The sequence below is a fragment of the Halichoeres trimaculatus genome, unplaced genomic scaffold (assembly GCF_033239565.1).
Source record: "Halichoeres trimaculatus isolate MK-OKI-2021-1 unplaced genomic scaffold, fHalTri1.1 fHalTri1_scaffold_17, whole genome shotgun sequence".
In the NCBI taxonomy this organism is placed as follows: Eukaryota; Metazoa; Chordata; class Actinopteri; order Labriformes; family Labridae; genus Halichoeres; species Halichoeres trimaculatus.
In genome coordinates, this window is record NW_027437195.1 from 2036551 (window position 1) to 2173198 (window position 136648).

At 42.0% G+C, this 136648-nt stretch overlaps 2 protein-coding genes across 2 annotated transcripts; one reads left to right on the forward strand and one right to left on the reverse strand.

The window, feature by feature from the left end:
• Window positions 1-1919: 1919 nt before the first annotated feature.
• Window positions 1920-41231, reverse strand: LOC141806726 (NLR family CARD domain-containing protein 3-like). Its single transcript, XM_074692388.1, has 9 exons — window positions 41113-41231; window positions 37250-37399; window positions 34378-34497; window positions 34055-34174; window positions 29829-30064; window positions 11034-12831; window positions 10585-10758; window positions 3796-3963; window positions 1920-2109 (listed from the first exon to the last, which is right to left on the reverse strand). The coding sequence occupies exons 1-9, from the start codon at window positions 41229-41231 to the stop codon at window positions 1920-1922; spliced, it is 3075 nt and encodes a 1024-aa protein (XP_074548489.1).
• Window positions 41232-58417: 17186 nt separating this feature from the next.
• Window positions 58418-101472, forward strand: rragd (ras-related GTP binding D). Its single transcript, XM_074692868.1, has 7 exons — window positions 58418-58653; window positions 60688-60983; window positions 61186-61385; window positions 61516-61630; window positions 67420-67562; window positions 82581-82729; window positions 97775-101472. The coding sequence occupies exons 1-7, from the start codon at window positions 58530-58532 to the stop codon at window positions 97930-97932; spliced, it is 1185 nt and encodes a 394-aa protein (XP_074548969.1). The 5' UTR covers window positions 58418-58529; the 3' UTR covers window positions 97933-101472.
• The last annotated feature ends 35176 nt before the right edge of the window (window positions 101473-136648 follow it).

A 136648-nucleotide genomic window follows, 5' to 3' on the forward strand; every position in this document is an offset into this window, starting at 1 on the left:
TTTTGAATCCTGCACCTGGTTAATAAGGTATGGAAAAACTAAAACTAAACTGAAACTAAACTAAAACTTAACTAAAACTAAGCCTTGTTACAAAAATCAAAACTAAATAAAAACTAGAATGCCCGCTCTAAAACTAATTAAAACTAAACTGTAATGGAAAAAAAATGGCAAAACTAACTAAAACTAAACTATAATGAGAAAAACAAAGTCAGAACTAACTAAAACTAAACTATAAGGACAAATCCAAAACTATTATAACCTTGTTGTCATGGAGACCTAGGAGAGAGTCAGGCGGGATCATACAGAGAGCAAAGCCCCAATAAACAGATAAACATTAGAAAATAAGCTCAAAGTCACTAATAAGCGGTCTGTCCAACACTGCGAACAACAACTTCATTTCCCTGTTACCTGCTCCATTCATTTTGAGATTTATTTATTTTTTGTATTGTACTTATATTTTTATGTCATCATGAATGAAATAAAGATAAACAAACATGACACAGGGCTGACCAATCAGAGGAGAGAACCTAACTCTGGGTAAATGCAGTGAAAATGCAACACACAGGTTGAATTATAAAGGTCTGCACAATTTAAAGGACAAATTAGGTTGAAACACAAAATAATCGTGATTAATCGAAAAAATAATCGATAGATTAGTCGACTTTAAAAATAATCGTTAGTAGCAGCCCTTTTTTACAGTGATAATAAACATCTTTTGCTTCAACAGAAACATTACAGAACAGCTGACAGCTGCTGTTCTAATGGGAACCAAGCAGAAAGAGCTCACCATAACACACACAAACAGCTCCTTTAAAAGCAGCCAGCTACGTTCAAGATCAACACCAACCAATATCCACAGGGAGCTTTGAAGGCTCCTGGGTCCACTTTTCAGGAAGTCAAATCCAGGTTTCTGAGTTCCTGAGGATGAGTTCTGGGTTATAAGAGCAGAAAGAAAATAGGCTGAGAAATACAGAAAAGAGTTTGAATCAGATTGAGTTAGTTAAAAATCTGGATTTCGTAGAGCTCCTTTCACTGAGCATGCTCACAAAGTGCTTCACAAAGCATCAACCAATCAGAATCAACAACAATAAGATGAAGCATCATCAAAGAAGAAGAGAAGCAGGATAAAATGTGAGATCACATCAGAGGGTCAAATGTGTGTTCAGCTGCTTCAGAAAGGCTTCAGAGGAAACGGACGATTTACAGAAGAGGAGAGCTCCAAAGAGCTGGAGCAGAGAGTTCAAAGGCCCCATGGCTTTGAGTTCTCAGTCTGACACCAGGGACAGGAAGTAGACCCTGGACACAAGACCTGCTGCTGCTTCACCCTCTCTGGATCATCACCACTTCCACTGAGATCAGCTCCACCATTTGCCCCATCTGAGGAGAGAAGGAGACAGAGAGCAGAGGTCATGACTCAGTGTTTCCACCACAGACTGTAGAAATCATGGACCAACGTGACCTAATATCCACTGTCACCATGGACTAGTTCAGCATCTGACCAGCGCCATGTTGGTTTGGAGCCCAAAGTGAGCACATGTGGACAGAGGGTGGAGCTGGAGAGGAGTGAGGGCTTTACAGAGGCTAACTTCCCAAAGCTAAAGTCAACACCTGCTGCTTAATCCAACATCTGCTCATCACCTCCTTTCCCCTGCTGCTTCAGAGACTAAAAGGCTCAGCATGTTTATTTCTAATGTCAACATGAACACAGACTCTGACAGTGAGCTGCAGAAAAACTCAACACGACAGTCGACTCAGAGACAGCATCACAACAAGCTTCCTGCAGCCCGTCATCCTTCTCTCACAGCTGCACTGAGGAAAGCAGCTGCTGACAAGTTTGGAGGTTAACAGAATAAAAACTGTCTTTGCTCTGATACTAAATGTGTTTGTTCCATTACAGCTGAAAGCAGCAAGAACTGAGCTCAACACTGAACTGACCTCAGAGTCTGCAGGCTGCAGAGAGGACTCTGCTGAAGATCAGACAGAGGCTTCACTCCTGAAGCCTTTAGGTTGTTTCCTCTTAGGTCCAGCTCTCTGAGATGGGAGGGGTTGGACTTCAGAGCAGAGGCCAGAGAAGCACAGCTGATGTCTGATAACCTGCAGCGCGCCAACCTGAATGAAAAATAAATGAAGGAAAAAACAAATTTCTTATTCAATCAGTTGATGTGTTAAATGTGTAGCTAAACATTACAAAGTCCTGATCAAAGATCTTTGTCCTGAAATAAACACAGACTTTGTCCTTCTGTTCCTGAGGATCATCATGATGTCATAGAAATGTAGTATCCCATAGATGTCTGCGTCTCCAAAGACATCTCAGTCTTTGAGTCTGACAGTATGATGTTTTGCTGAGGCTTGTTAGCTCAGGTTTGGCCTCACAGGCCTCTTTATCAGCAGAGGAACTTTCCTCCTGTTCATGTCAACACACATTAATAACATGCTGCTGATCAGAAGACTTTGAACTAGTGCTGTCAGGCGATTAAAAAAATTAATCTAATTAATTACAGGATTTGTAATTAATTAATCTAATTAATCACATTCAAATCTCATATCTGCTTAAGGTCCCAAAATAAAGAATTTGAATTCCAGGACATTGAAATTACATTCAAAGACACTAAAAAAAATACTTAAAAATGTATACAACACATTTTTAGGTACCCTGATGCATAAGGAACACATGAAAAAAGTTTTATGGTTCTATCTTTACAAAATCTACACATTTGTGCACCTAAGATGAGCTGATTTGATTTTTAGGACGGTTTTTGCTTCTGACACATTTTTACTCGATGTTGACTCGATTTTCACTGCAATATGAACTTCTATTCTTCTATGAGGTCAGGAGAACCAGGGCTAAAGGCTAAAAACTGTGAGGAACTATGTACAAAACACTTAATTCAAGTCTTGGATCAAAGAAAAGTGAAGTATCTTCGTATTTACATGCTCTGAACACACAAACTGTTGCTGATTGGTGCAGAGCAGCCCCAAGCTGAAACATGACACCAGGAAGATGGAAGCACATTTTCAAAGAATTCTTTTGATTCAATTACAGGACATATATCGATCATTTAGGGCTTGTTCAATGCAGTCAAGAGTGTAGAATTATCTGTTTTTTACGGAATTGAGCTAGAGCAAACGGTTGATTTTCTGCAGATTTTCAAAAAGGACGTGTGAATAAACGCGATGTGGATGGCAGTCACAAATCACTCTCGCTTCCCTCCGGTTTAAAGCATGTTGCTGACCTCACGTGTGATACATTCAGGGACCGTCAGAAATTTGAAAATCTGACGAGAACACCTCTTTTTCCAAGTAGGACACGCGGTTTGTAAATGCCAGACATTTAAAAATAAGTGCGTCTTCGAACGCCCCGTGGGTTTGGGATCCAGATTAGTCTGCGTTAATTTTTTTTAACGCATTAATTTGCGGTGTAATTAATTAATCTAATTAACGCGTTAAAATGACAGCCCTACTTTGAACACAACACAAACATTGATGAGAAAGGAAAGAGAATCAACAGAAAGCTCCCATTCGTTCAGAGGATCTTCTGGATCCAGATTGGACTATTAGAGAAAAGTCTCCACATTCTTTTGATTGATTTACAAACAGGGGATCTTTTTCACACTGACTTAAGAGTCACACAGTTTTCTCTGACTGCAAACTACATTCAGTACATTTAACATCAAAAGATGAACTCAAGAAAATCTTCAACTCAACTTCATTAATGTGAGAAATGTCTGAACAAAGTCAACTTCCTTTGTTCAACATGTCAGAGCAACAGGAAGGACAGAGAGTCAGTGAACTGACCTCAGAGTCTGCAGTCTGCAGAGAGGACTCTCCAGAAACCCACACAGATGATTCACTCCTGAATACTGCAGCTTGTAGTTGGCGCTCAGGTCCAGCTCTCTGAGATGGGAGGGGTTAGACTTCAGAGCAGAGGCCAGAGAAGCACAGCTGATCTGTGAGAGAGCGCACCTCTTCAATCTGAAAGAAAAAGAAATGATGTGAGTTGATAAATCCTTCAGTGTTTAATAATGTGTTGAGAGTTGAAGAAGATGAAATGTAAGAGTCCAAACAGCTGAAGCCAAAATTTTTGAGGTTAAACACTGTCAAATAAAACATGTGAAAAAGAGCTCTCATTAATATCAATGTCAGTGTCTTGTTACACCCCTTCAGAGATGAGTGTGTGACTGAAATGTCTTCATATGTGGGCCCAGCTCTGGCTCCCTTCCTCTCTTTTGCCAGCTTCATCAGTGGCTCCATCCCAACAAACTCAGTTTGTGCAGACAAACAAAGAAAAAGCCCCTGACACTGATTTAAGACAACATCACAAAGTTTACAAAGAAGCTGAATGTGTCAGGAGGAATTGTGGGAAAATATGAAGCAAAGGCATGTAGAAGCATTTCTTTGAGGAAGAGTGGAGGCAGAAAATCCAACAACTTCATCAGTTTCCGTGAAACTAGTATGAAACTAGGGCTGCAACGATTAGTCGACATAATCGACTCGTCTTGTAATTGCAGATATATAACAGAGGGCTGTTTCGGGCTGAAATGCTTCGAAATGAGCCTAAAAGTCACTGAAGTTGTAGCACTGTTCTCTGTGTCTCGTTGTGCAGGCAGGTAGAGTATGGCACGGCTTGGATGGCCAGTGTGACGGTGCAGGAGATTGCGTATCAATCAATAGTGGAGGAGGATCGATATTTTAACATCTTAAAAAGAGTCAACCAAACCAAGTTCATTTGTAGTTCTAAACACATTAACAGTGTGTTGTTACATGCTTTATGTCCCTCCTATGATGTTGTTCCTCTCTCCTACAGCGTCCTAGACCATTACATGTAAATGACTTGTTTGAAAATTAGGTGATTACGTCATTTAGCGACTTGTTAAACCTGTAAAATCAGGTTTCAACAGGAATCACGATATTTGAGGGATGGTTAAGTTCCCAGCTTGCAGATGATACTACATTTCTTTTAAAGGACAAAGAACAAGGTAACGATATTCAACTAATAAATGAATTCTCCAATGCTTCAGGCTTAAAGTTTAATATATCTAAATGAGAAATACTACCTCTCCAAGACTGCAATGATCCAGTCATTGGGAATATCTCAACAAAGGATTCGGTCCAATACTTGGAAATTGTTATAACTTAAAATCTCTTTGCTAGGCAACACAAAAATCTCTCAAATAGAATTTAAAAGACCAGAACTATATTCAATAATTGGCTTCAAAGGGACCTTTTCATCATCAGTAGAGTTCTCCTCTCTAAGGCAGAAGGTTTTCCTGTTTTGTGTATCCATCCATCTCTCTTATTGTAAATAAGGCTACATCCTCAACTATCAAACAGAGTTTTCTAGATTTTATATGAAAGAACAATAGAATAGAATAGAATAGAATAAAATAGAATAGAATAGAATAGAAAATACTTTATTTATCCCCGAGGGGAAATTCAGGAGTCACCACAGCATTTAAGAAAACAAAAGTAAGAAAAAGTATAGAAAGTGCAAAAATGTCCATAAGAAATTAGACGACGACATCCCGTCCACCACTCGTCCACCACTCTCCAGCCCAGTCAGTCTCCACCTCCACAGGGTCCAGGACTGAGCCTCCCCAGCAGTCTGTTCAGTCTCTGTCTCCTGGATCCTGTCTGCTCACAGCAGGCGAAGCTCTTCCGATGTGTCGCGGCGTCCGATGTCTGCTCCGTCAGCCACGTCCGTGAACAGCATGATACCGCTGGGTTAGCACAGCTAGCTTATCCATCCCCCAGGGCTAGATCCCACGTTCCCAACAACGATGGATGGAAGGACAGGTCCACGTCGTCACCTCCCAGCTCACATCAGAGAACCAGCACGTCGTCCTCACCTCCTCCTCCTCAGCTCGAGGGAAATCATCAAGCCCTACACTAGTTAGCATTGACATGCTACAGGCTGCTAACAGCTAATTTTGCATGTAAACAATGCAGCCATGGTTACATGTAGGATCTCCAGACAAACACAGGAGAAAAGTAGTGAAAAATATTGCCGAAGCCACAAAAAGTTTGGTGTCCGTGACCGACAATGAACCATACAAAGTTATGATCCACTCCAAATACAAAGATGACGAAAAAGAGATGAAAAAATTACAAGAAACGGACAAAGATGAGAGAGCTGCTGCAACAGGCTGCTACTTGGGTAGCGCCTAGCCTTGCTTGGGTAGCAAACCTCATAAACTTAAAAAAGCAATACTCTCTAACAGCCGAAGGTGGCCTAGAAGTCCTCAATACCTCCAGAATCAGCTGGTTTAAACAATGTCTTGTAAACCCTGCCTTAATCTAGTTCTTCATTTCAAATAACATCTTTACCAAAATATGAGTTTTTCCCTTTCTTCTAACTTGCATTTTTTTGGCCTTTAGGTTGCCAGTTAAATTATCTAAATTTCATCAACAGGCCCTTTTATCCTTGAAGCTTGCTTTTGTCCACAATTTCTAACAAAACCTTCCTCTGGGATAATTGTCATATCACCTTAAGGAACAAATCCATATTCCCTCCAAATTGGTTTCAAAAAGGCATTAATCATATATGCAATCCCTTTGATGACTCTGGCAACATGCTATCGTATGTAATGTTCATGTCAACACACAATTTTCCAATCCCCTTCAAAGAATTCAACTCAGTAACACATGCTATACAAAAAAGTCACTGTAACTCACAGCTAATGTTACTGTAAGCTCAATAATGTTGTGTAAACACAAGGGACAGCTCTGTTCACTGACAGTTCCTCCAGGCATGTCCGTTGATCACATGAATTAAGGTTGCTGATAATACCAATATGGCAATACTTATAGTAGAAGTATGTGTGTGTGTGTGTGAGTAGAAACCTCATGAACTTTATCCTCCCCTCCCTGAACGTAAGTGCTCAGTTCAGCAGATCGCTGAACAGCTCTTAGTATAAAGGAGAAATTGTTGTTGTTGATTTGGTCATTTATTTAGACTTAACACACAAAAGCACAGTAAAACAGATCGCAAACTATATACATTCCGTAGGTGTTTGTTCAACACACGGAGATCCAAAATCGGACAAAAAGATGAGCTCTCCTTTTTTGGAATAAGGAAGTATCGGGACTAAAATCCGAGACTCACCTCCTCGTCCGAAATGGCTCTGATCGCCTGTTTGCTTAACAAGGATGTTATTTCTTCCTCCAGGACTCATGCCGCTTCCCCGTTGGCTATTGAATCTGGGTGGTTTCATAGCGAATTGTAGTCTGTAGCCCCAAGACGGTGGATAGAATTCACAGAGGGACTGCGCATGCGCGCCACCCGTCTGACCGACTGGAGAAAGGACCCAGGGGATTTCTCTCCTCTGACGTCATCCCCAAAACCGGACGAGGGAGCTCTGTCACCAGAGGGACGTGAGCTCCCTCTGCAGGCCTTAAAGGAGTATGGTTCATGTTTGTTTTTTGTTTGTCTCTCGCCCTTGGCTTCTCGCCTGGCTGCGAGGTTGAATGAGGTAACAGAAAATCTGAGAGGAGCCCTGGAGAACAGACAACTGCCTGGGCCTCTGAACCAAGAGCTTTGGGGCTCTGATCTTCCATCCTTGCTCTCTTGGAAGGAGGAGGAAGAGGTGAGGGGGAAGCTAGGAAGATTTCTTTTTCTTCCCATCCCCGGGGTTAGAGGGACAGTTTTCAGCCGCCACAGCCTCAAAGGACTGTTTACACCACGGCTTATTGTTTCCTGACCGAGGGTGCTGAGAAGCTTGCTCCCTAGCTGCCTGTCCTTGGGGTCTGAAGCCTCCTTGTTTTCCTCTTGCTGCAGCAGCGGCTGCAGCAAAACCAGTCCTCTGAGCCTGAGGAGGGCGAGGAGTTTGTTTCCTAGGGAGGAAAAGGTCAAAAGCTTCACCTTCCTGTTTTCTGAGAGTGGTGGTCTCTCTCATTTCTTCCAAAGCAGGGCTGAACAGGCCTTTTGCTGGATCATAAGCTGCATCCATAACATCAGCTTTTTGTGCATCACTCAAACCTGAGAGGTTCAGCCATAAAGCCCTCTTACCAGTGACAGCAAGATCCATTATCTGACCACAACCCTGTAATGCGCCCCTGGAGGAGTGTAGAATGAAGTCATTAACGACACAAATCTCTCCCCAGAGGGCTGGGTTTGGTGTCCCAGAAACCAGTTGGCGGCCCATCTCTTCCAAGAGATTTCAGCCTGATACGTAGATAGCAGGGTTGTGGCATTGAGCGAACACACTGACTGAGCCCCATATTTATACATCCTCTGAAAAATGGAGGCAGTGACTCGCTCCATTTTGTTAGGCAGAGAAATGTTGCTGAATGCTGATAGCGAGCTGATGGTTTGGATGAAGATGGTAAGCCACTGAAGACTCCACCCCTGGGGGTTCAGCCAGCCCCAGCTCCTTCGCCCCATGAATTTCCAGCTGAGAGTAACCCTTGGTGGACAGTTTACTCTTAAATGGGCTAGACTAGTAATGGCTCATTTCCTTCATGCAAGCTGGAACTGCAGGGAGGAGTTGTTTAGCAGGTGCTTTGGCAGAAGGGAGCCTCCTACCATCATAGAGGTTCCTCTCCGCACCTTCTGCATCCAGGGCTGCAGGCCATGGAATCCCCAATTTGGAAGCAGCCCGCTTGCACACTTCATACAAGCTGCTTTCCACAGGAGAGGCAGTGTCAGACGCGCTGGAGGGTCTGGACTGCTGGACTGGAAATGTGGAGTCATCCTCCGCATCCTCCATGTCCTCCATGTCGAGAAGGTCAGAGCAGGCATCGCCCTCTACCTCATTGTTACCCAGATTCCCCTCGAGGAGGCCCTCGAATAGTGGAGGCATATCCTGGGATCTGTCTTCCATCATGTCTGCCCAGCTGCATGCAGCTCGCGGCTGATGGGTGCTAGTTGTAGCTTGTGGTGTGGCCGTGGTCCGGCAGGGGTCCTGACTGTTAGCCACTACCACTCTCAGTCTACATTCCAAAATCTTTTCTGACATCGATGCGCAATGAGAACAAGACTGGGGCTCAGCCAGAGATGCCTGAGCATGTTTAGTGCCCATGCAGGCTATGCACATTGGATGGGGGTCCCTGCCTGAAATGGATGCTCCGCATGACGCGGGGCACTGGCGGGATAGCCACTTTAGAGTCCGGTTCAGATCCTATGGCGGGGGTAGCAACCAAAGATATAGTTATCAGAAAGGGAGAACTGAAGATATAGTCCGGTTAAACTCACTGTAACGTGTTGGCTCACCGACTAGCTATCGGGGTCTAGCCCGGGTTAGCGCCAACGATAAGCGGGGGAGAATGCTTGTCACAACACATTAGCAAACTCGATACCCCAAATTAGCTGGATAAAAGGCTAACTCGAGTAAATATGGGCTTGTCATGGCACGTTAGCCTCTAACTAGCCTATACGATAACCAAATACCGTGTAGACAGGGAACAGCTCGCCTTGTGTTCCGAGCAATACGAAAAGTCTATAGACTTACCCAAAATTCCGAGCTGAAACCTGGCACTGCATTCGGCGACGTAAACCTTAACGGGACGTCCGTAAACAGTTAAAAAGCGCCAGGCTAGCTTGGACAGCTGAGGAGCTTCCACTTTCTCACGGGAAGAAAGCAAGAATGACTTGGGGTGGGTGGGTCGACTGTGACAGCATGAGGAGGCGTGCCCCAATCACAGCTCGACTCATCTGTCACTGACAGACATAATGTCATTGGAGCTTCCAGATAGGTCACACTAAAGCGATTCCCATAGTGAAACACCGAACGAAGTCAGAAAAAGAACCTAGGAGCTGCTAGCTAGTAGGGCTGGACAATTAATTGGATTTTAATCGTGATTTCAATTTTGCCATCTGACAATCATAAAAACAATATAATCGAAGGAAAACAATTAATATGCCACACAGTGTAGATGTATGCAAGTTCCTGTGCTTCATAGCTCTTCTGTGTTCCTTGTGCAGCCACAGCGAGTGTGTGTGACATATGTGTATCAATAATACTGTATGTGCCACTTGCTGGTTCTTCGAAGTTGTGTCTAAATCAGTACTGAAGTTTTTGAATAAATGAATAATTGTGTATATTAATTGTGATTTCAATATCACTTAAAATAATCGGGATTCTTATTTTTACCATAATTGCCCAGCCCTACTAGCTACCCAGCGCCCCTTTGCAATAGATACGAAATGACAACATTGGGGGCGGAGAGGGAAAAAAAAGGTCCGTTCCAGACAATGTCCTAGAGGGGGCGTAGTTTGATATCAAGAAAAAAACACCTCAGCATGAAGCACATGACAACAACAGACAAAAAAACTTGAAGACTTGCACAAGTGTCACTGCTCAGCCATGGGGCTGAAAGGTACATCAAGTTGAGGTGAAAGTCATAAAAGCAGGAGAGACTTCACTCTTCCAAAGACCAATTTAAGAGACAGTAATTCTTCTTCCCCCAGAGAACATGTTGAGTGACGTGTTCTCACGTCAGGCAGGGAGTGTGCTATTACCTTCTGTGTGTGACCCGAGAGACTTTTTGACATTCATGCTCAGAAAAACTCACAAAATGTACAAAACAAAAAAGTGAAGCTCTGTAAAAGATTGAAAGGAAAGCTGAACAACAAAGGAATGAACTGACCTCAGAGTCTCCAGTCTGCAGTGTGGACTCTCCAGACCGCCTAACAGAAGCTCCACTCCTGGATCAGTCAGTCTGTTGTAGCTCAGGTCCAGCTCTCTGAGATGGGAGGGGTCGGACTTCAGAGCAGACGCCACAACTTCATAGTGAGTCTTTGGGAGCCCACAGTATGAAAGGCTGTAATAAAGAGAGTTAGAATGAGAGGAGACTCTTTAGACTGTGAATGTGTTTGATGAGAACAGAGAGGATCAGATCCTGTTTAAACTAAAAGTCATCAGAAAGATCACAGACTGAAACATCTGAAACACATCAGAGACAAAACACATCATGTTAGACTTTAAGAAACCAGTAGATCACCATCTCCAGAGGAACCAGGATTTATAGTCTGATTATTTCCACATCTAAACTCTTCTATCAGACTGATTTATAATGTTGATCTCAGAGAAACTTACTCAGCCTTCCTGCAGTTCCTCACAGCTGGAACCAGTCTATGTCGTCCCCCCTCTAATGTGCTGTACATCTTCAGATCCAGCTCATCCAGTACTTCCTCTGACATCTCCATGATGTAGGCCAGAGCAGAGCACTGGAAGACAGTGAGTTCCCTATTCTCCCTGTTCTCTAACTTCAAAAACCATTGGATCTCCTGATGGACTGAGGGGTCCTTCATCTCTGTCAGACAGTGGAAGATGTTGATGTTTCTGTCAGAATATGTTTTAGTCTTCTTCTCTTTCAGGTTTTTAATGACCATGTGGATCATCCCTGGGCTGATGTTGGTGTGACCCAGCAGACCTCCTAAGAGTCTCTGGTTTGATTCCAGAGACAGTCCATGAAGGAAGCGAACAAACAGGTCCAGGTGACCATTTTTACTTCTCAGAGCTTTCTTCATAGCTCCATCCAGGAGGTTTGCCAGGGTTGACACTCCATGTTTTTGCCCCACAAAGTTCTTCAGAGCTGCTGTGTCTGTGTGTGTGAAAGAGTGGAACATGTAGACTGCAGCCAGAAACTCCTGAACGCTCAGATGGACGAAGCAGTAGACTGTTTTCTGGAAGATCACACTCTCTCTTTTGAAGATCTCTGTACAAACGCCCGAGTACACCGAGACCTCTGAGACATCCAGACCACAGCGCTCCAGGTCTTCTTGGTAGAACAGGATGTTTCCTTTCTTCAGATGTTCAAACGCCAGTCTGCCCAGCTTCAGGAGAACTTCTCCGTCAGCCTCCATCAGCTCCTGAGGACTGGTCTTAGGACTGGTCTGATGAGCCTCAGCGTACTTCTTCTTCTTCCTGTGAGTCTGAACCAGCAGGAAGTGTGAGTACAGGTCAGTCAGGGTCTTGGGCAGCTCTCCTCTCTGCTCTGTGCTCATCATGTGATCCAGAACTGTAGCAGTGATCCAGCAGAAGACCGGGATCTGACACATGATGTGGAGGCTCCTGGAGGTCTTGATGTGTGAGATGATTCTGCTGGACACATCTTCATCCCTGAACCTCCTCCTGAAGTACTCCTCCTTCTGGGCGTCAGTGAAGCCTCGTACTTCTGTCAGCCTGTCCACGCGTGAAGGAGGGATCTGATTGGCTGCTGCAGGTCGAGAAGTGATCCAGACCAGAGCTGAGGGAAGCAGGTTCCCCTGGATGAGGTTTGTTAACAGCACCTTTACAGAGCACTCCTGTGTGACGTCAGACACACGCTGAGTGCTGAGAAAATCCAGAGACAGTCTGCTTTCGTCCAGGCCGTCAAAGATGAACAACAGTTTACAGACAGCCAGCGTCTCTGCTCTCAGCTTCTCTAATGTTGGATGGAAAACATGGAGCAGCTTGAGGAGACTGTAGCGCTGGTCTTTGATCAGGTTCAGCTCCCTGAATGAAAGCAGGACCACCAGACTGAGGTCTTGGTTTTCAGAGCCCTCTGCCCAGTCCAGAGTAAACTTCTGCACTGAGAAAGTTTTTCCAACCCCAGCCACGCCGTTTGTCAGAACCACTCTGAGGACTTTCTGCTGCTCAGGTAAGGCTTTAAAGATGTCCTGGACCTTGATGGGAGTGTCCTGGAGGATCTTCTTGGAGGCTGTCTCCAGCTGCCTCACCTCATGTTGGGTATTCACCTCTTCACCTGGTCCCTCTGTGATGTAGAGCTCAGTGTAGATCCTGTTGAGGAGGGTTCCACTTCCTGTTTCATCACTTCCTTCAGTCACACGTTCACATCTCCTCCTCACACTCATCTTGTGTTCATTTAAAAGCTCCTGCAGAGCAGCTGGCTCTGAAAAAGAGAGACATGTTTCAGTGTTAGCGTTTCATCAGGCACAGCCTTTTGTCCAACACAGGCAAGGATTCAGAAAGGAGGGAGCCACCTGAGTGAGTCAGGTCTGATGGGACTCCGGTGCTGACAGGAAGTGCACAGAGACAATGCTCAGGGTGCATCCAAGCAGATTTTCATTTGAAATGATCATCAATAGCATCAACATCCTCTCATTAACGCTACACTCAGTGGGTTTAATGGAGTCTGATCTGTTCCTCTGAAACCTTGGAGGGATGAATTAAGAAATCATTCTTTGTTAACAGATCTACTGTTTCACATCTGCTCATGTTAAATCTTCACCTTCAGTGGTAGCAGTCCATCAACATGCTTTAATACAAACCTTTATTCACTTCACATGTTCTGATAATAAACAAACTGGGGGTGCAGATGTTGAGTGAAAAAATGAAAGTCAGTGACCCAGTGCGTCTTACTGATGATGTTGAAGAATATGAACATGTGGAGCAGGCTTACTGAAATCATCTCCATAGACATATCGTCACACAGAGCCAGGCTCATGTTCTGTAAAGGGAACTAAAGTGGGTTGATTCCACCCAGACTGCTGAGTGTGTAACACGCAGAAATAGGGTTGCATGATATACCCATACTGAGAAAGTATCGATACATGACAATGTCATGTGTATTAAGTATCGATACTCCAAGGCATTTTTTTCGTCTAAATCAGAGACATTTTGACTCAAGCAACTTGTGGGTCTGTAGCCATCGGGCTGGGTCCTCTGTTCTCTCTGAGGAATGGGCAGAGACTTGTTGTCTTTCCAAAGTGTGTGAGTTGTTGTGAAGTTTGACAGTGAGCCAGTATTAGCTATGTTATTAATGTGCATCTTAATCATCCAATCTCGTGCTGACTAGCTCACAGTTTGATTTCTTAAGCTGCATGTAAACATACAGGCAGATTTACAGACATGGCTTCAAGTTCCAGCGCTCCTGTGAACCTGCTGCAGCTTGTTGAAAAAGCCAGTGGACGGAGCAATATTTGGCATTACTCTGTTTGCGAAGCCGACAGCTGGGGTGGCTTCCAACAGACCTATCAAAGCCCATCTATAAAGCTTCCTACTGACGCACATTGAATTGAATTGAATTGAAAATACTTTATTTACCCCCGAGGGGAAATTCAGGAGTCACAGCAGCATTTAAGAAAACAAATGTGTATAGAAAGTGCAATAAACTCCACATGAAAATAGATGACGACAGCCCGTCCACCACTCTCCTGCCCAGCCAGTCTCCACCTCCACAGGGTCCAGGACTGAGCCTCCCCAGCAGTCTGTTCAGTCTCTGTCTCCTGGATCCTGTCTGCTCACAGCAGGTGAAGCTCCTCCAATGTGGCGCCAGCGTCCGATGTCAGCTCCATCAGCCACGTCCGTGAACAGCACGATACCACTCTGCCCTCCGGCAGCCCCTCTGCCGCTGGGTTAGCACGGCTAGCTCGTCCATCCCACCGGAGATAAGATAAGATAAGATATACTTTATTAATCCCCGAAGGGAAATTCATGTTGTTTGGGCTCTCTTCCAAGCAAAGAATTGTACACCCTGATGGCTGCAGGGAGGAACGATCTTGGTATCTCTCGGTCCTGCAGCGCACAGAGGTAAGACGTCCCCTGCTGCTTTTTCTTTGGATTATGATGGTGTGGAGTGGGTGATCAGAGTGACGGATGATGGCCTTCACTTTCTTCTGTGTATACCTTTCCACCACAGCCTCCAGTGAGTCCAAACTGGATCCAACCACGGAGCTAGCTCTCTTCACCAGTTTTTCCAGTCGCCTCTTGTCCCCTGCTTTAAACTATTTCCCCAGCAGACTGCACCATAAAACAAAGCACTGGCTACCACGGACTGATAAAACATCTGCAGCAGCTTTCCACAGACGTCAATTGATCTGAGCTTCCTTAAGAAAAAGAGACGGCTCTGCCCCTTCTTAAAGAGTGCATCTGTATTAAGGGACCAGTCCAACTTGTTGTCCAGATGTACACCAAGATATTTGTAGGTTGGCACCACCTCCACGTCCACCCCATGGATATTAACTGGCTGATGGCAGAGCCTAGACTTTCGGAAATCCACAATCATTTCCTTTGTTTTTGAGGTGTTCAGTAGGAGACAATTTCTATGACTCCAGTCACAGAAAGCCTTTATCAGATCCCTGTATTCAGATTCCTGTCCATTTTGGATATACGCCACAATAGCAGTGTCATCGGAGTATTTTTGGATGTGGCAGGACTCAGAGTTGTATTTGAAGTCTGCAGTATAAAGTGTGAATAGGAATGGAGCCAGAACAGTTCCTTGCGGAGCCCCCGTGCTGCTCATGACCGTCCCAGAGATGCAGTTTCCCAACCTGACAAACTGTGGCCTCATGTGATAGATCCCACGTTCCCAACAACGATGGATGGAAGGACAGGTCCACCTCCCTCCCAGCTCACACCTGAGAACCAGCACGTCGTCCTCACCACCTCCTCCTCACCTCGAGGGAAATCATCAAGCTTACACTAGTTAGCACTGACATGCTACAGGCTGCTAACAGCTAATTTCACATGTAAACAATGCAGCCATGGTTACATGTAGGATCTCCAGACAAACACAGGAGAAAAATAGTAAAAATATCACTGAAGACACAAAAAGTTTGGTGTCCATGACCAACAATGAACCATACAAAGTGATGATCCACTCCAAATACAAAGATGAAGAAAAAGAGACGAAAAAAATTACAAGAAACGGACAAAGACGAGAGAGCTGCTGCAACAGGCAGCTACTTGGGCAGCGCCTAGCAACAAAAAAAAAATGGAGGAAACACTACAAGCATGACAAAGCACCTTACCGTTCAGCATCCTCACCTCCTTAAAGAGCAAGTGTGAAAGATTCAAACGATGTGCCCAAACACAAAAGTCAAACGTGTGTCAGTTACCTTGTGACAAGCAAACTAGTTCACCACGACTTGTAGTTGATATGACAGATAATCAGCACCGTAAACACATGAGCTGTGTGGAGCACATGCAGCATGGTGTTGTGTGGTGTTGACGCGGTTCAAGTAGGTTTTAACCTTACAAAGAAACCTATAGGAGACACTTAAGTGTTGCATCCATGAAAGAGCTTAAATAATATGGTTGGATATATATATATATATATATATATATATATATATATATATATATATATATATATATATATATAAATATATATATATATTTATATATATATATTTATATATATATATATTTTGTGTATTCATGTTTAAAGTGCGCCTTTCAGTCTCATCACACACAGTATGAGCTAAACTACAGTGTGCCCAGCATGAAAACAATAGATGAATGTTGGAGTCTGACAGGATTATTTTACCTGCTCATTACTGAACAACATTTACTATTTTCTGGTTTTCAATTTAGTTTTATTGTACTTGGAAAAAAAAAAATTAGTTCAGATTCCCTTCAAGACTTGATTCCGCATCTATGAAACTACTCCCCTCGCTCCACAGACACACAAACTGATGCCATAGAAATGGTACTAAAAACTCCAAATGTCAGAATACTGACAGGCAAATTAAAGAAAAGTTAACTGCAGGCTGATGGCTGGCTTCATAACTACAGCAAGGTTCCAAACAACTCACAGTGATGCTATTACCACTTCAAGACACTAGATGGCCTACTTGAGCCAATTACACTGGGGAACAATTGAAAAAATATCCATTGAGGTAGATTTTTATGCTGATTAGACCTAAAACTAGCAGGCTGATTCCAAAATTGCTGTCAGTTTTTTTTCTAGCACATCTCCACAGCTCAGCACAGATCAGCCAAATTCCACTAATCAGCTGTAGTAAGACTCACCAGCTGATTACGATTGGACTCATCTACAGCTACGTGCAGTCACAGTAAAGACAGTGCAGTTAGAGGTGTGTGCAGCTCCCAACAGGTCAGAGCCATCAATATCTGCAGACAGAAAGCTAGGGTAGCAAGAATTAAGAGGATTTGCGCTGCTTTTCTCTTAACCTTGTAACCATGGGCACACTGCTGTAAGTTCTATTTTTTATGCTGTTTTTTGAGTTTTCAAAGCTTGTAACTATTCCATCTCAGTGTTTTATTTTTACATAGCTATATATTTCCTTTATTCCAGATCATGTCTGCTCCTGTAGCTCCTCCAGCAGACACATCCTTTGTATAAACATAATGATGTTAAATAAACAATGCAGTCATGCCTGTTTCTCTCATATTTCATTGTATGTCAATATTTGAAGCACAGATCTGTTGAGTTAAGTATTTTTCACATTTTTTAAGAAAATGGGGATCCATAATTCAAAAACTTGACGTGATAAAGAAAAACAGCTGTCAGACCTAACTCAACAAAAACTGTGTTACCCAGTGTGATAAACAGGGTTATAATAGTTAACTAAAACGAAACTAAAAACGAAAACTAAAATTTAAAATACATTACAGTTAACTGAAACTAATAAAAACTAGAAAAGAAAAGAAAAACGATAAGTAAACTAAAACTGCATGTTGTGTTCACAAAACTAAGTGAAACGAACTAAAATTATGGACAAAATGTCCTTCGTTATCGTTTTTGACTCCATTTATTAGTCTTCATGATTTAAATTAATCCGACACATTTTCCCAACCAACTTTACAACAATTTTCAGCAGTTGTCAGCGCCGTACGGCACCAACATAGGGACGTACTACGACGCTGACTATGCTACTGGTGCTCTGCGGTGCTCTGTGCTGCGACAAAACGTGTTATTGGAACTACTATACATACTTTACATGGAAGAAGAAATGGCTACAGTTGGTAGGAGGCGGCAGTGTCCCATTTGGGATTATTTTGAGTACGACAGTGAGACAAACAAATGCAAGTGCCTGGCGGAAATTAAAACTGGTGAGATATGTGGAGAGCTTCTCAAGGGAAAAAGTCCCACAAACTTAAAAGTCCATTTGAGGAGCACCCATAAGTAGGCTTACACAGCCTATGAAAACAAGGAAGCCGAGAGTTCAGTCACTCAAGATACTGTTTTATCACGGCCAAATAGCAGCTAGCGAGGAACAAAACCATCGTGGCATGTTTTAACAGCCCAAATAGCTGCTGGCTTGTGAACTCATACGAACACAAAAGGCGCGAGGACATTTTAGTCAACATGTTCTTCGAGACTGGGATATCGACACAGCTCTGTGACAAGCCAAGTTTCAAAAGGTACAGCGCTGCACTCGAACCAAAATTTAAACAACCCGGAGCTGCTAGGGTAAACAACCTGTTGGTAGGAAAGGCGGAGAAGGGGAAAGAAAAACTAAAAAAAATAATCGCAGAGGCAAGGAAGGTTACCCTCTGTGTTGACGGGTGGAGCAAGAGGGGCTTAACAGCAGCCTTCATGGGCATCTCCGCCTGTTTCTACCACCCCCCTGATGACATGGTGTACCATGTTCTCCTCAACCTGCACCGAATGGAGCACCCCCATACAGGAGAGTCTATTGCTCACTGCATCGACCAAACATTAGACACGTGGGGATTGCAGAAGAGAAGGTGCTGCTTATTGTCACCGATAATGGCTCAAACATAGTTAAAGCTGTGCGGCTGCTTGGAGAAGCTGGTGTGGACTCTGAGGATGCTGGAGTTATGAATGAAGTGCTGGTCGAATCAGAGGAGGAGTCGGATGACAAGGAGGATGAAGAGAGTGGAGATGAGGCAGGACACTGCCTCGGTGAGTGTGCTGTGATTGTTTATACCAGAGTTACTCTAGTGGGGTCTAAAATAACCCTTGCAAGTCTAAAACTCAGTATTCAAATATAACCATGCTGTAAAGTTAAGAGGATATCTTTTTATATTTTTATTTTGGGTTGAAAATGTTACAGTGAGTTAACCAACACCATAAGCTTTGATTGATATTGAACCTTTTATTTTTTTCAGAATGCGGGTTTTTATTTTATGTCTATATAAATGTGTGTGTGTGTGTGTGTGTGTGTGTGTGTGTGTGTGTGTGTGTGTGTGTGTGTGTGTGTCTGTGTCAGTAGCCTGTTGACTCCTGATGTGGCTCAATCTAAAAATGTTACAGTGGAAAATTGTCTCCATTAGGTATCATTAACATAGTCATGTCATGTTTTCCCATACAATATTGAAATTAATTATGATGGCAATGTAAAATTTATGGAGCCCACGGTGTAAAAAATTAAGTATAAAGGCAATGTTATAATAATCTCTGCTCTATATGTCCTAATTCATGAATGCTTAGCCCTTTAATGCACAGTGCCATCTACAGTGGACAGATATGTATTTTATACTTTGGACCATTTAGGCTCACCATGTCCCAACTATCAGGTGGCAAACACCAAAACTACATTCTCAAGTTTCATAAAGATTTGATCTTTGTGTCTTTTTGTTCATTTTGAGATATTACATCAGAAATCCATAATGTCCAACAAAGAGGGAAATCCACCACACCATTCAGGAATAGGTGTTAAGTCTTATTCTTGAAGAATTAATCATGTAAAAACATCTACTGTAATTCAATGAGATGTAAGGAACACTTTTATGCAGATTTTAAAATATTTTCCTTGTTTATTTTTATCCGTGATCAAAATTAATACGTCCACTCCAGAGGACATTATGCTGTAAAAATTATATTCTGTGTATTATGTCTGTATTCAGATTTCACCTAATTTTGAATTATTCAGTAATTTTTTTAATTGAAAGTAACATGATAACAATTTAATTAAACTGCAGTATTAATTATGCTTTTTTTGCGTTTTATTCCATCTTATTTCAGTAAATATGTGTAACAGATATGTGTTTGCAGATCTATATAAGGTTCCATTGAATTATTATTTATCAACTCACTCAAAATGAAACATTAAAATCTGCACATCATTTTAACTTGTTTAAAAGCAAAAACAAAAAAATCCCATGTGATTTGATAAATTCATGCATGAAAGGGTTTAAATTATTATTAAGTTTCATTAATTTTTCATTTGTTTTACATTGGATGATTATACATGATTTTATTATTGTTGTCTGTTCTCTCCATTTTCTTTGCTAAGACCTTGACCTGCCAGATGTTGGAGAGAACAACAGATTCCAGCGAATGCCTTGCCTGGCCCACACCCTCCAGCTCACACTGAAAGATGGTATGAAGCACCCAAGTACTGAACCCCTCATAACTAGAGCAAGAAAGCTGGTAAACGATGTGCGGAAATCATCAAAAGCAAACGAAGAAATGGTCAAAAAGTGTGGCAAAACTCTTGTCCAAGACTGCAGCACACGCTGGAACAGCACTTTTGACATGTTGAGAAGACTGCTGGACGTCAGAGCTGAGCTGAATCAAGTACTTGAGGACCTTGGCATGGACACACTTCTCACAAGTGATTGGTCTAAAATTGAGAACCTTGTCAAGCTGCTTGAGCCCTTTGCCATTCACACTGACCAGCTTCAAAGTGACAGCCAGTCACTTTCACAAGTAGTGCCATGCCTGCTCAACCTTGAGGCACACCTGCAGACGACAACTACTGGAAAGCAATTAGCTCATGTGCTGCTGAAGTCCTTAAGAGAACGTTTCGCTGTCATTCTTAGTCCTCATTGCGCACAGTTTGATGCCACACCAGCCGCAGCCTGCCTATTGGATCCAAGTGTGTCACTTGTTCAAACACCAGAGATGGGGCCGCTGAGGAGGGCAGCAGAGGCTTTTGTGCAACACCTGGCAGCTCAGTATCACCGAGCTGCTTCTCAGGATGATGATGCCCTCATTGCCTCTCCGCCTGCACCACACTCTGCCCCTGCTGTCCTTCAGAAATACCGCTTCCTTGCATCCCGTTTGCAAGTCAATGCATCTTCGATCAATGAGCCTGATGGAAGTAGGACAAACAGCCTTTTGACTGAAATGAAGGCATATGCTGAAGCAGTCAAACAGGTTGCAACTGAGACCCCATTGCAGTTCTGGAGCTCAAGAGAGAAGAATGTCTATCCAAAACTTGCCCCTGTGGCACTGGATCTAGTTAGTGCCCCTGCCTCACAAGCCTTTGTGGAGCGCATCTTCTCTGTGTGTGGACTGTTGACATCTGGCTTGAGAAACAGAACAACCACATCTCTGGAGCGGCGTGTTTTCCTCAAGATCAACAAGAAACTGTTGCTTGACATTAACAATGACTGAAGTACACCCAGTATGTGGGTGAAGTAGTAGTACAGCTAGTACAGCCTCCTCCACTAGTAGTACACTCTACTTGCACATTTCACAGAGCAAATCTTTCTCACACACACACACACACACTTTCATACAAAAAAACATGCTACTTTGACTCCTGTAAGAATAGTTTTGCAGAAATAATTTTGAAAAGTTCAGTCCAGTAACAGTTCCAATGTTAGTGATTTAAGTTGTAATTGGATAACAGGCTGCCATCGTGTATGTTTTGTTTGGGAGCAATGAATCAGAGCATGTTTAACAGTTTAACTGCATGCGAGTCTGCCTTTAATTGTATTTGAGTCTGACTTTATTGTTAAAGAGTCCAGGTTTTAAATTATTTAAGCTCATCTTATACTGTTTTATATAATTTATGTTTAAATTATTTTTATATAATTTATGTTTACATTATTTTTTATTTTTTATGTTTATATTTTTTGTAATGAGTTTATATTACTTTCTTGTGTTTAAGGCAGCAGCCAACAGTACAGTATCAGCACTGACTGAGCACTAAACACTATGTTGCACTTGAAAATAAACAGTATTACAAAATAATTACTCTGACCTTTTTGAATCCTGCACCTGGTTAATAAGGTATGGAAAAACTAAAACTAAACTGAAACTAAACTAAAACTTAACTAAAACTAAGCCTTGTTACAAAAATCAAAACTAAATAAAAACTAGAATGCCCGCTCTAAAACTAATTAAAACTAAACTGTAATGGAAAAAAATGGCAAAACTAACTAAAACTAAAGTATAATGAGAAAAACAAAGTCAGAACTAACTAAAACTAAACTATAAGGACAAATCCAAAACTATTATAACCTTGGTGAGAAATAACAAAACAGTACATCAATGTCATGTGACTTGCGATTTTAACTTATCTTTTTTTATTTACGTCTTGAGATATCCAGATCCACTGACCAATTTCATATAAATTCACTCATAAACTCAATAAAATGTTGTTGACGCAGATAACCTGTAAAGCTACTGTTTTACAAAGAAAATTCACAGGGAAAATTGATAAGGGAATAGATAAAGAACTGGATCAATTAGCAGAATCAATAAGGGCATTGGTTTCAATAAAATGTTATCGATTTCCATCCCTGCCATGTGGTCAGGTATCAGTCAGGCACCCAACTGGGTCAGACTCAGTCCGGTAGAGAAAAACAGGCTCAGATGGTACTGATGTTGCTGGGCTGCAGACATACAAAAGACATTGGGCTCTAATTTCGTGGCGCAGCCTGTGCAGTGCTAATTTCGTGAGGTGCACCACCGTGCGCTGCCAATTTGACAATTTGGTAGACCGTCTGTGCAGAGATGGGTGTGACTGCGTGCCAGGGGGAGTTGACGGCACACCAGGGGGAGGTGTCAGCAGATTCATGTTAGTGCAGTGACAATTTTGTGCCAAAAAAGTGCACTGAAAGCTCGCCAGCTCCAACCTGGTCTATCCTCGGCGCAAGGCGGAGCGCACCCCACGCAGCTGCAATTTGGTGACAGGCGCACATGTGCGCACATGTGAACAAAGCCTCAGAGGCAGGTTTCCAGAGTGTCAGGCACATTTTAATGTAACTAACAATCACAGCAATCACTATTTAATGTAACCGTCTGAACCAGCATATACATTTATATCTATATTAACTGTCCCGTCACATCTGATGTCAGATTAAAGTCGTTTGTCATAATGGAAAGTTAACCTGACGGCAGCTGGAAGTTTGATGCACATCTTACAATTAAACAATAAACAGCCTTAACATCTAATACTGAGTATATATCTGGTTCTCTCATTTCATTTAATTAAAAAAAAAAGGGGGAGAGAAAAGACGAAGAAAAAAGAGACAAAATAAATGTATGTCACTCATGATTTACCCGTGATTTCCCATATTTCTCTGTTTTAGTTTTAAAGATGGAGTACATTATTGTAAGGAGGATGAGGTGGAGACACTGGGAGAGTATACAGTATATCACCAAAGGTTCTGCTATTTGGTGATGACAAACCAGGAGTGCAGGTGGATAAAAAGTATTCTGAATGGATAAGCCAGCTGTGTAACTGTCTCTTAATTTTTTACTCCGAATAAAGACAAAGGAACAGATTACATCTGTCCCGGGAGCTGGCCCACAAGGTGACGCGCGTCGTGTCCTCCGATGCGCCCCACTGTCCATTCTCCTGCTGCAGGGACAGCGGCTCTAACCGTCTCCGCTACCAGCACTCTCTCCGCGGTGCTGGAGATCACTCAGACCAATCAGACACTGCGTCTCAGTCGCAGGGCATTTAAAGGCGAGGAGAGGTGCTCGTTTGATTAGTGAAAACAGCTCTCGGCTGTGTTAAACCCACTCACGGCTTTTCTCCTCCCTCTCTGCCATTTGCGCTCATGTGCGCCTGTACTGCCCCTCTCTTGGCACTGCAGGAAACTTGCAAAGTGTGCCGGTCACGCCCTGTGCGCACGGCGAAGGCCGGCGCAGGGCAGGTGCGCCTGCGCCTGGTTACGAAATTAGAGCCCATTTTCTCTACTTCTAGAGTAGACTTCAACCTTTCCTCTTCGATAAAGCTTACACTTACCAAAACTCGCATGTGCAGGAGAATTTTTCTGGGTGGGAGGGGGGAGCATGGTGCTCGCTGCGAGAGGAGGACCGGCTGAGCAGCAGAGAGTGAAACAAGCTGTGAGTTAGCAGCAGAGAGTGAAACGAGCAAATCACCAACGAGATTTAAGTTGTGACATCTGAAAACATTTGGGTTACTGTTTGTACTCGGTTGGGAAATAGTCATTTTATATATTTTGTGTGCAAAAACCCGTGATGCATCGAGTATATTCGATATATTCTCCAGCCCTCCTAGGAGACACCGTGTCAGATGCCCGAGCCACCTCATCTGTTTCCTCTCAACGTGGAGGGGCAGCGGCTCTACTCCGAGCTCCTCCTGGATAGCCGAGCAAAACACCCTATCTCTAAGGGAGAGCCCGGCCACTAGTGCTGCATGATTATCACAATCGCAATGTCAGCACATGCAAATACATAATCGCAAAAGAGGTGCAATTGTGCAATTATTTTAAAAAAGTGTTAAAAAAAATGAGCGTGTTTGTGTGAGTGATGTGTGTGTGTCTGTGTGTGGTTGTGTGTGTGTGTGTGTGACTGAGTAAGAGAGCGAGCGTAAGATGACTAATTAGTCACTGTTTCAACTGGTCATGTGACTACCTGCCCCCCTGGTACGGCAGTTTAATCAGACAAGATGGAGCACAAAGAGGTAAGTAAGGCGCTCATGGCGAAGAGAAACTCTGCCTCTGTTATTTGGTGTTATTTTGGTTACCGGTTGAATGACACAGCAAAAAGATGTAATTTTCAAACCATGAAAGCAAAAGTGGCATAACAAGCAGTCCAACACCCCATACTCCCGGAGAACCCCCCTTAGGATTCCCCAAGGGACATGGTTGAATGCCTTCTCCAAGTCCACAAAACACATGTGGACAGGTTGGGCAAACTCCCATGCACCCTCGAAGACCCTGCTGAGGGTATAGAGCTGGTCCACAATTCCACAGAATAATAAACATCGGCCAAAATGTAGCCGATTATCAATATTTTTGCTCCATGGAGATTCTGTCGCTCCTGCTCCTGTCACTCCTTCTCCTGTGAGTTTGTGTGTTGGGCTGCACGCTGCTTAAATGCCCGGCCCCTCCCCCTCACACGCAGACCATGCTTTGCAGCCCCTCCTCTCCCCCACTCACGCTCAGTCGGCTACAGAAGAGGACGGCAACAATTTAAATTACTCCATCATCAGCTGTGACTTTGCAAAACAATGTAACTCTACACTTTAGTGCTCCATGACAAAAACACACTGTTAAGACATGCCAGGAAATCCATTCAAGGTTTTTTCACTTAAGTTTTAAAGAGTGTGCAACAATGTTTAATGTTGTGTAAGTTGCATCTTTTGTGAGATGAACAGAGATAAATGCTACTGTTAACTCACACATCCACCATAATCAAAAGTAAGACTATAGAATGACTTTTTAACGTTGTGTTAGTTATTTTTTTGGTAGATGAAAAGAGATAAATGCTACTGTTAATTCAGACGTCCACCATTACCTACTGTAAGAGTATAATATCGCGTTTATACATAGTGTTAGTTGTTTTTTTGTGAGATGAACAGAGATAAATGGAACTGTTAATTCAGACATCCACCATTATGTAATATAAGAGTATTATTCGGCGTTTTAACGCCATGTTAGTTAAATCTTTGTGAAACTATTTATGCATTATGCAACTGTTTACATGTTTACAGTTTGAAAACATTATATTTGAATATTTATTTTCATTGTATTCTTAAAATACAGTTTGCACTAGTTTGTTTGCACAAATTTGCCTTATTTATAATTCTGTGTTTACAGTTTAATTTTTCTTTTTTATTATTGTGTTTACAGTTTGACTTTTTTTTAATTCATCATTGTTTTTAAAGTATGACTTTTTTATTTATCATTGGGTGTTTACAGTTCCACTTTTTTATACTTACTGTGTTTAAAGTTTGACTTATTTATTTAAGGTGTTTACATTTTCATGTAATTTTTTCGTCTCTTTTTCGTCATCTTTGTATTTGGAGTGGATCATCACTTTGTATGGTTCATTGTTGGTCACGGATACCAAACTTTTTGTGGCTTCAGGGATATTTTTACTACTTTTCTCCTGTGTTTGTCTGGAGATCCTACATGTAACCATGGCTGCATTGTTTACATGCGAAATTAGCTGTTAGCAGCCTGTAGCATGTCAATGCTAACTAGTGTAGGGCTTGATGATTTCCCTTGAGCTGAGGAGGAGGAGGTGAGGACGACGTGCTGGTTCTCGGATGTGAGCTGGGAGGTGACGACGTGGACCCGTCCTTCCATCCATCGTTGTTGGGAACGTGGGATCTCGCTCCGGGGGATGGATGAGCTAGCTGTGCTAACCCAGCGGCATCGTGCTGTTCACGGACGTGGCTGATGGAGCTGACATCGGACGCCGCGACACATCGGAGGAGCTTCGCCTGCTGTGAGCAGACAGGATCCAGGAGACAGAGACTGATCAGACTGCTGGGGAGGCTCAGTCCTGGACCCTGTGGAGGTGGAGACTGGCTGGACTGGAGAGTGGTGGACGAGTGGTGGACGGGATGTCGTCATCTAATTTCTTATGGACATTTTTGCACTTTCTATACCCTTTCTTACTTTTGTTTTCTTAAATGCTGCGGTGACTCCTGAATTTCCCCTCTGGGATAAATAAAGTATTTTCTATTCTATTCTATTCTATTCTATTTTTTCTTCTTTGTTTATAATTGTGTTTACAGCTTGTTCTTATCTATCATTGGCTTAAACTACAGTTCTTATGTTGACAGTTTTATAATTAAAGTTCCTTGTTTTAATCTAATAGTGTTCTATCTCTGTCTTGAATCATATAGGTATTATAATTTGTGCTTATATACAGTATATATCCTGTGTATATCAAAGAATTTATTATATATATCAGCCGATATATTGGATATTGGTCAATATATCGGATATCGACTGATATGTCGGATATCGGCCTTTTTTTTGCCCCCAGTATCGGTATCGGCATTGGCCCCAAAAATCGCATATTGGTCGGGCTCTACCCACAACATCCAGGGCCTTAAGGAACTCTGGGCGGATCTCATTAACCCCCGGGGCCCTGCCACCAAGGAGCTTTTTAACCACCTCGGCGACCTCAACCCCAGAGATGGAAGAGTCCGCCCTTACATTCCCAGGCCCTGCTTTCTCCAAGGAAGGCGTGCCGGTGGAATTGAGGAGGTCTTCGAAGTATTCCTTCCACCGATCCACAACATCCCGAGTCAAGGTCAGCAGTGCACCGTCCCTACTGAACACAGTGTTTACCATGCTCTGCTTCCCCCTCCTGAGATGCCTGATGGTGGTCCAGAACCTCTTCGAAGCCGTCCAGAAGTCGTTTTCCATGACCTCTCCAAACTCCTCCCATGTCCAGATTTTTGCCTCAGCAACCGCCAAAGCTGCATTCCACTTGGCCTGTCAATACCTGTCTGCTGCCTCAGGAGTCCCACACGCCAAAAAGGCGCGATAGGACTCCTTCTTCAGCTGGACGGCATCCCTCACTGCTGGTGTCCACCATTGGGTTTGGGCATTTCCGCCCCGACAGGCACCAACCACCTTACGGCCACAGCTCCAATTGGCTGCCTCAACAATGGAGGCATGGAACAAAGCCCTTTCAGACTCAATGTCCCCTACCTCCCCCGGAACACAGTTGAAGCTCTCCCAGAGGTGGGAGTTAAAGCTCTTTCTGACAGGAGATTCTGCCAGACGTTCCCAGCAGACCCTCACAATAAATTTGGGTCTACCCGGTCTGACCGGCATCTTCCCCCACCATCGGAGCCAACTCACCACCAGGTGGTGATCGGTTGACAGCTCCGCCCCTCTCTTCACCCGAGTGTCCAAGACATGCGGCCGCAAGTCCGATGACACAACTACAAAGTTGATCATCGAACTGCGGCTTAGGGTGTCCTGGTGCCAGGTGCACATATGGACACCCTTGTGCTTGAACATGGTGTTTGTTATGGACAATCTGTGACAAGCAGAGAAGTCCAACAACAAAACACCACGGGGGGTGGGGGGGGGGGTGGGGGGGTGGGGGGGGTTGTGTCCCTCCCAGTCACGGAGCACTCTCCAGCACTCCCTCCAAGGACTCCAAAAAGGGTAAATACTCTGAAATGCTATTTGCACCATAGCAACAAACAAAAGTCAGGATCCGTCCCCCCACCCGAAGGCAGAGGGAGGCTACCCTCTCGTTTACCAGGGTGAACTCCAATGTACAGGCACCGAGCCGGGGGGCAATGAGTATTGCCGCCCCTGCCCGCCGTCTCTGCCCGCCGCCTCTCAACATTGGCAACTCTAGAGCCCGATGTGTCGAGGTAAGACCGGTTATATCTAGCCCGAATTTCTCAACCTCGCGCACCAGCTCAGGCTCCTTTCCTGCCAGAGAGGTGACGTTCCACATCCTCAGAGCTAGCCTCTGCAGGATCAGTCCGCCGAGGTCCCTGCCTTCGGCTGCCACCCAACTCACTATGCACCCAACCCTTATGGCCTCTCCTGCAGGTGGTGAGCCCACGGGAAGGGGGTCCCACATTCTTCGGGCTGTGCCCTCAGGCGCTCGCCATCGAGCCCCACCCCCAGGCCTGGCTCCAGGAGGGGGCCTCGGTGACCCACGTCCGGGTGAGGGTAACTTGGCACCATTTTTGTCTTTCATCATAAGGGTCTGTGTGAGCTACACTTTGTCTGTTCCCTCCCCTAGGACCTGTTTACCATGGGAGACTCTACCAGGGGCATAAAGCCCCCGACAACTTGGCTCCTAGGATCATTGGGACACGCAAACCCTTCCACCATGATAAGGTGGTAGCTCACTCATGCTGAAGCCTGCAATCCTGAAATAATGAAAACAAACTGTGACATGAAGCCATCGGTTCCTCCTCTCACTGACTGCAGCTAATTATATCCTCAGTCCTCTTTGTCCCCTCTAAAGGCTTAAATACGTCACTGATCCCGAATGTGTGTGTGTGTGTGTGTGTGTGTGTGTGTGTGTGTGTGTGTGTGTGTGTGTGTGTGTGTGTGTGTGTGAATGCTGCTTATCTCTGGCAGGGTCCACCTTTTTGAAGTGACTTGGTTTTGGGTTTATTCTCTTTATTTTAGGTGAACTAAGACTTTTTTAATCATTTTATGATTTTTACAACGTATCTGACGAGCCTGCGACTAGTCTTCTCAGTCAGATAGGATTTAAACCAATCTAGTGCAGTGTCGCATAGGCCCACTTGTTTTTTTTTAAACAAGATATTAAAATACTGTGGTCCACTGTGTCAAAAGCAGCAGTTAAATCAAGTAGAACCAGCACAGCATAATCACCAGAATCACAGATGGAGTAGATATCATTAAAAACTCTTACTGAAGCGGACTCTGTGCTATGAAGGGCTTTAAAACCTGATTGAAACATTTCCAGTGTCCCATTTCTGTCTGTAAAAGTTTTTAGCTGACAGAACACAACCTTCTCTAAAATCTTTGAAAGGAATGGCAGCTTAGAAATGGGCCTATAATTAGCCAACACAGACTGGTCAAGACCAGGTTTCTTGAGCAGAGGCTGCACAACAGCATGTTAAAGTTTAGCAGGGACCACAGCAGATGCCAAACTAAGATTAATAATAGAAAAAATATACAAGAAATGCTTGGAAACACCTCTTTAAAAAATTGTGGTGGTACAGGATCATGGGGGGAGCCTGAGGGCTTGAGACCACGCACCACATCCTCCAAGAAAGACAGACTCACAGGCTCAAACTTATTAAAAGCAGCAGAACAAGGTGCAGAGACAGAGGGGTCAGAGTCTGGAGATTTGATGGAAGCTCTTGTGGTGGCAACCTTTCCAATAAAAAAAAATCAAGACCTCCTCGCACACTTCATGAGAAGCTTCAGGGCAAGTATTTGGTGGAGGATTAAGAACAGGGCTGGACTGGGAAAGAAATTCCAACCAGGAGATTTCCAATCAGTCAGGCCACTTCCACCACCGCAAGGGTTGTGTCACGTGGGATAATGCACCAAAAATGTGTTTTTTTCCCTTCTGAAAATATGCCTTTTACAGTTATGGTATAGCAATTACAACACTACTAAACTGACAGTAAGTCTATTAAACACAACCATGACGACAGCTTCATACAGTCCATTACTTTTCTCTTCAGTAAAACTGAATTCATTTTAAAATGCTATACAAAGTCTCTCTCACTCTACAGATCTCTGAGTCCCCTGGTGTGTGACCAGACTTACTTTGTTCAGGTCTGCTCTGACGGTCTGTCTGAGGTCCAGGTCCTGGTCTGGGTCTTTTTCCACACTGAGAACAGGAGGGGTCTCCTGGTGAGCCAGACTGGTCCCAGTATGAGGTGAGGCACTGTCTGCAGAACCAGTGTCCACAGCTGGTAGAGACTGGATCCTTCAGGACGTCCTGACACACAGCACAGCAGGACGGCTGCTCCTCCACAGAAACAGGACTCCTCTTCCTCCCCCTGTGAACACAGGTCCTTACATTTTCAGGTAGGGCTGCACGATATGGCTAAAATCCAATATCTCAATATTTGTAGGCTATATCTCAATACATGATATATATCTCCATATTCTGATTTCTCCTCTGAATCACTAAATTAATGTTGAATCCAACCCTATGATGCATGAAATGACATCAGTATAATGATTTAAGCAGACCTTTTAGTTAGTTTAAAATTTGAATGCAAAAAGGAGAAAATCTCAATCAGGTAAAGTTTAGCAAACCTTTTATTTTAAACCAAACTTTATGTAGTTTTTTTATGAGCGATTTTGCAGAGATCATGTCCCGCGCTGAAGCTCCCTTGCCGTGGCCCCCGCTAAGTGCGGCTAAAATCGGTTGGATCTTAATAACTTCTGAAAGACTCCGAGCTGCACGATGTTTGTCTGAGTGAGTATATGAGCATGCACACACCTATAAATAAGGTCCAGGTGTAAAAAAAAACGGAGTTGCCCTTTAAGACACACATGCGCAGGAGAATTTTTCTGTGCGGGCGGGGGAGCGTGTTGCTCGCTGTGAGAGGAGCACCGGCTGAGCAGCAGAGAGTGAAACAATCGAATCACCAAAGAGTTTTACGCACCAACACCCTGCAAAAACTGAAATCTTATCAAGTGTTTTTGTCTTATTTTCCGTAGAAAATTCCTTTTTACACTCAATATGAGCCAAATTTACATGACCAATCCAGAAAAATGTCTTGTTTAAAGTTATTTAAGGACAAAAATGAGGTCTGAATTGCTCGTAACCAGTAAAAAAATCTGCCAATGGAACAAAAGAAAAGTTACTTGTATTAAGACGTTGTTCTAGTCTCAAGGAAATTTTCAAGCAATTTTATCTTGTTCCATTGGCAGATTTTTTACTGGTTACAAGCGATTCAAACCTCATTTTTGTACTCTGATAACTTGAAACAAGGCATTTTTCTGGACTGATAATTTGAAAGTCGCTTGTATCGAGTATAATAAGACAATTTTTACTTAAAAAACGACAAAAACACTTGATAAAATTTCAGTTTTTTGCAGTGCATCTGAAAACATTTGTGTTACTGTTTGTACTCGATGATTGCTATGTAGTAATTTTATATATCTCTATATCTCACATGCAAAAACCCGGGTTACATCGAGTATATTCGATATATCCCCCAGCCCTATTTTCAGGATTTGTTGACTGATGTGGAAAAGGGTATCAGGGTCCACTTTCAAAAAGCTTCTCAGAGTCCTCTTGGTGAGCTCCTAACTGAGCCTAAAAGCTCCTGTCAAGAAGTCTGAGCTTCAGAGTGATTCAGGAAGCTTCTGAGAGCAGCTCTGAGCAAGGAGGAGACAGAAACTTTGATCTTAGTGAGGAGGTGTGGTTAACCCTGTTGCTAGGAATGACACAGTCTGCTAAAAGCTGTGGTTGGTTAGTACTAAAAGGAAAAAAGGCAAGAAAAAAAATTGCTTGATGCTCCTTGTGATGAAAGGACAGTAAAATCTGTTGATCATAACTCAGACTATATTCAGAAATGTGTCATTGTGACATTAGTTTTATATCATGATGATGAAACTCAGCTAAATTAAATTGTGACAGCTTCAATATATTTGAATGTACCACATTCACACACTGATTATATTGATTTACTTATTGTTCTGTTTACTGTCCATGCTGATCAAGTTACTACTCAGTGTGTATGATATTAATGGTGGACCAGATTCAGCCCTCAGCACTTATGTGATTACTAGCGTCCTTATAAAAAGTGGGTTGATATGGCAGAACAACCAAAACAACAAATGAATTGGATAAGAAAGAACCAGAAAGTCCAACTGGACACAGAGCAGATTCTGCTGTTGGCTCAGCTTTGGAGGAGAACTAAAGAGCATTTAGAGGGGATCACGGCTCAGGGGAAGAGGCAGACTTGGTAGCTCACTGCCCAACAAATCAATCAAGGGATAGCGGCGATTACAGCACAAAGTGAAGTTAAAACAGTGTTGTAGGCTAATACTTATGCTACTGTGGCTGCTGACATAGTTTTCTTTAATTTTATTTATTGTTTATTATTTATTTTATCATTCCTAAGACTGTTATAGAATTTAATCTGTTCATTGACTGGACTGTTGATGGGCTGGATCAGTAGCTAACAGCTGTCACATCTGGTGGAAACTGAGGCTGAATCTCAGTGTCTACACTCTCAAACTCATTGAATTAAAGTTGCGTCCCTGCCCAGTCCGTGAGGGTTTAGGGCTGTCCCAATTTAAAATCGTACAGTGTTTGAGGGCATTCTTGCTGACTAAGTCCTTAACGCACCCTTTCCGTGAGTCAGCATGGCTTCAGACTTGCTGTGAGGGAATTACCCAGAGTTCGTTGTGATGTGACTTGAAACCATAGAAATGAGGGGTTCACAGGGGTAGCCCACAAACACAGCAGCTTAAACTAATGCGAGATATGGAAATTAAAAAAGGAGAGACAACAAATAAGAACCGCAGGAATTAAAACCAGTGTTGATGCTTCATAAATATAAGTCTGTCTTTCTTTAAGAATAAACATACAAAACCAGTGTAAGCTAACTAAATATTTATATCTTAGTTTACAGTAGGGATGAAAGGGTTCACAAAAACCACAGTTTGGTTCTTAACAAGGTTTAGTGGTCACAGTTTTTGGTTCGATGTACATTGTTGTTGTTTTGAACTCCCCAGATTACCATATAACCCAGAAATCCACTATTCACAGATTACTTTTCAACAATTCTGTCATGTATAGTCATGAAAAATCTTGAAAGAATGAGGCTGTTTCCTATTTCAAAACATCATTAAAACTGAGTGAAACATTGCTTGTTTAACATGCCAGCTCCTCAGTAAGGAAAGTCACTGTTGGCTGGCCCAGAAGTCACTAAAAGTGATTTTATTAACGTTAATTGGGCTAGACCTGTTAATGTTTTTGGAAAGTGTCCTGTGATAACGTTTATTATGATTTGGCGCTATTCAAATAAAGACTGATTGATTGATAAGAGCAACTAAACGACGCTGCTGTCTAATGTTCATAATAATCTATTTGCATGTAATTGTCATGGAGAGAGAAATAACACAGGAGAACAGGAAGCAGGTAAAACACAACATCATAAATCACTGGTAACTGCGACTTTGGCAAAAGCATGTCCCACTAAGAAAAGTGTACATTTGAGCGAAAATGAATAGCATTATCCAGCTCTGCTTTATTTTTGCCTTGAATATAAATGTACAAAACAAACTATGTGTAGATCTTAACATGTTAGTTATTTGTTAATCATATCATAGCAGAAACATCATATTTCATTTTTAATATTACACCAAAAGTTATAGTATTTACTGAAAATAAACCTGAAAGGGATCCACTTTTTATTTTTACAGCTGGTGGAAATACCACGTCTACATAATCCAGGTGTGGTAAAAAAAAAAGTGAATTAGCATTTTATATGGGCTTTAATGAATTTTTAAGAGTGAACACCTCTTTTATAATAGGAAGTAACAAGATTTACTGGTGTTTTTTTCGAACCACTTCACTTCTATCTCACGGACCATCTAACTCTAGTGTTGTTGCTGACTCATTCCAGTAGACAGCGGTAATTCACTAAAACCTGCCACCCACTTAGACAAACAGCATTGGTGCCGTGCATTGTGAGGAACAGTATATCAGATAGACTGGTCCTTTGCATAAAAAATTTTCCCTGGATCAGTAGGACATCCAGGAATTTTCAGCATACTGCAGATTTTGCAAGTTTTCACATACTGACTGCTGCAGACTGAATTTCAGCCAAAAAAGTAGGCACTGCTAGTGTAGTAAGTGGTTTGGAAAACAGCCCCAGAATTGAAGGAATTCTGAGATTTCCTCAGAATGATGTCACTAAGAGCTGTTTTCAGTCTTAGCATGTTTGTTAATACAGACCCTAGAGAGCATGGGTAAAAACAGCTTCAGGGATTTACTTTGGTTCTGAGGCTCTGACAGCTCTTACTTTGGCTCTGAGGGTCCAGGTTCAGTACTGAAGTTTATAATGTCATATTTAGACTGGTCACTCTTCAGGGACACACAGCTGGGTCCAGGAGACTCTGCTCTCTGTCTGCTGGACTGAAATCTGCAGAAACAAACATGTTCTTATTAATAACTCATGAATCCTTCTTCAAATCAAAAACTGAATCATCTGATGAAGATTGATAATTTAAGAAGACATTTGAAGGTTTGTTGTACTACTTGGATTGAATCTCAGCTTTAAGGCAAATCTTTAAACTTTGAAATCAACACATTGTTAGTAACTGATGGCTTTCTGACAGCTCTTACTTTGGCTCTGAGGGTCCAGGTTCAGTACTGAAGTTTATAATGTCATATTTAGACCGGTCACTCTTCAGGGACACACAGCTGGGTCCAGGAGACTCTGCTCTCTGTCTGCTGGACTGAAATCTGCAGAAACAAACATGTTCTTATTAATAACACATGAATCTATGAGGTTATATTCATGCCATCAGAAACTGAATTTGAATAAAAATATTGAATTTAAAAAAGCTGATGTGTAATTGAATTAAATGTTTTGAAATCAAATTTATTTTTTTACTTGAATTATTTTTTTTATTTGAAATTGTATTTTACCTATGAAAATTCAACTCTCTTTTTATACTTTAAATTTGAAAACACATAACTCTATTTCAATTTACAAAAAGCAGATTCAGTTTTACAATTCAATATCAATTCCGAGTGGCACGACCATTACGTCATCTTGTGCACGTCGGGAAGACTAATCGAACAGATTCACGGAAACGCTCCACACTTCCACTAACTGTGCTGACATACCAGGGCTGGTGTGTTAACTGTTGTTAGCATGCCCTGCGTTTAGTTCACAAATACCACACGAGGGATGTAAATAACACTGTGGTAGAATTTCTACAAATATAAGTTGAACAATACTATGTTTATGGCTGATTTAGTGTTACAAACATTTGTCAGAAGTGCTTATGAACTGATTAATTCAGGAGCTTGAAAACTGTTTAGAACGGGGGGCAGCCATCTTCGATTGTCAACTCCGGGGTGGGGAGGGGCGTGTATGAGATTTCATTCATTTCTGTACAGGCTATCCCTTTCGGGGTTGCAGGGCGGGTGTAGGAGCCTATCCCAGCTGTCACTGGGCACTAGGCGGTACCGGTTACCAGTCGACCGCAGGGTAACACAGTTGACAGACAACCATGAGTATTATGTGATTTCAAACTTGATTATTCAACCGCTGGTCTTCAGCCATCGTTGAACTGACTACCCCGCTCAGGGGAGGAGGAGTACAGCTAAACACAACACAGGAGAGTCTGGGAATGTGTAGAGGGTGTGTGTGAATCTGTGTTCAATTAGTCTCCCTACAGGCACAAGATGACGTAATGGTCGTGTCACTTTGAATTAAAAATTAAATTTTAAAACTGAATCTGCTTTTTGTGAATTGAAATTGAATTCTGTGTTTTTGAATTTGAAGTTAAAAAAAGTTGAATTAAAGTAAAAAAAAAAAGTCAAATTTTTAAAGGAAAACACAAATTCAAATTCAATTTAAAAAATTAATTCAATTGAAAAAAGGAATTCAATTTCAAAACATTAAATTCCAGTACACATCATGCTTTTCTAATTCAATATTTTAATTCAAATTCAGTTTCTGATGGCTTTCTCATATGAATCCTTCTTCAAATCAAAAATAGAATCCTCTGATGAAGACTGAAAATTAAAGAAGACATTTTAATATTCCGTTGCTAGGCGCTGCCCAAGTAGCTGCCTGTTGCAGCAGCTCTCTCGTCTTTGTCCGTTTCTTGTAATTTTTTTCGTCTCTTTTTTGTCATCTTTGTATTTGGAGTGGATCATCACTTTGTATGGTTCATTGTCGGTCATGGACACCAAACTTTTTGTGTCTTCAGTGATATTTTTACTACTTTTCTCCTGTGTTTGTCTGGAGATCCTACATGTAACCATGGCTGCATTGTTTACATGTGAAATTAGCTGTTAGCAGCCTGTAGCATGTCAATGCTAACTAATGTGTAGGGCTTGATGATTTCCCTCAAGGTGAGGAGGAGGAGGTGAGGACGATGTGCTGGTTCTCGGATGTGAGCTGGGAGGTGACGACGTGGACCTGTCCTTCCATCCATCGTTGTTGGGAACGTGGGATCTAGCCCTGGGGGATGGACCAGCTAGCCGTGCTAACCCAGCGGCATCGTGCTGTTCAGGGACGTGGCTGACGGAGCTGACATCGGACGCCAGCCCCACATTGGAGGAGCTTTGCCTGCTGTGAGCAGACAGGATCCAGGAGACAGAGACTGAACAGACTGCTGGGGAGGCTCAGTCCTGGACCCTGTGGAGGTGGAGACTGGCTGGGCTGGAGAGTGGTGGGGGTGGACGGGATGTCGTCATCTAATTTCTTGTGGACCTTTTTGCACTTTCTATACTCTTTCTTACTTTTGTTTTCTTAAATGCTGCGGTGACTCCTGAATTTCCCCTCGGGGATAAATAAAGTATTTTCTATTTCTATTTCTTAAAGTTTCTGTCACTGCTTGGATTGATTTGCAGCTTTAAGGCAGTGTTTCTAAATCCTCCTCCTTGAGGACCCCTGCCCTGCATGTTTGTTACCCCACTCCAGCACACCTGATTCAAATAAATGGCTTGTTATCAGGCTCCAGCAGAGCTTGATGATAAGCTGATCATTTGAATCAGGTGTGTTGGAGTCGGAACATAAAAAACATGCAGGGCAAGGGGTGCCCAGGACAAGGGTTGAGAAACACTGCTTCAAGGCATTTAAATCTTTAAACTTTGAAATCAACACAACACGTGGTTAATAACTGATGTCTTTCTGACAGCTCTTACTTTGGCTCTGAGGGTCCAGGTCCATTACTGAAGTTTATAATGTCATATTTAGACTGGTCACTCTTCAGGGACACACAGCTGGGTCCAGGAGACTCTGCTCTCTGTCTGCTGGACTGAAATCTGCAGAAACAAACATGTTCTTATTAATAACTCATGAATCCTTCTTCAAATCAAAAACTGAATCATCTGATGAAGATCGATATTTGAAGAAGACATTTTAAAGTTTGTGTCACTGCATGGATTGAATCTCAGCTTTTAGAAATTAAATCTTTAAACTTTGAAATCAACACAACCCATGGTTAGTAACTGATGTCTTTCTGACAGGTCTTACTGTGGTTCTAAGGGTCCAGGTTCAGTTCTGAAGTTTTCAGGGAGACCTTTGGAGCGGTCACTCTTCAGGGACACACAGCTGGGTCCAGGAGACTCTGCTCTGTCCTCCTCTTCTTCTGATGTCACACTCATGTTCTGGTCTGAAGTCAATCTGAGAGGTTCAACACACACACACACACACACACACACACACACACACACACACACACACATACACACACACACACACACACACACACACACACACACACACACACACACACACTGAGAGCTCAACACACACCTTCATTCTTGTACAGTTGACATATGGAGCTACTCTTGTAGCAAAAGTGTGTGTGTGTGTGTGTGTGTGTGTGTGTGTGCGTGTGCGTGTGCGTGTGCGTGTGTGTGTAAATTGATTCACAAATTTGTAGACTGATTCACAAATAAAGGAAAAGTCTTATCTCAACACTAGTTGTGATAATGTATTATTTTAACTTTTATGTCAATATAAAGGAATTTTAAAATACTTTTTTCCAACTGTATTGTGTCCTTTCTGTCCTTTGGTTGTTATCTCTAAAATCATGAATGGTACTGATAATCAATATTGCATTGAACTTTTTTCATGTTATTGCAGTGTTTCCCCTCAGTTTTCAGCTTTGGGTGAGCGGTGTTGTGTCTGCAGTGGGGGGGTCGAGAGTTGCATCTCCACAGAGAAGGCGGTGAGGTCAAATCCGGGTTTTAGGTATGACAGCCAAATGGCGCGAAAATTTTCCGTCCGTAGATACATACGTTTAGATAAAGCCAAAGGTGCTTCCATTCTCCCGAATTCGTCTATGATGCTATCGGGACACTTGGGGTGTTCTCATAATCCGGCGGTGAGCTGATAATGTCGGTACGTAAACCGATGAAATGTCCCGTTAATACGACAAACCAACACAAACTATTTTGCTGCAATAATAACTCGACAGACCACAACCCGATACAAAGGAATCAGGAGAAACAGAAAGATGAGGGGGGGGGGGGGGGGGGTCTTCATCTGAGATTCTAGAAAAGAAATGATCCAAATGTTGTATTAACACTCACCACGCTTCACTTCCCGCTATCCTCTCATCAACATGGAGCCTGAACTAACTTCCTGAACTTTACCTCGGATGTCTTACTTCAACCGACACATTTGATCACAGTGGAGCTCCTCCCTCCTCCATTTAGAGGAAGGCAGCCGGTTCTCTCTCTCTCCCTCTCTCTCTCTCTCTCTGTGTGTGTGTGTGTGTGTGTGTGTGTGTGTGTGTGTGTGTGTGTGTGTGTGTGTGTGTGTGTGTGTGTGTGTGTGTGTGCGTGTGTGTGTGTGTGTGTGTGTGTGTGTGTGTGTGTTTATGTAGAGACAGAGGCGGTTATGGACAAGATCAATACTTTACTCATGACACGAAGTATGTTAAATTTACTATATAATAGCAGAACCCAAGGCCGAACTACTGCTTTTTTTCTTTTTTAGATGCACACACACACACACACACACACACACACACACACACACACACACACACACACACACACACACACACACACACACGCACACGGAGCGGCTAACTTTTTTTTTGTCAATGTTTATTTAACAGATAACAAATTACAGACAATCAGACTATTAAGGAAGAGGTAATGGGGCGATAAATTAAGAAAGATAAAATATACATGTTGAAAAATTAAATAAATAAGTACATGTACTTTACATAACAAATGTATGAATGAAGGCACTTCTTGGGGTAAGTGAAAATGAATTGTTTAGGCAAAGCAGTGTGTGTTCACTTTTCTTGCTTGTCATTACTCTTAAGATGTCAATATAAAAATAGAATTCATTTATGAAAATACAAAAATTAGGTAGGGACTTGGAGAACTTCATTTTATGGCTATGAAACTTACCCGTGAGAATCATTAGATTTACTATGAAGCAAATTGATTTGTCATTGCATTCTTATTTTGAAATAATATCTTTGGGTCTGATTTTTATGTATTGTTTAGTTTTATTATAAACAAATTTCTTCAGGTCCCCCCAAAACACAGATGATAATGGGCAAATACAAAAAAAATGCAAAATTGTCTCTGGCTCATGCTCGCAAAACATTTCATCCACATCAGTAAATCTGGAAATAGATTTGTTACAAGTGTAAATGTAAAATTTTAAAATGAACTTCTCGTATTTTATCTGGAAGACAGAATTGAAAGGGACATAACCAGGCCTTGCGGCATCTAATATCAACCACCTGTGAGTCCCACATGAATTTACCTCTGGGTGAAATTTTATTACTTCTCTGTAAAACTTTCCTAAGATGTTTGTTTGTACATTTTCTATCCATTATGTCAATTCCGTCAACCTTAAGAGACGGTGTCTGAAAACTAATATTTTGGTAACTTAAGTGACATTTTATTAACTCAATCATGCCAGTAGGTATGACCTTTGTAATGGAAACAAACTCTCTGCATTTGACTTGAAGAATTTTAGCTTTCAGAAATGTTTCATAACTGTAAAGGTTGCCATTCTCATAAATAAAGCTGTCAAAAAATTATGTTCCTCTCAATCCAGCTCTCTTTACATATACTTTTGTTGTTGATAGTAATATGCCCATTGTTCCAAATTATTTCTTTGTGTGGAGAAAAGTTGTGAACAAAACATAATTTCCAAGAGAGTAAGGCCTGTTGATAAAACTTTAAGAGCTTCAGTGGCAATTTAGAAACTGTGAAGTTGCAGCTCAATTAAAAAGATGTAAGCCTCCTACTTTTTAAATATATTATGCGGAATGAAATTCCACACTGACTCTGGTTGTTCCAAACATTTCTTCAGCCACTGAACCTTAAATGTAGGATTTAAGTGAAAAAACAAAAACAAAATCTCAAGTCCTACTTCTGCTCTTTCTAAACTAAGGATTTCTATCTTGAGATGGTGGTGTCTATTTTTCCCAAACAAAACTGACCAATAATCTATTGATTTCTTTACAAAGTGCATCATTAAGATATAGTGACAGAGAAGGATAAACAAACCTTGATACACCTTCACCTTTTGACAATAACATTCTTCCAAAAATGGAGAGGTCTCTCTGCATCCACATATTAAGAATTGACTTGGTTTTTAATCTTTGGATGAAAATTAAGTTGTTGTCTAAGATTAATATATTTTGTAATGTTAATTCCCAGATATCTCACAGTTTCTTTAACAGGAATATTAAATATTAGCTGTTCATCAGTCTCGTATAAGCATAAAATTTCACTCTTATTGATATTAAGTTTAAGACCTGATGCTTCAGAAAATTCACCAGTTACTTGCAGCGCAGTTTGTACTTGAGATTTGTCCTTGAGAAATAAAACCGTGTCATTAGCCAGCTGTGAAATCTTTACCTCTCGATTAAAGATTGTTAAGCCTTGAATGTTTGGGTTTCGTGAGATATTCACAAATAGAAGTTCGGCAACAACCAAAAACAAAAAGCAGGAACTAGGGCAACCTTGGCGTACTCCTCTGGGAGCGGCTGACTTCCTTGTAGGGAGAGCGAGGAGCTGACGTGATCTCCGGAGGTGCAGTGTTTTTTTTAGTCTTCATGTTAATGAGAGGACAGAGCGGAAAGTGAAGCGTGGTGAGTTTTAATCCAACATTTGGATCATTTCTCTTCTAAAGTCTCAGATGAAGTTTTCTCTCTTTAAACTGTAAAGGAAAGAAACCTTCAGATCAGCTCAGCAGCTGGATTGATGTGTGGACACAGGAGCTCTGGCTGCTTTGTCTACATGTCAACATGTTCATCATTAATGTGTGCAAGTTCACTTCGAACTCCCAAACCGACAGAAAGTCTGTTTCTCTCGGTCGGTATTTTGGGGTCAGGCGAGGACAGTGTTTTGTACGCTGCCGTTGTACTATCGTCCCTCTCTGCTATCTGCTCGGTGTCTGTCCTGTAGTCGCGCACACCGGTCTCCAATAAACTAATAAGGGGGGATACTTCAGGACCAGTCCGAAAATTCATTTCGAGTTCATAAAACACCACATGCAATAAAAAAGTAAAAGACAGACCCTGCCACACATAGATGGATCCTGAAGACTGTCGTTAGATTCCTTTGCTGCTATTGTCAGTCGCGCCCATAGGTTGCGTCTGTGGGTGTTGAGGAGCTGCCTGTGTATTGTAACATAAGGGCAGGTTATTTTGACTTTTTTTTCCTTGTCATTTCGACTTTAATCTCATATTATTTCAACTCTATTCTAAAAATTTGAACTTTAATTTCGTCATTTCGACTTTAAACTTGACGTTACTCCATCAAAAATGAAATCTCGTCGAAATGACAGCAGCCTTCCTGTTTGACAAACACGTGACCATGAGGAACACCTGGGGCCTATATCACGAAGCAGGATTAATGTCTTAGTGAGGTAACTTCAGGGTAAACTCTGGTTTATCAATAGCACAAAGCTGGTTCATTTCTTATCAGGATGGATCACCACGGTGACTTGCTCTGCACGGCTACCCTGCTCCGGAGCAGAGTAAGTTGGAGGTTGAAGGGTTGAATCTGATCCAAAAAAAATGCCCCTCCCACTGGCCAATCAGCTTCTCCAAAACAATGGCACACATTTGGCACACATTTGGCACACATGTCCTTTTCTTCCAAATCCAGAAGACAGAGACACACAACTTGAACGGTGAGCATTGAGAGGTTGTTCCTGTACCAATCTGACCCACTACATGATGACGCTCTTTATGAGAGGTACCGGTTCTCGCAGCCCGGACTTATTTACCTCCGCAGGGTAGACAACACCATCCACAGGAGCGGTGCACTGACTGTCCCCCAGGTATTAAACTAGGAAGGGATATTCAAAGCAATCAAACTTAATTTCTGTAGCCCCTTTCCTTTCATAATGCAAAGCGCTGTTAACCCATTATGGGTTGTTATAATGTGGTTCTGGGTTATTTCCACAACTCACGTGGTGGGTCAAATTTTTTTAACTCACTAAATGGGTTGTTTTGTATGGGGCGCCTTTTGTAAAGCAGGGCATGCTGAAAAAAATAAAGCAACATTTTTTCACATTTAGCTTCAAACCATGTGCAAAAAAATGGGTGTGATTCTTTCTAGCGACCTTTTATGACATTTAAAGCAATATTTTTCATCTTAAAAATTTCTTAAGTAGTTAAATGTAAATATTAAATGTCACGAGTAAATGCTATATACAAATATAAATGTTAAATCTTATTCTAAATCTAAATGTTAAATCTAAATATAAATCTAAATGTTAAATTTAAATATAAATCTAAATGTTAAATCTAAATCAGATGCAACTAAATATTTATCCAATATGCAAATTGAAACTCCTGGTAACAGGAAGTACCAAAACAAAAGCTCAAGGAACTACCATTGTGGTGTTCAACATGTTATCATGCAGTGTCAGTAATAAACGGCTGATAGCACAGCTGATAAAGAGAATCTGATGTATTTAATTGTGATGTTTTGGCGGAATGAATTAAAAAGTTATATATTGAACAAAATGCGGAGGGAGACTGGTATCGCTGAGAGCATAGGAAGGATTGTTCTGGCAGCCATAAGACAATTTGTTACGCGTCAGCTACATCACCTGCTGGAGAGCAACAGCACTCGGTCAGTGTTATCATCTCGCCTTGCATTTGCTCAAGCATGCTGTTTATGTCACTGCAGGCTGCCAGAAACTCTCTTTTTTCACCTGGACCAGCCACACCATCCACCTCCACAGGGATATCATACCGTACGGTATATATATATATATATATATATATATATATATATATATATATATATATATATATATATATATATATATATATATATATATATATGTACATATATATAAGGGCTGGGCAACGATTAAAACTTTTAATCGTAATTAATTGCAGGATTTCCCTGATTAATCATAATTAATTGCATTGTAAATTCAAAATCTAATAATGAATTCAAAAGCAGTGTATAGTGCACTTTTATTGGAACGAAAATTACATATTTAGTGCAAATCAAATTTAAAAAATGTAAAACAAAATTAGAGCTTATTGCCACTGTCAGGGCATTAAAGTTATCCTGTTTGTTATGAAAAATATAACAATGTGCAAACAAACCCCCCAAAAACATTCATAACATTTCAACAGGCAATTTCTGAGGTAACAGCAGAAACTTTTATCAGTGAGCAGCATAAACAGTCTTTGTTCAGCACCAAATGTCCCTGTTAGAAAGGGTGAAGCACAAAAAGTTCACTTTTGGGATGTTCTTTACAGGTGACTAGAATGTAAAGTCCATGTTTAACCGCAGTTCCTTTGGAGAATCTCATTCAGCTCAACTCAGTGCTGTGCAGTTTTTCCAATTTCTAGAAGTTGGTTGCTAGTTATTTTAAATGTACTGCCACATGAATTTTAGTGCCATGACCTTTACTGTGCAAAAACACCTTTAACATCAGTATTCTTAATACTTGGCAGTCAAACAAAATATTTGGTGTAAATTCCAACTCAACTTAAACAATGTCATCCAATCAAATACAAAATTAAAGCCTATTGCCACTGGGGCATTTATGTAGTCAGACTCAGATGAAGCAGCTAACAGGGTTAACTTTTTCTTGGTGGTTCTGAGGTTTTTTTCTTCCACAGGTTTCTCTGCAGTAACCCTCTCTCCCTTCAGTAAGTTTGTGATTGAGGCCCACACCTCACTCCTTTCAGCTCTGGGGATACACTTGAGGTCCTTGAACCTCGGGTCCAATGCAGTAGCAATCTTCAGATGTGTGATGTTGGCATTTCCCTTAAGTGTCTCTTCAAAAGGCAGTTGTCTTGCAGCAGCAATCATATTCTGTGCACTATCTGTGCTAAGCGTGGTGACTTTACCTGACAAGTTCCACTCTTGTACAACTTCAGTGAAGTGCCCCGCGCATGCTTCAGCATAATGTCTCTCCTCTGTTTTCATTACAGACAGAGCATGTGAATGTAGCACCCACTGTTCATCAATATAATGCACTGTAACTCCGAGGTAATTGTGGTTACCGATTGATGTCCAGTAGTCCCCACAGAGAGCAATGGCTGGTGCATGTTGTAAATATGTCTCTTTTGCAGTCCTCTCTTTTTCATACAAGTCGTGTAGTGTTCGAGTGACAGTGCGTCTCGATGGTGTCTCGTACCTGCTGTCATTTGTTGCAATCCGTAAAATGTTTTTCAGGCCGACGTCTTCCACAACACTAGTCGGCCTACAGTCTGTAGCTATCCACTTTGCTATGGCATTTGTTAGCCTCTCTTGCTTTTGTTTATCTATACTTTTCCCACACACTGTATTTAGAGTAGTCTGCCGAAGCCTCGCTCCACTGTCTGTTTCGTTTAATGGTTTGCTGCTATCAACAGAGTGCTTTGCATTAAGGCTGGAAGTACTCTGGTGATAAGAAAATTCAGCTTGGCAGTGACTACAAATAACTTTGTTTCTGTCAAATCCGCTGCCTGGAAGATCTTTAAAATGAAAATGGCCATGTAAAACTTCTGTGGCGTTGCTCCTCTTCTCCATGCTTGTTTTGGTTGCTCATCGTGTTTTTCCGCCAATTTCACTTCCGGTTCCGCCGCGGTCAGCAACAGACATTTCCAAAATAAAAGCATGTGAGCAACATGCACTGATGTGTGATAAAATATTTAACGGCGTTAATAGATTGACGGGTTAACGCGAAAATAACGCGTTAACTTGCCCAGCACTAATATATATATATATTGTTACGGTATTCAACCAGTAATTAAACTTCAGACCCAAAAGCAGGCGGAGGCAAAGGAAGCAGTTGCAAAGGGTTTTTATTTTTCCAGGAGGGGTGCTGAGGGTGGGGGGTGGATTAGGCAGGCAAAAGTCCAGGAGGCAGTGTGGGAGAGCGTGGCAGAGTGAGGCAGAGAGGCAGGAGGCTCGTGGAGACACTGGAGGGAACAAAGGAGAACACCACTAGTAAGATTTCGTCTAAGAATGAGATACACAAAAGTGACAGCCGATGTACCACTGGGTGAGCAGGGAATAATCTGGCACCGAGTCCTTCCTCCACAGAGCTTAAATGCAGCCTCCAGGTGATTATAATCCTCCTCAGGTGTGCAGGAGTCATCAGAGCAGAGTGGGGGGAGGGAGACCAGAGAAACACAGATCCCCACAGTACCCCCCCCTCAACGGACGCCTCCTGGCGTCCTTCCAGGCTTTTCTGGATGAGCCACATAAAAGTTGTCAATAAGGGAACTGTCCAAAATGAGCTTTCGTGAGATCCATGATCTTTCCTCGGGACCATAGCCCTCCCAATCCACAAGGTATTGGAAGCCCCGTCCCCGAGGCCTGACATCCAGAATCTTGGACACAGTGAAAGCTGGATGGTCTTCAATGATCCGCGGGGGTGGAGGGGGTACGGCTGGAGGGCTAAGGTCACTGAAAGAAACAGGTTTCAGGAGAGACACATGGAAAGTGGGATGTATCTTGAGGGAATCAGGGAGCTTGAGCTTAACAGAGGCAGGGTTGATGACTTTGACAATGGGAAAAGGTCCAATGAAGCGTGGTTTGAGCTTACGTGACTCAGTCTGGAGAGGGAGATCACGGGGAGGAGAGCGACACTAACTGTCCTGGCTGATAATTGGGAGCTGGGGAGCGATGGATGTCAGCCAGCCGCTTGTTTCTCTTCGCAGACCGGTTAAGAGCAGCCCTGACGTTCCTCCAAACCTCCTTGATCCATCTAAGGTGTTCACTCACTGATGGAACTGCCACTTGATGCTCCTGATCTGGGAACAAATGGGGTTGGAAACCAAAGCAGGCCATAAAAGGAGACATACCTGTGGCAGAGCTGGTGAGGGAATTGTGGGCATACTCGATCCAGGGGAGGAAGGTGCTCCATGACGCAGGATGGTGAGCAACCACACAACGAAGAGCAGACTCCAAATCTTGATTCGCCCGCTCTGTCTGGCCATTAGTTTGTGGATGGTATCCCAAGGAGAGACTGGCTGCCGCGCCCACTGCCTTACAGAATTCCTTCCCCTCCTGGAAGAGAACTGGGGACCTCTGTCAGAGACAATGTCACTTGGGATACCATGGAGCTTGAACACATGGAGAACGAGGAGATTAGCGGTCTCATATATATATATATATATTTTTTTTTTAAATAAACCTTACTTTCACCAACTACCAACACTAAGGCTACATAATGTATACTACTATGGATGAGGCAGGAAAGTTAGGTTGAGTATTTTAATGTCCCTAGTCAGGATATGTACATTCAGTGGAGCTTATATTTACAGGGCTGTAAATCAATACTGAACAAATAACTCAAACAATTAATTATGAAAGAGCTGTAGCATCTAAAACCAGCAACAATGAACATTTTAAAGATAAACCACAGTGCCTCAGTTTCAGCTTCAGAGTTTTTTTTTGTGTCTTTTATGTATTGTGACTGTCTCTCTCAACTCACCATATTTAAAGTGATACTGGAACAAGTTGGGTCCTATCACAAGGTTTAGGGCAGAAATGACCCCTACAGCAGTGATTTTGTGCAGCAGAAGACCAGAGCGCTCACACCAAACACCCCCTCCCTGCTCCTCTGCCGGTTTCCTCTGCACTCAGACGGGGCCGTATTTTACTTGACCAAAAACACAAATAAACAGACTCCCACCGAAAAAATCTGATATCAGTCTGCATTCACACTTTATTCAGAGAATTTTCAGTGTGTTACTTTCACACAAAAACACTGCTAAATAAGGTTCTAGTTCTCATCGTGTCTCTTCGTTCTGGCAAACTACCTGCGTTTGTGCATATCTGGCACGCTGCTCACGCGGACTGATACACTAAGCGGCGAGCGCCTCGTAGCCAGCTGTGGCTCTGCAGTGGAGGTAGCGCCGTTTTACGACAGGATGAGAACTAGAGCCTCATTTAGCTGTGTTTTTGTGTGAAAGTAACGCGCTGAAAATTCTCTAAATAAAGCGTGAATGCAGAGAAGGATCAGAGAAGGAACTGTCTGTCTTCCAGTGCTCTGCTCTGGCCGACATGCTGCAGATGTCAGAGGAGGTTCTGGATGAGTTTGATCTGAAGAAGTACAAAGCATCATGGGAAGGACTGTTTCCAGCTGTGAGGAACTGCAGGAAGGCTGTGTAAGTTTCTCTGAGATCAACATTATAAATCAGTCTGATAGAAGAGTTTAGATGTGGAAATAATCAGACTATAAATCCTGGTTCCTCTGGAGACGGTGATCTACTGGTTTCTTAAAGTCTAACATGATGTGTTTTGTCTCTGATGTGTTTCAGATGTTTCAGTCTGTGATCTTTCTGATGACTTTTAGTTTAAACAGGATCTGATCCTCTCTGTTCTCATCAAACACATTCACAGTCTAAAAAGTCTCCTCTCATTCTAACTCTCTTTATTATTTATTATTTATTTATTATCTCTGAAGTCCGACCCCTCCCATCTCAGAGATCTGGACCTGAGCTACAACAGACTGACTGATTCAGGAGTGGAGCTTCTGTCAGGCGGTCTGGAGAGTCCACATTGCAAACTGGAAACTCTGAGGTCGGTTCACTGACTGAAGCTCAGTCTTTTGTTCAGATTTTCTTTCAATCTTTTTCTGAGCTTTACTTTTTTGTCTTGTACATTTTGGGAGTTTTTTGAGCATGAAAGTCAAAAAGTCTCTCAGGTCAGTATTTTCCAGGAGAGCTGATCTCTTGTTGGAGGAAGGGAAAGTGGAGGAGTAAAGATCTGGACTGGGCAGGTTTTGAGGCTGCCTCAGACTCACACTGAGTCCAGTCCCTCAGAGTAGATGAAGTCTGAACTAACATCCACTTTTTATTACTTTCACAGAAACTGATGAAGTCGTTGGATTTTCTGCCTCCACTCTTCCTCAAAGAAATGCTTCTACCTGCCTTTGCTTCATATTTTCCCACAATTCCTCCTGACAGGTTCAGCCTCTTTGTAAACTTTGTGATGTCAGGTCTTAAATCAGCTTCAGGGACTTTGTCTTTGTTTGTCTGCACAAACTGAGTTTGTTGGGATGGAGCCACTGATGAAGCTGGCAGAGTTGAAGAGGAGTTTCTCCGTCTTTACTGAAGTGGAAGCTGGTTGTCATTAATGTGAAGCTGTCTTAAAGGACATGTTGATGTTTTTAGTCAGTCTTAGTTTGATACTGAGGAGGAAACATCCCTCTGTCTCCATCAGAACAGTAAGAGCATCTTCATCCTCCTTCATCCTCCTCTCTGTCTTCAGCTGAAGATGTTTCAGGTTCTTCCAGTGTTGGTGCTCTCTTCTGGCTTTACCAGCTCTGCCTGAAGCTTTACCCAGAATCCCATCCTCTCTGTTCCTCAGAGCTCAAGTCTGTGCTGTTCTGAGTTTCCTTTGAATCATGGGAGGTTACAGTATCTCTGTTATTTTCTCCTCACTGCAGTTGTCAGCTTGTGTTAGCTCATCTCTGCTGTTAACTCTGCTCTCTCTGCCTTCGTCCTGTTCACCCTCTGGATTCAGTTCAGGATCTGCTCATCGTTCTCAAAGTCTTCCTCACTTCCTGTCTCTGTTTCATCATCTTAAACAGTTTGTTTTGCCTCATCCTGAGTGTTGACCTTACAAAGCCCAGGACGACGTCCTCTCAGGAGAATTCCTCCATGTCTGACAAATCCAGCAGCTCCATCCTGACCAATGACCCCTGGTCCCTCTCCCTCTGTACAGTCTGCTCTTTGAGAAGAAACTCTTTCTCCTGTCTCATATTTCTCATCTGGAGGTCCAGGCTGTTTATGGAGCGCTGCTCTCGTCCTCTCTGAGCTCTCAGCTTCTGTCAGAGATTTCCTGAAAGAATGCAGAGCTCATATTTAGATATCTACCTCTTTTTGTGTAATTCTGTTTGTCAAGCGTTTCTCACACATGAGCAGCAAGTACTTCCTGAATAAAATAAGAAAGAAGGATCATACAGATAAAAACAAGTGGAAATGGACATTCACAATAAGCTTCAAATCAATAACAGATCAATCAGAGTGAACATGTCCACACTAAAGCTGTGATCAGGTTTTTATCAGCTGAATGAGTCAGTCTATGAAAAGGCTCTGAAGATGGGATTGATTTTATTTCAGAATCAAAATCTCCTTGTTCTGACTTTTTCCTATCAGAGTCACCGCTGAATTGTTGACTGCTTTGTTTAGATAAGACACATGAACTCAAAGTAAAGCCTTCTTGATTTTGCTCTTTTTATTCTAATAATAACCAAGAACACAAAACAAAGAGGTTTGACACGGTCAAAGAACTGTGAGCTCATCCAGTCACAAAAAACACACCCTCTCACCTGGTGAGCACACCTGTATCCCTTTCCTAGACTCCAGCCATGAATGAAGCACAGCTGTGTGTGTGTGTTTCTGTTATCTACAGATCTGGATCAGACTCTGACCACGTTAAATCCCTGAGTTAGTCCAAAGGAGAGGGAGAAACAGAAACACTGAGAAATGTTGGCTTCAGCTGTTTGGACTCTCACATTTCATCTTCTTCAACTCTCAACACATTATTAAACACTGAAGGATTCATCAACTCACATCATTTCTTTTTCTTTCAGATTGAGGAGCTGCTGGTTGTCAGAGATCAGCTGTGCTTCTCTGGCCTCTGCTCTGAAGTCCAACCCCTCCCATCTCAGAGAGCTGGACCTGAGCAGTAACTACAGTCTGAAGGATTCAGGAGTGGATCATCTGTGTGGGTTTCTGGAGAGTCCTCTCTGCAGACTGCAGACTCTGAGGTCAGTTCACTGACTCTCTGTTCTTCCTGTTGCTCTGACATGTTGAACAAAGGAAGTTGACTTTGTTCAGACATTTCTCACATTGATGAGATTGAGTTGAAGATTTTCTTGAGTTCATCTTTTTATTTTCAATGTATTAAATGTAGTCTGCAGTCAGAGAAGATTTTGCTTTTTTTTTTTTGAGGCTAAAATTGAAGCAGATCTTCAAATCTGAGGCTCCACCTCATCTGAATGCTAAACTCTAACAACATAACATGCTTCATCTTATTGTTGTTGATTCTGATTGGTTGATTCTTTGTGAAGCACTTTGTGAGCATGCTCAGACTGACTCCCCGGCAGCAGTAGAGTCTTTCTCTGCTTACAGGAACACACTGTGTCTGTTTCTCTGAAACCTTCATGTGGCTGTCTTATAAAATGATTGAAATAAATAAACTCTGACAAGCTTCATCCTGACTTGATTTTGACTCTGAACTAAATCATTCTAGTGATTTGAGACAGAAAAGGTGGAAACTTTACAGTCAGAAGAGACAGAAAGACTAAATAAAGCAAACTGTGCTGAGAACACTTCAGAGGTTAATGAATGAAGATGAATGAGCTTGATGTGACTTGGTGCCAGATTCACAAATAAAGAGTTCACATCCAAAAACCCAGAGTCTGTAAACTTTGGGACACTGTAAAAGGTTCATAAAGCAGATTTTGATGGTTTGAAAATCATTTAAAGCTTTAATTTAATTTAATTTAACCATGCAAAGACAACATGTCAAAAGATGAAAGTGGAAACTGTTTGATGAAAACTAGATTCTCATTTTGGATTTGATCCAGCAATAGGTTTTAAAACAGGTGGTGAAAATGATGCAGCTTCAAACTGTTCCACACAGTTTCTTTTTTTCAGAGAGACGACCACAAACCACACTCTGCAGGATTACAACAGCATGGCTCTGTGCTAGGAGAGTCCAGGTGCTGGACTGACCTGCTGCAGTCCTGACTTGTCCCCCACTGAAAACATTTGGAGCATCATCAAATGGAAAACGAAGGAAACCCTGAACTGTTGAGCTGAAATCCTCTATCAGGAAGTACTGAGACAACATTTGACTTTAAACTCCATAAACTGGTCTGCTGGGTCCACAGAAACTGGTCTCCTGGGCCTCCAGAAACTGGTCTCCTGGGCCTCCAGAAACTGGTCTCCCAGGTCTCCAGAATTTGGTCTCCCGAGCCACCAGGAACTGATCTCCGGGGTCTCCAGAAACTGGTCTCCTGGGTCTTCAGAAACTGGTCTCCTGGGCCTCCAAAAACTGGTCTCCTGGGTCTTCAGAAACTGGTCTCCTGGGCCTCCAAAAACTGGTCTCCTGGGTCTTCAGAAACTGGTCTCCTGGGCCTCTAGAAACTGGTCTCCTGGGCCTCCAGAAACTGGTCTACCGGGTCTCCACAACCTGGTCTCCTGGGCCTCCAAAAACTGGTATCCTGGGCCTCCAGAAAATGGTGTCCTTGGTCTCCAGAAACTGGTCTGCTGGGTTTCCAGAAACTGGTCTCCTGGTCCCCAGAAACTGGTCTCTTGGTCTCCAAATGTTTGATACATGAGTTTCAAAGACCTCTATCACATCAACATGATAAATATTTTCCTTGAAAACTTATTCATAAATATTTAATTCTGTCCCCTTGAGGATTATCATCCCACAGACAGCTCAAGATGTGTTTTGGCTTTTTTCAAAATGGCTAATCTCATGAAATCATCCACACCTTTTTTTTTCAGGAAAATCATTGATGATGTTTGAGAAGTTGTGGTAAGAAAAACATCTATAGTCTTACTCTCTTTTTTGAAGAAGTATTTTCTGCTTTAAATGATGCAGATTGACTAAAAACCTGAGTGTAATTGTTGCCAAAACTGCCCAATTTATCAGATGTGACACATCAGATATATCAAAAACAAAATGATGGAGCAATATGTTTTGAGGACTTAGTTAAAATGGTTCATAAACAGCTCGGTGTGTGTGTGTGTGTGTGTGTGTGTGTGTGTGTGTGTGTGTGTGTGTGTGTGTGTGTGTGTGTGTGTGTGTGTGTGTGTGTGTGTGTGTGTGTGTTAAAGCAATCACTTAACCCATTTTTTAAAGGTTACAACTTCCCCAAAGCAACTTTGTTTCAACTGTCTCTGAGAGCATTAGCGATGAGCTAGCTTGGCTTACAGCTAACAGATAAAACATTACCACAAACAGTCTGAATGAAAGGTAGCTAAACAGACACATGATTAACATGATGTATGTTTGATGAGTTCAGCTCCAAAGCATGCTGGGTAATCACAAAAATGATTTGAGCAGAAAGAAAGCTTCCCTCAGAAACATGTTCCCCCTCACTAAGTTAGCTGTGTCTGCTCCAGGCTCTACTTCTTCACATGTAGACTAAGGACTAAACTGAGCATGCTCAGAGTGAAGCAGGTGATTCCTAACTTGTTCCTGATTGGAGCAAGTGTTCCAGCTGTCCCCGCTTTCCCCTCCTGTGGTCCAGGTCCCCAGCCAGACAGGTGTGTGTCTCTGCGTCTCTGTGGTAGACTGCCCACCTGTTCAGCCTGAGCCCTGTGTCCAAAGACAGGTGGGTTAGACTCCAGGCCCCGAGACCCAGAAAGAGAGAAGCGCTTCAGACGATGGATGGATATTTTGAAGTCCATTACTAGAAAGACTTAACAAATCCAGGTTTCTGCTGCTTCCCAAAGATTTGAAGCTCTATCGATGTTCTTATCCGGGCTCACAGTGTGGACCATAAATCCTGCAGCATAAACAGACTAAGTGGAGGATACCTGTCAGGTGATGGTGAGAATGAGGCTGATGTAAAGTGGAGCATGTGGAGTTGTCTGCGTGAAGCAGCAGCAGAAATGGCTCCACTTCTCAGAGAACTCTGGAAAAAACAGACACTTCACATCTGGCTCGGGATGGAAGATTGGTTTGGACAGAGAGGAGTACTGAGTTAGCGCCTGCGTCTTTGGTCTGCTGGATAGCTATGGTAAGACCTCAATAAAACATCTTTGCTCTGTTTTTTATAATTCATGAAATGAAAGAAAAGAGAAGAAATTAGAGATACCAAGTCTTTATTTATACATAGGATAGGTTATAAGATTGTTCTGTTATTGTTAAAGCAGAAACTATGACCACACAGACTAAATATTCAATCTAATATGGTTTGATTTCAATAAACTATCCTTTAACATTTAAAAAATCTAACTTCATGATTTTTGGTAACAAAGATAAAACAATGGATGCTGTAGTAAATTTAAGAGGTATTAAAATTAATAGCGTAAATGAAATAAAGTTCTTAGGGGTTATCAAAGATGAAAACCTAAATTAGAAAACATATAAATGCAATAAAAATAAAGATAGAAGAAACAATCATAATGTGACACAAAGTGAAGACTTATCTAGATGATAGAGCTTTGCACCTTTTCTAGAACCCACTGGTCGTGTTTTACCTGACCCACTGTGTTGAAGTGTGGGGAAGTGCATGAAACCAAATCATTCAGTATCTTCAAAAACAGTTTATTAAACAAATACAGACATAAAAGATACCCTTAACCTTGTAACTGAAAAGGAAAAAATATATTAATTAAAAAAAAAAAAACATTACTAACAATGATAATAAAAAACGTTTTTTTTTTCCTTTCTGCTTGTCTTTCTGAAAAACAAAAAACAAACAAAAAACAATAAAACTAATGTAAAGCTAAAGGGCATGCTGCATAAAGAGGCAGATTAAATAAGACTTATTCTTTCTGCTCCGTTTCTTTGTTTGAGATTGATTTCATTTTGACATTTATTGAGACTCCTGGTTCATCTTTCTTACTCTTGATCCTGAAGGTGTCAGCTCTTCTCCTGATGACTGATTCCTCCCTGCTACGTATACCCTCAGGGGGACATGGGGTTTGCAGGAACACAAACACCTTTTGAGTCATTTTTGGATCCATTACACCATCTTTCCTCGGTTAACCTACCTTCACCTCTCTACCTCACTCGACTGTATTTTCTGCTTTGACACAGTCAACACAACACCAAAGCGTTCAGACAAACACAGTAACAAAGACAGTCCAACAGTCTGTTCCTCCCTCTCACAGGAAACACACACTCTCCTCAGTTATTCCAACAGTCACACTCAGAAAGACAATCACTCACTCTGTCACACTCCAACGAGCTCACTTTCACTACCACTCTAACTATCGCTGTCTGCTTCACTAACTTTGACTCTCCAACCTTCTGACAAACCCACAGAATGTTTCCATGTCCCTGCACTTATAAAGGCTGATGATCATCCCCCACCTGTAACCCATAACCATTCAATCATTCAATTCAGATCTGATTTTTACTTTTCTGTGAATTCTTTTTATTATTACTTCCTTGAATACAGTACTATGTTTAAAGGTGAAAAAACCAGGGCTGTCACTTTAATGCTTTAATGAGATTAATTAATTACACCACAAATTAACGTGTTGTGAAAATTAACGCAGATTAACTCATTGGCTGCCAGTCATTTTCAGAGCATCTGGAACAATCTTTAAGACCCAAGTAATGTTGTTTTCTCTGACTACGTAAACACCAAAACTACCTAAGAAGAATGGACCCTCTTTTTTTTTTTTACATCTCTCTTCCTGTTTTTGAGCCAAAAAACTGACAAACATAATTTTTTTTTGATTGTGTTCATCTCAGGCGCTCCATCCTTTGATCCTCACCATGATCTCTGTCGTCTTTTCTCACGATGCCCCCGCTCTTTCTCTCTGAACTACCATGACACATCCTCAGTTGGAGCGTGAGCTGTCTGAACTTTTCTGACTTGCAGTGTCTCTCCATGTCTCTGTCATCTCTCATCTTCTCCTCATATCCATGCTGATCTCTCATCCAAAGAGAGCACCGCTCTCACCCACAGTAGTTTATGAGCAGGATTTGGATTGACAAGCTCCACCAGACAGATAAAACTTCACACAGATTTTCTTGTGATTTTCTTTTCTTCATCATTGTTCTATGAAGGTTTCTCTGACAGATATCAGAGTTGTGCCTTGCAGGGCAGGACTAATCATCAAAACTGTGCACGTCTGGAGTGAGGAAGCCGCTTCATTGTTGCAGAACTGCTTTTAGTGCACCAGCTAGAGAGAGCTCAAGAAGGCTGCAGGAGAAAATATCTACCCTTGTTCATTTCTGTTTTCTCCAGCACTGACTTCATTTTTATCAAAAAACAGTCTGTGGCTTTGTCAGTGGATAAGCTTCAATAACAGCTTAAACTCGAGAGGACCATATAGAGAGAACTGAAAAATGATGAGTAAATGAAGGAACCCTGCAGTACCTCAGAGAAACCAGCAGATGGCAGCATAGACCTCTGTGGGAGCACTGAAGCTTCCTCCCTCTGTGTCTCATTTGACCTTTGAACTGAAAACAATGGGATTGGAAACGCCACCACTGAAAACTCAGGATTTGATCAACTTTAACAAAATAAGAGATTGACACAAATCTAGCAGACTGGTTGTGAAAGATGTTGGTACAGAGATGTGTTTAGTTTTATTTAGAAATATGAAATAAATCAGCTAAAGAAATGAAACCAAAGAGGAAAATGTGGCTTCTTCTGATTGGTCAGGGTCCTTCAGTATTTCCCTGAAGCTGATTGAATCAAGCTGACAGCGTTCACCAGCTGACTCACTTTAAAACATCACAACTGGAGAACACTAAAGGACCATTCCACCCAATCCCATACCATTTGTTTGTTGAAACTCTCTAAAATTCTTTTATCAACTCTAAATCTGAAAAAACACTAACTGAAGTACTCAAAACCTGTGTTGGCCCAGACGACTTTATTTAATTTTTTACGAGGTTCCTAAGACAAAGATGGTTTCATTTTCCTCAGCCTTGTTAACAAAACTCCTGTGACCTCTAAAAAGCTGGTTTATAAGTTTGTCAGCTTATTTCTTTGTTTCCCCTCAAGAGAATGTGGATTTCAAAGGGCTTGTTCACGTTCATTTAAATTTTATTTCTGACAAAAGAAAATCCTTGTATAAACTCAAAAATTGCAATTTTTGAAAACATTCAAAGTCATTTTCACATTTTGAAGGAGACGAAAACTCAGCTTGATCTGATTTCTCATCATGTCATTTATTGACCTGTTGTATCAATGATGGACCAAGAATAATTGAAAAATGTTGTTTATTTGAATTCATTTGAGAAATAACAATGAAGTGACAGAAATGAATTCTGGGAAACAGGGATGAAAACTAACTTTAGAGTTTAAAGAAAGCAAGATGAGGCTTTAGCAGGGCTGGGAGGGCAGGTACCTCCTGTGCAGAGGACACAGTCTCCTCTCTGGTTTGACTGGGCTCACTTCATGCTCCCATCATGGTTTGGTGCATCTCATCCCTCCTCTCTCCACATTTTCTGTTTCTAACAAGCCGTCTGCCAAATAAAAGCAAAAAGACCCCCAAAATAAACTGAAAGTCCCCACGAGGACTTGAGTCATCTTGAAAAAGCCTGACTTAAAAACTGGCTTTGATTTAATAAGTTTAACATGATAATGTGTGTTTTGTGTGTGACTGTGTTATAAATATAAAGGCATACAGTGATTGACACATGTTCAACGTGAACCCTAACAGCTTAACCGTTCTTGGTGAGAGCTAGTGTAGTGAGAACAGGGGTTTTAGCATTGGACGTGGGAATACTCTGGCATTGGACTCTTCTCCTCCCAGAGCTTAAATTAAATGCAGAGTCTTGATGAGGGTGATGGGGGAGCCAGTGCAGGAGAGGGAAACACCCAAGACTCTGTGGGGGGAGAGCGGGGAAAACACTCCACACAAGTGAGAATCACCACACAGAGAGCGCTCATTTTACTCACCCTCAGACTACGCGAATGCTCAGGCCTCCCATGACACTAGGGGGCCCCAAAGCAACATGTTCAGCCTCATCAGAGGAGCCTCGAATTAAAATGTATCATTTGTCTTGTGATGGTTTTGGCTTCGTGTAGCTTGGTTGAGGCAGTGGAGAAAAGATAAAAACTGCAGGCAGAAACTCAGGTCCACACGATACTGGGATTTACAAACCGCTCATCGTTTAATAAACACTCCAGCCTTAACAACCCTGGTTGTACTTTAAGAAAAACAATCAAGTGAAAAAATACATCCAACCAGCGTGGTGTGTCGTCTCATGCATGATGACAGAAGAGGGCACAGCTTGATGTCATTGCCACCAGGTGATACCACAAAGACCCTGCTAAAGGAACATTCCACAAACTCCACTGTTAAAGTCTGCAGCTATCTTGTGTTTATTGTATATTTATAATATATTTTGTAATCATGCTTTAATTAAAAGTAAACATTTTTAAAAAACACCCAGTATCTGCTTCATTTATTGACATATAGATAATTATTGCTTTGTGGTATTTTTAACTAGTTCGAGTGTCTGAGGGACCAAACTGAATGTTTCATTTTAATTTGAGAGGTTATCATGACTTTAGCCTCTTCTGCTCATGAAGTTTAATAGATTGTAGCATCTTCATGAATCATCTAGAGCAAGGGTCTACAACCTGCAGCCTGTGGCTCTTTGACTCCTTTGCAGTGGCTTGTTGTAGCTTTCAAAAATAATATTTAGATATTTTTTTTCAGAGGGTGTTGATGGTTGAAGACATTAACATTAAATAAAATTATGTGTTAACATTTTGTTGAACTAGATATTCATCATATCTGTCAATAAAGCCTGCCACCGCTCTACTTCACCTCCTACAACATCAACAGCCCACCAACTTTCCATGCACCTGTGGATAACCTCATTTTTACAGCCCTGGGAAGATAACTGCATCTATAAAATGACTAATCTGGAAGAAAATACAGATTTTAATTCTGAATGGATGGATTCATTTAACTGCCAACATGCCAACTTAATATACATGCTTGATATGTGGCACATTAACAACAAAAAATGATGAGTTGAGTGATATTATGAATACATGTTAGCAAATTTAAGTATTATTTCAAAAAATTTAGAATTTTTTGAAAATGTATGTTATTTATTTATTTATTTTTTTGCAAATGGTTCATTTTCTTTTAAGTATTTGCAAATTAAAAAATAGGATATCACATGTACACTTTTATTAAAAAACAACAACAACATTTTGTTTAGATAATTATTTACTAAAATTAATTATTCATAGAATGTTGTACACTAACATTCTGAATTGTCTTTATTGTGGAGATAAAGTCAAATGACTTTAATCCAGGTGAGCTGATTTAAAACGGCTCCTATGAGAGTAAAGGTTGCAGACCCCTGGTCTTACGGGTCAGGAATCTCTCAAAACCCACAAACAGCATGTGGCTCAGGTCCTTCACAAAGCTAGAAACGGCCCTGGCTCCACTAAAGTGCTGTTTAAGAAGCTGTTATAAATAAACTGAATGTTCTGACCTGACTTCATTTGGTCTCACCCAGCAGCCCCCCTTCCTCCCTCCCCCTCTGGCTGCAGTGTGTCGGACTGGAGGCAGGGGGGGGTGAAAGTTCACCATCATGGCTCTCGCGTATCAAATGACAACGTAGGACAAGTTGCCCACAGGTCCAGTCCACAAACGCGGGGAAGGCTCGCTAACATGTCGGGGGGGAAGGTCTCTGCCGTGAGCGGGGAGGAAGAGGAGGATGAAGCGCTGGGATATTACGACGACGAAGACGACCTGGAGGCGTTTTCCGAGTCCGAGCTGGGCTGTGAGGACGGAGGTAGGCGGATATTTCTGCTGTGTGGAAGGTCATTCACACACACACACACACACACACACACACACACACACACACACACACACGGATACTTTCACTTCAGACGTGTTTCTCCTCAGCAGCTCTGACGCTGTTTTCGGCACTGAGCTGAACTGGAGCCAGTCTGTTAGCTAACAGAGACTGTTGGACAGTTTGTTGTCTCCGTCAGAGTTAGCGGAGTCATGTTTTAACGTCACACTGTCGAAGTCTGGAGGAGCACAGGGAGCTCACTCCCAGTCAGTCACACCGAGCTGTCTGAGGACACCATCTGTAATCCCACAGCTGAACCAGGTCCAGGCTGTTGTGGTTCCGGAAGTCCAAGACTGGGTTCAGGAGGAAGAGGGGGCTCCTGATGTATTAAGAGAAAATCTGAGATTTATGTCAGAATTCAGACTTGAAAGTTTTGAAAACTCACTGGTTTGACTTCTTGACCAAATCTGAAATTCGTCAAAAAAAAAAAAAAAAAAAAAAAAAAAAAAAAAAAAAAAAACCTTCTGAAGTCACAATACTGACTGATTTCTGTTTCTTTTTTTGTATTTTTTTTAAGAATTTCAGATATAAAAAAAATGTAATAAATGTTAAGTTTGAAAACATTCAAAAAATATTAAATTTTGTCCTGCTTCCTCTTATTTTCTTATTTTCTCATCCTTGATACAGTCAGAAATTAAAAATTAAGAGATCAATCTAAGATTAGCCAGAATTCCAAAATAAAGGGGGAAAAAAGATAATTAGAGTTTTGAATTTATAAATAAAAAAAATCTGTAATTTTTTAATCATGACTCTAAAGTCACAATACTTGCCATATTTCCTTTCTATTTTTGGTCTATTTTCGTTTTTACTGGGAACACTTCCAGAAAAAGGAGAACAGAATAACTCTACTGGTCCATGTCCTCGTTATATTACCATGTTTTATTCCTTTTGAATAGCCAACAACTGATTTCTGGTTTTTAAAGAATACCTGCATTTTTCTAAATAAATAAATGAATGAATAAAATTTAAAGTTTGAAAACAGGATTTTTTTTTCTGCTGCTTTGGCCTGTTTTGTGTTTTTAGACTTCTTTGAAATTTTGAGGATGAACTCTAAATTTTTAACTCTGAATCAATCTTTGATGTTTTTTCTTTTATTTTTTAAGTAAATGAAACAAAATATTTTTGTTAATTTAAATTTTTATGAAATATAAAACATTGGATTACAGAGAATTGAGACAAAACGTTACATGGAGTCTGAATTTGACAGTTTATATTGAATCAATGGGATAAAGTTAGAAGATGAAGAATACAGCACAAGAGCTGAAAATAAATTTATCAATAAAGTAATGATTATTGTTTGTTTCTTTTTTCATCCCTTAAATTTGACACTTTTGGTTTCTAATCTGGACGATGCAGAGAAGCTGTCAAATTTCCCATTGTTGAAAGTTTTGGAATAAAGATACAAGTTTATAAGTTTAGAAGATAGAGTCAACAATTTTTAGAACACATAAAAAAAAATTAGCAAAATACAAAAAAAGAATCAACAATAGAAATATGTCCATTATTCTAATGATTAATTACTTGATAAAGTTTGAATCCCCACAAAAAGTGATGTGGGGGAAGAACTGAGAGACATTTTAAAGAGAGATCAGATTGAAAAGAAATAAAAGTCAGAAAAGAACTGTTATTTTAGCTTTCAGATTTTCAGCTGTAGACTTTTTCTGGAAGTTATTATTGTGGAGTTAAGAGTGTAAAAAAACATGCACGAGAACAACAACAAAAACCAATAATGAGGATTTGTTAGAGGGCGAACAGACGTCTTCAGTTTTTACCCAAACTGTCCCTAATAACGATGAAGTCTCTCTGCTGTATCATGAACCTGCTTTGAGGTCTTTGCAGACCCCCAACCGAGTTTCATCTGTCCTTAGACTTTATTTGAAACAGGTGCCGTCTCTTGAAACCCTGGCCTCTTTGATCATTGGACCAGGTCCTCCTGAACAGCTCTTCTGTCTGTCTGTTGTTTTTCAGTGTTGGGCTTCAGCGACTCTCTGAGCAGAGAGGTGAAGCCGCGTATTCTGCTGATGGGTCTGAGGAGGAGTGGGAAGTCCTCCATCCAGAAGGTGGTTTTCCACAAAATGTCACCCAATGAGACTCTGTTCCTGGAAAGCACCAACAAGATCTGCAGAGAGGACGTCTCCAGCAGCTCCTTCGTCAGCTTCCAGATCTGGGACTTCCCCGGACAGATAGACTTCTTCGACCCCACGTTTGATTATGAGATGATCTTTAGAGGAACCGGAGCGCTTATCTTTGTCATCGACTCACAGGTAAGACCACAGAGATTTTATATACTGAATCAAACGTTAAGCCTGCCTCTTTACAGTCTGCTTAGACCTGAAGAAGCGGATCAATAGAGAGTCCTCAAGCTTCGCCTGTAGTCGCTGTCAGCTCAGGCGGACCTCCTTTCACCTCCAGGTTTGAGGATGCTTGGATCTTTGTGTCATCAATCTGCTCTCCTCCTCTTTGTAGGACGACTATGTGGAGGCTCTGAGTAGACTTCATCTGACCGTGACCAGGGCCTACAAAGTCAACCCGGACATTAACTTTGAGGTGTTCATTCACAAAGTAGACGGCCTGTCGGACGACCACAAGATCGAGAAGCAGAGAGATATTCACAAACGGGCCAATGACGACCTGGCAGACGCAGGCCTGGAGCAGATTCACCTGAGGTAGACTTTAAATCCACTCTCTGAGATGGTTTCACATTTTTTTTCTGTCCTGGTCTTTCTAAAATCCAAACCTTAAAGTCACTTCTGATTGAAATTCTCTTTTTGGGTTTCTCCTCCATGCTCTTCTCAGCTTCTACCTCACCAGTATCTACGACCACTCCATATTTGAGGCCTTCAGTAAAGTGGTCCAGAAGCTGATCCCACAGCTGCCCACGCTGGAAAACCTGCTCAACATCTTCATTTCTGTGAGTCACTCTGCTGCTTTAAAGGGGACATATCATGCTTGTTTCTCCTTTTCACTATGCCAGACTACAATGCCTGTAAAGCATTTCTGCCCTCAGTACAAGTCATTTAGTTCCTTCATTGCCCCACAATAGCGTTCTCAATATCCTCAGTTTAGGCCATTCTGAAGATCTCGTTGAAACACTCAGTTTGGAGAATGACCTACAGTAACCTCACAACGTCACAGCCCTTTGTGCTCTAATTGGTCAGTTCTATTAGAGGGGCGGAGGGGGTAGAGCCAGGGGGTGGTTTTTGCAGCATGGCAGTATTTACAAAATCACCATAGTGAATGGAGCAGACTGAGTAAGTTTGCTGTTTGCCAAAACTTCACCGTAAGGCATTGACAGCACTAATAACATGGCAGAGTGTAGGATACGTCCTTTTGTATTGGACCCCGAGTCAGACCCGGACGGTTCTGCAGCTCAGGAGGAAGAAAATCCACCTGGACACAGATCATCTCAGGACGCTTCAGTGTGGTGAGTCAAACCGGTACTGTAACATGTAGAGTTTATACGTGGAAATATAGGCAGACTTCACCAATAAACTATTTCTATAACAGGGCTCCATCCTGCTCCTTCACTTTTCTCTGTCTGTTTTATCCATCATGCTGAAGGTGTAGTCTAAAGATTGCCTCTACTGTCAGTTCCTCACTGTTATTACCGCAGCATTATTGTGGTCCAGGTTCACAGTGCATGTCAGAACAAGCATGCTAATATCACAGTCTCACAAGTATTACGACGTCTGCTAAAACTACAGTGTTTTAACTGCTAATTCACCATGTAAAGCCGAGCTGCTCAGCAGAGCAGAGTCCCTGTATCCAGCATCTGAGGGGTGATACTCAGCTCTTGGAGGGTGTATCCCTCGGTGGCGGTTGTGTGACTAACTGACATCACAGAGGAGGAGCTTTTTTATCAGATTACTCCAATAAAAAGAAAGGATCCTCGTGTTGTCACAACGGTCGAAATCTTGCAGCCAACTGGCAATGACCTATTTCCAGAGGCATCAAATCTTGTTCTAGGATATCAGAAAAAATACAATATCTCATTTTTTGAAAATTCAGGGGGTGAAAGGTCTTGTTTTCAAATTATTATATTATATGTAAGTATCAAATCAGGGATCAGCATATGTCCCCTTTAAAGATGAAGAGGTTCAGTTCAGAGTGCACTGCAGATTATTTCATCAGACTTTAACAGAAATCAAACATCTCAAAGCTTCTCTTGGCCCTCCAAATGTTAGTAATTAGTTTTGCACAGGCAGACTTCATTGTGTGTGTGTGTGTGTGTGTGTGTGTGTGTGTGTGTGTGTGTGTGTGTGTGTGTGTGTCATTCCTCCAGCTGTATTTCACTCTCCAGACACTAGATGGCACTAATGCATCACAGATTTACCTCCTCCAGACACTGCAGCCTCAGATTTTCTGAACTCAACCCTAAAACAGATTACTATCGTGAAGACAAGCTGAGCATAGAGACACGGTTTCATCACATCATGCTCCTCTAGGTTTCTGCTGGAAGAGGAGCTCTCGTGTCATTGCAGAACTCACAGTCACATTGATCTTTAATACGTTCCACTGACTCAAGTATTTGCATCATGATTGCATCAAAACGTCAGAGCTGGAGGATTTTAAAAGAAGCAAAAATAGAGAAAATAAATAGATCATCAGTAAAAGAGCGAGGAGATAAATGAATATGACTGTCAAATTTTCAGAAGGTTATATTGCGCACATTGTGCTCTCATTTACACTTTTAGGAGTTCCAGTTTCAGTATTTTCTCTGTTAGGCTCATCCCGTACGTCCTTTATGTGTCAGACTTTGTTTCCCAGGCAGAGAACGTCTCTTCAACCTGTGTCCTCCTCAGTAACTGTCCTGGTGTCAGTTTCCATTCATCAGCTCTGTGCTGATTCCCTCTCTTCAAAACTGAGCTCTGTCAGTTTTTGTGACCTGCTTTCTCACTGACATCAGTCTGATGTTAGTCTGCACCTGCATGCTTCTCTCAGAGCCGATGACTTCAGTGATATTTCTGTCCGGAAGCTCAAAAAGTGAGATGTGTTGTTCCAAAGCTCGGGTGGTGAACACCTCACAGGGGTGTCCGCCAAATTTGCAATTTTGTATCCAAAACAGGTCATTTCTGTGCTTCATGTGAATCTGCAGTGAAAAATGTTTAGGGGGAGAGGTGTTAATCTGATAAACCTGCTCAGTTGTCATGAATCTAATTCACTGTGTGGCAAAATATTTCCCAAGCTTGTTTGGCTGACGCGCACGCTTTTTCTTTGTCTTTTCATATTTTTTTTAATGATGTGCGGATCTCTGTTGGTTAAACAGCGCTGGTCATGCTGCTGTTCCATGACCGTGTCTTTCCCGCTCTTATAGCCATTTAAACACTTCCTCTGTTTAGCTCATAACATCATCAGTTTGTCTTAAAAGTTAGCAAAGTGAGTTTTGAAAAGTGTTTAGGACAATGACTATGATTGCTTTGACTTTAGGTCAGACTTCTATAAAGTGCACCTGAGACGGAGCCTGTTTCACGTTTTATCAGAGGACGAGGCACTGAGTCAGAGCTCTCTTTAAACTTGGCTTAGAGACAAATCTACAGCAGCAGCTCGTCCCGTTTTTAGACGAGCAGAGGTCTACAGTCTCCACCACTCTCTGTTGCTTGCAGATGGTGCATTCAAGAGCATCTGTATTATTTTCTATACTGCTGAAAGTAACCAGGGTGTGCTACAGATTAGTTTGTGTGTTGGGAGGACCTGACACGGAAATATTTCACTAGTCCATCTGGGTAGCAGCTCTTCCGATTTGTTTTCAGAGGCTACATTTTTTCATTCATTGCAGAGAAATCCCCCAGAGTAGTCAGACATATATTCCTGGATAGATCCATACGTGTGTCAGCCGGTCTCAAGTCCCACTCTGAGCAGCAAACACACTCCTCTTCTGTTGCCATAGGCCAACACTGTCCACAAGCGCACCACCACTTCACATTGAGTTGTGGACGTGCTCCTGTTTGATGTTCTCGAGCCAGCTCTTCGTCTCTCTCCCTCTGCATCCTTCTTTCATGGAGCTCCTCGTCCATGTACTCAGGCTCAAACCGGTGAGGACAACCATCAAACTCGAAGTCGTAGTCTGACTCTTTGACATCAGAAAAACGTTATGTCCTGTTGCTCAGCAATGTTGGCAAAAAGTAAATCAGCTATACCTTTGTGTTGCGCGGCTATGACGTCATCTTAAGTTTGTTTACCAGGTCAGCTCTGGGTCAGCTGACCCACCTGAAGACGGTAGACGAGCTGACTTTATGATAACACTGGCAATGGATGGAAAAATTACTACTAATCAAAAACAGTAAAACAAAGACCCTGTCTCTAAAGAAAAAAACAAAACTCCAAAAAAACAACAACAATAAAAACTATAGCCTCAATAAAAGGGAGTTTATACAGCTCCTGAATTGTTTGTAACATGTACTTTTTCCCAGTCAATCCGTACTGTCTGTCAAACATTTTTAACATTTCTGGCTTTCTGGCAATGTAGCTGTCTTTGAGTGCCCACCATTTGGTGCTTTTATTTCTATTTACTTTGCAGACCAAAAGCCTCAGGAAGAGCTGATTGTCAAAGAACAAGGCTCCGCTGCACCTCCCCTTCTTCTTCTTCATCGCCACTATTTTCAAACAAATGTGACATATCAGCTCGCTGATGTTCATGAGCTCACACTTTGTTCATTCTGATAAAAAACAAAATATTCCCACACTGGGACTGTGGCAGGCGGCTTAAGAACCATATCTTTCGTGCCATCACTCATATTGGTGTGTGTTCCCTCCTTACCCCTCAGGACGCTCGCTTCAGCTCTCTCCTTGTGCAGCGCGAGCAGCCCCGTCTTCACCCCAAAGATCGCATTTTTGACAGATGCTCACTCCGCTATAAATCTGCTTAATCCGCTAAATCCGCTATAGAACCTATGCACCCGGATGTTAGGAAAGATAGACGTAGTGAGCCATCTTCTCATTCAGCCTCTTTGGTCAAAAGAGAGGAGGAAAACAAACATGCATGCACGTGTCAGTTTATCCAGGCTGGCAAACTTACCGAGGACCTTTTTTATTAATCGTTCGGTTCATTGATTTATTGATTATCGTGACAGGCCTATAGTTGATGAACAGTTAATGTGCCCCATGTACAGACAATCATTCTGATGAAATATTAATGAGGAGCTGAAACATGACACACTTTCTTCAAGGTTCCCAACAAAATGCTAAGCTGGGTCATGTGACTTTGGAGCAAACCATTGCTGATTTATAGGGTTCCTCAATGGATAACACAGTTGAGACAGGTTTCTCAAAGTGCATTATTTTTCTAAGTTGATTTTTTAAATAGTTTTTAAAACATTTTTTTCATTTTTTAATGATTATTGTGAAAAAATGATACTAAAAATTAAAAACACAAACACACATTATAGTGTTTATTTTGAAGAGCAAACTTGACATTGGAGAAATCGGAAGAAAGACAGCACAAAAACAGCAAATAATTCGCATTTTTTTCTATTTTACCAATATTAATTAAAATTGATTAGTTGACCCCATGGACTTGAAATGTAGCCCTAAATATAGCATTACTAACCCCTGATCTCAAACCAAAGGCTGATTACCAAATGATGAATGAGGAAGAGTTTGTTTCCTCTTCTTTTGTCCTCTCTAACCACGCAGTGTGAGACTCTGTGTGTGTGTGTGTGTGTGTGTGTGTGTGTGTGTGTGTGTGTGTGTGTATGATTTCTCTGTCCTGTCAGGCTCGTCTTCATAGGGCTGATGTGAGAGCAGATACAATAAGATCCATTTCTGCAGCTGAATGAAAAACTAATAACTCCGAGATCCAGAGGTGTCCAGCTGCCTCCACACAGAGTGTGCCTGTGTGGGGCCTCATAGTTTAAATCTTAAAACATGAAACCTCCTGAGAACATTTTAAAGCTGGCTGTGACATGATTTGGACGTAGTCTGGGGCTGCTGTTGTCTCCCCTCCTCCCTCTGTGACTCTGTTTGCTGATATTCATGGCAGAAATGAGGTTTTGGACCAATGTTTCAGCTGTAAGGGAAATGTTTTATCAGGGGCTGCATGCTGTTTTCACAGGATGTCAAGGTTGATGCTTGATTTCCAGAAATATTACACCACAACAAAACCACAGTGAGGAGAAAAGAATCAATATGGCCGCCCTGAAAATGATTGCTTTAAACGTCTTTCTCACTTCTCTTCATTTGGCCGCCTGTCTGTGCTCCGCTGCTTCCTTTTCAATCCAACAGAGTCTCTGCTACTAAGACACAAAGCAGACTTATCTATCTTCTTCTTTCAGGCACAAAGAAAATGAATGTTCATGTTTTTCCTGCTCTAACTGTTTAAAAATAAAGACTTGAAAAGCCATCGAACCACGTCAGGCTTAGTCAGCGTGCTAAAAGCAGTAATCATCCTTATTTCTCTCATTAGCCGCATGTGGGTCTGAATAGGACTATAATCTCATTTTTCACTTTTCTCTAATGATGTCATTACGGTGAAATGCTGTGTGATCCTCTGAATAACTCTGAGCGTGCTGGGATTCAAAACCATTTGATTAATCACTGGAATAAAGCAGTGTTACATCATGGCATCAGGACAGCAAAGGGTTCAGAGGTCATGCATCATCTAAAGGCGAGCAGCGAAAGGGCCTCAGCCGTCTGAGGAGCTGGGGTGATCAGCACTGGGTGACCTTCTTCTTCTTTTTCTTCTTCTGTTTCTATCGTTTCCAGAACTCGGGTATTGAGAAGGCCTTCCTGTTCGATGTGGTCAGTAAGATCTACATCGCCACAGACAGCAGTCCGGTGGACATGCAGACATATGAGCTGTGCTGTGACATGATTGACGTGGTCATCGACATCTCCTGCATCTACGGGTGAGCAGCAGAAAGCTTGATGCTTTGACTCTGGTTTCAGCCTTTAGCTCGCTCGTGTTTCAGCCTTTAGCTCGTGTTTTAGCCTTGAGCTCGCGTTTTAGCTTTTAGCTCATGTTTTGGCCTTTAGCTTGCGTGTTAGCCATTAGCTCGAGCTCTATCTCTCTCCTGTTCAGCTTTCTTCTTCTCTTCTGTCCTTTTCCTGTCTGACAGTTAGGCTCCAGTGTCCACCATCACTACAAAATTAATCACAGAAACTGTTTTCAGCAGAGGAAAACAGATCTCTCTTCTCTTACTAAACTTCAGCTGGCGTGGTGTTGTCATGGAGACCTAGACGTGCTGTAAATTAATCCAGTCCTTGACCTGATAAGGAAGCCACAAAGTAGCATTTGGTAATAACCTATAGAAACACTGATAATCTCATTTTAAAGTGTGGATTATGATCAGGTATATATCTAGAAGGGAGACCTTTTCAAGATCACTAAGAAACTCCTCACAGGGACTTGACATTTGATGTCACATGTTTTTCTCTATTTGTTACATCAAATTAATTTCACGTGTGTTGATTTTTTTTATGCATGTTATCATTTTTAAATGCATGTTCACTTTTCCTTCAACTTCTCACATCACATTCTACAAGCTTTATATCAGCCTTCATAGATGGAGAGGACTGAAGCTGTTCAAGCTCTTACAAATCACAGGCACCTTAGTTTTTAGTTTTTACTGTTTTATTACAATGTTTTTCTGTCTTTTTTATTGTTTTTATTGTTATATTTATTTATTTCTATGTATTGGTGCACAGCACTTTGATCGACTGCTGCCTTCTTGAAGGTGCTCTATAAATAAAGTTGACTTGACAAGAATTAAATAAACCTTTAAACACAACTGTCCAACGGTCATCATACAGTGTTAATGTTTCTCTAAAGGCATTAAAAGGAATAAAATACATATATATCAATTAATTTAAATGTGCTTGTATACAAAATAAGAGAAAGTGAAGAAATGATCCTTTTCTCCAACACCCTGATAGTGTGGGTACATCTCAATGCTCCAAAGTTTTATCCTTACTTCCTCCTCTTGTGTCGTGGTCCCTCCCACCAGAGATGAAGGAGACAAACTCACAACAAACTCTTTTTCATCCCAGCTTTATGACCCGTTTCTGAACCATCCTTAGTGACTATTCCTCCGTCTTTTCTCTCTCATTAAACTCTGTTGTGTTTGTGAGAAATCTGAGCCGCTGCAGCGTCCAATCAGAGAGTAATATTCCAAATGGGGCATGTCTGTCAGTAGAAAGACTTCCGCAAATCCTGCTCTCATGTATCCTCTATCATTGCTCCTCCCATCAGTCTCCTCTCCTCCCTCCCTCCTCTCCCTTCTCTCCTCTGAGCACAATCATAGCTTAGGGACATCCTTTAATTGGTAACTCAGAAAGTATTTTCAGTGCCACTTAGGCCTGTCACGATAACAAATTTTGCTAGATGAAAATTTTCCAAAATATTATAAATAAAATATTATTGCTGATGAACAATATTATTGTCAATATTCATTTGACTTTTTTTCCCATCTTTTTATTAATGTATTTATAATAAATGGGAAAATAAAGTGAGTACACCATATCAAAAGCAAGAAACTTTAACTTCTTAGGAGTATTTAACTGAAATTAAAAGGTCAGGATCTTTTAAATAAAATAAACAAAAAATATAATAAATTTAACAAACAAGAAAGAGAAAAAAATACAATGAAAATGAAATGGACTCTCTTTTAGAAAAAAAACATGTCAATGAAAATAATGAATACTAATCAAAAACAATAAAACATAGACCCTGTCTCTAAAGAAAAACGAAAATCCCCCCAAAAAAGCAACAACCGTATTGAAGGGCTGCATTTTTTTAGCAATGAAGCTGTCTTTGAGCGCCCACCATTTGGCACTTTTTTTTTTACTGATTTTGCAGACCAAAAGCCTAAGTAAGAGCAGAATGTCAAAGAACAAGGCTCCGCTGCACCTCCTTCTTCTTCTTTTTTGTCGCCACTATTTTCAAACAAATGCGACATATCAGCTCGTTGGTGTTCATGAGCTCACACTTTGTTCATTCTGATAAAAAACAAAATATTCCCACGCTGGGACTGTGGCAGGCGGCTTAAGAACCGTATCTTTTGTGCCATCACTCATATTAGCGTGTGTTTCCTCCTTACCCCTCAGGACGCTTGCTTCAGCTCTCTCCGTGTGCAGCGAGAGCAGCCCCGTCTTCACCCCAAAGATCGCTTTTTTGACAGATGCTCACTCTGCTATAAATCCGCTAAATCCGCTCTAGAACCTATGCACCCCAATGTTAGGAAAGATGGACGTAGTGAGCCATCTTCTCATTCAGCCTCTTTGGTGGAAAGAGAGGAGGAAAACAAACATGCATGCACGTGTCAGTTTATCGAGGCTGGCAAACTTACAGAGAACGTTTTTATTTATCGTTCGGTTAAATGATTTATTGATTATCATGACAGGCCTAGTGCCACGAAGAAGAGAGGAGACTGCAGTTTATCGCTTTGACACGCATCCTATGTTTGAATATGTCTCTTTATATCTGTATCTGTAAAGCTGTGGTTATAATCAAAGCTCTAATCATTTTTCTGTGGGTGCGTTGATGTCTGGACTTTTCTGGGGTTAAATGACGATGATACCTCGGAGCCTTGATCTGCAGCGCTCTGTGTGAGAGTGTGTGGTTTGTGACCCTGTGAAGGTGGAGTGTGTTCCAGAGACACAGGATGTAATAATAGAACAGAGCAGAGTGTGAAGCGAAGCCCCGAGAAAACTCTCTGCTCCTGATCCCTCCTCCGATCTGCTCCACATTCTCTCTGTAATTATCACTCCAGCTGGGAGTTTAATGAGGTCCTCATCTAAACGTGTCAGTCCGTGGGCCAGAGTGTAGAGGTCACCTCAGGTCACCACCAGAGAAGGTGGAAATATCTGAGATGATTTCCATGAAACACAAAAGTTTTGTTGTTTTTCAGCCTCCCGTTTACACGGAAATAGTGTTTCAGCCGACCTAAAACACAAACTTTTAAAAACGGCCTCCAGAGTGGGGTTTCTGAAACGCTGCCGACACCGTTGCTGTGTAAAGAGTGAGCTGGCATTTTCAGTGGAAATGCAGACGTCACGCTCCACTTTGCGTGAGCGCATACAACGGTCCAACAGCACTGTTGTTACGATCGTCACAGACTACCGTGTTGTGCTTGTGCTGCTCAATCTGCTGAATCTGCTGACTGTCTTTATAAAAAATGAGCATCTGTTGCTCCACTTTTGCACTGAGTGCAACTCTACCTCAGTGGAGATCTCCCAAAAGCTGCTTCTGGACAAGACAGTTATAGTGCTGACTACAGGCCTGGCATGCTTACTACAGCATTTTCAGTCCCTCCCTGTTTCCATGTGAAAGCTGTTTTTTTGACTGCGTTTTCACTGCGTTTTGGCGTTTTCAGATGAACCGTTGTCGTGTACATGGGGCCTCAGTTTCCTGTTCTTATCTGACAGGAGGGTCACCCAGTGTGGTCTTCTGCTGCTGTAGCCCATCTGCTTCAAGGGTGACATCAAAGAGGCTTTTAGTCTCAGAAAACTGCTGCTCACTGGGTATTTCCTCTCTTTGGGACCATTCTCTGTGAACCCTGAGACGGTTGAGGGTTAAAATCCCAGTAAATCAGCACTTTGTGAAACACTCAGACCAACAACCATTCCACATTCAGAGTCTCTTAAATCAGCTTTCATTTCTGTTCTGATGCTCAGTTTGAGCTTCAGCAGCTCGTCTCCTCCATGTCTATGTGACCAAATGCTGATGAGTTTCTTCTTGACATAGTAAAGAAAGGAATATGAGCAAAGCAGAGCAGAGCTGCATTATAACTCTGTTCACTTGTCTCTGGGTGAAAACATTCAGCGGTTTGGTTTTAAATTAACGCCTGGTCACATTGTGATGTGATGATAATTCAGTTGTTTCAGCACTACTGTGTGATACCTGTGAAGTGTATGATACAGTTAACAGTGAATTCAGAGGGCTGCTTCAGGTCCAGTCTCCTGTGAGGAACTACGTGTCTCTCACCCGAGGAAAGGATCTCTGCTGCCATGTCTCACCAGGAAACATCTCATTAAAGTCTCTGTGAAGTCTCTGAATGTTTTCATGGCTGGAACATGACACTTCTCTGTGTGAAACGTGACAGAGTGCAGGAAAAATGAACCACGATGAGACAAGAGGCACAGTCATGGTTCAGGAGGGGGCGTGGATGGTGGAATTCTGTGGGATTGGAAACATGCAGCACAGCCTTGGACATTTCATTACAGTCATTTTGAGTTGAGCTTGGTGTCGGATATCAACAGGCAGGGGCACAACTTGGACTGGAGCTGAAGCAAAGTGGTTTACTGTTGGTGAAGTATGTTTCAGAAGACCTCTAAAGAGAAAGATTCATTTATTTAACTTTATTTTACTAGGAATTTTCACAGTGAGTGGCAAGATCTCATTTACAAGGGGGTCCTGGCACAGACAACAGCTCAGAAAGTTTCACACACAGAGGGAACAGAAACCGTAGACAACGATAAAGAAAGAGTACATCTATTTATAATTCAGCAGCTTTCAGCAGTGAACAGGCTCATCACATGATCCTTAATCCTAGTTTTGAAATAATCCAAACTCACATAAAAATCCTGATTTAGGTGCCCTTGTTACTCAAACCAGCAGAAACTTATATTTTTGGAGGTTAGGCCAGACGTTTTTTAATTTAGACTTAAAGACAGAATTTTAACCTCAAAATGCTTTCTTTTTTTCAACTATTTTCTTAGAATATAAAATCAAAACTGTTGCTGCAAATCAGGAAAAATGTCAAATTTCTAAGAAAAAATATCTGTATGCTGACTTATTTATTTATTTATTTATTTATTTATTCATTTGTTCCATACATGAAAACTGACAACTAAATCCATTCGCAGGTGCACATTACACCCTAAACAAACACATTCATGATAGGAAAGGAGCAGCGTGAAGAGAAATGTCTCTTATATTTGTCTGCCCCTTCTTTAACAACTTTTTAAAAAAAGAACAGATGGTCTGACATCACATACAGTTGATTTTTTAACAGCCTACATTAACCCGTCATTGACTTTAACAAAAACAAACAAAACAAAAACACACAGCCTAAAATAAAATAAAGAACCCCCCCCAAAAAATTCAAATTTAAGTCTCAAAACATGCATCACATCCAATTTAATTTTCTAGTGTGTATTGACTCATTTTTTTTGCAGTCATACATTTTTTTAAAATTGATTAGTCTCTGCGCAACCCTTTAAGTCCTGTGATTGAAAATTCCATATTTTTACACCTACAATTGAAGTACACATTTGCTTTAGAGTAGTTCGAGTGACTTGGTGCTTAAAATCAAATTTTCTTCTATGATTTTGATCTTCTGTGGTAAACACGAATAGCTTTTGTGGGTTTTCTGGTAAAGCTCTGTTTCTGGCTTTAAACATAACTAGTGATGTCTGAAGCTCTATTATCTCTGGAAGCTTCATAACCCTGATTTAATAAATAAAATATTGGTGTGTTCTCTAAATTTGACTTTGTGAATGATTCTGATCGCTCTTTTCTGCAATAAAAACAAAGGCTTTATATTAGTCATATATGTATTACCCCACACTTCTGCAGAATATCTCATATAGGGCAGTATAAGTGAAATGTACAACATTCTCATTGCTTTGCAATCTAAAACATCCTTGGCTTTATTCAAATAAAAATATTTTTTGACAACTTTCTTTTAACATATGACACATATGGTTTCCATGTCATATTTTCATCCATTATGATTCCCAGAAACCTAAACTCAGATACCTGCTCAATATTAACTCCATCCATGTATAATGAAACTTTTTCTTTAGTTCTTTTAGAGAAAACCATAAACTTAGTTTTTTTTAATCAAATTTAATGACAGCTTATTTACATCAAACTATATTTTAAGTTTCACCATTCCACTTTGAATACATCCAGATAATGTTTTTAAATTATCTCCAGAAAAAAAAAAAAATTGTCATCTGCAAACAAAACAAAACGTAACAACTTTGAAACTTCACAAATGTCATTGATATATGAGATAAAAAGTTTTGGCCCCAAAACTGAACCTTGTGGGACTCCACATTCAATCTTCAAACATTCTGATGTAGTTCCAGCAAACTGGACATATTGCTGTTGATTGTGTAAATAGCTAGTTAACCAGTTCAGAACGACCCCTCTCACACCATACTTATTCAATTTAGCAATTAAAATTGAGTGATTAATTGTATCGAATGCCTTCTTTAGGTCGATAAATACCCCTATGGTGTATTTCCCTCTGTCAATTGCAGTTGTGATTTCTTCCATAATTTCCATTATTGAAGGTAGAGTCTGCAGAAGTTTTCGGTACTTGTTAGGAAACACAGCATTCAAACTGGTCTCCTCCTTGGATCAGTGCCAGCAGCAGCACACACCCACAGTCTCCAACTGTGACTCCATGACCACACTCACTAGCCCAGCAACCACCTGTAGCATCAAGTTTCTACATGGGAGAGACTCAAGAGCCATTCACCTGACTTAGCGTGTTAGCACAAGCTAATCACAGATATTTGACACATACCTGGTTAGCAGAAAGCTAACTCATATCACTCTCCATACCGTAGCTCTCCAAGTTCCCGAAAAGCGAGTGGAAGTCGAGCCAAGCTTCAACCTTGTTTAGGAAAGAGCTTTATCTGTTTGGTGATTCGTTTCACTTTGGCTGTGTTTTACTTCCTACGTGTCACATCAACTATCATAGCTGCTCTGATTAGCTTCCTTCACTTGCTAATCAACACCCAAAGTCACTTGCACATTAGGCACTCTGTGATTGGCTGAGGTAGCCATGCCCACCCATAGTGCCACCTCTGGTCTAAGGAATGTGTTAAAGCTGTCTGTGTTTGTTAGCTTCATTGTTGGTTCATCACTTCATCTCTAAACTAACTTTTTCTTATTGCTTAATGAATATCTGGTGCATGAATTTGATCAAAAAGACAACAGACGGTGGGTCCATTAGTTTACATTGCACCCTGTGTCTGAGGGCTCATAAGTCACCATCCTGATGATTATAAATCTTCAATCACTCTCCTTCTCCTCCTGCTTCAGCCTGACAGCTCGCCTGTGTTATCTCTCTGAATGAGTCTCCTGAGCTCCTGAAAGCAGCACACCATCATTAACCTTGATTAAACCACAGAAAATCTCACGTTCACCATCACCTGTCATCATTCCACCTGTTCTCAGCATCAAAGTGAGACAGTGAGGCTGGAACAATCAGAGCACACTTTTCTCTGACAGACATCACCCAAGTTATCTGAGGGAGAATCTGTCTCCACTCGATCAAAACAGCAGAAATTATTCCTGCTAAAGTTTCAGTTTGAACTCTACAGACTTTGAGAGTTTGGCAGTTTTCAATTTCTTAAAAAAACAGATGCAAAACATATCTGCAGTTTAAAGGCCCACCTTCTGAGATTACACCAGTATTTTTCTGAGACGTATTTCATGCCAGGTTTGGATTGAGTAGTATAGACCAATCAGCTGTTAGCAGGAGAACAGTTTGTATGGAGAGCAAAAGCAGGAGGAACATAATCTAGAGTAACAACATCTGAGGAGGATTTCTTTCTCTCCATGATCAGATGTCTGCATGAACAGCAGCTAACAACCTGTCACTAATCTGTTGATGCTGAGACATTGAAGACAATCAGTGCTTCGATTTCCTTAGCTCCTAAATGCATCAGAAGTGATGGATCCTATTCCATTCAACAAAAAACTGACTTTTGACTAATCTGCATCCTGATGATTTTATTTAATCAAACTGAGGAGATGTTCTTCAAAAGAAAATCAGTTTGTGTTTCAGCTTCATACCATAGACCAAGGATAGGCAAACTTTTCCATGACTGGTTCCACTTTACACTCATGCCCAAGGTGCAGATACTTACTTCTTTCAGAAGATTATCAACAGTCAATGGTGTAATGGAGGAAGGTTTAAAGGACTGTATTTGTGGTTGGTGGGATGGGCATTCACTGTGGTACATCGGTCAGAATGTAGGAGGCAGGACCCTTGATGCATTTACTTGTCTTTATTTTCCTTTCTGAAGGTGCAACATCTCAAAGGACTCTTGTATCTGAGTTATTTGTAGTTATGTGGTTCTGTAAACAAATACAAAACATGAATAAGCATGGATACATCCTCAAACAAATGGGTTATTAACTAAATAAATCCTAAAATGCAATTAACAGCCACAGTATACAATAAAGGGTCTTATTCACTGATAGATGATAGTCCTATAATCCTTTCTCACACTGATCTCTATTAATAAGCCAAGACTACCATCTAGTGGCGGATAATTAACGAGCAGCGGCGCCGGCAATCCTAGCATGCGGCACACATGCTTTAACGACACACAGTTACGGCAAACTCTTCACCGGACTTACAAATAACCATGTAATTCACGCTGTACAACTCTAACCAAAGAACAACTGAATGATAAATGAGTTCTAACACTTATGGCTTGCTATTATAGGTAAGGAAGGATTTTAACACTGAAAGTAAATCTCCATATCACACGAGGCTCGGTAAGCAGAGGGAACAATATACAAAGCACATGCATGATACATCTTGACAAGCTTCAACCAAGGTAGTCTTCAGCATAAAGGCAGCTTTGTACTCACAGTTGCATGGACGCACATAAACCCAAAAGAGTCCACACTGACTTAAACACAGGAACAGGCACAAGTCCAAACAGCGATGCTCACTGCAGCTACGAAGCAACTCCAACACTGCTCGTCGGCCGTGACATCACAGTCTGTCATGGGGTGTGGCTTATGATCCAGGGCCTTTTCTACAAATGGGATAGTCTCCTTTATGTATTCCCTGTCAGCGAGTGGTTTTCCATGCTTTGCTATGCAACGGGAAATGGCATAACTTCTCTCTGTTGCCTGTTTTTTTATCAATGCTGAAAGTTTTGAGTGTGTTGCTCTGTTTAGCATACTTCGCTAATGCCATTTTTGTGTTTGGTCTCAAAAAGACCATGCACAATTGATGTCCTACATACCAAACTTTCACAGCAATGGGTGCTTATGGCCAATTTCTGTCAGTCTCTGGCAATGGATCCATACTCTCTTGTACAACTATGTTAGAAAGAACAACTGGAACTTGGTTTGCTTGCCATGATAACACCACTAAACGGATGCGATTGCGAGCTAGCATACTGACCTCCCAAGAGATTTGCAGTGACACACTTGCAAGTCACATTTGGGAACTTGTAACGACATGATTTAAATTTAGTATTTGACTTCATGTGATACATTTTTAAATAAGAAAATTAAGTGTGCTCAATTTCTTGAAAAGTCATAAATAGAGTACGCGCACGTGCCAGCTATGGCACCCATGCCCTAGGTCGTCTACCCCTGCCATAGACTCTAGAAAAAAAAAAAAAGGACATCATCTCGCTCTGCTCAATGTGAGGTCTCCACAAAAACTGCCCTCCCTAGTGGCTGGCTGCAGTATAGGTCAAAATTCCATCTCCTAGAATCTTTATTACAAGAATGTTGATTTAACAAACTGCTCTCATCAATGAGTCAATCACCAAAGATAAAAACAAAGAGAAAGAGAATGTTTGGATTGGGGATGGGTATCAAATTAGGTACTTTTATAGGTACTGATTGAATTCTGTCTGCAGTACTGAGTACTTCACATAAAATCAAACAGTACCATGTTAAGGTACCTAAACACATCCTTGTGACTGTGAGAGAGTGGAAGCGTAAATGATTTTCCAGACTGGACATGAACATAGCATTTTACATTTATATATTGAGAAATAAATATGTTAAATTGAAAACCTGAATGATTTAATCGCTAAACAAATTAATATTCATCACCATAAACACACACAAAAGTACTGAAAATTGGTACCGCTAGGTACCAATACCGATTGCCAGGTATCAAGCATCAGTACCGATTCATTTCAAATGTAAAAGGTACCCATCCCTAGTGTGGATAAAGATCGTGAACAGGGTGAATGTGTGGGGTGTTCCTGGGCACACAGTAGTAAGACAAGCAAACTTTCAAAACTGACGCCAGTGAGTCTTGTTCGATTTCCTTCCTTATCTCGCTAGCCATGGTTACAGGAGGAGTTTTCTGTCTTTCCAAATGGAATCTTTCTGAATGACTTTTCAGAAAACAATAGTGTACATGGAAAGGAATATTCCAATCTCTGGTCTACATGCCCCGCTGTGATCAAACAGAATAGTCAATGGGGCATGCGTAGAAAAATGTAAACATCACGAGATTTATCAAAGCTGGAGGACGACAGTTTGTTTATCACGGTGTTGCAACACTCCGTATTGTGAGTGTGTCGTCCGTCCAGTCTTGAAATTATGTTCATTTCTTTCAAAGTTTGGATCAAAAACAAACTTTCTGCAGCAGAACAGTGCTGACGGCTCACCGCCATTTTTAAAGTTGAGGAACGTCTCTAGTTGCCTCGTACATCATATCTGAGCATGCGCTAAAAGAATGCACCCTGACAACTTTCCATCTGAGTGGATACATGGGGAAAGGAATATTCCACCCCTGTGAAACCGATTAAATGTCCATTCAGATTGGCTCTTTTCTTTCAGAATGAGGTGTATACAAAGGTTAAATTCTTTCCATTTGAGCAAATAAAGCGAATGCTAGTGGAATATTTGGGTCCATGTAAACGTGGCTAATGTTGTGTCTCCAGAATCTCAACTTGTTGTATATCATGTCTTTGATGGTAACGCATAAGCATGACATCCACCATCTTTAAACAGGTGCAGTAGTGCTGCTGTTAGCGCCAAATAGAATCCCTTTTTCTCCTTCATTAACACAGATGGTCTGTGGACCAGCAAACAGGCCCTAGACTCAACATGTGAAGACAGGACCTTTGGAGAAGCTTTAGTCAGAGCAGGTTCAAAGTGCACAGAGTAAACATAACGTCAGCTGAGAACAGACGCCAATGAAAGGAAAGCCTGAAAACTGGAGTCTTAAACGCTGTTTGGTCTCAATGCTCCCCCCTCGGCCAGGTGATCTTTATTTGACTCAAGTTTTGGAGATAATAAAGCAGTGTGTGTGTGTGTGTGTGTGTGTGTGTGTGTGTGTGTGTGTGTGTGTGTGTGTGTGTGTGTGTGTTTGTGTGTGTGTGTGTGTGTTTGTGTGTGTGTGTGTGTGTGTGTGTGTGTGTGTGTGTGTGTCAGATCCACCTGAGGCGTCACAGCTGGGGGTTTGAACAGAACTAGGCCATGCTTTGCCTGAAGTGAGTGAATATTTAACCCATCACAGCTGTGACGGGGAACGTGTGACCGAGGGCAGGAGCTGGGCTCTGCTAACTCTCTGACCGTGGGTTTGGGTGGATGAACTCCATGAAATGAATGGTAACACCATGCGTAGGTTACCCCAGACAATGTGAGCACCCACCTGTGTCCTGTTTGTGTTGAGGAGCGCTGAAGCGCTGTAGCGACCAGTTGGACACGCTCACATAAATCAGCAGATTGTTGTGCAGACGGCTGCCATCATTATCATCACTAAACAGCTGGGATATTATCCATAATTAGAGGCTTTGGTAAATGGAGTCTTTTTCACCTCATTTCATTAATTAACTCCTCTCTTGTGAGAAACCTGGCACACCACGCTCTTGGAAAGCTTCAATGTGACCAGCATATTTCTCTGCAAACAGCCAGCGCCAGCTCTTTTGTCTCTGAGACATTATTTCTCTCCGTCATCAGTGATGGACTCCCATTTCATTAACCTGTGCATGTTCTTCTCCAGATCATACTCAATCTGTGGAGCGCTGGAGCTATTCTGAGCACACATGTGTCATCCTGTCAGGGTCCATAGCATGAAAATGCAAGATTAAGTGTGAAAGCGTTGTATGCATTTTAATAATCACATTTAATCCAGCATCTGTTGTAGAGATGCTTCTTATCCTACAGTTTGTGTACTGCATGAGGTGTGTGCTGCCAGGGGTGCCTCCCATACAGAGCAGAGGGATTAGTGGTTAATAGGGGCTGATGATGGATGCCTGGTCTCTAAAAATAATTCCCTGTGTGAACGTTGCAGCTCTTAACTGCTTTTAAAACCCTACGCCAAAAGACTTTAGAAGATAAAAGTCTGATATCCTCCCAGAGCCACAGACTGAAACACATTTCAGACTCCGAGGGGGAATTTACTGAAAGACTGCAGCCACCGAAAGCTCCAGAAAATCTGCACTGTGTCAAGGTGTGGTTCACGAAACATTCTGTGCTAATGACATTCAGATCAGGGACGGCTCATAAAGTCCTGCAGCTCTGTGCAGTTAGCCCCGGTTGTGTCTGATTGTGATGGTGAGCTGTTAGCTTCTGGGGGGAGCTTCAGAACGTTCCTCACGTGGACCATGCAGACATAGACCTTCATGTTTTCAAGCCTCATAACCAGAGGTCTCAGGCCCTGTTCACACAACAACGTTTCATCTAAAAACACTTACACGCAGTTTGAAAAAACAAACAATTTGTACACAGAAACGCTGAGGGGCTGAAAGAGCTGTAGTAAGTATGCCAGGCCTGTAGGTGGCACTATAGCTGCCTTGTCCAGAAGCAGCTTTTGGTTGATCTCCACTGAAGCAGAATGGAGCGGATCATCGGGTTTACTGGTGAATGCTAAGAGTAGGAGTGGAGCAACAGATGCTCATTTTGTTAAAGACAGTCAGCAGATTCAGCAGATTGAGCAGCACAAGCACAACATGGTAAACCACAACGATCATAACAACAGTACTGTTGTCCTGTTGCATGTGCTTGCATGAAGCGAAGTGTGACATCAGCCTGTCCACTGAAAACGCCAGCTCACTGATTACATTGGCAATTGAAAAATCCCACTCTGGAGGCTGTTTTCAAAAGTTTGCATTGTAGGTCAGCTAAATTGCTGTTCCTGTGTAAAAGCGAGGCCCTTAAACAGTTGTTGTGTAAACATCCCCTCAACCTCAAATTCCCAGAGGGCTACTCAGCATTTAAACCAGGGGGCCACTTCAGGTGTTCCACAAAAATGAAGTAAAATAAAAAAAACTTCAGCTGAATTATTTAAGTCGTATCTGACTTTTCAAAGTTTGTGCTTAAAAGCAGACTTCACCCTAAATCCCAGTTCATTTGCTCAGCGTAACTGCAGGCCGGTAAACTGAGGGCTCAACATTTTAACCTGAGCTCTTCCTACAGCCTTGACTGAATTTTTATCATCATTGTCCAAAAACTCTTTTTTAACTGTATGTTTTTTATTTGTGGTTTTTTATGACCACTATTTTCCTTCTTTAGTCTTTGACGATTTACCCTTGTCTGTCTTTTTCTGTCCTTTGGTGAAGCACTTTGCTTGGCTGTGTGTAAGTGTGATATAAAGTTGTCTTTGTAAACAACCTCAAAGGAGATAAATCAGTAACTTCCTCTTTTTCAGATTTCTGGCTCATATTCTTTGGTGGCTGGAGTTTTCATGGACCCACAAAATGTAAAAGAAGCCGACCCGGCCCTTTGTTTGTGACTGATAGCACTCAGTCTGCTGTCTGTTCAGAATCTTTCTGAAACTACCTTCCCCCTCACCTGGTTTCTCCACTCACCTTTCAGCTCCTCTTCCCTAAAGCCTGTTGTGGATTTACTGTGATAAACAGGAAGATATCATGTTTACACACAGCTGGATGTTATTCCTATTTACATGATGTTACCCTCAGAAATCTCAATGCGATATCATCACTTTCTTATAAATTATAAGAGAGACAAACACATGATACAGACCGTTCGAACCTGCATGAGGTCCATCACCAACAAGCTGACGCTTGTTCACAATTTGCTTTGCACCTTCTGCATCTACATCTGACTGGGCTGGGCCGTCTTCTGCAGGTTTTTTGGGCACACTCACCTGTTGGAGAGAGGGGCGGGGTTAGAAGGAGCCTGTTTGGATTTAAAGAGACACACACCAAAACTGAGTGTTTAGAGAAAGGCTGTTGGGAGCTGCTGTAAAACCTCCTGTGATGAAATTGAAGGTGACAGGGGACTGGGTTAAGAAAAGGGTCTGATATGCCACCTGTAGGATGTACAATGCAGGATTAGGCACAAAACATCACGGGCCACACAGCAGAGCTGGCTGCTGCTGCGATGAGGGACGGCACCCAGAGTCATCAGGGGGCAGACCTGGAGTTTATGGTGCAGTTCATGAACCGAGCAGAGACGTGTGCTCCGTGACTGACAAAGACTGACACCTCCAACAAAACCAAAACAGAGTCATCCTGAAACCGCTAATCTGCAGCGAAGCACTCAGACGCCAACAGGAACATTTAATCCTGTTCACAGACTTTTGAGACCTGACTGTGGGGGTTCGCCATGTGACACACCACATCCTGTTTCAGAAACCTCACTGCTCCTTCATAAAAGATTTAAACTCCAAAAACCAGGATTGGATTACCTGGTTTAATCCAATACTTAATCCCTTTTCTCTTTTGAACAACCTGTTTTCAAGATATGATCTAATCCAGCAGCTCTAATCCAATCAGATTATGGGCCTGTGATATCTGACAGGGGAACTCTTAAAGCGCTGTTGCTACATGTGAAAGAAGAAGAGGATTTAATATCATTCTGACATTTGACAGGGAAAAAAAACTAAAGCTGTAACCTGCTCTCTGAGATTCCTCCTTTCCCTCGCTGTAGAATCAGAAAACTTTGAATAGAACAAAAAAAACAAACACTTTCCATTGATGAAGATGGTAGAATCTGAGACAGAGCAGCAGGTTTTGTCTGCCTGATGTTTCCTCTTCCGCATCTCTGTTTGTTCCTCTTTTTCAGTAAAATTCCACATTTCTACCACTATGTGCCTCCTTCAAAGGTCCTCAAACAAAACACCTACTCGTATTTGTTGATGAGATTTCATGTGTTTATAAATCGGCTGAGTTTGAAACAGTCTGCAGGATTTTAAAGCCAAGTGTGTCTTCTGTCTCCTCTCCTCCAGCCAGACAGACAATGGAGCAGGTCTACCTTACGACAAAGAGTCCATGGCCATCATCCACCTGAACAACACCTCGGTCATGTACCTGAAGGAGGTCACCAAGTTCCTCGCCATCGTCTGCTTCCTCCGCAGGGAGAGCTTCGAGAGGAAAGGTCAGTCTCATTAACTCCAGTAAACAAGTCTCCACCGTGTCCTCCTCACTGCACATGCTCAGAACAGGGTGGAGAGACTCAGAGAGGGAGAACCCTCCTCTGGTTACGATAATCTGGACACAAAAGAGACAAAACTACTTATAGATCACAAGAACCCAGCAACATGAACATGTGAGGTCACAGTGGGAGGAGTCACTGCAGTCACATCCTAATTTTCAATACTGTGGGTGTAAACCACACACCACTCTGGACCCACCTGAGAGATTTAACAGCATTTGATGGTGTGTAGAAATACAAACTCCAACAACCAAGCTGGCCACCCTTTGTCCGGATGATCCCAGGCCAGCTGTTGATGTCTTTTTCCTTTTGTTTGTTTCCTCATCCTCCTCCCATCAGGTGGGTATAAAAATAAATGCTATATTTTTTGCTGTGTTTTTTCATATTTTGATATTAAACAATGACTGTAATCATATTATTGTTCCTTTTAAGTCCATATCCTACCTGTCTGCAGGTTTGTTTATACTCAAGTGGCAATTCCAAGTGGTGTTGAGTGTTAGGTGTCAATTACACCAGTTGTGACCAAACAGAATTTCTTTTCTCACCATGAACACTGGTCTGATCACAATTACAGCAGCTTTACAAGAACTGAAAGGTCAATGCAAGTGCTAAAGCTAGAAGAAACACTTCAGTGAGTAACTACACTACACCAAATTATTCTTCAAAGATATGATTTTATTAAACTGTCAACAAAAAGAAAATCTGAATATGATATAAAACTTAGAAATACACAATACTTTACGGATTTAAATTATAAAGTGCAAATGACTGCTACAAAACTTAAAAATACACAGACCTTTACACATATAAATAATAAAGTGAAACTAGGTAGATAGAAAAATAAATTTTCTCCATTGGAACTGAAGAGCCATCCATGTTCACAAATGTATCCGCTGAGTTGGATCAATAACAGTAAGTATGGTAGACATGGAAGGCATCTTAAATAGTTTAATATTGAGTCATAAATGAGAGGAAGAGGATGTCAGCCTGTCACCTGTTTGTCTTATCTGTCACAGCCTTTTTTGCATAATAAAGTAGAGGCAGTTGGCCAGCCAGCAGCAAACGCTGTGATAATTAACTTATAAATTGTTTAGTGTTTAATGAACTTAATCGTGATCCTTGGCGCTCTGTAGTCTGTGTCTGTGTGAGCACCACATCGGGTGGAAAGCTTAACCAGCGTCTTGTGTTTATTTAAAGCATACTGTCAGACTTCAGACAAAGGAGTTGACATGTGCTTTTCATTTTCTCTGTGTGTCTGTTTAACAAGTGAAGTTATAACTGTTCAGTCTTTCAATGAAAGCTACTTACTTAACCGCAATCCTCTGCTCTGCCTGTGCGTCTGTATTTGTGTTCATGTATGTGTGCAGCATCTGTTCCAAAGAGATTGGATCAAACCACTGCGAGGGGGGTGGGGGGTGGGGGGGGTGATCTTTCAGTATTTAAAATCGTCAAACAGTGTGTTTTAAGTAGCATGACTTGTATCATACCATTAGAAAAACATTACTATACTATTTGAAAATAAATTACAACTGATTTTTTTTTTTTTTTTTTTGGGGGGGGGTTATGGTAGGGGGGGACATGACCCCTGCGCCCCTCCGGGATTTGCGCCTATGCTCAAGTGTGATCCTCCATGGTCTTCTTATCTGATGCAGGGTTTTCCAATGATGTCTCCTATCTTAAGTGAACACTCTGCCTGGCTGATGGCCTCGCTGGCTGCTCACCTGTGCCCGTCTCATTCTTATCCCTGCTTTTTGGATTTGTTGGATCAATTAGGATTCAGCGTGTCTCTTTGTCCTGTGAAGTGTTTCTGAGGTTAAAGTTGTGGAGTCACTGATGGAGGAGGAGGAGGAGGAGGAGGAGGTCTCTGGGACTCTTGATTTTGATTTATGGAGACTTTAATTCAAAGTTAGTTTAATAATCCATCAGCGATGCAGCCTGTGAGAGATCTCCTCTTTCAGAGCATTGATTTAAACTCTCGGCTGTTCCCCGGCTGTGACAGCACCCCCTCTGAGGCTCAGGTAGAGGACGTCGGCAGCATTGTAATTTATTCTTTCCTTTAAGGTCTGAACTGAGCTGGGAGGACATTTCTGCAAAAGACAACTGCTGCATGTCACAGGGCCAGGACTCGAAGGTCTGCTTCGACTGCATGAGGCGGTCAGCCCGGGCTTTAATCTTAAGGTTTACCCTACAAATATATAAGCTCCCTGTTGTGGTGGAGAATGGTGTTTCTGCATCAGGAGCAAACAGGTAGAGAGATCTGAACAGTGGGGTATCTTTTCATGAACCCTTCAGCTCATCCCGTAGAACTCAGTCACACAGTGTACTGTCCAGCACCTGCAGGACGTTTGAAATGGACTTGTACTCATGAATTCAGAATCACAAATACTTTACTAAACACCTAAATACTTTATGGTAACAGACTGAAACTTTTAGGAACAAGGCCATTCACAGTGCTTCACACAGGTCAAATGTGATGGTAAAAGTGTTTTAGGAGCCTGTCAGAAGCCTGTTTGTTTTGGTGCTTTTTGCAGATGCAGCACAGACATGCTCCTCCTCTGCTTTTTGGGTTGTATATATTGTGATTTTGGAGCACCAAATGTCAAAGATTTCCCAGCAGATGCAGAGATGTGTGTAGGGTTTATCTGAGCTCAGGCTCTCCCTCCAGCAGCTCACACACCGTGTGTGATTGAACGCTGACTTTGAAGACAAACATACGCTCAGCTTTTCAGGTTTCAGGACTCTGGTTGAAGAGCATCACAGACTGCTGCTGCTTGTCGGCATGAGCTCACTGTTCACACACCTGCTCCACCAGGTACCTGAGGATCTGTCCTGCTCTCCAGATAGTGTGGAGGCTCCTCCTCCTCTTCATCTGTAAACACCAGGTCCTGAAAGCGTCCATGTGTGTCTGCAGTAAGCAGCGTGTCTGTCAGATCTACTAATTATTTGGTTTGGTTGAACTTTTGTCTCTCTGAAGCTGCAGACCTGCACAGCTCAGTGCGTGGCAGGCGGAAGAACACATCTGTGCTGTGTCGGCAAATAGTGCAAAAGCAAACAGGCAGAGTAAAGAGCTGGAAACTTTTTCCCTAGAGTGTAAACTAGAGATAGACCATAAGTGTTTTTTGGGGCCGGTACGATACCGATTATCAGTATTCAAGGAGGCTGATAACCAATAATTGAAGCTGATATTTATTTGCAGTCAAAGAAAAAATATTTTGAGCAATACAAACTCCAACACTAAACTGCATTCAAATGACTTCAAGCATATGTTTATAAAACAGCTCCCAGGCTTAACAGCATGTTTAATCAAGTGAAATGAAAACTAAAAAATAAAAATAGCTAAAGTTTTCTGCAGTAAAAAAAGTTTTCCAAAATTTTGATGTAACTGCAATAAAACTGTACAGAACTGACTTTGTGCTGCATTTACAGGCATATAATGCAGTTAAATCAATTTTCTGTTTGGTTTTACATGACTTATTTCAAATGTTTTGACCATCTAGGGCTTCCATAGTGTAGACAGGGAGAAATTCTGAGCAGAGAAGCATCAACACGCAGCTCCTGAATGTCTGAACATTTCTTTTCGTTTTTTGAGAGGCAGAAAAACTTATTCCTGTGGGTGTTGATAAGAAGAGTGATTTTTGTTTCTGTGGAAGTTAAAACAAGCTCATAGACAGTAAGATAGTAACGATGCTAATTGTGTTAGCCTGTCAATAGGATTTTCCATTGACATTAACATTAAGCTAGCTGACTTTTGCTAACAGAAGCTAGCTGGTTAAGAATCCCTTTCCTTTGCTCAGTTAGGCTGTGTATATAGTTTGCTATCTGTTTTACTGTGCTTTTGTGTGTTAAGTCTAAATAAATGACCAAATCATCAGCAATGATTTTTCCTTTTTACTAAGAGCTGTTTATCGATCTGCTGAACTGAGCGCTAACGCTCAGGGAGGTAGAAAAAAGTACTTTAGGTTTCTACTCTCTCTCACACACACACACACACACACACACTTCTACTTTGACTATTTCCATATTGATAATATAAGCAACCATATTTCATGTGATTATCGGACACGTCTGGAGGAACTGTCAGTAAGCAGAGCTGTCGCTTATGTTTACATAACCAGGGTGTCCGCGGGGTCTTAAAAAGTATTAAAAGTTGATAAATCAATTGTGGGAAAATTAAAGCCCTCAAATAGTATTAAAAAGTCTTAATCCTAATGTTATGAGGTATTAAATTTTATTGGTATTCAAGCTTTGACTCCATAAGTATGCCAAAAAAATATTTATTTTTCTCCTTGTGACTGTTACAAACTAACCTGACACCCCAGACAGACAATTCCATATATCTGCCACGGAAACAGTCTGTCTGTTTGGAAAATGTTTTCAGGGTCTGAACCTTCAAAAATATCCACACCTGGTGATTGGACGATCATGCTGTTCATCACACTTATCACAGACCACTGTGAGAATCTAGAAAAAGCTTTAGCGTCTCAAAATATTTTACTCTAGAGCATAAGAGTTCCTCAAGCCTGCTGAGAAAATTTCTCAGACTTTTGATGACCTGGGATCTTGGATTCTTGCGATTTAGAGAAAGCGTCCCCCAGCTTCCCCTGAGCTCAGTTGCTTTGGAACAAATTTTCTTTGTTCAAATCACCTTTTTACTGGATACAACCTAATGAGATAAGGTATTTATCAAAACAGTTACGTAGCGCTGTTGTTTGAGACGTAACAACAAGCAAAGTTGTAATTTTGTGAGGCATGGGCTATACGCATCGCTAGCAGCCCAACATATCTGTAGGCTAATGTGACAACAAACTCAGTTTGCACAGTAGTTTAGTAGCCATCCATATGTAGCTCTGATGGAAAGTAAATAACACAATCTCAAGCACATGTCCTAAATTTTGACAATGATGAAATAAATTCTTGTTTTTTTTTCCTGCAAGTTGGCCTTAAATAACTGTTACTTGTTGTGGGAATGGAAATGTCAATTAACCTGCATTTAGTTTCATTTATTCTTTCAAGCTTTATTCCTTCTCAGCTTACCTAATTAATGTTAAAATGAAAACTACAATCATCAAACATCGGCTGCTGACAACAGCTTAAAGTCGGGATAAGGTCTTAAAACTTTTTGAAAGGTTTTTAAGAAAGTCTTAGAAAGGTATTGAATTTAACCTCAGGATTTCAGCATATACCCTGATAACATTATTGAGCTTACAGTAATGTTTGTTGTGAGTTACATTGGACTGGAAGTTTTGTACAATTTCAGGAGAGTCTGCTACCTTAACTTACCTTCCAAACATATATCGGCTATCCAGAGTTTCTACATGTGCACAGCTTTTACTGCTGATTGGCTGCTACCTGAGCCATGGCTCTGCTTGTAACCAATCAGATGGTACTGTGGGTGGGACAGTGCTGGGGACTGGGAAGTGACTGCAGACAACAGCATGGCTGCATCAGAGCCAAAACAACACAGTTTTAAATTGGTTTCATGTCGAACGTCAAATTAAAAAAAAGGCAGATGCCGATATGCCCCTAAATGCCAAATATCGGCCCAGGTAATCGTCCCGGCCGATAATCCAACTACCCCTAGTGTAAACGTGACAATAATGAGTGCTTGGGTCGTAGAGATTTTAAGCTGAATAAATGAGGTGTCAGACTCAGCCTGTCTGTAGAGACCTGTGGGCTAACATGTGTCAGCATCAGACAGGTGTTAGTTGTTCATACAATAAGTAGAAGTATGAAACTCTTTCAACCAATCTTTAAAGATATCCCTTTGAGTGCGGGGTTTTTATTTTTTGGTGGTCTCTGAGTAAAAGCATTCATAGTTTGGCATAAAGCAGAAAAGTTTCAGAGTTTCCAGCTTTCAAAGAAATGAGACTGTCAGCAGACGTAGGTTTTCTGTGATTTGTTCCCAGATGAATGAAGGAGCATTAAAACAGCTCCTCCATGTTTGTCTCCAACTCTGGAGACAGAGAATCAGGAAAGTTTGCTGGAATCAACAGTAGGCAAACAGAAGTGCGGCGTATCGACGAACCCGAGTCGTCTCAGGTCGTGTGCTTTGTTCCTGTAGACAGAAAAATGCTGGATCAATGGCTGTGCAGACTGTAAATGGTTCAAACTGTGGTGTAATTTCAGCAGACGTCATTGGGCTGAGCTGCTTAACCTGCACAAACAGAAACAAACCTTCAAAGCACAAGCATCAATAAAGCCTCAGAGCTCCCTCGGGTGGAAACCAGTCCACAGCAGAACTGATTCGTGTGTGGGTTTGAAGCAGGCTCTCAGACGAGGCTCAATCATGACAGCACATCCACCTCTTTCTTGTTTCAGATCACAAATTCAAACTACACTTCAATCTTTTGACATGTTTGAGGCGGTTTAGACAGTCTGGAGCTGGGATGCTGGAGGGAAATGACGGAGAGGTTGTTAGTCTGCTGCCGGCGCTCACTGTGTAACAAACAGTGATACTGGCATCACATCTGCTCAGTCGAGGCTTCACAGTGACCCGCATCGTGAGAGTGTGGATCTTTCAGCAGAGGGTGGAGTCACTGACAGCTCCTCTTATCAGTCAGACACAAAACAAGATAAGATCATACAGATGGAATAGAATAGAAAAATACTTTATTTATCCCCGAGGGGAAATTCAGGAGTCACAGCAGCAATCAAGAAAACAAAAGTAAGAAAGTGTATAGAAAGTGCAAAAAGGTCCACAAGAAAATAGATGACGACATCCCGTTCACCACTCTCCAGCCCAGCCAGTCTCCACCTCCACAGGGTCCAGGACTGAGCCTCCCCAGCAGTCTGTTCAGTCTCTGTCTCCTGGATCCTGTCTGCCCACAGCAGGCGAAGCTCCTCCAATGTGGCACCAGCGTCTGATGTCAGCTCTGTCAGCCACGTCCGTGAACAGCACAATGCCGCTGGGCTAGCACGGTAGCATGGCTACCTCGTCCATCCCACCGGAGATAGATCCCACGTTCCCAACAACGATGGATGGAAGGACAGGTCCACGCCGTCACCTCTTAGCTCACAGAGCGTTTGAAACAACTGAAAACTACAACAGCTATACTGAAAACAGCCACTTCTTCCTCAAAATATGTGCCTTTTTGTTGAATAACATATAGGGCTCTAATTTCGTAGACCAGGCGCAAGCTCAGGCGCACCTGCCCTGTGCCGGCCTTCGCTGTGCGGACAGGGCGTGACCGGCGCACTTTGCAAGTTTCCTGTCGTGCCAAGAGAGGCGCAGTCAAGGCGCAGAGGAGCACAGAGCTGCACCTGGACTGCGCCACGCCTCCCTCTGGCAAATGGCAGAGAGGGAGGAGAAAAGCCGTGAGTGGGTTTAACACAGCCGAGCGCTGTTTTCACCAATCAAATGAGCGCCTCTCCTCGCCTTTAAATGCGCTGCGGCCGAGGTGCAGCGTCTGATTGGTCTGACTGATCCCCAGCACCGCGGAAACAGTGTGCTGGAAAGACCTGGTAGTGGAGACAGTCAGAGCCGCTGTCCCCTGCAGCAGGAGAATGGACAGCGCATCGGAGGACACGAAGCGCGTCACCATGTGGGCCAGCTCCCAAGACAGATGTAATCTGTTCCTTTGTCATTAATAGGAGTACAAAATGAAGAGACAGTTACACAGCTGGCTTATCCATTCAGAATACTTTTGATCCACCTGCACTCCTGGTTTGTCATCACCAAATAGCAGAACCTTTGGTGATATACTGTATACTCTCCCAGTGTCTCCGCCTCATCCTCCTTACAATAATGTACTCCATCTTTTTAGATCAGGTTAAAAATAAAGACTAAAACAGAGAAATATGGGAAATCACGGGTAAATCCTGAGTGACACACATTTATTTTGTCTATTTTTCTTCGTCTTTTCTCTCCCTCTTTTCTTTGAATTAAATGAAATGAGAGAAGCAGATATATACTCAGTATCAGATGTTAAGTCTGTTTATTGTTTAATTGTAAGATGTGCATCAAACTTCCAGCTGCCGTCAGGTTAACTTTCCATTATGACAAACGGCTTTAATCTGACATCAGATGTGACGGACAGTTAATAAAGATATAAATGTATATGCTGGTTCAGACGGTTACATTAAATAGTGATTGCTGTGATTGTTTATTACATTAAAATGTGTCTGACACTCTGGAAACCTGCTTCTGAGGCTCTGTTGACGTGCACGCACATGTGCACCTGTCACCAAATTACAGCTGTGGAGGGTGTGCTCCGCTTTGCGCCGAGGATAGACCAGGTTGGAGGTGGCGAGCTTTCAGCGCACTTCCCATCAACTCCCCCTGGCGCGCAGTCACACCCATCTCTGCGCAGACGGTCTACCAAATTGGCAAATTGGCAGCGCACCGCAGTGCGCCGCACGAAATTAACACTGCGCAGGGTGCACCACGTTTGCGCTTTTGCGCTGCACCACTAAATTTGAGCCCATAAAATCAGTGATTGACTTATTCTACTATCATTTTTAGACCATGTTACGTGTCAATTTACAAAAACAATGTAACCTGCAATATGCATTTTAAACCCTTCATCCAGCTCAGTGACGAAGAGAGAAGCTGCAGCTGCAGCCTGCTGACTTCTTTCAGACTCTGAGGTCAGACAGCAGCCCCACGCTCACCGTGTTGTGCACGAGATGGGATAAAAGGTTTTATGAGATCAGACAGGGATGAAGGGGCAGGAGTCACGTGAGGGACCTTGAAGTCTGATCTGAAATCAGTAGGGAGCCACTGAGGCAGAATCTGAGCATCGTGGAGGAGAAATGTTCTTCAGACGGCACACATCAGACCAGAGTATCAGCACTAACACTGCTCTTTGATCAAAGTTTAACAGATACGTTGTTGTTGACAGAGTCTGATGGAGGATTGTCACAGTAAGGATCGACTGTTCAGGGTTAATTATCCTGAAAACACCTAATGTGTCTGTATTTGTTTGGGATTAGTGGATTTTTTATTTGTCCTGGTTTAAAGTTTAAGGAGATGTTGTAATCCAGCCTGAATCCAGCCCTCTGCTGGGCTCCAGATAATCCTGATTTTAAGGATCAAAGTTATCTCAGTCCTCCTCAAGAGGTTTAACACAAACTGGAGCTTTGATCCAGATCAAATCCAAAACCAGATAACCTGATCTTATCTGAAATGGGAAAGTGGGACAGACCAAAGCACAGGGGGGTGAGAGTTACTCACAAGGGGAGAGGAAAGAGCAAAAAAAAAAAAAGCTGAGCTGAGTCAGATTCCTTCAATAAAGAAAATCAATCAATAAATAAAGCCCTGTTTCCACCAAGCGGTTCAGTTCTGTTCCTCTCTGTACGGGTTGCATTTTTCTTTCGACTATAACTGGGACAGGTCCCCAAATTACCAACCTGTACTGTCCCACCTTTTGGTACCCTTCCTTTGGGGTGCCAGACATACTGATCTGGAAGCAGCTGCTGTATTTCTCCTGGTGGCTCACAGCCTTCTCTGAAACAAAGCTTGATTGTTCTTTGTAACAAAGAGCCACATGCCAATCATAAAGAAGATAAATTGCTGGATGTCTTCCATCACTGCTCTTTGTTTCCTGTGTCACCTTTTTCTTTTTCACTGGATTTATTAGTGAGGTACACTGTGTAACACTGCTATGGCATCATGCTCATGAGTAGCTGACGTAGCTTTCAGCATCCGGCTTACACTCTGCCTATCAAGAAGGGCATGGTTTGCTGTGGAGACATAAACAGGATCAGGCTTTACTGATCCAACCTGTACCAAACTGTGCTCATCCATACTGGACCACTTGGTGGAAATGGGGTATTAACCCCTTGATGCCTGTTGTCGTGAATTGCAACATACCGTGTCAGGTTTTGTTGCAGCTAAGATGACCCTTATATCCAACTAGTGCCTACTGATTCATATTCTGCACATACCAGAGATTGTATTAAATGCACTTCGTTCCAATATATTGGTCAGAGGGTGAACTTATTATATCTATATAATATAACTTAGTTATAACTGTTATGTTAGCTATATTTAAATTCACAATCACCACTTAGTTTAGCATCTGTAAGAATGCAAAAACATTTTTTCTATAAATAATTGTTTATTGATTCGAGCAGATCTTCATACACAGCCTAATCCTTCTTTACGTTTGTAACATTCCTGATCATGGTTATGCTCTCAGATCCCTGCAGATATCATGTTGGGCTGTGTGTTCTTTGCAAATGGAAGTGTTTTGTACAAAATGCTTCAAAAAGCTTCATTCTAAGATTAGATAATTTTTTTATTCTGGGGACACCTTCCCATAGACTCTCTGACTTTACTGACTTTATTGACTTTTTTGTTCTTTAACTTAGTTGCAAAGATTTCATAGAACACCTGTTAAATCTGTTACGATATATACCATATTTTTCGCACTACAAGGCGCTTCGGAGGATAGGGCGCACCTCCAATGAATGGCCTATTTGAAAACTGTTTTCATATATAGGGTGCACTGCATTACAAGGCGCATAGAATAGAAGCTATAGTAGTGGCTGGGGTTGCGTTATGCATCCACTAGATGGAGCTGCACTAAAGGGAATGTCAACAAAACAGTCAATAAGTCAGTCAAACTCAGGCTACACCCACACGGAGCCGCACATTTTCCTATCCAACTATTTTCTGTGCCGTTTTCAAAAAAAGTGTACTGTAAAGACGAAGCTGTTTCTGCCGTCCACAAAAGCCGTTTCCAGAGATCAGTTCACATGCCAGACCTTTGGGGGGCGCTGTATTGCTCTAACAATAAACAAGAGAAGAAGCCCGGGCCAGCCTGTGAGCTAACGTTAGCATTTAGTAGAATTCCTCTTTACAGGTTCTTACTGCTTACCACTGTTACTCTGACGACGCCCCCTAACTATGGTAGACATGATTAATCAATATCGATCCATATATAAGGTGCATCGGATTATAAGGCGCACTGCCGGCTTTTGAGAAAACTGAAGGCTTTTGGGTGCGCCTTATAGTGCGGAAATTATGGTAGGCTGAAAATTCACTTGACTGTTGGTCAGATTTGTTTAAAAGAGACAAGCTTATATCTGTCAGCCCAGATCTTTGGCTTCAAAAAAGAAAAATTCATCAGTTTTTATTCCTAAAATTGAAGACACCTCTGTTGGTTTATACGCTAATAATTACCAGCCTTTTTGGGGGGGCTTTCATTCCTGCACACACACCTGACACACCTGAACCTGCTCTGTGATGATCCCTTTAACCAGAGTCAGAGTGAAACGGAACCTCCAGACCGTCTGGTTTTCATAAACCTTTTTTTCTTTGATCTGGTCTGAAAGTTTGATCAGATTGTTTTTGAGTCATAACTTTTTCTTTGGCTGATCAAACATCTGTGAGGTGGTCAGATCCTGCTCACACTGTGAAATCCTCTCTTTCAAACCCAAACACAGGCGCCCAGAGTAAGAAAACCCAGATCATGGTGGGAGTAGCAGGAGCCTGCTCTGTGTTTAACGAGAACAGACGTGAGTTTCCAGAACATTCTGTGAACGAGCCCGCAGCCTTCAGTAGTAATTAGTCAAACACTGTGAAATGCATAAAGGGATTATCTGCAGCTCCTTAATCTCTCAGTGTGTTATGCATGAACTCTGCATTTAGCCAAGACTGATGACACACAGCCAGTGACATTCAGGACACAGACTGATTGTAATGAGAGAATTAATAATTCAGTCTCATGAAATGGAGATAGAGGAATGGTTAGCGCTGTCGTCCTCCACGTGTCCTCTATCATCATCATCATCATCATCATCATCATCATTTATGAAGACAAACAAACTTCCTGCTCAGTCTTTTATCTGCGGTGCTCTCTGTTGCTCTGCATGCAGCTCAGCTCCGTTTGTTCCTGCTTTCCCTCCACTTTTGTTCTCCGATCTTCACTGCTGTATGTTGCCCAGTAACAAGGGGATAGTAACACTCTGTGACTGACAATTACTGAAGCTGTTCTCCTCTTTTTCTTTGAGATTAAAAATCCTCGGGGAGATCCTCGGCCTCAAACTGAAGGAGAGACTCAGGGGAGCATAAACCTGATGCTGTTTACAATCTGGGCTTAAATGAATAAATCCCTTGCTCTTAATGGCTTTAACTTGCTTTATTTTAAGTCATTTTTTGGCACTTTCAGTAAATTAAACCCAAACGCAGACATTCTTCTCTTTTCTTTCAAAGTAGGGTTCAGGTTATCGTTTGTTGTGCAGCGGTAAAGCTGTCGTCATCGTCAGAGGTCGTCGCTCTCGTCAAACATCATCAGACATCACTTAAGAAAGCAGCAGTAGGTCATTACATAACAGAGCAGTCAGCCCCGATGAATATGACACCCTTGAATGTCACAATAACGTGGATTTAAAGCGCTCTCAAGGATGCTCTCTAAACAAGCGTCTGCTCAGTGAAAGGAAGGCAGAGTATCTGAAAGCATTGTTTCTGTTTCTGTGAATAAAGAAGAAAAAACAGATCTCAGTGGAGGAGATGATTTAGCTAGTTCTTCAAAGGAAACAAAGACGTGATATTATCTTTATCTCAAGTTGCTCTCCTTACAACGACGGCGTATGAGGGCAACTAAAGAAATAAAATAAATACATTTTCAAGAAAAAAACTCAAAATTTTTCGCAAATTTGCGACTTGAGGAACTCAAAAATTTGCAAGTTCATTTAGTGGAAAATTTACGACTTAATAAACTAGTAAATTTGTGAGTTAATAAAGTCACAAATTTGGCCCTAATACACTGTCGTAGTTATGTACTTTACTGCAAGATGGACCGAGTTGTAGGCCTCATAAGATTGTACTTTGGAGTTGATCTCAGCAATAAGGAGATACTAATGGTTTTAGCCCAGAGTCATTGCATTCTTACAGGCTCTGAAAAGACGTTGTTGTGCCATGGGGCTGTTCAGAAGAAAGCAGCACACTGGACTTGAGGAGGTGTTTGCTTTTATCCTACAAGAAGTTTAACCCAGCGGGCAGATACGGGAATGTAGAAAAGAACTTTATTAGTGATTACAACAAGTACATCGAAATAACAAACATATTGCAAACATATAGATGGTTCTCCGAGCTATACAGGTGGGGTGTGTGGTTCAACAGGACACGAACGAAAGAGCTAGTCGTTGAACTTTCCTCCTCAGAAGCATTTTATTAAAGGAATGAAAAAAAGTAAATCTTGCGCTTCTGCAGCGGAGACCAGAGCAATCGGTTACAGTTTACAGTCCACTCTGACTTCTCAGTAGATCACAGATGAACAAATAGATTGTGCAAAGACACATGAAAACATCTGATATGTCCCATAACTATCACAAAACAACCTTCAATTTTACACTTTTTTCAACTTAGCTTTTTTCAGCTTATCTACATCTCTCAAGCATGGCATCTCCTGTGTCTGTGCATCAACTAACACCCGGGACTTGTCATAAATCAGTAAATTTACGACTTTACAAGGTCGTAGGTTTGTGACTTTTTTAACTCGCAAATTTACTAGTTTATTAAAGGGCAACTCAGTTTTTTTTTTCCTGGACCTTATTTAAAGGTGTGTGCATGCTCATATACTCACTCAGACAAACATTGTGCAGCTCGGAGTCCTTCAGAAGTTATTTAGATCCAACCGATTTTAGCCGCACTTAGTGGGGGCCACGGCAAGGGAGCTTCAGCGTGGGACATAATCTCTGCAAAATCGCTCTTTTCGGCTATATTTTTTCATCCATCGTCAGTGTTATCATAAAGTCAGCTCTGAAGGATAAAAGCTCTGAAAACTCTTCAATAAAGGCAGTGTTAACTTGAGGAGGTCTATAGATGGCTAAGATTAAAACAGGGTCTTCCAGTGAGATAATAAAAGCAAGGTGCTCAAAGGAACTTGAAGAGCTGGAAGTGACTGGGGTGCATTTAAAATCTTTCTTGTATATGACAGCCACCCCCTGCGTTTTAGTGTTTTCAGATTAAACTTTGTCGTGTAAACGGGGCCTAAGGTGACAGATTGACTTAAATGGAAACCTTTTCAATCCTTTGCTGTGACTGAACAGGGACATACTGCAGACACATCTGATGTATTTCAGCTGTTAGCCTATAGCAGCCTTTAGCAGTCTGACTATAGTAACATAATTCAGAGCTGGCCCAGGTCTGAGCCAGCTCTTACTATAAGCTTTATCAAAAAGAAATGCATTAGGCTACTTGCAAAAACAGAAAGAGCGTCTGACTCCTGGACCCTGACTGGTAGAGTATTCCACAGAAGAGCACCCTGATAACTGAAGGCTCCACCTCCCATACTACTTTTAGAGGCTGGTGGTACCATAAGCTCGCCAATCTGTATCTGTTGTGTCAGAAACTCCTCTTGAGTGATGCTAGGAGTCCTGAACACCCACTTTTGTGTGTCATCCAGGACTGAGCATTAATCTGTGTCCAAAACACTGATAATAACAGTGAACGACGTACTCTGGGACAAATCGTGACACAAGGTAGCACTGGCATATGTCGGTACATTAAACATGTTAGAGAGGAGAGAGTACAGAGAGGATCCAGGACCCTGCAGGACAAGGTCTTATTAACTCATACCCTCTGAGATCTGTCTGGGATTGATCTGTTTCTGGGTCTGTGTCCTGGGTGGTCTCTGCCCTCTCCATCTTTCGTCCTCTTGCTGCTGGGGTTGTGAGTAATGGCTGGCTTCAGTCATGAGGGTTAAAACTCTCTTTACAGAGAAGTAGCACCACCTTCTGTTGTGAGGTAGTACTGACATATAAAAGCCTAATTTTTCCTTCTTCAAGGGAGAAAAATAAGTTTCATGTTCAGGTCAGTGTGTCACTGTGGAGCAAGGAGGAAACTCCAGCTGCAAACTGCCTGTGAATCTGCTGGAGATGAGTCTAATGAAGCGAAACAAAACCAGCACAATCACGTGGTCTGCAACAGATGCTCACACTTCTCCCAAATCTTAATCTCCACTTTAAGGCACAAATCTGTCCAAGCTGGCGAAGGAATTCCAGCCTGTCAAAGATCTAACTGGTCTCTCCTCCTCCTCACAGGGCTCATCGACTACAACTTCCACTGCTTCAAAAACGCCATCCAGGAGGTGTTTGACGTACGAGTGAAGGTTCAACAGAACCGTAAACTTCTCAGCCAGAGGAGGTGGAGCAAACTATCCACGATGAACGGAGTGATCAACAACAACAACCCAAACTGAGGACTGAGAGAGCCTGAGCTGGGCCTGAACTGTGCCTCGACGGCTCCAGGAGACTCCAGCTTCTGAAAAAGGACTTTCTGAGTCCACTCCTAAGGGCTGCGTCGCCACATCCCAGCAAGTCCAGTTCAGCCAGCATGGCTAACATTTGCACACCAGAATTTGTTTTGAGGGGGCACCACGAGGACCCAGCAGAAAGAGCCAACAATGAGACCCTCTGGTGTAGTAGGAGAGTCTTCTTTCAGAGAAAAACAGGGTCTTGATCAGCCAGTTAGTGAGACATAAAAATAGATTATGAATATCAGTAATAGTCATGACCCTCTGAACGTGGATGATCACATGAACTCAATCCAGCCAGGATCAGCTCAGTCCACTGAGACAGCACCACGTTGGTTTGAATCAGTATCACTGAAGTTAGGTTAAATAAAACAATTTAGCAGACAGAGTCTGGTTGGATGACTTTAACAAGAGAAACAACACATTAATGCTTGACATCTTAACTTTTAAAGAATGATGTTTGTGTCAGAGAGAGAAAGAAAGAAAACGTGCCACCAACAACTTTTGGGGTCCAGTCCGACCTCAGAGGCTCTTCTGCCCAGTTTAAGACCATGATATCTGGAATTTATCTGAATCAGATCAATGTTTTAAAGCCACATACTTTTTAAAGATTACTCGTGAGCACATTTAAGTCCATTACTGATAGTAGACTGAGTGGACTGAGTGGACACAAAGGCCTGGGGATCTTGACTGGGTCCCAGCCACTCCACTTTAAGGGCTAGGTTTTGATACTAGTTTTCAAATGTCAGAGTTGAAGTTTCCTGTTTGTAGCATTGTAGGTCATCAGCTGGCTGGACAAGAACCAGACTGCTGAGAAGGATGAGTATGAGCATCAGCAGAATTAAAGAGTTCCCTATAAAAGGAGACGATGTCACATGCTAAAGGTCTTTTAAAACGTCAACCTTTTTTTATAAAAAGAGAAATGTCTGTGTTTTATTATCAGCTAAATTTAGATTAAGTGTTTTTTTTGTGTGTGTGTGTGTGTTTTTCAATCTGACGTCTCATCTGTGTCAACACAGAGGAGTCACTATGTGCACTAAGTTCTACTAAAAATACTCCGCTGTGTGATCAGATAGGTTTGCTTCACTGTCTGAGAAATTAGTTCCTCTCATTATTTATTGATTTATTTATTCATGTTGCAGCTTCTGCCTGTGGTTGTTTCATCTTTTGTCTGTGTTTGTTGCATCTAGGCCTGGGCCAATAGTCAATCAATTAATTGATTGCAAAATAATTGAAATTAACTCAAAAATTTTGCCAGCCTCAGTATATCACCATACGTTAGTTTTCCTTGTATCTCTCCTCCAAACAGGCTGGATGTCAAGTGGGTTCACTCTGTGTGTTGCTATCAGCACCTGGATGTATTTGTTCTGTAGCAGAATGACCAGAGTGAAGCCTCTTGTCAGTTATCCAAAATCTTTGTCTCCTGGGGAGGCAGGGCCTCGAACATCAGGCTAGCATAAACACACAGAGGCTGTGACTCAATTCAGGGGCTGCAGCCTTCAGAGGACCCGGCCTTCGTAGCTTGTGTAGACCACAAAGGCCAAACTGAATTGAGACAGTCTGGTCTACGAAGCATTTCCTGTTTGTCACCCTTGACGTCACACAGCGCCGCCCTCATCTGTTAGGCTGACAGTCATTTTCAAACCCATGTAAACCAAAACCTTACATTTAAAAGAGGATGTTTTTATAATACTAACAATAATAATAACAATAATAAGAAGAATAAGAATAAGAATAATGAAAATAATAACTGTTATTATTATTATTATTATTATTATTATTATTATTATTATTATTATTATTATTATTATTATTATTATGTTCTTTATTTATAGAGTACAGAACCACAATTTACATGAGAGTTAAGCAACAACAAACATTTTCAACCTTTTATCGCTAGGGGGGATGGTAGATAAAAACATGCATAAAATAGAAGCTGCTGAAATAATTTAATGTATTTTTTGAATTCCCTATAAAAATAATAAATAAAAAAACATCAAATACGTTTTTTTCTCAAGAAAATTTACTTTTATGAACATTTTTTTATAATAATGCGAAGATTTATAAAGAAGAACTGTTTTTCCTCAGTATATTACCTAAAAAGAGCCCAAATATATGTTTACACAGTAAAACAAAATCTTCTTTGATGTTTTAGAAATACAATCACACAGTTTTTGCTGTTGTTTCCACATCTAGATGAAACAGGACTCCTCCTGGAGTTCGGCCGTGTCCATCATTTTTGGCTTTTACGCGCAATAGATCTTGGGATATGTGAGGCTACGAAGGATTCACCAATCCGTCCTTGGTGGCACCTGAAAAGGAGGCCAGGTTTGTCAGCCACATTTGGAGGAGCCTTTGAAATGGGACAGCCTTCGACACACCGCTGTGATGTAATCGGTCTTCAAATTCAGCCTTTGTGGACTGCAGAACCTGAATTGGGACACAGCTAGAGACCAACAAGTTAGCCTTGTGAGCTTGTCAGGGCAACACAGGTTAATGTAGAACAGACGAGGAAAAAGATGATTGTAGAGTGAAACGCCACAGCCTCAGCGAAGAAACATTTTAGCTTAAAACGGAATAAGCAAGGTGAGCCTTTCAACATGGACAAGCCAGTGTGCAGCAACAAAAAAAGCTTTCCCGGCTGAGGAAGAAACTTTGCCCTGACAGTCAACACTCACTGAGGAGTTTGATCTATAAAGGAAATATAAATGGAACAGAGCAGAATGGTGTCGCTCACAGAAAGTGTATTCTAAATACTTCAAACCGGGACAAATGGACTGTTTCTAGTTTGGGATGAAGATGATGAGGATAAGGAGGACTCATAGATGAGAGGAGAAACATCTTCACAAACCCTGAACAGTCCAGTTTCCTTGGTTTGGAGCGTTCAGAATAACTTTGAGCTGATGATGAGAATTGACATGGACAGAAAGTGTAGTTTGCTACATCACAAAAGAAATGCTGCCCTTTAACACAGCTTTTATACAAGTGCAATTTTAGACTGAGAGTCTATTTTATTTTTATTTTTTGTTTGTTTTATTAGGATATTTGAAAGTTATTGATATTCTAATCTAATAGTAAAAAAATACTCATGAGAAATTTTTTTTTTTTTGCATTTGAAAGGGTGTATTGCATTTTTTAATATATATTATCATGATACAAGTGGTTAATTTGGTCTGAAAATAATATGAATAATACTGTTTATCATCAATAATTTGTGGGACAGTATATGGTCCAGTGAAATGTGATATGGGCCCAGGTCTAGTTGCATCTGCTGTCTGTGATTTTTGCAGCTTTGGTCTTTGAATGTATCAGCCCTTACTCTTCTGCCTTCTGCTTTACTTTCTGAGTAAGTTTTAATGTTTGTTGTTGTATTTTGAGTTTTTTATGTAGTGTGTCATCTCTTCAATTTTAAGCAAAGTGGTTAATTTGTCCAACTGAAGAACTATGTCTGGATGTCCTGAACGAGAAAAACTGAATGAGACGTGCTGTGATACTGAAACTGTCCATCAAACATGAATGATTGTTTTAGACTGAAAGTAATAAATCAAATTAAGAACCTGCTCATGAAAGTTGTGATTCTTTGTATTCATGAGGAATAGATTAACTATGAATGAATGTTAATGGTCCAGCTGAGGAAACATCACAGATATGGATGTCAGATGAAGCACTTGTGAGTGTGTGTGATCTTAAATTTCTGTGTTTTATTTAAGATCATTTTACCCTCCAGGCTACAGCTGAACTATTTTACAGGAAACATAACGGTTAATAGAAAATAAGACTTCAGCTCTGCATCAGCCGTTGTGAAAAATCAAATCTGGTCAATAATAAAGTAGCTGAGAAGAGACAGGGAACGTGGGGATTAAAGAAGGATCCTTTTATGTGATGCTGAAATTAAAGAGCACAACAGAGAAGATTCTTCACAAGTGTACAAAATATTTTAAAAGTCAGACCTTCAGAGCCACAGAAATGCATACCTCAGCACTGCTTTCGTTTGCTTTCATAAAGTTGCAGGTGTCCCTGCTGTCCTTTGAGTCCTGCAGAGCAGGCTGGGAGCAGCAGGTGAAGGTGAAGCTCTCAGTTCACCTGTCAGACAGCATCGTCACCCACCTGTCATTATCAAAGTGTGGGATGTAAGCCGGGGAATGAATTCATAAATGATTCACAGCTGTCTGCTCAGAGTCAGGGTCGCAGACAGGAGCTCAGAGGAGAGCTCACACACTGTGGAGATGGTCTGGACTTAACAGCTCTGTGAGGACTCCATCAGTGAAGTAGTCTCACTTTTATACATTTGCTTGTTCATAATCCAGGATTTAAAACAGGATTATCAGCGCCTGAATGGTTTAGTCCTAAAAGTTATTTCTCAGTGTCTGTGGTCAGGTCATGAATCCATTTACAGCACGTCGTTGACTTATAAAGATCAGCTCTCCAAAACAAATGCACACCATAGCAAGAGTCATGTCTTCACTACAGTGGGCAATGGTGCTCATGGGAAATGGAGTCTTCGTCCCATAGGAACATGACTTATTCTGCCACAGGTGTCACTGCAATCAACACCACACAGAGAGTCCTCACTAAGCAGCAATACTTGGTTTGGAAAAATGAACTTATGAGGAAGTGCTACAAGTTGCCCTTCATTGAGGATCCACTTGAGGCTGGCTGCAGGAAGACCGGAAGACTCGAGCACACCAAGACAAAAAACAGACTTTCACAGCGTTAAAAACATATTTACAGCCTGGTTCAAAAACAGCTTGGGTCTGAGACACTGATTTCACTATCCGCACACACTGTACGGTGGGTGATTTTTTTTTTTTTTAGGCGATATTAGGATCGCCTGATTGTCCAACTAGAGACAAGGCCCATCTCACATGACTGATGAGCGCCCTATAGCTGTTAGAAAGGAAGCTCAAAGCGTGCATGACATCCAGTATGGATGTGTCAGTTGATTGGCTTCATTTCACTGTATCAGGAACAGATGGATTACATCCATATTTTTGCAGTCTATGGTCTTCACAGAGACTTTTTGTGTTCAGTCTCAGAGTGTCGAAGCAGAAACCTTTAACACTCTGTTCCTGTGTTTAAAGATGCTGGGAGGAGGATGTCATGGTTTGGGTTTTTGGTTTGTATATTTCTGGGTTTTTTTCTGTTGTCTTCTTGTGTTTCTTTGTAATTCTGTGCTTGCCCTGTGTTTCTGTGTCTCCTGTGTTAATCTTAGTTATTCTTAAGTGTTCTGTGTTTCCTTTTTTTGTCCTTAGTCTGTGTTCCATGTGGTTTTGATTTGGTTCTTGTCATGCGTATGTCTTTTTGTGGTTGTCTTTGGTGTTTCGGTGTCTTTAATGTATTTAGTCTCTGGTGGGCTTTACATGAGTACGAATTTCCATGACTCCGATAAAATAAACTATCGATCCGGAGATGCGTATTTGTCCATGACTCTGCATCTTTTTTGAAAACAGGTCTGCAGGTGGATATCTGCGTTTTCGTCTTCATGCCGTACTTGGTATAAACAGATAAGTCTGGAAAAGAGGGTGACCTCATAGCACCCCTCCTACTCCCTGCCCCCCACCCACGTTGTCACACACAACAACAACAATGGCGACAGGCGGACTGATTCAGATATTGTTCCAGCAGCTACAAATATTGCTTCGACTATTATATCAACATTTTCTCAGAGAGCATGAACAACACCAGCTATGGCAACAACAACAACAACAACAACAAGTGCTCACGCAGAGACGCAGCATGTTACGTGTGCATGAGCACTTGTTGACGTGGAATCCGCCTTGGAGCAGAACCAGACGGGCAACCTGACGACAGTTTTGCCTTGTCATGTAAATGCACAAGTCTATGCACAATACGATAAACGTAAATAACGATAACGTAAACAGTGATACATGTTTTGATACCGACGCCAAGACGATACGGGGCCGTCCTCGTGTGAGGAGGGCCTCTGTCTTGAGTTTCCCTGTGTTTGGTTTGGTTCTCCTTGTGTTTCCCTCCTTGTTGATTGCTCCTCATGTGTTTCACCTGTGTCTTGGTTCACACCTGTGTTGATCACTCCCCTGGGTATATAGTCTCTGTTCCCTGCTGGTTCATTGTTTGCTGTCACTCATGTCTCGTGTGCTCCCTGTGCTTCTTGGTTTCTTTGGTGTACGTTTTTTCAGTACTTTTGATTTTTTTTCTTTTGTTCGAGTTTTTGAATTTTAAGTTTAGTTAAAATAAAGGTTTTTTTTAGTTCATCTGCATTTGGGTCCTCATCTTTCGTTCTCCTGAGATTCATGACGGAGGATCTCTTTAAATGGGATTGCAGCGCCACCTTTTGGCCCAGAGTCCTGCTGTCACACGGTCATAAAGATGTGACTTTAAACCAACTCCACGAGGTAAGGTATTTATCAACAGTTAGGTAGAGTTATGCTTTGAAACGTGACAACAAGCTAACTTTGTCAGTTTGTACTATAGTTTAGTCACTGGCTATATTAAGCTCTACTCACAGCCCGGTGCTCTAAGACATGTCTGTAATGTGTAAGGTTAGTGAATTCTGGTCATGTCCTGCCAGTCATCTACCAATCAGAGCTAACGTAACCTCACTCTTCATTTTATTGATAGACTCTCAAGTTTGAACAGACCACTGCAGAATAACTGCTGACTGTGGGTTGGAGGCAACATTAGCACAAACAGATTAGCTCTTCTGTTAGCCTTTAGCTTGTGCTCTATCCCTCTCCTGTTTCTCTTTCTTCTGCTCTTCTGTCCTTTTTCTGTCTGACAGTTAGGCTCCAGTGTCCACCATCACTACAAAATGTATCACAGAAATCGTTTTCAGCAAAGAAAAACACAGATCTCTCTTCTCTCGACTAAACTTAGTCAGCTGGCGTGGTGTTGTCATAGACTTAGACATACTGTAAATTGCTCTGGTCCTGCCTGACTTGATCCAGAAGCTAAGAAGTAGCATTTAGGAATAACCTATATTGGTGCTGATAATCTCTTTTTAAATTATGAATTATGATCAGGCATATATCTAGAGGGGGGACTTTTCCGAGATCACTTAGAAACTCCTCACAGGGACTTTAACATAAACATTGTTACATCACAGCTTAAAAACGAGTCGTCCAGTTGATTACAGATGACTAAATCTTGGTCTCAGGCTCAGATTTCCTGGGAACAGAAGGAAATTCAGCGTTTTGATCCAATGCTGTGTCTTTTTATTCAATGCCACATTTCTCATCCTGGATGAATTTAGTCCATACACTTTTTAGATGGAGTGACTAATCCTTGAATGCAGCTGAGATATATTTGAGATTCATAACTGCTGTTAATGTTCATCACCAGAGTCAAAGTGGTGAAGAAACCATCATCATCTGTGAGATTGTAAACTCAGCAAAAAGGTTTTGACCTGTTTTTTTAAATCTAACAAAATAAATCAATCCTTCATTGAGTTGAAGTTTATGGTGCTGTAGTTCTTTCCCACCACACTCTGTTGGGTGATGACAGACCTTCACCATGTAAGCCTTCAGTGATTTTTAGACACACCCAGACTCTGACACGAGCTAAAATCTACTAGACGTGCCTCAGATGTGTCACTCGGCTCCAGGTGATGTGTCTCATGAACTGAGACTTTAAAGCTGATAATCCACGTCACGGTCCATCTAAGAAGCAAACTCTGGTCCTGGTGGATGTGCTACAACCTGCTGCTCCTTGAGTGTCCACTTGAGGCTGACTTGAAGAGCCATGAAATCCCCGGTAGCAGGTCTAAGAGTCCGCCTGAACAGCTGAGTAAAAGGTGCATGGAGTGGTGTTAGGGTGCGGGGAGTGAAAACATGGGTCAGTCTAAAAGTGATCACTTCTTATATTAAACTCTCAGAAGAACATGTGTCTGGGATTATTGTTCTAACCTGTACCATCCATGCTGCACAGATCAGGATGATCCACATGTCGTGCTGGTTTATAAAGTCAGACCTCATCTTCAGCTCAGCTAGTGTCAGGAGCTCATCAACATGTTCCTCCTCTGTCAGCGTTCAGCCTCTGTAACAGCTGCTGTTGATATTAAGCAGAAAATAACTCTGTCTTTTTAATCTGGATGCAGTCGTGACACGCTGTGTTAAATTTGTCTTCACTCTTCTCTTTTGTTCCCAGTGACGTCAGAGTGTGTGTTTTCTGTTTACTCGCTGCACACACTGTTGATTCAGCTACGCTTTGGTGTCGTGTTTAATTAAAACTGAGTGGAAATCACACCCACCAGATACCTAACAGCTCCGTGGGGGGGCGGAGACAATCAAAACACATCCACAGTCTGCATGTGAAACAGATGAAGACTGACAAACACACAAACACGGAGGAGTTCAGAGCAGTCCTCAGGTCGCGCGTAGACGTGGACTATAAGGTGATCATCTCAGGGCAGGGACAGGTGTGTGTGTGTGTGTGTGTGTGTGTGTGTGTGTGTGTGTGTGTGTGTGTGTGTGTTTCTGATTAGCCCTTCAAACTTAGCTCTTTGTGTCAGCTGTACCTGGCAACCTTTCAATAGAATAGAATGTATATAAGTGATCCATGGGCTGCACGGTGGCACAATGATTAGTGTGGCAGCCCCATAGCAAGAAGGTCACTGGTTCGATTCCCAGCTTGGCTGGTGGGCTTTTCTGTGTGGAGTTTGCATGTGTGGGTCCTCTGGTTTCTTCCCACAGTCCAAAAACATGCTCACCAGGTTGTTGATCACTTTAAATTGTCCTTAGGTGTGAGTGAAAGGTTGTCTGTCTGCCCTGTGATTGGCTGGCGACCAGTCCAGGGTGTACCCCGCCCTCGCCCAATGACAGCTGGGATAGGCTCCAGCCACCTGCAACCCTGAACAGGATAAGGGGTTCAGAAAATGGTAGGATGATTCCTGAAGGAATAACATAAAACAAGAAACCCAGGTGTTGTTCAGCTCACTTCCCACTGGCTGGAGAGTTATGGAGCCAAACCCTTTGAGTTCTTTTTTTTAAGTTTTGTTATAAACTCTGTCTGCTGTGAGTTTGGTTTCTGGTCAGCTGCTCGACAGCAGTGGTTTGGTGTGTTGTTTTCTGAGCTTTCTTTTTGTTCTATCTAACCATTGCATGTTTCTGTGCAAAAAGTGCTGTTTGTGCATGTGTGTGTGTGTTTATATAGCATGATGTTTATATAGCAGAATTAATAAAGTATATCTTCTTCTTCTTCTTCTTCTTCAACCCTTCATCATTCAAGTATCATACTGGTCCCCAGGACTTAAAGCCCTGTTTTCACCAAGTGGTCCGGTTTAGATCAGTACACTTTGATACGGGTTGAATCCGTAAAGCCTGGTCCTGTTTGTGTTTCCACAGCCAACTGTGCCCTCTCATGGTAGGCAGTGTGTAAGCTGGATGCAGATAGCCGCGTCAGCCATGTAATAGGCAAAGCAGTGCGAGACAGAGTACCACGCTAACAAATCTAACAAAGGAGAAAAAAGTGACACAGTAAACAAAGAATAAAAATGGAAGACATCCAGTAATTTGTCTACCAACAGAAACAAAAAGAAAGTTCACTCTGGGAAGTGTAGTTTAAACATGGTGGGGCTGTGTGTTGTTCTTTATGACTGCTGTCACACAGGAAGTGATGAGTCTTTCCACCAAACAACAGACTGCAGTGTTGTAGCTCCACCTTCAGGGGTCAGATCAGTATGTTTGGCTACACAACAGAAGGGAACCAAAAAGTGGGATGGAACGGGTCGGTAATTTGGGGACCTGTGTCAGTTTTAGTCAAAGAAAACGCCATAAAAAGCGTGCTGTACCAAGGAAAACCAAACTGAACCACTTGGTTTAAACAGGGCTTTAGGGCCGGAGCCCAACCTTAGGGTCTGCAGCAAAGGCCCTCTTGAAATACTAAGGAGTATAATTCTTTCTTTCTTCTTCTTCTGCTTTAATCTCAAACTGCATGCTTTTGGCATGCTTCATGTATGACCAAATTCTTGCACTGAAGTCTGTCACAGCAAAAAATTTGGGAAACCAAATTAGTGCTCCATAGCAGCTGTGACATGCCCCAACGGATGCATGGGTGCAAAGAGCCTGTCAACGCCACATGGCTTCATGGTTTCCTGTGATTGGAACATCGCTGTAGTGAAATCAGAGATCACCACAAAGCTTCTTGATTTGTTTTCTCTTGCCCAAACAGTTGAAGAGTTACGGTAATTTAAAGAGCATTGTTCAGCCTCTTTTTCCCATCTTTGTGGTTCTTGGTGATCTTAGTGGTTATCCCACTGGAGGGCTTTGAGAAACCCTCCTTCCATCTGCAGAAGTATCCCCGTTGGTGAAAGCAGCAGGAACTATCAGTGGCTGCTGTGGTTGGGGTCGAGGCTGAGTCCATATGAGCAGAAGGACAATCAGCTGGATTCATAGGGGAACAAAGCTCCTGAAAACAAAAACCTTTACCCTAACTTTAACCTGGAAAGTTTCCTGTCAGCTCCTCAGATCACTGTCCCTGTGAAGTCAGGGTGAGGTGATGCAGGAAGGATTCAGGATCATCAGCACCACGCTAACAGATCACATGACTGGAGTGAGCTGGAAGGAGAAACATACAACAGGATGAATAAATGATGAATGAAACCCTCTGTGGTGGGAGGGAGAGAATCAGATCCATCCTGTCCCATCTCTGCTTGTGGCTTTGGTTTGGATTCTCAAACAGAAACTGTCTTTCAGCTGATTTGGTGCTGGGACACGGTGTACACACCAGAGAGGTGTTCATGTCTCTACCCCTGACCTGGGTTCAGGAGTAATCAAATATTGAATTAATACAATTTTTTGATAGAGGAGGAGTCCATGGACAGGGTCTGCTGCTGGCAGATATGAAGATAATATAAAATAACATTAACATGTTTGAGACATACGCATTCATGATGACAGCTGCCAGCTCCACTACAACAGACATTAGCCCCATCTATGAGCCATGCTCTCTCTGTCTCTGTGTTCAGTCCAGCTCATATCAGGACTTCCAGACCCAGGAGTTCCCTTGATTCAGTCGCATCTATGTGTTTTATCCTGAGCTGAATCACATGACGTCCGTATACTCCCTCTGAGTTTGGTTTCATAGACGGTCATTTGGGTAGTTTTGAGGTCTGTGCCGCTGGCAGAGTCCCACCCCCTGCTGGCTGAAAGTGGCCCTGCACACTGAGGATTCCCAGGAGATGATTGTTACACCCTGATATCACTAAGAGTTTAACGGACTCAGGACTGAGGTTTGTGTTTAGCCGCCTATAGCTCGAGATGAAACAATGACCAAAAATGTAATAAACAAAAACATGTAATAAAACCCTAAATGCTGCATTTTGGGTTTCAATACATTTTTTCACATTTCAAGTTTTATAACATTTTTATTACATTTTGGATTGCTGTTGCATTTCAGGCCCTGATAAGGCCTTTGCAAACTGTACCGCTGAAATACACTAGATACCAACAGCTTACTGACTTCCTCCTGCATAACAATGTGTTTGATACTTTCCAATCAGGCTTTAGGCCCCACCACAGCACTGAGACAGCTCTGGTCAAGGTGACTAATGATATCCGCCTGAACACAGACGCAGGCAAAGTCTCAGTCTTAGTTTTGCTGGATCTGAGCGCTGCCTTTGACACTGTTGACCATGTGATCTTATTACAGAGGTTAGAAAACTGGGTGGGAATCTCTGGTACTGCTTTAAACTGGTTCAAGTCTTATCTCGAGGGCAGGACTTTCTTTGTTGAAATTGGTAACTGTGTCTCAGACCAAATGGCCCTGACCTGTGGTGTTCCCCAGGGTTCAATCCTGGGACCCCTATTGTTTAATTTGTACATGCTCCCATTGGGTCAGCTAATACGCAGCTGTAATGGTGCGGCCACACCAAACGCGAATTTGCGGCGCGATTACATACAAAGTCAATGCAAAGACGCGTTTAGCCGCCGATTCGCCTTGGGCGGCGCGATTCGCGCGTTTGGCGCGGCGAGTTTGAAGCGTTCACGCGTTTGGGCGGTAGACGCGAATTCGCGCGAGTTCAAAATATTCCCCCACGACGTCATTGTTTTGACAACGTTGGGGGGCAACTGCCGCCTGCTCCGGCTCCAACTCCACCAGAGGATGGAGGAGAAAACAATCTGAGCGGTGTGTCATCATCCAGTTATACGATACGACGTGTGTACTCTACAGAGACCGGAAAAACAGGAGCAGGCTTGGTTGAAAGTCTCTGAGGAGACAGGTTTTGAATGTAAGTTCTGAAAACATTCGTTCCCAGCTGGATCTGCCTGCACGGGTCATCACTGAGTCCGACTGTGTTTTCCTCAGCGGAGTTTTAAGCCTGATAGAGAGGAGGAAAGAGTGGGGCAGGGGCAGAGCGAGGGAAAAGATGGAAGTTCTCTGTGCTCCTCTCTTTCCTCCAACCCTTCATTATCCCCAGGGAGACCTCCGGGAACATGGGTCGGGGGTTCTGGTAGTCGGGGGTACGGGGGGTCGGAGGTTCGGGGGATCGGGAATGAGATCGCAGGGAACAGCCAAGCAGGGCTGGTGGATTACCAGGGAGAGGCAGCAGGCATTGATTGTGATCTCCAAAGCTTTCACACACTCTCCTGTCATGCTTTGGAAACCACAGCTCATTGTTTTTCAGCTGCTCTTTTGGACTTTCGGTCTTTAAATGAATGAGCTCTCTACTCCACATGCGCAGTACTGCGCATTCGCGTGTTCGCGCCTCAGCTTGTCAAAAAGGTCCAGCGGCGAGACTCGGGCGTTCACGGGGCGCGTGACAGGCCATTCGCGCGAGTAAATTTGCGTGTTCGCGTTTGGTGTGGCCGCGGCATAATGTGTCCTACCACAGCTATGCTGATGACACTCAGATCTACGTGTCAATGACATCGTTATATATTATATATTATCGTTATATACATCGTTGCTAGGCGCTACCCAAGTAGCTGCCTGTTGCAGCAGCTCTCTCGTCTTTGTCCGTTTCTTGTAATTTTTTCGTCTCTTTTTCGTCATCTTTGTACTTGGAGTGGATCATCACTTTGTATGGTTCATTGTCGGTCACGGACACCAAACTTTTTGTGGCTTGTGGTGATATTTTTTACTACTTTTGCTCCTGTGTTTGTCTGGAGATCCTACATGTAACCATGGCTGCATTGTTTACATGCGAAATTAGCTGTTAGCAGCCTGTAGCATGTCAATGCTAACTAGTGTAGGGCTTGATGATTTCCCTCGAGCTGAGGAGGAGGAGGTGAGGACGACGTGCTGGTTCTCGGATGTGAGCTGGGAGGTGACGACGTGGACCTGTCCTTCCATCCATCGTTGTTGGGAGCGTGGGATCTAGCCCCGGGGGATGGATGAGCTAGCTGTGCTAATCCAGCGGCATCGTGCTGTTCACGGACGTGGCTAACGGAGCTGACATCGGCCCCAACACATTGGAGGAGCTTCACCTGCTGTGAGCAGACAGGATCCAGGAGACAGAGACTGAACAGACTGCTGGGGAGGCTCAGTCCTGGACCCTGTGGAGGTGGAGACTGGCTGGGCTGGAGAGTGGTGGACGGGATGTCGTCATCTAATTTCTTATGGACATTTTGCACTCTCTATACTCTTTGTTACTTTTGTTTTCTTAAATGCTGCGGTGACTCCTGAATTTCCCCTCAGGGATAAATAAAGTATTTTCTATTCTATTCTATTCTACTCTATTCTATTCTATGACGGCAGGTGAACATGGGCCTGTAGATTCACTCGCTGCGTTGTACAGATCAGTATGTGGATGCAGAACAATTTCCTCCAGCTGAACTCAGACAAAACTGAAACCATTGTCTGTGGCCCACAGAAACAAAGAGAAAGGGTTACCAGTCACCTTCAGGCTCTCTCTCTAAATGTGAGCAACCAGGTTAGAAATCTAGGGGTGATATTGGACTCAGACCTGAACTTTAACAGCCACATCAAATCAATAACATCAGCTGCTTTTTACCATCTCAAAAACATTGCCAGGATTAAAGGAATAGTGTCTAAACCTGACTTAGAGAAACTGATCCATGTGTTTGTCTCCAGCAGGTTAGATTACTGTAACGGCCTGCTCACTGGACTCTCAAAACGAGCTGTAAGACAGCTGCAGTACATCCAGAACGCTGCTGCTCGGGTCCTGACCTGAACCAGAAAATACGACCATATCAGTCCAGTGCTCAGGTCTCTGCACTGGCTTCCTGTGGCTCAGAGAATAGACTTTAAAACAGCTCTGCTTGTTTACAAGTCCCTTCATGGTCCAGCACCAAAGTACATCTCTGACATGCTAGACCCATATGAACCAACTCGGTCTCTGAGAACCTCAGGGAGAGGTCTCCTGCTGGTGCCCAGAGTCAGGACTAAACACGGTGAGGCTTCATTCCAGTTTTATGCCCCCAAAATCTGGAACAGTCTTCCAGAAGATGTGAGACAGGCCTCAACTCTGACAATGTTCAAAGCCCGGCTGAAAACAGTTCTGTTCAGCATAGCATACAACAACTGAAAGTATCTTGTCTGCACTCTCCTCTTTTAATTTAATTAATCATTTTTAATTTTTTATGATGTGATTTTATGCAATGATTTTATTCTGCCTATTGTGATTTTATTTTATGTTAGCTGTAAAGCACTTTGAATTGCCTTGTGTATGAATTGTGCTCTACAAATAAACTTGCCTTGCCTTGCCTTGCCTTGCCTAGATGTGACTGCAGTGCAACTCTGCTCGAGATTAAGTAGGTTTCCATTTAAGCCATTCTGTCAACTTACACTGGGTCTGCTCTGTTGCAGTCCGTCTGCGTGGCTGCTCTGTCGTGTTGCTGGTAATACACAGCCATCCTGTTTTTGTCAGATGTGGAGCTGTGACGCATAAATTCAGCTTAGGGAAGATCAAGTGGGACAGGAAGTCATGACTGGATACTACCTAAAAACACCCAGTGACTTTCAAAATAAAACAAACAGTGTCAAATCAGTTTTTATTTTGCTTGACTACGACAGCCATAATGAGCGGAGCCAGACCAGGAGTCAACAGGTCTGAGGTGTAACAGCCCAACATGAATGAAGAGAGACTTATCAATGCAGTGGAAAGAGTGGGAACTCCTCTGTCGTTGACTCTGTCTGTCGCAAGGTTCACACAGGAGAAGCCGCGCGGAACGGAAGCGCCGTGCACAGCAATTTCGGATTGGCGCCAGGGTTAACCGATGTAATTGTTCACACAGCACGCGGGCGGAAGCGCCGTGCGCGGAACGGCTCGTGCTCTGGAGCACTCTTCCCTCTATTTTTTCCGCGAGCCGAGCGCTTGCGGCGCGCGCCGCAAGCGCGCCGCAAGCGCGCCGCAAGCGCCAGTTGTAAAGTTTGAACGGAGCAGACGGAAACTTCCGATCACTGCCGAGCTGAGTCGATGTCTGCTCACACACACACAGAGCGCAGCAGAAAACGCTTCATGTATGAACAGCCAAGCGCCATGCGCGAGACGCTACGCGGGACGCTGCGCGCGCGGCGCTTCCTGTGTGAACTTCGCGTGTCAGTCATACAGCCAGTGTAAGCTGACAGATGCAGTCAAGAGGCAGCGCAACGGATTTGTAACTGTGGACATATCTGGTGTATTTGAGGCATGAGTCCCTTTTTTTATTTGTCCAAAATATAAGGCATGTAAAAAAAAAAAAAAAAAAAACGGAACAAGAAAAGAAAAAAAAGGAAAAAGATAGATCATGTTATGTAAATAATGTTTGCCCACTGACAACAACACCTTCATCTGTGGGCCTTTTTTTCTTCTTCTTTTGGAACAGGTTTGATTTTCTGTGCTTTTTTCCAAAGGGCGACATCTGGTTAAGACAAATGAAGCCTATGAGGAAGGACTAAAAGTTGTTGTTCTACAAAATCAGCTGGAGGCTGGCTGCAGAAAGACCAGAAGTCACGTACACACCCAGCCATAAAAACAGACTTTAACATCATGAAAAACATATTTACTGCCTTGTTCAAAAAACAGCTTGGGTCTGAAACACTAATTTCTCTATCACCACACACTGTACAGGGGTTGAGTTTTTTCAAACTGCAATTTGGAGGATATCAGGATCATTTGATTTTCCAATCAGAGACACAGCTCAGGTCATGTGACTGACAGGCGTGCTATAGCTGTTAGAAAGGAAGCTCAAAGCTTGGGTCATATGAGTGATGCCACAGAGACCACATTCATGTTTTAAACTTTATTTTATTTCATTCTATTTTTTTTGGCTTGTTTTTTGGGTTGTTTGGCCATTCAGAGACACCGTAGGCTGCTTTCAAACTCATGTTACTTCATTTTCAGACACATTTTCTGTAATTTCGGGATTTGTTGTGATGATGAATGAAGACGTGTGTGTGTGTGTGTGTGTGTGTGTGTGTGTGTGTGTGTGTGTATGCCTACCTCCAACATGCTGCCAGCAGCTGCTCAGCTCCTTTACCTGCAGGAGAAACTCTCCTGCTCGTCCTGTTTTCAGGAGCAGATGGACTCAGTGTTTTCTTTTTCTTTTTCAAGTAGAGAAAGAATCACAAAATCATGGTCACTAATTGATGATTCCATTTTTGTTCCATTTTTTTTCTATCAAATTTTTGCAATTAACAGAAAAATAAACGCACAGGACTCAGCATGACTTTTTTTTTTTTTTTTTTGCAGATTAAAAAAAAACAGATCTGAAAATAATGGACTGGATGTGCAAAGGCCTTTAGTGAGCCGATCTCCTACACCCACTTTATCTCCTGTTGCTGGCAGATAAGAGGTGCTCACTGGCTGCAGGGAGGGAGTTCATTCTAAACCAGCAGTCAGATGTGAGTTTTCTCCCATGATGCACAGCAGGATCAGCCACCTCTTTGAAGTAGAAGAGACCAAGACTCTGTCTTTCAGGAGGGACAGAAAGTTGCTCCACAAACTCAAACTCTGCATTGAGAGGAGGAGAGGATAGACATGTTACATTCACATCAAGCCTTTACTGGAGAGATGTGTGGTCTGAAGCTCCTTTTCTGTCATCAGCACAGTCAGCGCAGAGCGTCATCCTGGAGGAGCTGTGAAACTCTTCTCAGAGCTGCTGTGGGTAAAGGATGAAACGAGGTAAAAACTGCATGAAGCAGGGCTCTGAAGTGTCTGTGACGGTGAGAGAAATGCTCTCTGTGGACAAAGGATGAGAGTGGATGAAATGAAAAGTTGTGAAATGTAAATATAGTGACTGAAAAGGCTGCAGTGTGCTTGCCTCACCAGTAGAAGGCAGTAGAACTGGAGAACACTGAGCCGCCAGCTTCAGAAGTCTCGTACTCAGGAGAGGATTAAGGCAAAGGTAACATTCATCATCTCCACCCCTTTATCACCCCACACACTACTGCTATCTATAAATCCCTCCATCAGGTTCAACTGGTTCAGAACTCTGCAGCCCACATCATCACCAGAACCCCCTCCTTTCACCACATCACCCGCGTCCTCCAGCAGCTTCGATGGCTCCAGGTTCAAATCAGAACCACCTTCAAAATCCTTCTGTACACATTTAAGGCCATCCTCAACCTGGCCCCACCATACCCCTCTGATCTGGTCCACATGGCCACCCTGTCCTGCTCCCTCAGGTCTTCCTCCTCTCCCCTCCTCTCTGTGTCCTCTGCCCGTCACAGCAACATGGGGAGCAGAGCTTTCAGCTGCTCTGCTCAGAAACATAGACTCTATAACCCTCTTCAATCAAAATGACACATTTTAAAACACTTTTACAAACTTTCAACAAATTTACATTTTACAAAACATTTTTACAACTCAAAAAAATTCCCAAAAAACTTTTATGAAGAACAAAATACATTTACAAGATGCAAAACACTTTTACAAGCACTGAAACAAATTTACAACGTCAGAATTTTGACAGTTAGTGAATGTGCTAAATCCTGGAAGCGGTCAATGTAAGAACCCACTTTAGCCCAAAAACTCAGTTTTGCTCTTCATCTGGACGGCCTCTGGAGTTTTTAACTGACATGAGGGAAATAGAAAGACCTGATAGGATGGATTGTTGTGCAAAATGTTCCTCATTTTCAGGCTGTTTCAATGTCCGTGCGCTCGATCCTTCCATTTACTTCATGTTGTTTAAAAGTTCCAGAGACCGTCAACACAAGAACCAAAACCACAGTTTTTGGCAAAAGTGCTTCACCAAATGGACAATACATAATTCACTCACCATAAACTTTTTGTAAACTCTTATAAACTTCATAAATCTCACAACGCCATGTTTTTCCTCAGCACTTTCCATCAACACAAACTGACCGACCCCTGTGGTACCATCACTTCCAGGTCACGTTCAGCATTTAGTACATTTCCTTCTCCTCAAGAGTCTGACTTTGTCAGTTTATTTCAGTGCTTGTCACAGTGTTTTGCATCTTGTAAATTTGTTTTGTTCTTTGTAATAGCATTTTATTGATTAAATTTATTTTTTTAAATTGTAAAGTTGTTTTGTAAAATTAATTTAGTTTAAAGTTTGTAAAAGTGTTTTAAGCTTTGTTATTTTGGTTTGAACTTCTCAGCCACCGTACATTACCGTCATTTACCTCTGATTCAGACATGGATATTTCAGCTGTGTGGACACCAGGTCATCTTAAAATGGCCTCATGTTTTTATATTTACTGGTTCTTAATACACAATTGAACTGTTAAGGTTAGCAACCAGTTGTTTTCAGTAGGATTCAAAGCAGTATCTAGAGCATAGACTGTACATGGACGAAGCATCAGTGACATCACCGTCTGTTCCTGAAACCATGAAATGGAGCTAATCTGTGGATGCAGCCACATTCACTATGACACCGGCTGTGAATTTTTCTTCGAGCAGCGGCAGGGTGCCTGGCGGTCACGTGACCTGAGCAGTGCCTCTGATTGGAAAATCAAACGATCCTAATAACTTCTAAACTGCTGAGTTAGAAAAAAAAAAAAAGAATCACTCGCCGTACAGTGTGTATTGATAGTGAAATCAGTGTTCTAGACCGTTTTAAGCCGTGTTTTGAACCAGGCTGTAAATACGATTGTAATGCTGTTAAAGTCTGTTTTTATGGCTGGGTGTGTATGAGACTTCTGGTTTTTCTGCAGCCAGACTCAAGAGGATTCTCAATGAACAGCAGCTTTTAGCACTTCAGCTATAGGCTTCATTTTTACTGACCTTGATCTAGGGACTGATGAGCAGTTATAGAGATGTTATTAAACAAGGGGAAGGAGGATGGAGGGGTGCAATCTGTGTCCAAGAGGAGCGGGGGAAAATCTGTGGGGATGTGCAGGTGTGAGGCATGAGGCGAGAGGCTTGGTGAGATTGGGCAGTTGCTCAGGGGAGGCACTGGTGAAAAAGATAGACAAGGGTTAGAGGCAAAAAAAACCCCTCAAAAAAACTAGTAAATTCAATTCTTCAGGTGTGAGAGAACTCTTTTTTTTTAACATTTTTTTAATTGATTTTCTTCACAGTGAACATATTAAATCACAGATTGAAGTTTGAACATAAACAACAACAACAACAACAACAACAACAACAACAACAACAACAAAGGAAAAGGAACCCCCCCAAGCTGGCACCCGTTACCTGAAGATGGCTGAGCACATAGTCTGTAAGTAGTTTGTGGTAGATTTTCAAAAGCAAAAGTTAAATATGTTAAAGACAGTAATAAAATAATACAGACAAAAATGACAATATCAACCATACTAATAAAAGCAAAAACAATAAAAGCTTTAAGAATTAAAATAATCATAATAATAAAAAAATAGATTTAAATTAAAAATTAAAACACACTCATGTGGACATTCAACTCACAGTGATCTGGCAGACTGTACTTTGAAATATGACATGAAGGGATTTCACATTAGATGTGAGAGAACTCTTAAGAGAGTCAACCATAATACCACTGGAGAAGCCAAGTACTCTGGGGCACTCGAACACTGGACCAGTCTCTGGGCAGAGCTGAAGTTGAGGTGGGGCTTTGATGCCATGATGCTGTGATGAAGACCAGGTGTGCAGGTGCAGGAGGAGCCAATGCAGGAGTGAGCTGCCCAATCCCTGTGGAAAGAGGGGAGGGAAACTCCATACAAGAAACATGATCTAAACATCCAGCAATCCCTACATTCACAGTGATTTTCAGCTCCTCAGTGTGGTATTGGTAAATGTTATGTCCCAGTATCAGTCATTTTTAACACGCAGACCGAAAGTCCCCTTGACACGACTATGTGGGGAGAAGTCAGAGACATCTGTTTTCATTTTTCAAATTTTTAATTTTTAAATGATTTCTGTAACTTATTCCTTAAAACTCTACAATTTAATTCAGCAGACACTTTGTCCAACATGATGCACAACACAAGCAAGCATTAAGACTAAAGGGACTTCAGTTGGTGTGACAAAGTGCTTAAAGCTATTTGGCTGTAGGTGCTGCCATCAAGTGCAAGAAGAATTTTATTTATCTATTTCTGATTTCTTCTATTTTTCTGCTCATGTCATAAAATGCAGCCATAGTTAACCACAGTTAAAAGTCAGTGGCTACGTTTACATGCAGTCTGTAACCTTTGCTCATATTCCTGTTTTTAAAAGCCTGAATATTCCCTCCTCCTTTTCTAACCTGAATATTTGCTCATGTATACACCAATCAGGATATCTCCATCCAAAGGAACATTACTTTGTGTTCTCTGCATGTTCTGTTCACAAGGAATCTTGGTCTTTGGAGTACAGGAAGTTTATGGTGCTGCTGCTGTTGCTATGGATACAGAAAGAAGCAGAAGTGACGCACATTGCATCATGATGTTCTCCATGTGTCAAGATGTTGTCCCTGTGTCGCTGTTTTGATCAGGATACTATGTAGACAGGAATAACTCTGTAAACGAGTTAATCCCAATGTTTCAGAAACCAGAGCATTGACTTTAACCTGGGTATTGATTAGACAGAAACATAGTCAGTGAAACTGTATGGTTTAACTTTCAACTAGTTTCAATGATCAGTGCTAAATATTCATGTTGTGGTCATGGTCATGGGAACTGGTATAAAAAAGAAAACAGATTATGAAGCCTGAGAAATAAAAAGCTCAATAAAACCAGCCTCATGTAAACAGGAAGTTTCGCAGCAAATTCATAATTTCAGGGTCAGTGTTATTAAGCTGTTTCATTGCATAAAGTGAGTGTGTTTAAAATCTGTGTGTTGGTGTTGGTGTGTGTGTACACATGTGCAGCCCTGTCTCTTCCTTGCCAGGTCACAGTGGATTGCGTAACAGCTGCTGGTAGCTGCAGTCTGCTCGACAATGTGTTACATAAGACAATTTGATGTTCAGAGTTATAATCCGGCCTCTGCTGCCTGAGCGCTCCCCAGCTGGGATTTCCAGTCTGTCCTGGCTCTGAGCTCTGCACTCAGCTCCCCTCAGAGCGGCACACACACACTCACACTCACACACACTCACACACACTCACACTCACACTCACACACTCACAGAGGTCAGATCCAGATCCATGACAGGGTGTCTGAACCCTGCAGGTTTTTATTTGTGCATCTCTGGGTTCAAATGGTCTCAGTCCACAGGGGGAACACTCACAATGCAGCACATTTATTTTCTCAGGAGGAACAATTTCTCTAGCGTTAGAGGGTTGAAGTGGGTCAAAGTGGGTTAAAAGGGTTCAGGTCTGTTTTAAAAGGATCAAAAGCTCAAAGAAAGGATGAAAGAAAAGTCTTAATGACTGCAGCAGGTGCAGATGTTTGGCAAGGATGCGACAGTGTGACAAAAAGGTTCATTTATGCACCTCATGGCCCTTTATCTGTCTGTCCTGTTTCTTCTCTTGTCCCCTGAAAAAAACAAAAAAAAAAACTCCAAAAATGAGTTTCGAGCAGCTCTGCACGTGTCACCCTGCAGGTGTCAAACAGCTTCTCACTGACCCAGACTGACACTGGTGTCCTGTATCTTTACTGAATAGATTCCTCCAGAGATGAACTAAGAAAGGACGCATTTTAAATCACTCAGTGTTGCATCACTCTCCATCAGACTCCAAGCACTAACGTCATGAAACGGCCCAAAGCAGGGGAGACCACGGCTGCTGTGGGAGGTGAGTTTACAGCTGGTTCAGAACAACACATTATTTCCTTTTTAAGCAACAGACAGTCAGATGGGCTGTATCGATCCCAAACTGGGATATAGTGGTGTTACACCAGCAGGTTATCAACCCTGCTCCTGTGTTAGCTTTCACTACGTCAATCGTATTATGTGGTTAGTTTTGATCTGTGTCTTAAATGAGCTGTAAAATTCACTAAAAACATTCATCTATCCTCCAGTTTGTTCCTCGTGTTTTGGTTACCTAGTTAGACTCACTATCCATGAGAATATTTGTTTTAATATCTTTAGTGTGTTCCTCTGGGCTTTTCTTTGTCAGTTTATCCCTTGATTTCAATTAAAAAAAAAACTGTAAAATAAACTTCAAGAGAGTCACATAAATTAAAAAAAAGGTTTGTCTTGTTACCTGACTGTTACTGAGGAGTATCAGAGCATTTCTAAAATGAATTTGTTTTGAAAAAATATTTTACTTCGATTAACTAAATTAAATTTTTTGGTGTTATATTTACTGCAAGAAAAAAACAAAAATTAAATTAATTAATTAATTGAAAAAACAAACACACAAAGAAAACAAGCAGAGCATGTAAAAACACTAAACCTTTATTTGAAAGATCTTACAATCAACAACAGTTTAAGTGTATCAAACAAGTCTCTGTGTGTTTACAGGAACATGTATGTGTCAGTGTGTAATCAGATGCATGTGTGGCAAATGTTGACCCTTCCAGCGTGTTCTTTGCAGACTTATTTCTCCAGGTTAAGCACAGCATGTTTGTCTTTCTGTCCTTACTGTGGCAGACTTGAGGTCTCTTTCTTTCACAGTCAGGTGGTCTGAGTGGGGCTGTGCCTGTGTAAACTGCTCAGTGACAGTTTTACCAAAAACACGATCCAAAGCTTGGCCCACTGTGAATCTTTTTCTTATTATAGCAGTCTGCTGACTGGAGATGTACACTTCATAAGTCGCATATCTGCCCATTCCTGTCTTTGTTTTTATTCAGGGTAAAAAAGGCAAAATGAGACTGGCCTCAGTCTCAAATGATTGGTAAAGGGTTAGCTGACAGTATGCTGGCTGAAAAAGCATTTACAGTTTCAGTTCCAGCTCTAATTATTGCTTTATAACCTTATTTTTCTAAAGAGGTCAGCAGTGACCCTCACAACAGCCATCATTTCAACCAAAGCGTTTTATAAATTTGTGAATTAGCCTTTTTCTTCTTTATTTTGTTGAAATAGAGGTTCTGACAGAGTAAAAAAAACACTGATGCAAAAAAAACGAAGAAAAAAAATCACAAAAAAAAAAAAAAAAAATCTGTAAAAAAATAACGGTGAAAGTACTGGCAGCAAAGTTTTCAGACAAATACTGTAAAATTACGGTCAAACGCTGTAAAAACATGGAACTACATGAAATAACTAAAATTACAGTCAAACGCTGTAAAAACATGGAACTACATGAAATAACTAAAATTACAGTCAAACGCTGTAAAAACATGGAACTACATGAAATAACTAAAATTACAGTCAAACGCTGTAGAAACATGGAACTACATGAAATAACTGTAAAAAAACAGGACTAGATTTTACAGTCAAAATAAACTATAACACAGTACAACTGTTAAATAGAATATAAATTCAGTCAAGACACATTAAAATCAGATCCCCTTAAGGTTAAGCTCTGTAATTTTATGGTATAAACTATCTATTCTAGGAAACAGTCAAATCAATCTACAGTGATTTCCTGTGAAAATAATATTTTTCCCATGTAAAATAACAACTTTATTTTGTATAAAAACAAACTCCAAACATAAAAATAAAGATAAATGTCTATAGAAATACGGTATTAATATGTAATTTGAGAGAAAAACAACATTTAACAGATTTCACCTTAATTATTACGGCTACCTTCAATATAGTTACAATTCAAAGAGCTCTACAGAAAAACACCGTTATTTGACAGCAAAATACTTTTTGTTGTGATGGTGTTTTCTAACCGTGAGTGAGGAGGGCACACAGAGGATATAAGACTCTGCTGAATGTTCACGTATAACATTGGAGGAACAGGCTGCCTGTGCTGCACTCAATGGACTGGCTGTGTAATTCAAATAACATTGTTGTTAAAAACTGACCAACATAGCAAAGACTATCAACACATCTTTATTAAAAAACAAAGCACAATGTAAAAATCACTGGGTACAGGGTCTGCACTATGGAGCACAGACAGCCAGTCCACTTCATGGGGCACAAAGAGCAGGTCCACTGCCTGGTGCACAGGCAGCCAGTCCACTTCATGGGGCACAAAGAGCAGGTCCACTGCCTGGTGCACAGGCAGCCAGTCCACGCCATGGGGCACAGACAGCCGGTCTGTAGTCCTGTATTTTTACGGTTATTTTACGTAGTTCCTCATTTTTACAGTGTTTGACTGTAACTTTATGGTACCTGCCTGGAAAATTTGCTGCCAGTGCTTAAACCATTCTTTGACTTTTTTTTTTGTTTGTTTGTTTACATTTTTTTTCTTAGCAGTGAATTGCAACCAAGAGTGTATAAGTGTTCAACTGGCATAATACAGAGAAAAAAAAAGGTTCCAGGGTGTCATTTTACGGATAATTTCTGTAATTTCACAGTTTTGTACAATGTTTTTGTAGAACAGAAAAAATACTTTAAAATTTAAGGGTTAATAAGCGTAAAATTCAGATTTTTTTTTGGACTGTGTAAAATTTGGGAAATATCTGTATACCTTCTAGCATTTTGTTGTTTCACAAGAAAACATGCAAAATATGAATTACAGACCATTTCCTGTAAAATTACATTTTTTTCCCCAGTACATGTGATCCTTTTTGGCATTTGAAACCAAAAACAGGTTGGTGCCAACCCCAACACAGGACTAAGGTTAAATTATTCTCTTCAGCCAAAGACATTCTGTTCTTTAAGATGAATGTTTTCAGCTCCTTGATCCACCTCTGAAGATCTGTGTGTCCCCCATATTCAGTCTGTGGTACAAAATACACCCCAGAGTATAAAACTAGACTGAGGAAAATTCACACTTGGCCCCGCCAGATGGTCCTCAGGTTGTAAGTGAGATTAAGAGCTTCAAAATACCAGATGGAGAAACAGGAGTGACAGACTAAGTCAGGCTGTTCATCAGCTGATCACAGGTTTAAGACCACAGCCTAAAAATGTCAGATACAAAACCAAAAGTGAGGAAAAACCTGAGCAGTGAGGAGTCTAAACGTTGGTGATCACCTAGAGATTAGTTTCAGCATATTTGATGCAAGTGTCTCCAGGAGGCTGTGTGAATGTTGCTCCAAGTGGTGAAGATGTCTCCATGGAGGATCATCCACTGTCTGGACCTGATGTCCATTTCTGTAAATGTCCCTCTCCATCCATCCCCAAATGTTGTCAGAGTGATTTAGATCAGGGGGGCATCAGGATGGTCCAAAGAGTGTGTCAGTATCTGTCAAGTTTAAACATTATTTTGAAGGATCCTGTTGTATTTTATTTTGTTAACCCCTGTCTCTTGTCTCTTACAGTTCCTGTCAAGCTGCCGCCCTCACTGCTGATCACCAGGTCCCTCCCTAATGTGTTGCTCCTTGTTAAACTCACGTTTTCCTCTCTATACTTTGGTGTCCCCTCACTTCCCTGCCAGATTATCACATTACCTGAGTTGATACATCCAGCCGCTTACTAGTTTGCTTACTGTGTTTTTCCAGCCTTTCCGCCTGATCCTGTGTCCTGATTTTGCCTATGGGACTTGTGCTTTTGCCTCGTTGACTGACCTCCTGTGTACCGAACCCAACTTTGTATTAAAGACTCTTGAGAACTATCTGCTGTCCCCGCATTGAGAATCCTTCATTCTGAGCCTGACAGAGTGAGCTGATTCCTCTGGAAAAAGTCCAGAAACCCAGTCATTACCACACAGACCACGGCCCTCAGTCATGAAGGAGGCCCCCTGCAACATCCACCCCTTCAACTGCAGAGCCAGCCGCTGTTTGACGCCCCTGACCAACCTGAAGCTCCATTGGTCCATTGAAGGAAAAAGCCCCAGATCATGATGGCGCCCCCTCCACTGTGCCTCCAAACAGCGAGTTTGAGGTGTTGAAGGAAACGAGGCCTTTGAAGACGTGTTTTGTTCTTAAAGCTCTTCTCTCTCAGATGGTGTCTGACGGTTATTGGGCTGCAGTCGGCTCCAGACCCTTCATTTGGGTCGAGAATTGTCCCATGTCTTGGGTCTTTGAGTCGACCTCATGACTGTTTTTTTCCATAACCCTCAGGATCCTCACAGAAATTTAAAATGACGGTCTTACTGCGTCCAACCTCAGGGGCTGTGGCCTAACGTGTGCAGCCCATCAATCCTGCCACACTCAGAGACAGAAAGCCTTTCTGCCTCCATCAGGAGGTTTTGGCAGAGTGAAGAGCTGAATGAAAACGACATGAAAGAAAGATTTCAGCACAGATTTGTACTTTTAAAGACTGATGACCTGCCGGCTTGATGCAGTTCTTCTTTTTGCATTTTAAGCTCTACTTACAATCTGCGCACCATTCTTATTTTCTCTCTGGTCTTAAGTTTTAGGACACAGATTGTTTCAGTTTATGTGGGTGCAGAGCGGTGTCAGAGACTCAAACCCTAAATCCAGCAGGTGAAAGGAGTCCCAAACAAAAATAAACCCGAAACATGTTCCAGGTGTCTCCTGGGAGGTCGTCCAGGATCAGAAAGATGAAGAGGATGTCGGGAAGAATCTCCAGCTCCAGCATCTGAGGATCACTTCAGACGTTCACCGAGCCTGCAGCTGCACAGTGTGGGAGGTGTGAGTGAATCAGTGTGTGTGTGTGTGTGTGTGTGTGTGTGTGTGTGTGTGTCACCTGTATCTGAGTGAACTCACCAGGGTGTTCAGGTTACTGACAGAAAAGATGATGGAGTTTTGAAGACTCTCTCTCTCTCTCTCTCTCTCTTGCTCTCTCTCTCTCACACACACATGTAGACACACACACTTAGACACACAACTTTATGTGTGCAGCTCTGCATGCTGAGTGGAAGCTTTATCCAGGCCATGAGCTCCAGTTGCATCCGAACTGAGCCTGTTTGTTCAAATAGAGAAATCAATTCTACATGTTCACAGAAAGAATTAGAAAAAAACATACCTGTGGTTTTTCATCGGGGGGGTTAATCGGCTTAAGCACTTAATGTTTTCCCATAAGCCCCTGTTCTTATGAATTATTAATCTAACCTACTCTGACTTATTCCCCCTCAGAGTCTGGGACTGAAACAGGCATCAGCCACCTGAGCACAAAAACAAAGCCAATGCAGGAAACTGCAGTTCCCTCAGAGTCCACTTGAGGCTGTCTCTGACTGGCGGTAGATTGACGAAAACACCTGATAGCTTTGGTCACATTTCAAGTCCCCGTTCCATCGCATTTCCCTGACTATGAGTCGCTCCGTACTATAAATCGCATGAGTCAAAAAATGTGTCTTAAGAGGAAAACAACATGTAAGTCACATTTATTTAGAATGATAAGGTTTGTTTACAGTATGTTTACAGTTTAACATGTAACTGATATAAGTAAGTATTTGCATACCAGAAGGTTTAAATATTTTTCACACAGTGCCTCATATCTGTGACCATGGTTAAGTTTCAATTTCTTTTCTCTATGTGCACTCCTTCCCCTCCTCCCCTGATCTGTTGTGAGTGTTGCCAGTTACACCAGAGGAGCATGAGCTCAAATGAGCTCTATCAGATAAATGTTTGTGAGGGGTTTTCAGTTTGGCTTCCCTGAACTTGGTTGACAATCATCTCAGGGTCAGGTGTGTGTGTGTGTGTGTGTGTGTGTGTGTGTGTGTGTGTGTGTGTGTGTGTGTGTGTGTGTGTGTGTGTGTGTGTGTGTGTGTGTGTGTGTGTGTGTGCTAAAATGCTAAAATGCAGAGAAAAAAAATCTGTGTTTACACAGAAATGCTGAGGGACTGAAAACGCTGCAGTAAACATGCCAGGCCTGTAGGAGGTGCTATAACTGTCTTGTCCAGAAGCAGCTTTTGGTAGATCTCCACTGAGGTAGAGTTGGGACGATCATCTGTTGTATTGGGGAATACTAAGAGCAGAAGTGGAGCAACAGATGTTCATTTTGTTAAAGACAGTCAGTGGATTCAGCAGATTGAGCAGAAAGTTTTCATTTCAGGTCGGCTGAGGCTCCGTTTCCGGTAAACGCGAGGCTGAAACACAAGAAAACTTTTGCGTTTTACCCCAAAACCGTTGTCGTGTAAACAGCCCCTGATTGTCTCACCTTCAGAGATAATAAGAGGTTGATCAAAGAGTTCCCAGTGGTTTCTGGTGTTTCCAAGAGCCATTTCAAGCAGTGCTTTGTTTCTCCCCAGCTCTTTCTGTTGGGCGAACCTGGCCATCTTTAGTGTTCCTTTTTGTCTTAAGTCAGTCAGTCTTTTAGTCTTTCCTTATTTGTATAGCGCCATATCATAACAAACATTATCTCAAGACACTTTACAAAAACATGAACAGGTCTAGACCTGTTAATGTTAATAAAATGTTAACAGAAACCCAACATCAAGATGAGATATAGAGTCTGATCTCATCTTAACCCACCATGAGTACAGAGCTCTGCAGCATTTAGCAAGTTACAATGGAGAGGAAAAACTTCCCTTTAACGGGCAGAAACCTCAGACAGAACCAGACTCATGTTAGACAGAAATCTGAAGAGACTGATGGGGTTAGAAAGAGACAGATAGAGGAGAGAGAGTTGGAGAGAGTAAGTAAGTAAAGAGAGGAAAGGGGGAGCTGGAAACCGTAGCAGCTAAGGTCTTCTGCTTAGTTTCTCTTCAGCTGCTGGGCAGTGGTGGATCTTTCTGACCTGTGTTTTCGTTATCTTAGCCCGCTTAACAGCTCAGTATTGTTTTCCCTTTTCCCTCCACTTGTGATCCTAGTATTTATCCCTTTGGGGGACTTTCAGACACCCCCCCCACCCACCCCCCCCACCCCCACCCCCCCCTTTTCTTTTTTTTTTGCATGCTAAGTTTTTTTCTCCACAGCTTACCTTCCAGATCAGCTAAATTCCACTGATTAGCCGCAGTAAGACTCACCAGCTGATTACGATTGGACTCATCTACAGCTACTTGCAGTCACAGTTGAGACAGTGTGGTGAGAGGTGTGTGCAGCTCCCAACAGGTCAGTGCCATCAATATCTGCTAACAGAAAGCTAGTATAGCAGGAATTGAGAGGATTTGCACTGCTTTTCTCTTAACCCTGTAACCTTGGACATACTGCTTTAAGTTCTATTTTGTTTTATGCTGATATTAAGTTTTCAAAGCTTGTAACTATTCCATCTTAGTGTTTTATTTACAAAGCTATATATTTCCTTTATTCCAGATCATGTCTGCTCCTGTAGCTCCTCCAGCAGACATATCCTTTGTAAAAACACAATAGTGTTAAATAAATATTTGCAATCATTCCTGTTTTTTTCACATTTCATTGTATGTCAATAATTGAGGATTTTTATAAAACAAGCACAGATCTGTTGAGTTGAAGTATTCTAATTTAAAAAGGGATCTTCAAAAACTTGACGTGATAAAGAAAAACTGGGATCAGTTTTGGATTCTACACCCCAAAATTAAAAACAGCTGTCAGACCTAACTCAACAAAAACTGTGTTCCCCAGTGTACTCATTTTGGGCATTTGTTTTGGAACAAAAACAGGAAATCTGACTTTTCTTTCGTATTTTAATCTTTTTTTTTGTTTGCACCAAAAAACCCCAAACAACTCAACTCAACTCAACTGAAATTTATTTATAAAGCACTTTAAAACAACCTCAGTTGAAACAGAGTGTTGTACATAAAAGTAGTACAGGAATAAATAGTAAATAAAACAAATAAATCATTAAAACAAAGGTGCACATAGTAAAATTAATTGTGACATTGTTCTAAAAATAATTCAAAGCAATGAAACAATTAATGAAAAACTTAGACCGTAAAAACACTAAAATATGAGCAGAGTCTAAAGCTGGGTTAAAAGCCAAAGAACAAAAATGGGTTTTAAGACTTGTTTTAAAAGCAGACAGTGAGGGGGCTCGTTTTATGTGGAGGGGGAGCTCGTTCCACAATTTGGGTGCGGCAACTGAGAAAGCTCTGTCCCCTCTGAGCTTACACTTTGACCTCGGTACCTCAAGGAGCAGCAGATCAGCTGACCTGAGGCACCGAGAAGGAGGGTGGGGATGGAGGAGCTCAGAGAGGTACACGGGGGCCAGACCATTTAAAGATGTAAAAACAAATAAAAGAATCTTAAAATGGACTCTAAAATGCACAGGCAGCCAGTGGAGGGAGGCCAGGATGGGAGTAATGTGCTCCCTCTTACAAACAAGGATGCTCATCTAGATGCTGCTTCGTTTGCAGGTGTCACTCATTTACGTGTTTTCACAATGCAACACACTCTCCTCCTTACCGTCAGCTGTCTCACTCACTGAGTGGGGACAAGACGCTGTACCTGACTGAGTGTCCCCACTATGATTCTATATCCTCACATGCATGGCTGACATGCTGCCAGGCAAACAAAGGTTTGCCCTGAGCAGAGCTGAGCGACTGACTGCTGAGAGCTGAGCAACGAAAAGAAAAAAGTTGGGAGCCGGCTCTCACTCGGTGGGGGTCAGCTCTTTTGATTCACTACAAAGCCTCTTTGCATCTGAGCCTCTTTTGAGCTTGACACATCACTAGAGTAGAGCCTGTGGAGGAATGTCCTCATCAATATTCCTCATGTTTGAGTTTGGTGATCTTTTCCCGAAAAGTATCCAGAAACACAGCACCTCGTTTATTTGATATACAAGTCCCACCTCATCCCAGTTTGCCTGGTGGGCCTTTCTGTGTGGAGTTGGTACATTCTTCTTGGGCGTGTGTGGGTTCTCAACAGGTCCTCCAGCTTCCTCACACAGTCCAAAGACGCTCATCAGGTTAATCTGTCACTCTAAATTGTCCGTGGGTGTGAGTGTGTGAGTTAAAGGTTGTCTGTCTCTGTGTGTCAGCCCTGTGATTGACTGGTGACCAGTCCAGGGTGTACCCCACCTCTCATCCAAAAACAGCTGGGATGGGCTCCAGCCATCCTGGTCCCTGAACAGGAGGAGCAGTAGAAGATGAAGTTGCACCTTCCCTTAAGTCGCAGCACCTCATCGCTCTGTCATGGCTTTGGATATGATCTGTGTCCATCAAAGTCATCGTGTCAACTCAGACTGGATTTGTTGGGTTTTGGCTGCGTCTCAGCTCTGACAGGTTGGAGCTCTTTGGATCAGTGGATGGTCAGCAAGCCTCTTTTTTTCGAAGGAGTCCAGAGCAGCAACACATCAGTCTATACAAAGCAGCCTACTACAGCACCTGAAAACATCACAACAAACCAGATGGTATTTATCTCAACTCAAACAACAAACTGACAATGACTTATGAACCGGGACAGGACCATCAGTGGGGTGAGAATCCAGGAACTCCTCGGTCTGTGACTCCAGCTGTCTGCAGGTCCTGATACCAACACACAGCTGGTGTGAGCTGACGAATGAGAGAGCACACAGTCAACACACACACAGCTGACGTGTATAACGCTTATTTGTAATGTAACATCTACCAGCACTATTGTCTTAAATCCAAAGCCACAAAGTCAGGAATAAGTGCTCAACACACAGACCACATCCATGATCCATGTCTTCATTTTATGACACATGTGCATTAATAAAGAAAAAAGAAACCTTTTCATATTTCTGTCTTGAAGCTGTTTTCCTCAGGTCTTGGTTCCTGTGCAGCTAAATTCAGACTGTAGTTATCCCCATGGCTGAGAGTCCACCCAGCAGAAAGCTTTCAAAGATGAAAAACATAAACTCAAGGCTTAATTGTTTAATGGAGTGAGCTTCACCTGATTTTACCTTCTATAAAAGAACCAGTGTGTGTGTGTGTGTGTGTCTGCACTAACACGAGCAGAGCCACAGAGACACAGCACCCCCGCACATCTCAAACACAAGCCTCAGCGTGTTTTGTGCTGATATTTACATTAACAGACTTCAGGTCCTTCAATCCTAATCTGAACACTTCCAAGGTGGTTTCAGGCTGAGAGTTGGGTCTAAACTGAGACACAGAGGGGTGGTGGACAGCTACATCTCCCCTCTGTGTATTAGGGGAGTGATGGAGGCAGATGACAGTCAGGCCAAATACTGCAGGACTTAGGTTATAAACATGAAAATTAAGTATCAGCCTCTGCATACCCCCAACAGGCCTCCAGAGAACTGGCCAATCAGAGTAAAGGGGGTTGTGGAGCAAGGAATCTTAAAGAGACAGCAGCGCGAACTAAGTGTTTCAGACATAGACTGAAATAATAGTTTCTAAAGCAGCAGGGAGATAATAAAAGGGATGTAAAATGAGCTGTGAATCATGTAAAGATATTTCAGGGACACTGTTTCCTCAGTGCAGGACTCAAACTTTCAGCCCCACCTCCTCCCAGCATCCACCTGCAGACTCTGACTTTCCTGAAATATGAGGCCAGCTCTTTAATTCTATGCATTTAAAGATGTACTGTAAGGGTGTGATGTCAAAACACCAAAAGATCCAAACACTGAGAAAACATCTTTCATGAGTCTGCACCGTAGTTTTGGGAACTTCTTATCAAACCTGTTGTTACTGACAGTGTTTCCTGGACTTAAACCTCAGTTTTCCTCTTGGTTAATCAGGGTGGACATTTTGAAGTAAATGGTTTGAATGTAGTTAAAGGTAGGGTCTGTAGGAGTTTTTGTTACTTGTTAGTAAACGCAACATTCAAACTGGGCCCCTCCTCCTTGGCGCAGTGCCAGCAGCAGCGCACACCCACATCCTCAGCAACCACCTGTAACATCATTTTCTACGTGGGAGAGACTCGAGAGCCGTGCACCTGACTTGGCATGTTAACACAAGCTAATCACAGATATTTGACACATACCTGGTTAGCAGAAAGCTAACTTGCGCCACTCTTCTCCAAGTTCCTGAAAGCGAGAGCAAATCGAGTCAAGCCTGAAAAGCTTTGTCTTTTAGGCATTTCATTTCACTGTGGTTGTTTTTTTTTTTTTTTCTCTCTCTCCATACTACGTCCACTATCGTAACTGCACTGATTAGCTTCTTCCACTGTTGGCACGGAACCTTGGTCTTTTGAGTACAGGAAGTCTGCCGTGCTGCTGCTGCTGTTGATGATGTTGCTGCTGTTGCTATGAATACAGGAAGAAGAAGCTGAACTGGCGCACATTGTGTCATGATGTTCTCTGTGAGCTGAGATGTTCTCCGTGCGTTACTGTTTTGATCGGAGTAAAATGTGAACAGGAATAACTCTGTTTGCTCACGTATGTAAACAGGTTATTCTGAATGTTTCAGAAACCACAGCACTGACCTCAACCTGCATATCGACTGTATGGAAACGTAGCCACTGAGACACCTGTGTAGAAGCCCATAGGAGACGATTGAGCAGGATTCCTGTAAAAATTGACATTCTATTTTTTAGTAAAACCCTGCAGACTTTACCTTTAATATTTCTCAGCTAAACTTTTAGATTTTCAGTTATTTGTGAAGAGTTTTGCAGCCTTTGACAAGGCGTATCAAATGGTGACACATGTCTTGTAACATGTACCTTATGGTGAGGGTCTTGCTGCCACCCAGCCTTGGACACGAAGAGGTAACACTGATGTTACCTCAAACAGCCACGCTGTCCAAAGAAACAAAGACGTTTGTGATCTGCAGCGTTGGAGCCGGTGTTTCTGTTTGATGCTGTCTGTTGAAGTAAGGACGTTTAAAAGACTCTCAGTCAGCTAAAGTTAAGTTCATCTTCATGTAAACAATCTCTGATGTAATTCAAAGGATAACCAGGCAAGAGCTCATTACTCTCATTTCCATTCCCCCGCAAAATTTCAGAGTAATAGCAGCCCTGCCCAACGGGTGGGTCCAGAAGCCTCATGGTTCAGCTACACGAGAACTGAGCCACTCTGAAGACTGAAAACTGGGGAAACAAATGTTCCAGCCACTCCTGTTCAGCGCTGCAGAGCTGTCAGACAAGACATGTTGGCTCTTAAGTTCATGTTAACAACCAGCTTCAGCACAGTCTCAGCAGATACAGGAGGAGGAGGCTGCAGACTGCTCTCCATGTGCATGCTCTGAGGCTCGCTGAGATGTGTCCCACTTCTCCTCATCAAACACATTTAAAGCAGGTTTAAGCCTGCAGTGCCTTCATATGGAGCAGTGACAGCAAAGATTAGTCAAAACAGACCCAGATTTATGGTGTAAGCCAGGATGGACTCACACTCACGCAGGAAATGAAGGAAATGCTGACAGCCACAAAACATTAAAGCTCCATTCAGCTGGTGTTGAAGCCGTCTGAGGACGTCGGAGGGCGAGAAAGAGTTACTGAAATATTATCAGAGAAACATTTCAATGTCTCTGATGACTTTAAATGTGTTTTCTTGCTTTACACAGCTGGGAAAGCAAAAAAAAAAATTCTGCTTTTAGCACTTCAACAAATACATCAAATAAAGCTGCAGTTTGTCTTAGTCGTTCCTGTGAGGAGTTACTGAGTGATCTAAAAAGATCTCAACTCTAGATTTATGCCTGATCCTAATCCACACTTTAAAATGAGATTATCAGCACCAATATAGGTTTTTCCTTAATGCTTCCTCTCAGCTTTCAGGAAGGTTGGATTGATTAACAGCACGTCTAAGTCTCTATGACAACACACTTCTACAGTTCTACAGTTTCATTTAGCAGACGCTTTTGTCCAAATCGACGTACAACACAAGCAAGAATTTAGATGGAAAGAAAAATCTAGTTAGTGTGACAAAGTTTTATAAGGTATTTAGCTGCTGAGGGCTAAAACTCAAGCTAAAGACCAAAACATAGGTTTAAAGGACAAGTTCGGTTCATACAGCTTTTCCATTGTTTATAGAATGAAGTAGAAGAAAATACTCACCCAGAAGGTTTTCCTGATCCAAGCAGTGCTTTGGGAGATATTTAGATCCAAAATCGTGCAGCGGACGTCCGTAAAATGGGATCCATCGGGGCAGAGACAGTGCCGCTCCTAAAACTGCATTAATCGTCCAAAATCTTGTGTTTTTCAATATTCCATGATGGTCCGCTCCGTGTTAGTCCTCTGCTGCAGTCTGTGTCACTCCAGACAGCGCTGTGTGGCTGTAATGACCTTTGAACTGATGAAGACTTTGTTTACGTTTGTCCCTCAAAGAAAGGAGTCAGCTCTCCAGAGAGTACTGCTCATGCGCGGAGGGGCAAACGTAAACAAAGTCTTCGTCAGTTAAGAGGTCAGTACGACGATTAATGCAGTTTTAGGAGCGGCGCTGTCTATGCCCCGATGGATCCCATTATACAGACGTCTGCTGCACGATTTTGGATCTAAATATCTCCCGAAGCACTGCTTGGATCAGGAAAACCTTCTTGGTGAGTATTTTGTTCTACTTCAGTCTTTAAACAATGTAAAAGCTGTATTAACCAAACTTATCCTTTAATACTAAAAGATAGGCTAAAGGCTCAAACATGAGCTAAAGGCCAAAATATATCCCAAAGTGTTAATCATAGGCTAAAGGCTCAAACGTGAGCTAAAGGCTAAAACATATCTTAAAGTGATAAACATAGGCTAAAGGCTCAAATGTGAGCCAAAGGCTAAGACACAGGCTAAAGGGTAGAACACAGCCAGAGGCTTAGATACAAGCTGAAAGCTGAAACACAGGCTGAAAGCTAAAATGGCTAATCTGTTTGTGCTAATGTTCATTCCAACCCACAGTCAGCAGTTATTCTGCAGTGGTCTGTTCAAACTTGAGAGTCTATCAATAAAATGAAGAGTGAGGTTATGTTAGCTCTGATTGGTGAGGTTGGAGTTGGTAAATCAGATCAGGACAGAACCAGGATTCACTAACGTTACACATTACTGACACGTCTCAGAGCACCGGGCTGTGAGTAGAGCTAAATATAGCCGGCTACTAAACAACGGTACAAACTGACAAAGTTTGTTTGTTGTCAAGTTTTAAAGAATAGTTTTACCTAACTGTTGATAAATACCTTACCTCGTGGTGTTGAATCTGGTAAAAAAATTGTTTTGAACAAAGAAAAGTAGAGTTAAAAAGACGTTCTGATCTCCATTCATTTCCTAAACAAACACAGGCCTCATTTAGAGCCATGTCTTCACCACAGTGTGTGTGTGAGACCCTGAGCCAAAAGGTGGCGCTGCAGTCCACCTCAAACAGATCCTCCTCACAGTCTCTTTAAAGGTTTGATGGTGACTGATTTGGTTGTTCAGCTTTTAAAACTGTTAAACCTTTCACATCATGAACAGATGATCGCACTTTGGTTCCCGTGGACGGGTCTGTGTCAGGAACAAGCTTCCCTCATGTTGCTCTGTTGAAGCTGTCGTGTCTACGCTGAGTCACAGCAGGAGCACCTGCAGTCAGAGCGAATGGATGCAAAAGAGAGGCACGCAAACACAGCGACGAGGCTGTCAGCTGCTTCTGTTAGCGCTCTGTGTTCAGGATGAGTCAGAAACAGTGATCTTTGAGACTGTGTCACATCCCAGCTTTCTTTCCTGTGTTTATTTTTAGTGATGCTTTAATTCCATTTATAGTGTCTCGCTTCTCAGATCTCCTAATCTCTGTCTCTTTGGATGACCTCTGACCTCAATAATAAATAATACACAATAAATTAAATGGAATGGAATTGAATAAATGAATACACAGGGTTCATAGATTGACACTTTTTGATTATCAAGATATTTATTTTTATCATTTTTTTCCTGAATGCTGCAGACATTTTCTTAAAGATACAAGGATGGGGGTCAGTTCAGGCCTGACCAGACTTTGCGTCTTTAACAGATCATAGATTAAAGAGTGAGTATTCTGTCCTCTCTGTTTAAAACATGTCTATAAAGTAACAAAGCTGGAGGAATAAACACTGTGCTCAGTGTAACAAACAGCCTGGCAGTTGTAAAAGCTGTGTCTATCAGATGTGTGAAGTTCATCTCTCTTCTTTCAAGGTCATCTCACCAGCCGTTTAATTCCCTCCATCTGCCCTGAGCCCCCTGAAAGTCCAGCGGGTGTAGACAAATGTTTACTTCTCCCTGAACCCCTGAGCAGAGCACCGTTTAATACAAGGTCCTTTACCCTTCACAGACAATTAGAGACTGTCTGTCTCTCTGTGGGATTTAAAGGAGGAACTAAAGCTCCCTCCTTCCCTGTCAGTCACATCCAACCCCTTCTCTGCCACGGTAGAGGAAACTCTAATGTCTCGGTGTGATGTTAAAGGTGTAGAGACCTGATTAAAACAGTTTCTCATTGATTTTGATGAATGTATTGCTACTTTGAGGAAATAGTAGGGATGGGTACTGAACCAGGTACTTTTATAGGTACCACCCAAATTCTGTCATAAGTACTGGGTACTGGTTCATGTAAAATATCAAAAGGTACCATGTTTAGGTACCTAAATGCATCCTTGTGACTGTGAGGGACTGGAAGAGTGAATGATTTTCCAGACTGGACATGTACACAGCATCGCAAGGTTATATATTGAAGAATACATACCGTGGGGAAAATAAGTATTGAATGTGTCAATGTTTTTTTTTCAGTACATTTATTTCTAAAGCTGCGATTCAAACAAAATTTCTACCAGACATTGGTATTAACTCAAATAATCCACACATGACAAGAAATCACAACGTTCAGGTCTATATATAATGATTATGGTGAATTAAGTACGATAACACAGGAAAAAAGTATTGAACACACCATGGAAAGGCTGTATACTTTGGCAAGGAAATGCACCATACCACCTGAAATCTGTCAGTAATTATTACTTGAACGTCCAATCAGTGCAAACCAACATCAGCTGGGCTACAGCAAATTGATGGTCCTATAAAAAAGGTCGTTTTTTCACCAAGCAGTTAAATATGACACACCGCATGATGGGTAAAGGCAAAGAGCTCTCTGAAGACATTCACAACCTGATTGTTGCTCAGCATCAGAATGGAACTGGTTACAGACTTACATCAAAGCACCTGAATATTCCAGTCAGCACCATTTGGGACCATGGTTCGCAAGTGGAAGAAGCACCTCCTTACCATCAACAGGCCACGCACAGGAGCTCCTTCAAGATTTCTAACCATGGAGTCAGAAAGATAGTCAGAACAGTACTCAACGAGCCAAGGACCACCCTGAAAGTGCTCCAGAAAGACTCGGAGGCAGCAGGTACAATTGTTACAGGGAAAATTGTAGGCAATGCCATGGCCTCTGTGGACGCTCAGCCCACAAGACTCCATTCCTCAAGGAAAGGCATGTTGAAGCTGGTTTAAAGTTTGCTAAACAGCATCTTGACAAGCCTGTAGAATACTGGGAGAATGTTGTCTGGTCAGATGAGACCAAAACTGAACTTTTGGGCTGTCATACTACATACCATGTTTGGAGGAGAAATGGCACTGCACGTCACCCAAAAAACACTGAACCAACAGTGAAGTATGGAGGTGGAAGCATCATGGCATGGGGTTGTTTCTCATCTCATGGTGTTGGCAAACTTCATATAGTTGATGGAACAATGAATGGAGCCATGTAAGGGGAAATTCTTGATATGATTCTGCTGCCATCCACCAGGATGATGAAGATGAGACGTGGCCGGACCTTCCAGCAGGACAATGATC

Bases quoted from the DNA above. Each gene is read 5' to 3' on its own strand.
- LOC141806726 (XM_074692388.1), bottom strand. From the start codon at position 41,231: ATGAATTTTCGGACTGGTCCTGAAGTATCCCCCCTTATTAGTTTATTG. The intron at 12,832-29,828 runs GTAAGTCTGGTC...TCTCTTTTTCAG, and splicing joins TCAGAGCAGACCTGAACAAA to AGCCAGCTGCTCTGCAGGAG. The intron at 10,759-11,033 runs GTAAGTTTCTCT...TCTTTATTACAG, and splicing joins AGGAACTGCAGGAAGGCTGA to CCTTTCATACTGTGGGCTCC.
- rragd (XM_074692868.1), top strand. From the start codon at position 58,530: ATGTCGGGGGGGAAGGTCTCTGCCGTGAGCGGGGAGGAAGAGGAGGAT. The intron at 58,654-60,687 runs GTAGGCGGATAT...GTTGTTTTTCAG, and splicing joins GCTGGGCTGTGAGGACGGAG to TGTTGGGCTTCAGCGACTCT. The intron at 82,730-97,774 runs GTCAGTCTCATT...TCCTCCTCACAG, and splicing joins GGAGAGCTTCGAGAGGAAAG to GGCTCATCGACTACAACTTC.